The 144,179-nt window shown below is 37.6% G+C and overlaps 2 long non-coding RNA genes across 2 annotated transcripts; one reads left to right on the top strand and one right to left on the bottom strand.

Moving 5' to 3' along the window:
* Positions 1-28,927: 28,927 nt before the first annotated feature.
* LOC145814442 (uncharacterized) lies at positions 28,928-107,906 on the bottom strand. Its single transcript, XR_014357795.1, has 3 exons — positions 107,795-107,906; positions 107,313-107,502; positions 28,928-29,106 (listed from the first exon to the last, which is right to left on the bottom strand). It is a non-coding gene; the product is annotated as an uncharacterized LOC145814442 (long non-coding RNA).
* On the top strand, positions 96,891-106,339 carry LOC114316568 (uncharacterized). Its single transcript, XR_014357699.1, has 3 exons — positions 96,891-96,990; positions 102,084-102,254; positions 106,008-106,339. It is a non-coding gene; the product is annotated as an uncharacterized LOC114316568 (long non-coding RNA).
* Positions 107,907-144,179: the final 36,273 nt, after the last annotated feature.

The raw sequence follows: 144,179 nt of genomic DNA, 5'->3' as shown, positions 1-144,179 counted from the left end.
AGAAAAAATTACTTTTCAGAATTAATAAAAACAGAATTAATATTTAATATTAAAAAAATTACTTTTCAGAATTAATATTTAGCACAATTTATTTCAATTAATATTTACTTTTCATAATTAAAAAAATTACTTTTCAGAATTAATATTTATTAAAAATAAAATATTACTAAAAATAATTAAAATGAATAATAATAATAATAATAATAATAATAATAATAATAATAATAATAATAATTGATGGAGAAAATGATACTAATTTTAATATTTAACACAATTTATTTCAATTAATATTTACTTTTCATAATAATAAAGAAAAGAAACACAGAGAAAGAAGAAACGAAAAAAAATTAATAATTTTGATAATGAATATATGAAAGATAATATGTACTGAAATCACAACATTGATATAAATTAGAACATGAATATTAATTTTAATGAATTAATAAATTTAAAAAAAATTAACAAAGAAAGAAGGGAAGAAAAAAAATTAAAAAGAAAAGAAAAGAAGGTGAAAAAGAAAAGAAAAAAAATAAAATGAAAAAGAAAAAGAAAAAAATGTATTATAAATGAAATCACAAATTTTATATCTTATAAGGGCAAAAATGACAATTATACAGAAAAAAGCTATTTTACAACTTATTTACCAAACACTACTCTGCTGCTTAAATCCATAATCCCACAGTTACACCAAATAGGTTATCAGCTTATGTTCACATCTATAAGTTATAATCTTTTAAGTTATAATCTATAATAACTTTCCCACAGCTCTATCAAACGGGGTCTTTATTTAATTTGATACCATATGAGTTTAAGTGAATGCCTTTTGTGATTTATTTTCTTAATTTTCTAATTCATTTTTGGGATGAGAATAGAAAGGTGAGGCGTGAATTTTTTTTTTTTTTTTTTTTTTTTTTTTTTTTTGAGAGATTGGTGGCTGAAGTGTTAGTTGTCGAGCGTGGAAATCTACATTTCTGTTAGTGTGATTTTCTAGTGTTACATTAGAGTATTATATTACGGTGCTACGTTTGGAAAAAGTACATTAAGAGTTTTTGTGTATTACATAGATTAGAGTGTTACGTTTAGAAAAAATAAGAATTGTTTTTTGGAATGTTACGATATTATGTTTGAGAAAAGTATACTAAGGAATTTTCTCGTGTGTTACATTTTGTGTGTTGCATTGATTGAATTGTTATGTTTGGAGAAAAAAAACACTAAGTAGTTTTGTAGTGTGTTACATTGGAGTATTATGTTTGGAAAAAATATACTAAGGAGTTTTTATATATTGCATTAATTGGAGTGTTATGCTTAAGAAAAGTACATTAAGGAGTTTTTTTGGAATGTTATATTATTACATTTTAAAAAAATACACTAAGAAATTTTTTAGTGTGTTACATTAAAATGTTACGTTTTTAGAGTGTTATATTTGAAAAAAATACATTAGAGAATTTTTTTGAAATGTTACGTTCAGTAATCCTAACATTATGAGAATACTCATATTTGTCTCTTAACACATAATATAAGCACATTTATACTTAACTCTTTATATAGGGGTGCAACTCGGGCGGGTTCGGTCGGGTTGGAGGTCTGCCCAAGCCCGACCCGAATTGTATTTGGCACTGCCCAAGCCCGCCCAAGCCCGACCATGAACCCGAACATTGTTGCCCAAGCCCGGCCCAAGCTTTGTATTTTGAACTCGGGTTGCCCGAATTGCCCGAATTGCCCGAGTTCAGAAACCTATAGGTAGATTTAAGGGTAGACATAAAAGATGCTAATCTAATGGTAGAAAACTAACCAAAAAAAAATAAAAAATAAAAATTAAGACTAACTCTTTTACTTAATAGAAGACTAACCAAAAAAAAAAATAAAAATAAAAATTAAGACTAACTCTTTTACTTAATTTATATATATTACATAATTTATTAAATTATATATATATTATATATTATATATTATATAATTTATATAATATATTAAATTGAATTCGGGTTCGGGTTGCTCGGGTTGGCCATTGGTTCTGCCCAAGCCCGGCCCGAATTGCAATTCGGGCATCAAAAATCTGCCCAAGCCCGTCCAGATTACAAGATATAGTTGCTCAAGCCCTAAAAAAACTCGGGCTGGGCTCGGGTTGCTCGGGTTGAGCCCGCCCGAGTTGCACCCCTATCTTTATATAATATATACTAGAATGAGGCTTTTAAATTCATAAAAAATAAAAAATAAAATAAAATAAAAAAAGACCAATCAATTTATAAAATTATTATTTAAAATTTATTAATGCTTCACCATCTTATTTATAACATTTTGTTGAAGTGCTCGTTGGTAGTTAAGTCTACCTCTTTTATTTCCTTAATAATAATAATTGAAAGTTTGAACCATTTGGCATTTTTATGAAGGCATTGATTGACTGTAGAATCTAGTCCACCTCGATTGACCCAAAAGCATTTTTGTGTAGTCATGTTTGTTTGCGTGAATATGAACTTGGAATTGAACTAATAGTTCAATAAAATTATTAATTTAATGTTTAGTTAAACAATTAAAGTATGGACTAATTATTTTAAATTTGACTATTAGTTAAGATAGAATACATAATTCGATGGATTCGTAATCCTAGAACTATTAATCATGAAAATACTAATTCAGTCCGTCCAAACAAACATGGCAGTGAATTACAAGCTCCCGACAACTTTAACGTGTAGCTGTCGTCATTGAAGTTTTGATTAAAAAAGATGGATTGGTGACCTCTCTTGCGTAATTTTCCTAGCTTTTATTTGCTCAAACCTAGCCAATCAATCCTACTTTGCTTCTCTTCAAGTTCAATAAAATAGGATTTGTGCAGGCTTTGTGGATCATTTCAGAATTTATTTTGATTATTCGAATGGTTAATTTTTTAAAGTGTGTTGACTAAAATATATTTATAAAAAATTAAATTGATCAAATATTGATAGACCTTTCATCGCCTTATATTTATATTCAATTTTATATTTCAAATTATAATTATCAAATATTTTTTAGACAAAAATATAATTCGATGAAAGAGTTACTGATTTCTGACCAATTTTATTTTTTTATTGGTATGTTTAACTCTATATCTTTTAAAAAGTGAACGATTCGAATTATCAAAATAAACTCTAAAGCCCGCACAATAGTGTTTGATGTGGAGAGCAGCCATTGCTATATGGTTATGATAATATTATTTATTTTAATGATAAAAAGTATAATTTTTAAGCATCATATTCAAAAATTATTCCCAACCGTCGGATCTAGATAAGTGGAAAAAAATCTCATTAAGGAAAAAATGCAACTTTAATCAGTAATAATAAAATCGGTTAAAAAATGAGATAATTTTATCAAAAAATGAAATGATTTTTGTAATTTTACTAATCATTAAAACTACTTCTACATACTATACAAGATTTGTTATCTATTTTGATACTAACATATGATATTAAATTATTGACCTAAAATCTATACTATATATTAAGCAAAAGAGGGTTTTTAACCCACAAGTCTTGTGGGAGCTCCAATATCTCAATCCTGATTTTTTAATTTTTTGATTTTAAAAAAAAAAACTCAACATTTATTAATTTCTCTCAATCCCCATGCCTTTTGGGAGATTTGGTCAAAACCTCACTTGTGGGTTAAAAATCTTCTTTTCTTAATATATAGTACTAACATATCACCCGTGCTATGCACGGATTGTGTTTACAATTATTTATATATGTGAATTGTGATTTTTAAATTTTTTTTTAAATGTCTTCTTTTTTTTCTTTTTTTATATTATATTAAAGTTTAATATTTTGATAATGATCATATATGTTGGACTTTTCAATGAATTAAATGTTTTTTTTATAATTATATTATATTAAAGTTTAATATTTTGATAATAATCATATGTATTGAACTTTTGAAGAAATTTTTTTCATGTTTGTTCTTAATGCATTAAAGTGTTATTATGATGGATAATAATCATATACGTTGAGACTTTTCAAAGAATTTATATGTGTTGGATTTCAAAGGATTTTTTTATGCTTGTTCTTAATGCATTAAAGTGTTATTATGAGGGTAAGACTTGGGAGTTGGGAGAAGTTAATAAATGCTAAGATTGGGAGATTAGAGCTCCCACAACGCTGGGGGTTAAAAACCCCCTTTTGCTTAATATATAGTATAGATATTTTGATAATAATCATATGTGTTGAACTTTTCAAGGAATTAAATGTTTTTTTTATAATTATATTATATTAAAGTTTAATATTTTGATAATAATCATATGTGTTGAACTTTTGAAGAAATTTTTTTTATGCTTGTTCTTAATGCATTAAAGTGTTATTATGAGAGATAATAATCATGTGTTGAGACTTTTTAAGGAATTTATATGTGTTGGATTTCAAATAATTTTTTTTTATGCTTGTTCTTAATGCATTAAAGTGTTATTATGATGGTAAGATTTGGGAGTTGGGAGAAATTAATAAATGCTAAGATTTTTTTTTTAAATCAAAAAATCAGGAAATTTAGATTGGGAGATTGAAACTCCCACAACGCTTGAGGTTAAAAATCCCCTTTTGCTTAATATATAGTATAGATAGATATGTGAATTGTGATTTTTAAATGTTTTTTTTTTTTTTTTAAAATGTCTTCTTTTTTTCCTTTTTTATATTATATAAAGTTTAATATTTTGATAATAATCATATATGTTAGATTTTTCAAGGAATTAAATGTCTTTTTTTTATAATTATATTATATTAAAGTTTAATATTTTGATAATAATCATATGTGTTGAACTTTTCAATAAATTTTTTTATGCTTGTCCTTAATGCATTAAAGTGTTATTATGAGGGATAATAATCATATGTGTTGAGACTTTTCAAGGAATTTATATGTGTTGGATTTCAAATAATTTTTTATATGCTTGTTCTTAATGCATTAAAGTGTTATTATGAGGGTAAGACTTGAGAGTTGGGAGAAGTTAATAAATGCTAATATTTTTTTTTAAAAATCAAAAAATCAAGAAATTTAGATTGGGAGATTGGAGCTCCCACAACGCTTGGGGTTAAAAACCCCCTTTTACTTAATATATAGTATAGATATAGATAGATAGATAGATAGATAGATAGATAGAAGATAGATAGATATAGATATAGATATAGATATAGATAGATAGATGTATTGAAATTTTTAAGGAATTTTGTTTATGCTGGTCTTTAATGCTTTAAAGCTTAATTATAAGAGAGTTTTGACCAAATCTCCCAAAAGGCATAGGGATTGGAAGAAATTAATAAATGCTGAGTTTTTTTTTTAAAATCAAAAAATTAGAAATTAGGATTGAGATATTGGAGCTCCCACAAGGCTTGTAGGTTAAAAACCCCCTTTTGTCAGCATTTATTAACTTTTTTCAATCCACATGTTTTTCCGTATACTTGCATTTATTGATTTGGTCAAAATCTCTTGACCAGCATTTAAAATCATCTCATACAAATAATTATAGATACAACCTATGTATAGTTACTGCAGTGCCCTTTTCAACTTCTCATGTTAGTGATAAAAATTGTTAAATTATTTTTATAAAAAATCTTTAAAAACATAATTTATATATTAAAAAAAATCTAATACAAATATAAATATCTATAATTATCCCGTGCATAGCACGAGTGATAGGCTAGTTTTAAATTATTGCAAAGAAGGGAATTTTATAATGAGCATAGAAGAGAGCAATAGAGTTTTTAATTGATGAATAGATTATATATATATATCATATATATATTAGGGTTGAGCAATTAAATTGAAAAAATTGAAAACCAATCCGATTGCAACTAAATCGCTCGGTTTGGTCTAATTTTCTCACTGCACGGTTTGATCTTGGTTCTTAAAATAGGCCATCCGTACTTCATGGTTTAGCCTATGATTTTATATAGCCTCCGTTTGGGAAGTGGGTCGGCTTTTTGGTTTTTTGATTTTTTTTTACTATTTTAGCTTGGGGCTAAAAAGCATGGTTTGGAAAGGACTTTTTGACTTTTTTGGCTTTTTGGCTTTTTGGTGAAGTGTCTTCAGTTAAATTACAAAACTGCCCTTCAACTAATTTTTTTTTTTTTTGGCAAATGGTTTGTTCATGTGTTTTTTATTTTAATTTTAATTTTTTTAAAATAATAATAATAATAATAATAATAATAATAATAATAATAATAATAATAATAATAATAATAATAATTTTAATTTTAACATAATAACAATAATAATAATTTTTATTTTTATTTTTATTTTTATTTTATTGTCTTGTGTATTTAAACTTTTTTTATTTTTAATTTTTAATTTTAATTTTAAAATAATAATAATAATTTTTATTTTTATTTTTATTTTATTGTCCTGTGTATTTTAATTTTTTTAAATTTTAATTTTAAAATAATAATAATACTAATAATTTTAATTTTTAGTTTTATTTTATTGTCCTGTGTATTTTAATTTTTTAAAATTTTAATTTTAAAATAATAATAATACTAATAATTTTAATTTTAATTTTTTTAAATCTTAATTTTAATTTTTAATTTTAAAATAATAGTAATACTAATAATTTTAATTTTTAGTTTTATTTTATTGTCCTGTGTATTTTAATTTTTTTTAATTATAATTTTAAATTTTAATAAATATAATAATAATTCAACAAGCCCCCAAACATAATAATTCGACATTTACAGAACTAGGGTTGTGCAAAAAACCTAAATTCCAAAACAAAAAATTGATCTTCAGTTTCAATATTTAAAAATAAAAAAGAAACAAAAAAAAAGGGGGAGGTTTTGGGCGTAATTTGAGCCAAACAACAGTCGGATTCGCAGATGCCAAACAACAGTCGGATTCGCGTTTGGCTTTGGCAAGCTTCGCAAGTCTTCTTCGACGACGCAAGTGGCTACTCCAGTCTCGACGGAACTGCTGCTCGCGGCGGAGATGTCGCCGGAGCTACTCGGAACGTCGTCGCTGCCGAAGATCGACGACACGGTCGAACTCGTCAAAGCCAAATCGGGAACCGAGTCGACTTGGTGAAGGTCCTCGTCTTCCATCTCTCTCCTCTTCCTTCGCTTGTTCTGTGCCCTAGGAAGGTTGTGTGTGTGTGTGATTTACGCGTTGGGCCTCAGATTTAGAGGGAAGACCCAGGGTATTTTGGTAAATTTACCCCAAAAGGGTTTGAACCTAATACGTTGCTTCTGTTTTGTCTTCATTTGGCTAAATTAGCCTTTTTTGTCCGGACGTGGCTAATTTAGCCCCAACTTCCCTTCCCAAATGCCACCATAGTTACAAATCCACTTTGGAACCAAATGGGACAGTTTTGATATATATATATATATATATAATTTATTAATTATCATAAACACTCAAATATCTTATTAGTATCTAATATATATATTTACATAAGTTACATCTCTCTACTTTTGCAAATATGTTATTGTATATTGCTACAACTAATTTTAAACATTCATCTAAACAATTTTTAGATTGTGAATAATATTTTGAGATCATATTGTAAATAATGACAATGTTTCTAAAAATCGTGGTTCCAAACTGAACCGAACCGTATTTTATTGGTTTGGTCTGGATTGGTTCTAAGATTTTTATGATTTGGCTTGGTTTCAAATTTCATAGAACCTTAAGTAATGGTTTACTCTTTGTAATGACCCCGACCTCGGATTAATGCTAATTCATGATTAATTATGCTTAAAAGTAATTTAGGAAGGATTTGGGATTTATTTGCATGTGTATTGCATTATTTATGTGTTTCTATCTGTTTGCCATAAAATGATATGTTCATGTCTTTGACTTTAAACTGCGAATTGAAAGGCTTATCAGTGCCCGATTCCGAAATTGATTAATGGTTTATGTTAGTTAGATTTTATGTGAATTTATGGTAAATTTAGTTGAAGTGTGATTTGGCATGATTAAACTGGATTAAATAAGCTAAATTATCAAAGTTGGACTTATTTACAAGAACGCCACTTAGTGGACTATTCCATAAGCCATTTGTTTGATTTCCTTATGTTAGCTTTAACATATTTCCTCAACCATCTTCCTTGTTATAACCGACTAGAGAGAGAGGGAGAGGTAGGGGGTTGAATTCATCTAGAGTTTTGGCTTGGAACTTAGGAGAATTGAAGAGGCTTTGCATATTTGAGCTCCTAGACTTGGAATTCAAGGTTTAAGGTAGGAGATTTCCCTTTCAATTGTGCATTTAAGTTTAATTCTTGCATGGTTCATGGAAGTTTAGAGTTTGAAGACAAGAATTGGTTGAAAATGTTGAATTGAAGCTTGTATCATGCATGCATGTTCATATCTTAGCATTTTGAAGTGTTTTCATGGAAATTCTTGCATGCAAGACCATATTCTAGTTATAGTCCATGAGTTCATCATCATTTTGAGTTCAATCTTACATTTGATCATGTTTTAGAGCATTCGATTTAAAATGAACACTTGCATGTAAGCTCTTGTTTTGTTCTTGAAGTTTTTCTTGAAATTGTGTTTAATTGAACTACCTTTGGGCTTTGATTTAGCAAATTGATCTTCAAAACATGTCATATTATGAGTTTACAAGAGTTTTCCAGAAAATTAGCCCAAAATGATCAAATTTGATGCATTGTAGTTGAGTTTTGAGCTTGAGGTTCAAATTTGGAAATTCCAGATTTTGGACTCACACTCGAGTGGGAAACTCCACGCTCAAGCGTATAAACTGAGTTCATGCAGTCTGCTCGAGCGGGGCAAGTGGAGCTCGAGCGGGAAATGCGTGTATCCAGTACTTTGCATGTGTTTACAGTCCGCTCGAGCGGGGTAATGCACGCTTGAGCGAGGACTTGTGTCTCACGCTCGAGCGGGTATCGAGCGCCCATCGAGCGTGAATTTCGTGCATCTAGTACTTTTACTGTAGCTTGCAGTCCGCTCAAGCGGAGTAATCCACGCTCGAGCGGATTCCTTTTGTCTGCATGTCCGCTCGAGCGTAGAAGGCCACGCTCGAGTGGGACCCCTGTTTTAGCAAAATTTTGAAAAGTGTTTTATAGTGCATCTTTGTATCCTCATTCCATCCTAGGCATTCCTAGGCCATGTTTAAGACTCTATAGTGAGGGTAAGAGATTAGAAACACACCATGAGCCAATGAAATAAGTTTTGTACAATTGGAACATGTGTTTCAAGTGTGTATCTGTTATGTGTCGTATAGGTCACGTGCCATGTCATGTCTGATCAATCTGCTCTGTCTGTCTGTCTCCAAGCCCACTGTGAGTAATAACTCTGTAAAGTTATGTTTAGCCTAAGTATTTTCTGACTGGTATGGTATAATCTGTTTTCTAAAATGCTATCTTACTAATGATGAATGAATGTCCAATTTTCTGAAAAGTAATTGTGGCACCCTTAGTTCATGTGGCCCTCGCCCGGGGGTAACAATACCGTGGCCAATCTGCATGTGGCCCTCGCCCGGGGGTAACAATACCGCGGCCAATCTGCACGTGGCCCTTGCCTGGGGGTAACAATTCCATGGCTACTTGAGCGCAAGATATGGACCTTTATGGTCGTTGGTACCAACTATATATGTGGGTCTCTGGACCAATCTGATCTGATAGCTAATGGGTGTACCACGTATGATTTTATGCAAAATCTGAATATGAAAATGTTTATGAATTTGTTTCTGTTAAAGTCTGATTATGCTCTGATTTAAATGATGGATTCTAACTTGTGCTGGACATCATTCATATAACCCCTTTACCCTGTTATTATTCACTGGGCTTTCGCTCACAGTTTATATTATGTATGTAGGTGGGTCGGCACGTGACCAGGGCCAGAGTTGACGGCCTCCTGTTTTGTTTTGTCAGCAAACTGTTGCGCCTCCCGAGGAAGTTCCGAACGAAGCCTGATGCCATGGCTGTGTTTTGTTTACATGCTAGTCTTTGTGTATACTCTGTAAAGTCAGATCTTGGGAAGTTCACCTCTGTAAATATTTTGTAAATATTGTGTACCTGGATTGGCATGTTTATATATCTATAAATAAGTTTTAAAATGTTCTGTCCCATGTACGTTATCACAGCTCATTGGACCTTGTCTATTTTGTATTATTGCTTCCGCACCCCCTTATTGTTTGCTAATCTGTTCAGAGGCCTTTGGTAATCCACGGGTTACTGGCCGGTTACGGTGCTAAACCTACAGGGGCGGGTTTGGGTCGTGACACTCTTAGTTTACTCCTAAACCAAACTAATTCGAATTTTGTTCACCTCCAACATATACATATGGGGAAATTTTAAATTAGTGGGACAGTGTAGAAATTATTGCGCTAGAGATGGAATTTTTTGTGGTGCAACTTTGACACACAGTGAGGACTTGCACCATGAACACAGTAAAATTGCAGCACCATGAAAACGTAAATAATCTTTGACTATCTCTGAAATTATTTCCCTATATATTGTTTTGGATATGACTATGAGCATACATTTTCACAAGCTTAAGCTTAAGCATACACACACTCTCTTTCTTTCTCAATCATGTCCGTGAGGAGGCTGTACAATGCTTCTCTTATGGGTGCTCTGGCACTGTTAGTGCACTTATGCGTGGTTGATTTGGCCATTTGTTCCTCAAACTTCACAGACCAATTAGCTCTCCTCAGCTTCAAATCATCCATCAAAAATGATCCCAACAATGTGTTGAGTAATTTGACGAAAGAATCCAATTTTTGTGGCTGGGCGGGGGTCTTATGCAGCCGACGCAGGCAAAGAGTCACAAGGTTGCGCCTTCGCAACATGGGTCTCAAAGGCACCATATCTCCTCATGTTGGTAATCTTTCTTTCCTCCAACTACTCGATCTTGGCAACAATAGCCTCTACGGTCATCTAACAGATGAAATAGGCCATTTGTGTCGCCAAAAAACCCTTCGTTTATTTTTTAATATGTTAGAAGGAAACATCCCATTGGGTTTACACCACTGTCAAAGGCTTGAAATGATATCTCTTGCAAGGAATAAATTTAGTGGTAGAATTCCAAAAGAGTTGAGCACCTTACCCTCTCTAGGTGTCCTTGCTCTCGAACAAAATAAACTTATAGGTACTATTTCACCTCCCTTTGGCAACATTTCAAGTTTAAAAGGGTTTGGGCTAGAAATGAACCGCATTTATGGAAACATTCCAACTGAACTGGCACAACTTCCAAATTTGAAGTTAATTGACCTTCGATTCAATTATCTCACAATTCTAATACCTCCTGCAATTTTTAACATGTCTTTAATGGTTGAAATTGACTTAAATGTGAATGCCTTTTCTAGAAACCTTCCAACAAATAATGCCCTTTTCCTTCCTAATCTTGAATTCCTCATTTTGGATGGCAATCAACAAACTGGAAACATCCCTTCATCACTCTCCAATTCTTCTAAGCTCACTATGCTAATCCTAGCTGCCAACTTGTTTACTGGATCAGTACCAAAACATTTAGGCAATCTAAAACACCTAGAACGTTTGTATTTATTTCAAAATCAACTGACAAAAGAACCAGGAAGTTTTGAACTTAGTTTTCTCACAGATTTGACAAATTGTACTTCCTCGATGGAGTTGCAGATGAGACAAAATAAATTGAGTGGCACCCTATCCAATTCTATTGGAAATCTTTCAAACTCTTTGGAAATACTCTGTATCTAAAAGCCAACTAATTGGTACAATTCCTAAAGAGATTGGTTCTTTGAGGAATTTGAATGCACTTGCATTTGTTGGCAATTATCTTAATGGAAACATCCCCTCAACTCTTGTAGAAATTAAAAGCTTGCAAAGGTTGTATCTTGGTGGTAACAACTTTCATGGATCAATTCCAAATGAGATTTGCCATTTGAGCAACTTAGGGGAACTTTATGCAGAGGAAAATAAGTTATCTGGATTGATCCCAAGTTGCATTGAAAATCTTAGAGGTTAGCAGATGATGAAGCTTTCTCATAATAAATTGACCTTCATACTGTCGAGTTTATGAAACCTTGAAACTTTAAGGGACTTGAATCTTGTATTCAATTCATTAGGTGGAAGCCTAGATCCAAACATAAGACCATCGAAAGTGTTGGAAACTATGGATTTATCTTGGAATCAAATCTCAAGAAGTATTCCGAGAGTTATTGGGTCATTTCAAAGCCTAACTTCTTTAAACCTATCTAGGAATTCATTCTCGAGACCCATTCCTAACACAATGGGCAATTTGATAACATTGGATTTCTTGGATCTTTTACACAACAATCTATCTGGACAGATACCTAAGTCTCTTAAGGCACTTTCACATATCCAATACATGAATTTCTCTTGCAATAAGTTGGCTGGAGAGATTCCAAATGAAGGGTCGTTCATGAACCTCACATCACGGTCTTTCATGAATAATGAAGCACTTTGTGGGAATCCTATTTTGAAAGTGCCACCTTGTGCAAGCAATAGTTCCAAGAAGGCGATGATTAAAATTAATCTTCGATACATTCTTCCTATCGTTGCATTGATGCTAATCTTTTCTATTGGTGTGCATATTGTGAAAAGAAATCAAGGAAACAATGTCCAAAGTCAAAATCTGGTAGATTTATATGCAACAACAGAACACAGAATGATTTCATATCTAGAGCTTCTACAAGCCACAACTGACTTCTGCAAAGCCAACTTGCTTGGAGTAGGAAGCTATGGCTCGATATACAAAAGTGTACTTTTAGATGGGACAATTGTCACTGTTAAGGTTTTAAATTTACAACTTGAAGGATCTTTCAAAAGTTTTGATGTAGAATGTAAAGTGTTACGAACAACTTGACATACAAATCTCGTTGGAGTTATAACGACATGCTCTAATCCTGAGTAAAGAGTGTTGGTTTTGCAATATATGTCTAATGGAAGCCTTGAAATGTGGTTATATTCTCATAACTCCTGCCTTAATCTCCTTCAAAGGATTGGCATCATGATTGATGTAGCATTAGCTCTGGAATATCTCCATTATGGTCAATTAGTGCCTGTGGTTCATTGTGATTTGAAGCCGAGCAATGTCCTTCTAGATAAAGACATGGTTGCACATGTTGCTAATTTCGGCATTACAAAAATTTTAGCTGAAAACAAGACTACAATACAAACCAGGCTTTAGGTACCATTGGCTATATTACTCTAGGTAAATATTTTAATTACCTTTATTTACTTTATATTTCTCATTTGATAGACTTGTTACAAATCAATTTTCTATATATTTATTATTAATTTGTTTGGCATTCATGTCTTGAACATAAATTTTATGTTTTAAGTTCACCAAAGAAATACCGTAGATGGCTTTTGTTAAGTGTCAATATATTGCTTTCATCAAGAACATAATGTCAAGTTGAGATAGGTTCAGGCTTTTCAATGCAACTTTAATGTTGAACCAAATGCCTAATATTGACACTAATTACTAGATTAATTAGATTACTACGTTAAAGGATTATCTAGCCATAAAGAAAAAAAGAAGAAAATACGAGGCAATGAATCATTTTAGAATAAAATACACTAAGTTCCTAAAATTTATGTTCTGTCATGTTATTTTCATCGTCCGAGTTTTACTTTTGTCAATTTTATTCCTAAAATTCTCAATTTGAAACAAATTGGTTTAATTTCAAAGGAATTGTTTAAATCATTAAAATAGTAATAACTACAATTATAATCCACTAAGTGTGTTTCATGTCACTTATTTTCCAAAAGTCTTCAATTTTGTTGCCTTGCCTAAACACTAATTAAGAAGACAAGGCATAGCCTTACAATGCTATTGGATAAATTTGATAAATTTAAACTTTAGAGACTCAAGTAACATGACACATACTATTGGTACCATAGATGAATTTATATTATTATTTTGTTAATGTTTAGACCGTTGGGTAAAATTGGAGGAGTTTGACTCAAATTTAAAAAACTTTATCGACAAAAATTCAAATTTGGCATATTAAAGTGACACAAAATGCATATTTTATGGATCATAGGTGTGTACGTTATCCATCATTTTAACCAATTTTGAAATAAAATATTTTGCCTAATTGAGCTACCTCCTTAAAATGCTATATATCATCAATTTTTTTCAGCGTTTTATATGACCATGATACATGGCAAGATATTAGTTGTTTTCATTAATTTTTTCATAATCATCTTCAAACAAGGAAGTCAATTATAAATATCCATATAGATGGCAATATAAAATGGTAATAAAGATCAATGATATATAACAATTTTTATATTTTATAAAGAGTACGACTCCGAAGGACGAATCTCAACAAATGGTGATATATATAGCTATGGTGTGATGCTTTTGGAAACATTCACAAGAAAGAAACCCACAGATGAAATGTTCTCTACAGAGATCAATTTAAGGCAATGGGTGAGCGCATCACTTCCCAACAAAATTATGGAAATAGTGGATGGTGGTTTATTGAGGATGCAAAATGGCAGTGACATGGTTACCCACAAAGCATTCTTCTTACTATTTTAGAGTTGGGTTTAGAGTGCACCAATGATATACCTGTGGAAAGGAGTGACATTAAAAAGGTTCTTGTCAAGATGAACAAGATCAGAAAGCAACTCCTTCATATCCAAAGTATTTGACATGCTGATGTAGAGTGTTTGGTCGTAGAGTTTTCTAAAACTCATGGACAAACATAGCAAAGGCAAAAGACACTAGTAAACGTGAGTTAGTATGTGCTCGGAATGACGTAAAATTCAGTCGAAACACTAAAAATGATGTCACGATCAATATCCATCTATTTGCCATGGCATACGATGTTTTCAGTCAAATTCTACTATTTAGGCCTCCAATTTTGCAACTTCGTTGTTTTTGAAAATAACTGATTTGTTAATTACTTGGTCTAGACGAATCCGTTTGAGGTTAGGTTTTTTCCAAAATATGTAATTTTTATTCTAGTTTCTAGATTTGAGATTAACTCAAATCTTTCTATTTTTGGTAATTTTCATATTATCTTTGATTTAGGCTTGATTAGTAAGCATTACCTTCCTTAGCCTATCTCCTATTGTCTTGGGGCGTGTTCTCTATAAATAATGGTTGTGAGTCTTAGGGCAAAGCATCTTATTTTGAGAGAAATAATATATGTTCAAGAGAGAGTATCTCTTTTATGAAATTTGTAGTTAATCTTTATAGCGATCTCGGTTTTCCCTCCGTTGGTTATTGTATTCTGGACTCGGTTCCGTAGATGATTGTTGTTGATAAGTTTCAATTCCGTCCTTTAATTCTTTGTATATGAGTTTTAGGATGTGTTCGGCAAGTTTGTAACAAGTTGGTTGGGATTAGAAACAAAGTGTTGCTGCCCAGTTTTTGGTGTCTTCACTCGAGCGAGGCTTTTGTCGCTCGAGCGAGATCTGTGTTTTTGTAATAACCCTCACCACTGTTTACCGATAAACTACTGATTACCGCTAAATTGAGACTGATTGTGATAAGTAATTGAATCAACTGAAATACTGAACAGACTAACTGAAATCTGGAACTGAACTAACTCAGTATATCTGTTTAATCGTATATCTATCTGTTTGTCATTCAATTATCTGTTCGTGTTTTTGTGTTTAAATTTCGAATTGAAGGCCTTATCGGCGGCCGAACCGGAAATTGATTAGTGTTCCATGATCATTAGGATTTATGTGAATTTGTGGCACATTGATTTAAAATATGATTTGGTATGATTAAATTAGATTAAAATAAGCTTAATGTCAAGAGTTGGCATAATTACCATTTTGCCACATGAGTGGCCACTACCTAGACTATATTTGAGCCTCACAACACTTAAACAAAACATTTCATCAGCCTCATTCCTTGCTTTGGTCGACCAAGAGAGAGCGAGGGAAAGAATTGAATCATTCTAGAGTATTGGCTTGAAAGATTTGAAGAGATCATAGGAGATTTGCCTAATTGAACTTCTACACTTGTAATTGAAGCTCTAGGTAAGGAATTCAACCTCTCATTGTCGTGTTAAGTTGATTCTTGCATTGTTCATGTCAAATTGAGGAGCTAAGTCATGTTTTAGTCCTTGCATGTTGGATTGAAGCTGAAAACTTGCATGCATGGTTGTATTGATGAATTTTAAGTTATTTTCATGGCAAATTGTCACATGCATGTTCATAATTAAGCTTAAGTCCATGATTTCATCTTGTTTTTGGAACAATTGGCTCACTAGAGCATCAAATTGAAGCTTTGAATTGATTTAAAACTCATGCATGTTCATTTGAATTGTTGTCATGAAAATTGGTTTGAAATGGAGTTGTTCGAAACACCCTTGGGCTTGGATTTTATAATTGAGCTTTGAAATCATGTTAAATTATGAGTTTTGGAATGTTTTCTGGAAAATTGGCCCAAGGGGATCGAAATTTATGCATTAAAACTTGGTTTTGAGCTTGAAGTTCAAATCTGGAATTTCCAGAATTTGGACTCACGCTCGAGCGGGGTGACTGGTGCTCGAGCGTGGAAATCGTGCTTCCAGCATTTTGTTCTATTTTTAGGTCAGCTCGAGCGGGGTGAATTACGCTCGAGCGGGACCTTGTGCTTTACGCTCGAGCGGCTATCGAGCGCCCAATCGAGCGTGATTTTCACACATCCAGTACTTTTGCCCTGTTTTGCAGAACGCTCAAGCGGGAAAGTCTAAGCTCGAGCGGATACCTTTGTCTGCATTCACGCTCGAGCGGGGAAACCTACGCTCGAACGGGACTTCTGTTTTCTGAAAATTATGAAAATGTTTTCTGAGTGCATCTTTGCATCCTCATCCCATCCTAGGCATTCTTAGGCCTAGTTTAAGACATTTTAATAAGGATATAAATGTAGAACACACCGAGGCAATTAGGGATTAAGTTATTATCTTTTCCAACTGTGTAGCTTAGTGTGTGTTCAATCTGTAAACTGTGTAGGGTGGGCGACTGGGGACGCGCTCTAGCTTTACTGTAGCCCAGAACTCTGTGAGTAACAACTGTGTAAAGATATGTTCAAAATGATTATCTTCTGAACAATTGAACTGTACTGTTTCTGAATTGATTATTGTTAACCGAATGAATGTGTGTCCTATATTCTGAACTGTATTGTGGCATCCTTAGCAACTACTGTTACTGTTACAGAGATCTCTATTGGTTCCCTCGTTGGAACCACTACTGCTTACTGATTGATGGCCATCATTTACTGTTTGGTCTTTTAAGACCTACTGTTTACTGTACTGTTATGCTAATGGATGTACCACATACGACTGAATGACTGATATACTGAATCAATGAACTGTTTTCATTACTGTAAGGACATTCATTCTTAACCCCTTTACGCATTATGTTATTCACTGGGCTTTAGCTCACAGCTTATATATATCTATGTAGGTCTACAAGCACCAGACCGCGGCTAGAAGCATCGGGGTAAACTCCAGTTTTGTCAAGCCAACCTATGTGCCTCACTGCGAGGTTCCGAGCCTGCCAAGCTATGGCTTAGGGTTGTTTTAATCTCCCCCGTCTGTCTCTGTACCTGTTTTGTAATAACTGTATAGACTGATAGCACTGTACTGTACTGTTTAATAGAGGTCCCTGTTCTGATCGACTGTATACGTTGTACGTACTATTTTGTCTGACTGTTTATATATTTGAATGAAAAGTCTTTTTTTGCATACAGACTGTCACAGCTCATTGGACATTGTTTATTTACTGTTTTGGCTTCCGCCAGCCCCTGTACTCTGTTTTACTGTCCTACTGTTAAGCAAGCCTTCGGTAATCTCGGATTACTGGCCGGTTACGGTGCTAAACCCATAGGGACGGGTTTGGGTCGTGACAGAGTGGTATCAGAGCGATACTTAACCACGAGTTATACCGCACACACGTGTCCAAATGAGCTATAGGGTGTCCTAGAAAAGCGATTAGGGCATTGCATGAACATGTTAAAGTGTGTGTGGCTATGACATGACTGATTATATGCTAATGTGTTAATCTGTTTAAACAAATGACTGCCTATGTTGATAACTATTATAACTGCCTATAGTGTAATGGATAACGCAAGAACTGCAAATGAATCTGAATCCTCATCCTCTGAGGTAAGAATGGCGAGACTGGAAAGAATGATGGAACTAATAACTAAAAGACTAGATCAACACCAGAATCAACTGCCCCCACCTCCTTCTCCGGTACAGCCAGAACTGAATGTGAATGTTAATGATGGGGACATAATTGCGCTCACCCAAAAGTTCAGTAAAATGAAACCGTCATCCTTCCAGGGAGGCCTTGAACCGTTAAAAGCTAAAGCATGGGTTCTCGAAACAGAAAAGTTATTTGAAGTGTTTCCGTGCTCTGAAGCATATAAAGTACTGTTAGCTACCTTCACCTTGCAAGAAGAGGCTAGAAGGTGGTGGATGCTTATCCGTAACGACAACACTGTAATGACCTGGGTTCAATTCAAAGGAGCCTTCTTTGAAAAGTATTTCCCTCAGTGTGTCAGGGACAGAAAAGAACTGAATTTGAACAGCTGAGACAAGGGACTATGTCCGCTGCTGAATATGAAACAAAGTTCACCAAGCTTGCTAGATATGCACCGCACATGGTGGACATTGATTATAAGAAGGCTAGAAAGTTTAAAGGCGGCCTTAATGTTGCAATACTAGACAGAATAAATGTTTTGAAGCTACCGAATTATGTAAATGTTCTTGACCGAGCTTTGATGGCTGAATCGAACATCGAGGCACTGAAAACTGAAACACCAACGTCTGAATGGCATGGTAAAAGGCAGGGTTTCAAATCCAAGAAAGGCAAGCATAACCCATCGAACAAGAAACAGAATACGGGGTCAACAACTAGCCCCAGCCAAGGGAGTGGTTTTATACCACCCTGTTCCGAGTGTGGCAAGAAGCACAAAGGGGTTTGCTACAAAATATCTGGAGCCTGTTACAGGTGTGGCAAGGTGGGCCACATGGTTAAAGACTGCCCCTCTGCATCGCAGGCCAATAGTAAAGTTGCACCAAGCGTAGCAGCATCAACTGTTGCACCAAAACCGAACCCCAAAGCTACCGGGAAAGAGCCTATGAGGAAGGGCCGAGTGTTCGCCCTAGTACCGGGAGACGTACAAAATACTGAGACCGTTGTGTCAGGTATCCTCTCTATTTGTACTCAAAATGCATATGTACTGATTGATTCGGGGTCTACACATTCGTATGTATCGCATGCTTTTTCACGAAAACTAAATAGACCATTATAACCCATGAATTATCTGTTAGCTGTATCATCACCCGTTAGGGGATCCATGACTTGTGCATATATGTACCCTGCTTGTGAAATTATTGTTGGAGATGCACATCTGTATATTGATTTACTGCCACTAAACATAGAACATTTTGATGTTATATTGGGGATAAACTGGTTAACGAAATGTCATGCTACCATAGACTGTGTAACGAAACAAGTAGTTTTCCGTCCACCAGGTTTACCTGAATTTGTGTTTAATGGGGTTGGAGTAGTACCTCCTCTATATCTGATTTCCTCCATGAAAGCCTCTAAACTAATTAAGAAATGGTGTAAGGGATATCTGTGTTTTGTATTGGCTGTATATTTTGATGATAAAACTGATGTGAACTGTATTCCTATAGTCAGAAAATTCCAGATGTTTTTCCAGATGGTCTGCCAGGGGATTTGATTGATAGGGAGATTGAGTTCACCGTTGATGTGATTCCGGGTACACAGCCAATATCTAAAGCACCTTACAAAATGGCTCCAACTGAATTGAAAGAATTGAAAGTGCAGCTGCAGGAATTGTTAGACAAAAAGTTCATCAGGCCTAGTACTTCACCGTGGGGTGCACCTGTCTTGTTTGTGAAAAAGAAGGACGGCTCACTGAGACTCTGTATCGATTACCGTGAACTGAACAAGGTAACTGTGAAAAATAAATACCCATTGCCGCGTATTGATGACTTATTTGATCAGTTACAGGGTGCTCAAGTGTTCTCTAAGATCGACCTCAGATCAAGATACCATCAGTTGAAAGTTAAACCAGAAGATATTGACAAAACTGCTTTTCGAACAAGGTACGGACATTATGAATTTTTAGTTATGCCTTTCGGAGTTACTAATGCACCTGCTGCATTTATGGACCTCATGAACAAAATCTTTAAACCATTCCTCGACGACTTTATTGTTGTATTTATTGATGACATACTGATTTACTCCAAAAGTATAGAAGAACATGAACATCATTTAAGACTTGCCCTACAGACCCTAAGAGAACAGAAACTTTATGCTAAATTGTCTAAATGTGAATTTTGGCTTGATCATGTTATGTTTTTGGGGCATGTTGTTAGCAAAAATGGAATTTTCGTTGATCCACAGAAAATTGAAGCTATAGTAAACTGGCCTAGACCAACAAATGTGACAGAAATCCGAAGCTTTTTGGGTTTGGCTGGATATTACAGAAGATTTGTCAAAGATTTCTCCAAAATTGCCTTACCATTGACTCAACTGACACAAAAGGGGATATCATTTGACTGGACTGACCAAAGGAAATCAATATTCCAAGAGTTGAAAACTCGACTTGTAACTGCACCGGTTCTTACCCTATCTTCAGGTACGGATGGTTAAACTGAGTTTAGTGGTGCTTCTTATAAGGGTTTGGGATGTGTTTTAATGCAGAATGGGAGAGTTATTACTTATGCTTCCCGACAACTGAGACCACATGAAAAGAACTACCCGACCCATGATCTGGAACTTGCTGCAGTAGTATTTGCATTGAAAACTTGGCGTCACTACCTATATGGGGCGACATGTGAAGTATATACCGACCACAAGAGTTTGAAATATTTCTTCACACAAAAAGAACTGAACATGAGACAGCGGAGATGGCTAGAATTGATTAAAGACTATGACCTACAGATTTTGTATCATCCGGGGAAAGCCAACACCGTTGCCGATGCATTGAGTCGAAAATCGATTGGAAACTTAGCCTATTTGCTCACCGGGCAGAAAGAATTGCTTTGTGACCTTGAAAATTTTGAAATTGAAATTGTTTTGCGAGAACAAGGTGGAACCTTAGCTGCTATTTCTGCTCAACCAGCACTGATTGAAGAAATTAAAGGGAAACAGCAACAGGATGACTTCTTGAAGAAGTTCATCGAAGAAAGGGAATCTAAACCGAGACCGGGTTTCAAATTTGAAAGTAATGTACTGAAATTTCAAGAAAGATAGTGTGTACCGAATGTTCCTAAACTGAAAAGAAGAGTTCTGCAAGAGGGCCACAATTCAAAATTTTTTATCCATCTGGGGAATACGAAAATGTAGCAAGACCTGAAATTGAATTTCTGGTGGCCGAGAATGAAGAAAGAAATTGCTGATTTTGTATCAAAATGTCTTCATTGCCAGTAAGTCAAAGCCGAACATCAACGACCCTCAGGCTTACTGCAACCCTTACCCATACCGGAGTGGAAATGGGAACATATCACCATGGATTTTATTGTGGGATTGCCTCGCTCCAGTAAAGGTATGGACTCAATTTGGGTTATTGTTGATAGACTGACTAAATCTGCTCACTTCTTACCTGTTAAGATGATTTATAATGCGGACAAATTGGCTATACTCTATATTGATGAAATTGTTAGACTGCACGGAGTGCCTGTGTCCATTGTTTCTGACAGGGATTCGAAGTTTACATCGAGATTTTGGCAAAGCTTACAGACTGCATTGGGTACTGAACTGAGACTGAGTAGTGCCTATCATCCTCAGACAGATGGTCAGTCAGAAAGAACCATCCAGACTCTGGAGGATTTACTGCGAATGTGTGTCCTTGATTTCCAGGGAAATTGGGAAAGTCATCTACCGTTAGCTGAATTTGCCTACAACAACAGCTACTATTCAAGTATTGGCATGGCGCCTTTCGAGGCATTGTATGGTAGAAAATGTAGATCTCCGATTTGCTGGGCAGAAGTTGGAGATGGGCCTTTGCTTGGGCCCGAGATTGTATATGAAACGACTAAGAAAGTGAAACTGATGCAACAGAGACTGAAAACTGCACAGAGCCGACAGAAAAGTTATGAAGATGTCAGAAGACGGGACAGAGAATATGCAGTGGGTGATCACGTTTTTGTTAAAGTGACACCGATAAAAGGCCAAACTCGTTTTGGAGTCAAAGACAAGCTAGCGCCGAGATATGTCGGACCGTATGAGATTATTGAGAAAATCAATCTGGTGGCGTATCAAGTTGCGCTTCCTCTTGAAATGGAGCATATGCATAACGTCTTCCACGTTTCTATGTTGAGGGATTACCTCCGGGATCCTTTTCATGTGATAGAGCCTACTCGTGTAGTGCTGAGTGACGACTACACTTACGAGGAACGGCCCATACAGATTGTGAACAGACGGATCAAGAAATTGAGAAACAAAGAGATCCCGTTAGTAAAAGTCGACTGGCAAAACTATGGTGGCGTGTATGCCACTTGGGAAAGGGAAGATGACATGGCTAAAAAATATCCTGAACTGTTTCCATTGAATCCTGTTTTCTTCCAGAACGAAGGTAACTCGAGTTTAGAGGACTAAACTCTTTATAAGAAGGGGAGACTGTAATAACCCTCACCACTGTTTACCGATAAACTACTGATTACTGCTAAATTAAGACTGATTGTGATAAGTAATTGAATCAACTGAAATACTGAACAGACTAACTGAAATCTGGAACTGAACTGACTAAGTATATCTGTTTAATCGTATATCTATCTGTTTGTCATTCAATTATCTATTCGTGTTTTTGTGTTTAAATTGCGAATTGAAGGCCTTATCGACGGCCGAACCGAAAATTGATTAGTGTTCCATGATCATTAGGATTTATGTGAATTTGTGGCACATTGATTTAAAATATGATTTGGTATGATTAAATTAGATTAAAATAAGCTTAATGTCAAGAGTTGGCGTAATTACCATTTTGCCACATGAGTGGCCCACTACCTAGACTATATTTGAGCCTCACAACACTTAAACAAAACATTTCATTAGCCTTGTTCCTTGCTTTAGTCGACCAAGAGAGAGTGAGGGAGAGAATTGAATCATTCTAGAGTATTGGCTTGAAAGATTTGAAGAGATCATAGGAGATTTGCCTAATTGAACTTCTACACTTGTAATTGAAGCTCTAGGTAAGGAATTCAACCTCTCATTGTTGTGTTAAGTTGATTCTTGCATTGTCAAATTGAGGAGCTAAGTCATGTTTTAGTCCTTGCATGTTGGATTGAAGCTGAAAACTTGCATGCATGGTTGTATTGATGAATTTTAAGTTGTTTTCATGGCAAATTGTCACATGCATGTTCATAATTAAGATTAAGTCCATGATTTCATCTTGTTTTTGGAACAATTGGCTTACTAGAGCATCAAATTGAAGCTTTGAATTGATTTAAAACTCATGCATGTTCATTTGAATTGTTGTCATGAAAATTGGTTTGAAATGGAGTTGCTTGAAACACCCTTGGGCTTGGATTTTATAATTGAGCTTTGGAATCATGTTAAATTATGAGTTTTGGAATGTTTTCTGGAAAATTGGCCCAAGGGGATCGAAATTTATGCATTAAAACTTGGTTTTGAGCTTGAAGTTCAAATCTGGAATTTCCAGAATTTGGACTCACGCTCGAGCGGGGTGACTGGCGCTCGAGCGTGGAAATCGTGCTTCCAGCATTTTGTTCTGTTTTTAGGTCAGCTCGAGCGGGGTGAATTACGCTCGAGCGGGACCTTGTGCTTTACGCTCGAGCGGCTATCGAGCGCCCAAACGAGCGTGATTTTCACACATCCAGTACTTTTGCCCTGTTTTGCAGAACGCTCGAGCGGGAAAGTCTAAGCTCGAGCGGATACCTTTGTCTGCATTCACGCTCGAGCGGGGAAACCTACGCTCGAGCGGGACTTCTGTTTTCTGAAAATTCTGAAAATGTTTTCTGAGTGCATCTTTGCATCCTCATCCCATCCTAGGCATTCTTAGGCCTAGTTTAAGACATTTTAATGAGGATATTGATGTAGAACACACCAAGGCAATTAGGGATTAAGTTATTATCTTTCCCAACTGTGTAACTTAGTGTGTGTTCAGTCTGTAAACTATGTAGGGTTGGCGACTGGGGACGCGCTCTGGCTTTACTGTAGCCCAGAACTCTGTGAGTAACAACTGTGTAAAGATATGTTCAAAATGATTATCTTCTGAACAATTGAACTGTACTGTTTCTGAATTGATTACTGTTAACCGAATGAATGTATGTCCTATATTTTGAACTGTATTGTGGCATCCTTAGCAACTACTGTTACTGACTGTTACTGTTACAGAGATCTCTGTCGGTTCCCTCGTTGGAACCACTACTGTTTACTGATTGATGGCCATCATTTACTGTTCGGTCTTTTAAGACCTACTGTTTATTGTACTGTTATGCTAATGGATGTACCACATATGACTGAATGACTGATATACTGAATCAACGAACTGTTTTCATTACTGTAAGGACATTCATTCTTAACCCCTTTACGTATTATGTTATTCACTGGGCTTTAGCTCACAGCTTATATATATATATATATATATGTAGGTGTACAGGCATCAGACCGCGGCTAGAAGCGTCGGGGTAAACTCCAGTTTTGTCAAGCCAACCTATGTACCTCACTGCGAGGTTCTGAGCCTGCCAAGCTATGGCTTAGGGGTGTTTTAATCTCCCCCGTCTGTCTTTGTACCTGTTTTGTAATAGCTGTATAGACTGATAGCACTATACTGTATTGTTTAATAGGGATTAGGTCCCTGTTCTGATCAACTGTATACGTTGTACTTACTGTTTTCTCTAACTATTTATATATTTGAATGAAAAGTCTTTTTTTGCATACAGACTGTCACAGCTCATTGGACATTGTTTATTTACTGTTTTGGCTTCTGCCAGCCCCTGTATCTGTTTTACTGTCCTACTGTTAAGCAGGCCTTCGGTAATCTCGGATTACTAGCCGGTTACGGTGCTAAACCCATAGGGGCGGGTTTGGGTCGTGACAGTTTTAGTCACTTCGCTCGAGCCAAGGTTCCTTCGCTCGAGCGCACGTCTACGTCTAGTTTGAACCTGAAGGTTGTGTTTCGTGGCTCGAGCGAGCTTTCCTTCGCTCGAGCGAACGAGCTGTATGTTTTGGGTTTCTTCGCTCGAGCGAGCATTCTTGCGTTTGAGCGTGCTTCTGGGTTGCAGACCTGAAGCTTCATGTTGTTAGCTCGAGCGAGGCTTTCTACGCTCGAGTGAGGTTTCTTTGTGTTTGGTCGCTCGAGCGACCACTCCTTCGCTCGAGCGAGGCTTGAATATATCAGTTTGCAGCAGCAGCTTCTTCTTCACTTTTTCACCATCTTCTTTACACAAACCATAGATCCGGCTGCTCTTCTCTCTCTATACACCTTCTTTCTAAGAATACACCTAGTTCTAGTGTGTTTATATCCTAGTTCCTTTGTGAGAAAGGTGGAGCTTGGTGTGGGCTGCGTTTTGATCTGAAAATCATTAGGTTTGGAGCATCTTGAGTTTTCTTCATCTTCTCCTTTGAGTCTCTCCATTTGAGGTAGGGATACCCTACTCCTTCTTATGGGTTTTGACATAAATTTTAGTCATTTTGATTAATTGGTAAATTATGGTAATTTTGGAATAAATGTGGGGTTTGTGTTGAAATTATAAAAATGGGGGATTTTGTGTTTTAAAGCTCCATGTGCATATAAGGCCTTGGGAATGAGGGTTTGTGAGTCGAATTGGTGGAATTTGGTCTTCGGATCAATATTTGAAAAGGGGAAAAAAATGCCCTAGTTACATTGAATAATTAAATTGAATAATTAATTTGAGAAAGGGTGAAATTGAGTTAAAAATCATGAAATTGGGATATTTTGGGAATGAATGGTGTAGTTGTATTAGTTAATCACTCACCTATGAAAATGTTGATATTTTATCTGTTTGATAAATTTATTATCTGTTTAGAGATAACTTCTTTGGGATATCGGTGGAGGATAGTCTTGATTGTTGTAGATACTGTATGTTGATTACGGAAAATTGAAACTAATCATCTGGAATATGCCATTGAATATGATGGTTGGAATAATACATCGAATATGTGTATTGATTGATCATTGTATATGATAAGTGTTTAAATACATTGTATGTGTATATTGTTTGGGAGAAGATAGGGGATGTACTCCATGGTTTGAGAGGAGATAGGGGATGTACTCTCAAACCTGTTTGGGAGGAGATAGGGGATGGACTCTAATGATAAATAAGTTGGCCGGAGTGTCCAGGGTGAAAGTCCCGAAATCCCAGTTGCGTTTGCATAACATAGATAATTGAAGTATTGAAGTGTTTTAATATGAGTTGTAGTCTCATTTAAGTTGTTTGGCTAGATAATGAGCCATGTTTATAATTTTAATTGGATAAGTAAATGAAAGTGAACTGAAGCACGTATGTATTTTCATGAAATTGAGAAGTGTTAACCTTTTATCGAATGCTAATGTTTTAGTTATTGCTCATATTTGGTTTAGTATATTTCTACTGGGCTTTGGCTCACCCTATATGGGACATCATTTTCAGGTTCAGGTGATATGTCACCTCCAAGGACGTAGCTTGGGAGGCTTAGAGACTGAAACATCTTTTGTTCTTTTCTTTTTGGTATTACATGTAAATTCAAGCCAAGGGCTTACTTTGTATAAAGAGTTGGAACTCTTTTTTTGTTATAACCAAGTGTTGACTTGGAAAGTTGTAAGCTCGTAGGGCATTTACTTTTGATGTCAACATGTAATACTTTTGTACTTAATACTTTGATAAATAGAAATATGCTTTATTCTCGTATGTCTATGCATGTCAAGAATGTGGGGTTTATATGTATTATTTTGAGGGCGTTACAATCTTTGTATTTGAGTTTCATCTCATTATTTTACCTGGCATGACATGCATGTGCACATGCACATACACACACAATATTGTATCTGTATGTACATTACCACAAAATTTTGTAACATCAACTACAAAATATCTAACCTTGTCACAAATTGGCGTAACAAAAAATTTTGTAACCAAACCACAAACTTTTACGACATTAACCACAAAATTTTAGACATTTTGTAACACAAATTTGTGGCAAGATTTTTTATAGTTAATGTTACGAAATTTTTTGATAAAATTGTACATTTTTGTGATGATATGCACCCCAACACCATAGGATTTCCCACATCTCTTAAAGGACATGGTTCAATTAATCCTTTGTTTCAGTTGTTCTATCCCTCTTGTACCTAGGTTACCTAGATAGGCCCTTTCAAACATTTATGAAAATATTTCTCCTGTTTGATTCTAGTAGTGTTTTTATTTTTTTTTCTTTTTTATTTTTATTAATTTTTTTTGATGAGATGATTGCTAAAATCAAATATTATTATAGTTTGTAAAAATACTAGTGAATGACCCGTGCTTGAAGGCACACCCACCAAAAAGAACTGATAACACTAATTGCAAAATAATATTCTACAAATATATAAATTAGTAGTAGCATTTGAGCGTATGAAGAAGTCCCCCGAGAGTACTATCCATTACCAATTTTTTGGGTAGAGGTTGATTCTAGAGAATTGTGATCCTCTGTTTTTTAAAGTTATAATGAAAGATTTTCATTGCATTATTCAAGAGTTTATAAAGATTTTTTATAAATTTAAAATATTGATAAATTCTCGTTATTATTTCACATTTCTTAAATAATGTAATGGAAATCCTCCATTATAACAATGTAATGGAGAGGATCTCCGCCCGTTTCGTGATGGAAACTTTCATGTCAAAGTTTTACCATCCTAAACAAAATCTTGTATAAAATACCAAAGAAGTCCACATCAATAATGCTTTTGGGTACCAAAGAAGTCCTCTATAGAATACTTTGAACAATGAAGACAATTTATTTAGAGATGATCATTTACTATATCCCTTAAAAATATATATATATATATATACAGGGCCGGCCCTAAGATTTAGGGGGGCCAAGGCGAACTTCGGAAATGGGACCCTCTCACATTAAAAATATATATATATATATATATATATATTCATAGATAAAACGATAAGTTACAACTTTTTTATTTGTTTGTAACTACAAAAATATTTACTTGCACATATAATCATTAAAATTATAAATAAAAAATTGCTTTCATATATTAAGATAGAAAGCAATCATTATAAATACTTAAAAATAATAATAATCTAGTCTTGTTGCTTTTTTTTTAGCCCCATGTTCAATTGAGTCTATTGTATTTGGGCCTTTTTTTTATATCTAAAACACAAAATTATATTTGGAGGCCCTTATTTTCAGCCCAAATTTGAGGCCCAAGGCGCAAGCCTCTCTTGCCTACCCTCAGGGCCGGCCTAGTATATATATATATATTATTCAAAGGTTGTACTCAAACAACACAAACATAAAACTTAAAATGGACATCAACACAATAGTTTTTCATAATCAATCCAAAATATTTTATAACTTCACATCCAATAAGATTCGATTGAGAGCATTCAAACTATTTAAAGCCAAAACAGGTAAGCTACCAATTTTCTTACATCCCTGGAAGATTACATCCCATAGTAAGTTGCCAAATTTCTTGGTCTTTTGCATTATCCAACATTCAATTGATCAATGCAATTGAACTACTATAATGAAAAAAACATAGAGCAATTTTAGAGCTTAAAAACAATTAAAAAAAAGATACTGTTCTAAAATATAAGCAAAAACAACTAATGTACCTTTACAGTGCAATACAAAGCTAGTTATTGGGTTACTTCTTCTTTGCACCACTTTTGAGAAACAAAAAAAATGCAACAAAAATTAAAAGAAGTAAAATAAATTAGAAAATCCATATATTGATTAAAAAGCAATGTATTTCGATAATCAAGCAAAACAACCAAACAAATGAAATATTTTTAACACATTTATGGCTTAATAATGAATCATCCAAGAATTAGCCAACTCACTACTTAATTTGTAAACCCAACTACTTGCCACCTTTAAGAAAAATTTGTGAACCAAAAGCCAACTACTAAGCACTTCTAAGGTAAAGACAGGGATCATATGAGTAAATTAAGTTTAATAAAACAACCAAAAACTTGGTTAGGGGGACAACCTAAAAACCACCTGCAACACCTACTACTCCCCCTCTTCCCACCTGCGAAAAATCTAATTACTGGTTTATAAACAAATGCAGATATGAAAAGAAAAAAAAAAAAAAAAAAGAACAAAAAATGTGACTACGAAACAACTTATTTTTAAGGGGACAAAGCATGAAGACATCAACATGAGAAAAAGTTTATATGTTCACAAAAATATAAAAAAATAAATAAATAAATCAAATCAGAAAATGCATAACGAAAAACATGAAATACCCTTGTATCAAAATACAAAACTGTAACCAAGTAAGAGTTACATTCACACAATTTCAATAAAGAGACACACACACAAAGCCAGTGACAATATAATAATAAATGTCAAACACAAATTAATCAATTGCTAGTATCCCTGTAAGTTACTAGATTTTCCCCCATTTTTATAGAAGAGAGGAGAGAAAATATTATAATATACCTTTCCTTCACATAGCATTAGGTGTTCATATACAAAGAAAATCAAAAAGAAAACAAAGAAAGAGAGAGATTAACGGTTCTTGCTGTTGGAACAATCTTCTGTGTAAATAAAATAAATTCAAACAATTCAAACAAAATAAAATAAAACTTACAGTATTTATTTTGTAGAATCGAATAAATAATTCAAAGACCAAGTCAAGTGTGAGACACTCTGTCCTTAAAACAGATTCGCCCCGCTACGGTGCTTACAGTTGAGTGGCGTCTATCTCCCAGGATACAATGATCTTAACCAATTTGTAGTAGCACTCCAAAACAAATTGTTCGGCGAACCAAACCTGTGTTCTAACTCTTTGATTATTTAATCTAAAACTAATATATGAAGAATAAATGCACTAGAGCAAAATCTGGACAGCAAAAGCATAAAAGCAGACTGATTTTCGGATTGGAAAAAATGCTGGACAATGCTGGTATATATAGAGCCGAACAGGTACAGAATTTTGAACTGAACAGATGCCTTATTTGAAATGAACAGGTATACTTCAAAATTTAAACAGATTTAACTGTTGGACAGTTAAACCCAGAACTACTGGGTAGTTTTCTGGAAGTTAAAAAATTGAAAAACAGTTTTAATCTGTTGAAGAAATTCGGACAGAAGTTGGACAAAAATTGGAATTCAAATTTGAATTAAATTCCGCAAATTTATTTTTTTTTTTTGAAAAAAATCAAATGAATTTCGTCCAAAAAATTAATACAAGAACCGACCCGACCCACAACCCACACCCGTGCCCGGTTCAGCTCGGCCAGACGGACGGCGGCGGCGGCGCACGCGCGCATGTGTAGTGGTTTGGGCTAAGGTTCACTTTGTCCATAACTCCTCCCTTCTACAAACTTGGGGTGCCCCTTGGGGCCCAACCCAAGTATTGTAGGCTAGAGCTTATAAACTCAACAAAACTCTCTTAAAGTTTCAATGTGGGACAAGCCTCACAAGGAAACCCACATTACAAACTTTAAATGTTCATTCCACGAACCTGAAAATGACGTCATGTTTCCATTCACTCATAAATGGTTTTGACGAACCATCTTCATCGTGTGACTTACCACGCGGCAACGAACACTTCACCTCTTCAGACCTGCCCCAAAAGACGTTCGGGGCCCACTCAATTTTGGGCTCAAAGTCGGCCCAAAATAAGCCTATATAAACCATTTTTCCAACAATCCTCCACATGAATGGAATTTGACGGAGAGAAAATGCAACAACATGATCTAAATACATAGAGTACAGAAATTAGAAATATTCTGCAAAGGATATGTAGCTTTTGGCTTTGAACCTTCCCTTGTGAGACACTATTGGATTCACTAGCTATACAGTGAACATGATGTCTTGAACTGTTCAGCCGTTTATGTAAACCAAGACAATAGAACTCACACAGTATATTCCCAGACACAGTTTAGTTCTCACTATTGTGTTCATTTTGGCCCTGAACAACCCGGTCTTTCATGAGTGCTCTAAAGACTTGTAGCCCTGCACAAATCTCATAGAACTGGCCCAGTTCACACTCACATAGGTGATTCTTATGAAGAGTATCCTTCCATACTCCACTAAGTTTACCTCGATATAAGAATCATTAAAATTTTACTTAACCTAAAACGCTGCAGTCATCACTATTTCATCATAAAACTGGGTAGGAGTTTAACTCCCCAGTGATCCTTCGGAGTCATTCACAACTCGGTTGTCCCTTTGAGCCTAGATCTTGGGATCTCCAGTCAACTAGGTTGGGTTGCCGTTGTGGTAACTCTTATTTAATAGGCTTAAGTCCCATTCCCTTTGATGAATTCTCAACTAACTCTCTTGCTAACCCTTTGGTTAGTGGATCCGTTATGTTGTCTTTAGACTTCACATAATCAATGGAAATAATTCCATTAGAGAGTAGTTGTCTTACGGTATTATGTCGACGACGAATGTGTCTAGGCTTACCATTATACATATGACTCTGTGCTCTACCTATTGCTGATCTATTATCGCAATGTATGCATATAGCAAGCACCGGTTTTGGCCATATTGGAATATCTTCAAGGAAGTGGCGAAGCCATTCTGCCTCTTCCCCAGCTTTGTCTAAAGTTATGAATTCTGATTCCACAGTAGACCTAGCAATACAAGTCTGTTTGGAAGATTTCCAAGATACAGCCGCCCCACCGAGAGTAAAGACATACCCACTGGTGGACTTTGAGTCTCTAGTATCCGATATTCAATTTGCATCACAGTATCCTTCAAGTACTATTGGATATCAAGTATAATTAAGCCCAATGTTACGAGTAAATCAGAGATATCTTAGAATCCATATAATTGATTTCCAGTGTTCTACTCCCGGGTTACTCATATATCTACTTAATTTACTTACTGCATAAGCAATATCTGGGCGAGTGCAGTTCATCAAGTACATTAAACTTCCAATAATTTGGGCATACTCTAATTGAGAAATACTTTCCTGTACATTCTTAGATAGAAACAAATTAACATCTACAAGTGTTCTAGCAAGATGATCATCATCTTTGCTGAATTTGTCAAGTATTTTCTCAATGTAATGAGATTGTGACAAAGCATAACCTTCTGATGTTTTGGTAATTTTCATACCAAGAATTACATCAGCAATGCCCATGTCCTTCATGTCAAAATGTTTATTCAACATTTTCTTGGTAGTTTTAATCATATCATTATTACTGCCTATGATGAACATATTATCTACATAATGACATACAATGACATAACCTTTGTCTGTGTTTTTAATATAAACACATTTGTCACACTCATTAATTTTGAATCCATTTGACATCATTGCCTTGTCAAATTTCTCATGCCATTGCTTTGGCGCTTGTTTTAAACCATATAATAATTTAACCAATTTACACACTTTCTTTTCTTTTCCTGGAACAGAAAAACGTTTTGGTTGTTCCATGTAAATTTCTTCATTTAACTCACCATTTAAGAAAACGGTTTTCACATCCATTTGATGAATTTCTAGATTGTATAAAGATGCAATGGCAATTAGCATTCTAATGGATGTTATTCTAGTAACTGGTGAGTATATGTCAAAGTAATCAAGACCTTCTTTTTGTCTAAAACCTTTGACCACAAGTCTTGCCTTGTATTTGTCTATTGATCCATCCGCTTTCAATTTCCTTTTGAAAATCCACTTGTACCCAAGAGGTTTACAACCTGGTGGCAAATCCACCAATTCCTAAGTGTGATTTTGCAATATGGATTCAACTTCACTATTGATAGCTTCCTTCCATAAAGGAGCTTCAGGACTGGACATAGCCTCTTTAAAAGTTAAAGGCTCATTTTCTAACAAAAACGTTAGAAATCCTAGACCAAAAAATTTTGAGGTTCTAGCACGTTTACTACGCCTAGGCTCCTCTTCCTCATTTTGATCTAACTCTTGTTCTTGATCATATTCTTGATCTTGACTAGTAATAGCATTATGAGATCTTTTATTGTTACTAGTCTCTTGTCCAGTTTTATTTGGAAATACATGTTCAAAGAAAGATGCATTTCGAGATTCAATAATAGTATTTACATGCATTTCGAAATGTTTTGATTTATGAATCAAAAACCGATATGCACTACTATTCTTGGCATAACCAATGAAAATGCAATGAATGGTCTTAGAACCTATCATAGTCTTTTTAGGACTAGGAATAGCCACTTTAGCCAAACACCCCCACACTTTGAAGTATTTGTAGGATGGTACTCTTCCATGCCACAATTTATAAGGTGTATGATTCACTTTCTTTCGGAGTACTTTATTAAGTATATAATTAGCAGAAAGTATTGCTTTCCCCCACAAATTCTGAGGTAATCCAGAACTTATTAACATGGCATTCATCATTTCTTTTAAAGTCCTATTTTTCCTTTCAGCAATTCCATTTTGCTGAGGTGAGTAAGAAGCGGTGGTTTGATGAATTATTCCATGTTCTTTACAAAATTCACCAAAAGGTGATTCATATTCACCACCTCTATCACTTCTAAGTTTCTTGATTTTCTTACCAAGTTGACTTTCAACTTCATTCTTATATTGAACGAAAGTTTCCAAAGCTTCATCCTTGGTTCGAATTAAATAAACATAACTATATCTAGTATAGTCATTTATAAAAGTGATAAAATACTTTTTCTTACCTCTAGTTTGGATTGATTTAAAATGACAAATGTCACTATGAATTAATTCAAGTGGTTCCGTACTTCTTTCAATTGAATGAAAAGGAGTTTTAGATAACTTCGCCTCAACGCAAATTTCACATTTATAATTTGAATCAATGTCAAATTTAGGTAAACATTCCATATTAATTAATCTATGCAAAGATCAATAATTAACATGTCCTAGTCTACCATGCCATAAATTTGAAGACTCAAGCAAGTAAGAAGAAGATGTATTATTATTAATAACTGAGGGTACAACGGTCATTACATTTAACTTGAAAAGGCCATCAGACATGTAACCTTTTCCTACAGACATCCCATTCTTAGTAAGTACAAATTTATCACTCTCAAATACTAGCCTAAACCTATTCTTACTCAACAAAGATCCAGAAACAAGATTCTTGCGAATGTCCGGTACATGCAGCACATTGTTGAGAGTGAGTTCCTTTCCAGATGTCATCTTGAGTACAATCTTTCCTTGTCCTTCAACTTTGGAAGTTGAGGAGTTGCCCATAAAAAGTTGTTCACCATTGTCCACTATAGAATAAGATGTGAACATCTTTTTGTCGGCACAGATATGGCGAGTAGCACCAGTGTCCACCCACCATTCTTTAGGATTTCCGACAAGATTTGCCTCAGAAACAACTACAGAAAGATTGATGTCATCTACACCATTGGAAATCTTGTCCACTTCGGTCATATGGGCTTGAACAGGCTTCTTGCTTGTTCTTCTTTTGCTTTTGCCTTTGCTACGGCAATCTTTCGCCCGATGTCCCCCTTTGTCACAGATGTAACATTTGCCATTAAACTTGTACTTTTTATTTTCCTCCCCTTCAGAGTCTTGTGATGAACTTTCTCCAGAAGACTTTCGTTTCTTAGTTTTTGAAACATGTTCCACCACATTTGCCTTAGACTCCATAGGATGCTTACCAGCCCACTTTTCAGAATTGCGGTTGTCCTCCTCAATCCTCAAACGCACAATTAATTCTTCTATAGAAATTTCTTTGCGCTTGTGTTTGAGGTAGTTCTTGAATTCCTTCCAGCCTTTTGGTAATTTTTCAATTAAGGCTGCAACTTGGAAGGATTCACTGAGAGACATACCTTCTGCATGAATGTCATGCAGAATGAGTTGGAAATCTTGAACTTGGCTGATCACAGATTTTGAATCAACCATTACAAAATCTAGGAATCTGCCAACCACAAATTTCTTTGAGTCGACATCTTTCGTTTTGTATTTTTTCTCTAAAGACTCCCAAAGTTCCTTTGCCGGACGTTGTATAATGTGTTGTCAAGTCCGTTCAAGATGTAGTTCCGACAAAGGAAATCGGCATATTTCCAGGCATCAACCACAGCAACCACTTGCCGGTCAGTTTCATCCTCTTTCAAGATAGGAGCATCTTTACGGAGGAAACGAGCCAGGTTCAGAGTTGTAAGATAGAACAACACTTTATGTTGCCATCTTTTAAAGTCAGTTCTTGAGAACTTCTCTGGCTTCTCTCCATGATTTATTGGTACTGTCACCACATGAGAGGGGGTTGGTGCAATTGCAGCCACCACATTAGTACTTGTTTGGGAATTAGTTTCAGTAGCCATCAATTCTAATTTATAAAACAAAGTTATAATTAGAATTTACACTACACAGAAAATTAAACCAAATTCACAGAATTAAATTCTGTAAAAATAAAAGAAACACGAATGTAACTTTTATTTTTCAATTAATTTAGAAATAAAATAAAATTTTATTCAACCAAATTAATTCGACACAGGAAATTAAATTCTGTAAAACAAAAGAAACAAGAAAATAACTTTTATTTTTCAATTAATTTGGAAATAAAATAAAATTTTATTTAACCAAATTAATTTCACACAGAAAATTAAATTCTGTAAAATAAAACAAATAAGAAAATAACTTTTATTTTTCAATTAATTTAGAAATAAAATAAAATTTTATTTAACCAAATTAATTCTACACAGAAAATTAATTTCTGTAAAATAAAAGAAATAAGAAAATAACTTTTATTTTTCAATTAATTTGGAAATAAAATAAAATTTTATTTAACCAAATTAATTCCAAACAGAAAATTAATTTCTGTAACACTTCAATAATTAAAATACTAAAACAGAATTTTAAGTAATGAAAACTCAGAAAATAATTTCTAAAACCCAAAATTAATTTCTGAAAAAATTCCACAAAAATATATTCTGAATTGTTAATGACACCAGTATCGTACTACTAGTTATCAAAAAAAATAGACAGTATATTACTACTATCTGTCAAATAGCATATAATCACTATTTGTTTTTCCAACCAGAATATTATTTTGTAAATCCACAGAAAATTATTTTATTAAAAGAAGAAAGAGAAAAGGAAACAAACAAAAAATTCTATAAACAGAATAATTCGAATCTGTCTTAAGATTGTTGGAACAATCTTCTGTGTAAATAAAATAAATTCAAACAATTCAAACAAAATAAAATAAAACTTACAGTATTTATTTTGTAAAACCGAATAAATAATTCAAAGACCAAGTCGAGTGTGAGACACTCTGTCCTTAAGACAGATTCACCCCGCTACGGTGCTTACGGTTGAGTGGCGTCTATCTCCTAAGATACAATGATCTTAACCAATTTGTAGTAGCACTCCAAAACAAATTGTTCGGCGAACCAAACCTGTGTTCTAACTCTCTAATTATATAATGTAAAACTAATATATGAAGAATAAATACACTAGAGCAAAATCTGGACAGCAAAAGCATAAAAACAGACTAACTTTCGGATTGGAAAAAATGTTGGACAGTGCTGGTATATATAGAGCCGAACACGTGCAGAATTTTGAACTAAATAGATGCCTTATTTGAAATGAATAGGTATACTTCAAAATTCAAACAGATTTAATCTGTTTGAACAGATTTAACTGTTGGACAGTTAAACCCGGAACTGCTGGGCAGTTTTCTGGAAGTTAAAAAACTGAAAAACAGTTTTAATCTATTGAGGAAATTCGGACAGAAGTTGGACAAAAATTGGAATTCAAATTTGAATTAAATTCCCGCAATAATTTTTTTTTGAAAAAAATCAAATAAATTTCGTCCAAAAAATTCATACAAGAACCAACCTGACCCATACCCGCGCCCGGCCCAGCTCGGCCGGACGGACGGACGGCGGCGGCGCGCGCGCGCGTGTGGTGGTTTGGGCTAAGGTTCACTTTGTCCATAACTCCAGGTGCAAAAATTTGAACTAAACATATGCCTTATTTGAAATGAACAGGTATACATCAAAATTCAAACAGATTTTATCTGTTTGAACAAATTTAACTGTCGGACAGTTAAACCCAGAACTGCTGGGTAGTTTTCTGGAAGTTAAAAAACTGAAAAACAGTTTTAATCTGTTGAGGAAATTCGAACAAAAGTTGGAATTTAAATTTGAATTAAATTCCCACAAATTTTTTTTTTTTAAATTCAAATGAATTTCGTCCAAAAAATTAATACAAGAGTGTGAAAAAAAAAAAAAGGAAAAAGATTGATTGATTGAGGGGGAGCCTCCACCTTTACTCACCAAATACCCCTTGATTCCTAGTGGTTTGACTTTCCTTTGTTGTGCTTAGATTCTCTTGTCGGAGGTCCAATTTTCAGATCACTACTAGGATTGAATCTAGTGTTTGTCGAACTCCAAGAGTCACACACACATTTTTTATCATGGGATCTATGCTTTTCACATAATGCATCACTTTCTTTCATGAGGAATTTTCTACAGACTGTGCACATTGTGTTTACTAGTAATTGTGCTTCTTGGATAGTCTTGTGTGTTTTAAGGTACTAATCTGAAATTCCTTGCTTGCTCCACCATATTTTTTTTTTATTTTTTTATTTTGCACTGTTTTCAGTGTTTGTGGTTAGTTTTAGTAAGGGGGAGTTTGGTTTATCTTGTTTTGGGTTGGTAAGGGAGTTTGGTTTATCCTTGCAAGAGTTTGTTAGCATGAACACACTTTGATATGTTTGGTAAGGGAGATTGGCTTTAATTGTTTTGCAAGTTGCTATGCACTGTTTGCTAATTATTTCCTTCTTGCATGCTCCTGATATTTACATCATCATATCATTGCTTGTGTGGTTTATGATCTTGCTTTTGTTGTTTGAGAGGTGTTTTTCATGAGTCTTAGTTTTCATCTATTCTTGTTTCAAGATAACTGTGTCATATGTCTATTGCTTTTTCATATACTCTTGTGGGACTAATAGTTGTTTTGGAGATTGTGGCACTAATGACTGTTTTGCAGATCATGACCTTGAAAAAGAAGTTTGCTTTTGTTGGCTGTAATGGGTTGGGGTGATTAGGATTTTTATTTGTTAGGTGTGTTTTGTCACGGCATTGCCAAAGGGGGAGATTGTTAAGTTTTATTTCTTGGCAATCCCGTTTGACAAAACTCCATTGAGTTGTAATTTTATTCGCATTTATATTTCAGTGAGGCTATGAGTTGTTAGAGGCGAATCTAACCCGAATCGTGTTTTGTAGAGAAGTTTGTGATGTCAATGTATACAAGTTTGCCACTTCGCTGATTATTACGGGGGTCGAGCTGCCCGGTCAGCTCGCGGCCCGAAGCAAAATGCAAAAATGCATTCAAAGTTGCCTGTCCGATCATGTTATACTTTTCCAATTTTTCCAGTTTTGGCCTTCCCGCTTGAGCGGGGAAACGGGCGCTCGAGCGGGGTTTACAAGCTCACAGTATCTCTGCTATGTCTGAAAAAATACTGGATGGTGTGATTCGACGCTCGAGCGTGGAAACCGACGCTCGAGCGTAGAGCCTGTATGAAATCACAGAATTTGAAGTCTCCGCTCGAGTGGGAAGACCCACGCTCGAGCGGACCGCGCGATCCCAAATTTCCAGATTTGTTAAGAAGTTGGTTTTCTTCGGAAACTAGGATTGCTTTGGTTTTCTATAAATAGTTGGTTTTCTCCCAACACTAAAGGAACTTCTCCAGATCTTCTTCTTGGATCTTAAAGTTTATATCGGGAGATATTTTGCTAGTTTCTTTGATATTTTTATTGAGTATTCAACTCATGGTTTAAAGAGAGTACATCAAAGGTTTGGTTTGTTATACACAAAAGAGAGAGTTGTTATTCGGTGGAGTCTGAAGAATTCGAGCCTGAAGCTTCGGTGGATCCTGGAGTGGCTTTTTGGAAAAACAATTCCGAGGTGAAGATGGGGTTGAAAGAGGCACATAGAGGTTGGTTCAATTAGGCATTGTGGATTCGCTAGGTAATTGAGAGTATACCTGTGTAATTCCTTTAAATCTTCTTAGTGGATTGTTCTTGTGGCTGTTGCCCGTGGTTTTTTTTATCACAATTGGAGGTGTCCAATTGTAGTTTTTCCACGTAAAATCGCTTGTGTCTCTTTGTCTTGATTGTTTGATTGGGATTGTTATATTCTGCTTAAAATTGATACATAATCACAAATCAACATTTAGGAGGTTTCTAGATTTTTCAGTTAAGGATCGAGAGTCCAGACATAGAAAAATATCAAAAAATAAATAAAACAGTTTGTAGTCTCTAAATTTGAGTTTCACCATATAAGAATTAAATACAGGCTACACTCATTTTTTTTTAATAGTTTTCTGTATATAAATTCTTAAATTCTAACTATACTGGTCCATATTCTTCATAACAATTGCATTAAATTCTTTTGAATGTGTGTGTGAGGTATGGAAGCCCTTATCTAAAAAGGTGGTGGGGAGTGCACAAAAATAAAATGCCCTAACATTATATTTTTGTTTTGTTTTGTTTACACACTATAAAAGCATGAACAAAGAATAAGTTTTGATTGGTTTGAAATAAAAGTATTTATAATTTTAAGTGAGAACAATACAATTTGTAATATAAAATTGAGAAAATTACAATATAGTGGGAAGTCAAAAAATTATTTATTAAAATGTTGCATAGAAAAATATAACTCCATGTAATTATAATGATTTTTTGATCTTTTACACTTATCTATAATTTTTTTTTATAATTTATAATTTTAAATTTATCAATTTTTTATTTTTTTTTATAATTTTAAATCAATCAAATCTCGAGTCAAACACTTTTATTAATCAAGCTCGAATTGATGAATGAGTTTGGAATGCAAAGCCAAACGAACTCGAATGGGTTGTAAATTGTAATGCAACAGACTCGTATTGCCAAAGAACAAATTAGTTTATTTAATAAAAAATAAATTACAAGTGTATTTTTAAAAATAAATCATTTTTTTGATAAAAATAATAAATTAAATAGGTTACGATTGTCAAAGCAATCTAATTTTTTGTGTGGATAATATACACAAAGTGCCTAACAAAATGAACAGTTTGAATTATCGAAATGATATCCATGATGAACCTCACTGACCAAAACAACGCTCTCCTAGATTGAAGGGAATCTACCTCCTAAATTTGGAACACTTTTTCACAGTTCATAGCATTTTTAAATCAATAAAATATCAAGTTGAAACGTCACATAGATTTACCTAGAATTATTAAATAATTTTTTATAAATATGGAGAAAATTGTATCAATGGAACGGCACTGAAGAGTCAGGGTAAAAGTTTCGTTTTAAGTAACACAAGCTTGAAATAATAGTTTTCGCATGGATTGATTTTTCAAAAACTACTTTAGATGAGTTATCGTTTATTTTTAGTGATTTTTTTTAATATTTTAATTAATTTGCATGAATTTTTATTTATTTTTAGTGAATTCTTTTCTTACTTCTGGTAAACTGTTTTACTTTTTAAATGTATTAAAAGTAAAAAAAAAATGACCAAAATATGAAGAAAAAAAAATTCAATAAAAACAAATTAAGACTGAAAACTTAAACTAAACAAAGCTATAATTTTCTATCGTGCCATTAACGGCTCCTGTTTACATCGTTAATATTTTATTTTACATAATTTGATCCTATTAAATAAAAATCTACAACTATTAAAAATTCATTGCTTTGAGAAGTTTAAATCATTTTGTTTGGTAATAATTTTTAAAAACAGTTTTTGAATTTTTTTAAGCAAATTCCTTTTACTTTTAAATTCACTTACTCTAAATATAATTTTAAAAAATAATTATGAATTTTTAAAAAAATTCACTAAATACAAATATATATATATATATGGAATACATTTTTATTTTTTCAATTTCTTTTGTGTTGAATTTTAAAAAAAAATTACAGTTGCGGTGTATTTAAAAAATAAAAAAAGCTGAAACTATTTTTTAAAATTTAAAATCATACACACTGAAGGTTGTTTAGTGCAAACAAATTTATTTTTCTTATAAAATTTGAGAAATTTAAATTTGTGAAGTGACTTTATTTATAATTTTTTTTAAGTGGTCACTGGGAGTCAAGTCTATCTGTTTTATATCCCAAATAATTAGACTTCATTTGATAATTAATTATCTTAATAATTTTTAAATTTTTTAGTAAAAAAATTTTAAAAAAAATAGAATGATGTAATAATTTTTAATAACTTTTTAAATTTTTAATTAAAAGAGTCTATTGACAAATAAGGTGTTAGTTGAAAGTTTGAACCCATCTGGCATTTTTATGGGGTCATCAACTATTATGTTCACGTTCCATATTAATGAGTTTTTCGAATTTTAATCGGTCAACGGGTTAGTATGGACCGGGTTTATTTAAAAAAAATTAAAACCATATCTCACCCTTAAGTCCAAATCTTACAAGCCAAAATCAAATTGAATCGGGTTAAACATTTTTTATTAGACTTATATTATTAAGTTATACGCATTTTTATTTTATTTTTTAATAATTCATCTTATCAAATTAATTAATACTATTAAAACAATCAAATTAAAGTATAAATTCACCAAATTAACACACGATGACAATGTTATACGTAAAAAGTTGAGAGTTAGAAAGATATCAACGGTCACTATCAAATTCAATTTTAACAAATTATATTTTGTATATATTTTTTTTTAAATTACAATTTACAAGGATAATATTGTTTGTCAAGTGTTTTTTTTTTATATTTTAAATGGAACAATATTAATTTTAAGGGATTAAAATTAAATTTAACAGTGGAGTATTTTTTTAGATAATATTAAATATTTTTTGGACTGAATAGTTTGAGTCAGGTTAATGAGATGGTCAAGTTAGATTTATCGTTAAGGACTTATTTGAGCCAAATTCATGAGAAGATTCCGGTTTTAAACTTTTATTCAAAATCCTAAATAATTCTCTCTAGGATGGAAGGGAGTCATAAAATGATTTGAATGAATTAAATAATATCGATTTTTTTTTTTTAGCTTCACAGGCCATTTAATGACCCCACAGACTAGCTATGGAGTCAAGTACGCCCCCCCTTGACCCCATTTGGCATTTTTATGAAGTCATTGAAGTGAATTACAAGCCATGGCTCTCCTTCCAAGTTTCTCCCCACTACTTTCTTGTCCTAGCCGTTGTCATTGAAGTTTTGATTGAAAGAAGCATTCTCTCTCTCTCTCTCTCTCTCTCTCTCATGTTAGTGCGGAGGCTGTACAATGCTTCTCTTATGGGAGCTCTGGCACTATTCCACATTCCTTTGGCAATATTTCAAGCTTGGAAGTGTTTGGGCTAGAAGCGAATCACATTTATGGAAACGTTCCAACTGAATTGGCACAACTTCCAAATTTGAAGTTAATTTTCCTTGTATTCAATAATTTCATAGGTCCAATACCTCCTGTAATTTTTAACGAGTCTTCAATGGTTCAAATTCACTTGAGTTTGAATGCCTTTTCTGGAAGCCTTCCAACAAATAATGGCATTTTCCTTTCTAATCTTGAATTCCTCTTTTTGGATGCCAATCAACTAACTGGAAACATCCCTTCATCTCTCTGCAATTCTTCTAAGCTCACTATGCTAATTCTAGCTGCCAACTTGTTTACTGGACCAATACCAAAACATTTAGGCAATCTAAAACACCTACAGCTTTTGCATTTATTTCAAAATCAACTGACAAACGAACCAGGAAGTATTGAACTTGGTTTTCTCATAGATTTGACAAATTGTACTTGGCGGAGTTGTCGGTGAGACAAAATAAATTGAACGGTGCCCTACCCAATTCGATTGGAAATCTTTCAAACTCTTTGCGAAAACTTTCTGTATCTAAAAACCAACTAATTGGTACAATTCCTAAAGAGATTGGTTCTTTGAGGAACTTGACTGTACTTTCATTGGCTGGCAATAATCTGAATGGAAACATCCCCTCAACTCTTGGAAAAATTAAAAGCTTGCAAAGGTTGTATCTCGGCAATAACAACTTTCATGGATCAATTCCAAATGAGATTTGCCTTTTGAGCAACATGGGGGAACTGTATGCAGAGCACAATAAGTTATCAGGGTCGATCCCAAGTTGCATCGAAAATCTTAAGAGGTTTGCAGGTGATGAAGCTTCATCATAATAAATTGACCTTTATACCGCCGTGTTTATGGAACCTTGAAACTTTAAGGCTCTTGAATCTTTCGTTCAATTCATTAGGTGGAAGCCTAGATCCAAACATAAGGCCATCGAGAGTGTTCGAAATCGTGGATTTATCTTGGAATCAAATCTCAGGAAGCATTTCGAGAGTTATTGGGTCATTTCAAAGCCTAACTTCTTTGAATTTGTCTAGGAATTCATTCTCGGGACCCATTCCCAACACAATGGGCAAGTTGACAACATTGGATTTCTTTGATCTTTCACACAACAATCTATCTAGACAAATACCTAAGTCTCTTGAGGCACTTTCACGTATCCAATACATGAATTTCTATTGCAATAAGTTGGCTGGGGAGATTCCAAATGAAGGGCCGTTTTGTTGGAACAATCTTCTGTGTATATAAAAAAATTTGAAAATAAATTCAAACAAAATAAATAAATAACATACCGGATTTATTTATCGAACCGAATTAAAATTAAGACCAAGTCGAGTGTGTGACACTCTGTCCTTAAGACAGATTCGCCCCGCTACGGTGCTTACGGTTGAGTGGCGTCTATCTCCCAAGATACAATGATCTTCACAAATTGTAGTAGCACTCCAAACAATTTGTTCGGCGAACTAGAACCTGTGTTCTATACTCTCTTAGTTATTTTTCCTAAAACTAGAATGAAGGAAAATGCACTAAATAAAAGTTGGACAGCAATATAAAGAACGCAGACTGAATTTCGGGATCAATCAAAATTGGAATGGAGCTGCCTTTATATAGGCTTTGTTGGCACCTATTCAATTTGAATAGAAAAGGTATGAAGAAGGGACATAACCCTTCATTTAAAATAAAGAGACACCATGAAAGGTTTGCACCCTTTCATTCAAATGGAGGTTTGACCCTTCCTTTAAAACAAAAAGACACCATGAAAGGTTACACCCTTTCATTCAAAATGGAGTCTATTTCAATTCACAACTACCTCTTTATAAATTTTCCAACAATCCCCCAGACAGAGAGAAAATGCAACAACATGATGTAATTACAGAGAGTACAGAAATTAGAAATATTCTGCAAATGATAGGTAGTTTTTGGCTTTGAACCTTCCCTTGTGAGACACTATCGGATTTACTAGCTAACCAATGAACATGATGTCTTGAACTGTTCAGCCGTTTGTGTAAACCAAGACAATAGAACTCACACAGATTATCCCCAGACACAGTTTAGTTCTCACTATTGTGTTCATTTTGGCCCTGAACAACCTGGTCTTCATGAGTGCTCTAAAGACTTGTAGCCCTTCACAAATATTATAGAACCGGCCCAGTTCACACTCACATAGGTGATTCTTATGAAAAGTATCCTGTCATACTCCACTAGGTTTACCTAGATATAAGAATCATTAAAATTTTACTTAACCTCAAACGCTGCAGACATCACTTATTTTATCATAGAAATGGGTAGGAGTTGGACTCCACAGTGATCCTTCTGAGTCAATCACAACTCGGTTGTCCCTTTGAACCTAGATCTTGGGATCTCCAGTCAACTAGGTTGGGTTGCCGTTGTGGTAACTCTTATTTAATAGGCTTTAGTCCCATTCCCCTCGATGAATTCTCAACTAACTCTCTTGCTAACCCTTTGGTTAGTGGATCCGCTATGTTGTCTTTAGACTTAACATATTCTATGGAAATAATTCCATTAGAGAGTAGTTGTCGTACGGTGTTATGTCGACAACAAATGTGTCGTGACTTACCGTTATACATATGACTCTGTGCTCTACCAATTGCTGATTGACTATCACAATGTATGCATATAGCAGGCACCGGTTTTGGTCATATTCGAGTATTTTCAAGGAAGTGGCGAAACCATTCTGCCTCTTCCCCTGCTTTGTCTAAAGCTATGAATTCAGATTCCATAGTAGACCTAGCAATACAAGTCTGTTTGGAAGATTTCCAAGATACAGCCGCCCCACCAAGAGTAAAGACATACCCACTGGTGGACTTCGAGTCTCTAGTATCTGATATCCAATTTGTATCACAGTATCCTTCAAGTACTACTGGATATCTAGTATAGTTAAGCCCAATGTTACGAGTAAATCGGAGATATCTTAGAACCCTTATCATTGCTTTCCAGTGTTCTACTCCCGGATTACTCGTATATTTACTTAATTTACTTACTGCATAAGCTATATCTGGGCGGGTGCAGTTCATCAAGTACATTAAGCTTCCAATAATTTGGGCATACTCTAATTGAGAAATACTTTCCTGTACATTTTTAGAAAGATACAAATTAACATCTACAAGTGTTCTAGCAAGATGATCATCATTTTTGCTGAATTTGTCAAGTATTTTCTCAATGTAATGAGATTGTGACAAAGCATATCCTTCTGATGTTTTGGTAATTTTCATACCAAGAATTACATCAGCAATGCCCATGTCTTTCATGTCAAAATGTTTATTCAACATTTTCTTGGTAGTTTTAATCATATCATTATTACTACCTATGATGAGCATATCATCTACATAATGACATACAATGACATAACCTTTGTCTGTGTTTTTAATATAAACACATTTGCCACACTCATTAATTTTAAATCCATTTGACATCATTGCCTTGTCAAATTTCTCATGCCATTGCTTTGGCGCTTGTTTTAAACCATATAATGATTTAACCAATTTACACACTTTCTTTTCTTTCCCTGGAACAGAAAACCCTTCTGGTTGTTTCAATTAAATTTCTTCATTTAACTCACCATTTAAGAAAGCGGTTTTAACATCCATTTGATGAATTTCTAGATTGTATAGAGATGCAATGGCAATTAGCATTCTAATGGATGTGATTCTAGTAACCGGTGAGTATGTGTCAAAGTAATCTAGACCTTCTTTCTATTTAAAACCTTTGACTACAAGTCTTGCCTTGTATTTATCTATTGATCCATCCGCTTTCAATTTTCTTTTGAAAATCCACTTGTACCCAAGAGGTTTACAACCTGGTGGCAAGTCCACTAATTCCCAAGTGTGATTTTGCAAGATGGATTCAACTTCACTGTTGACAGCTTCTTTCCATAAAGGAGCTTCAGGACTGGACATAGCCTCTTTAAAAGTTAAAGGCTCATTTTCTAACAAATATGTTAGAAAATCTGGACCAAAAGATTTTGAGGTTCTAGCACGTTTACTACGCCTAAGTTCCTCTTCCTCATTTTGATCTAACTCTTGTTCTTGATCATGTTCTTGATCCTGACTAGTAATAGCATCAAAAGATCTTTTATGAGTACTAGTCTCTTGTCCAGTCTTCTTTGGAAATACATGTTCAAAGAAAGATGCATTCCGAGATTCAATAATAGTATTTACATGTATTTCGGAATGTTCTGATTTATGAATCAAAAACCAATATGCACTACTATTCTTGGCATAACCAATGAAAATGCAATCAATGGTCTTAGGACCTATCTTAGTCTTTTTAGGATTAGGAATAGCCACTTTAGCCAAACACCCCCATACTTTTAAGTATTTGTAGGATGGTACTCTTCCATGCCACAATTCATAAGGTGTTTGATTTATTTTCTTTCGGGGTACTTTATTTAAAATATAATTAGCAGAAAGTATTGCTTCCCCCCACAAGTTCTGAGGTAATCCAGAACTAATTAACATGGCATTCATCATTTCTTTTAAAGTCCTATTTTTTCTTTCAGCAATTCCATTTTGCTGAGGTGAGTAAGGAGCGGTGGTTTGATGAATTATTCCATGTTCTTTACAAAATTCACCAAAAGGTGATTCATATTCATCACCTCTATCACTTCTAAGTTTCTTGATTTTCTTACCAAGTTGATTTTCAACTTCATTCTTATATTGAATGAAAGTTTCCAAAACTTCATCCTTGGTTCGAATTAAATAGACATAACTATATCTAGTATAGTCATCTATAAAAGTGATAAAATATTTTTTCCCACCTCTAGTTTGAATTGATTTAAAATCACAAATGTCACTATGAATTAATTCAAGTGGTTCTGTACTTCTTTCAATTTAATGAAAAGGAGTTTTAGATAATTTTGCCTCAACGCAAATTTCACATTTATGATTTGAATCAATATTAAATTTAGGTAAACATTCCATATTAATTAATCTACGCAAAGATCCATAATTAACATGTCCTAGTCTACCATGCCATAAATCTGAAGACTGAAGCAAGTAAGAAGACGATGTAGTATTATTAATAACTGAGGGTACAACGGTTATTACATTTAACTTGAAAAGGCCATCAGACATGTAACCTTTTCCTACATACATCCCGTTTTTGGTAAGTACAAACTTGTCACTTTCAAAAACTAGCATAAACCCATTCTTACTCAACAAAGATCCGGAAACAAGATTCTTGCGAATGTCCGGTACATGCAGCACATTGTTAAGAGTGAGTTCTTTTCCAGATGTCATCTTGAGTACAATCTTTCCTTGTCCTTCAACTTTGGAAGTTAAGGAGTTGCCCATAAAGAGTTGTTCACCATTGTCCACTATAGAATAAGATGTGAACATCTTTTTGTTGGCACAAATATGGCGAGTAGCACCAGTGTCCACCCACCATTCTTTAGTATTTCCGACAAGATTTGCCTCGGAAACAACTGCAGAAAGATTGATATCATCTATACCATTGGAAATATTATCCACTTCAGTCATGTGGGCTTGAGCAGGCTTCTTGCTTGTTCTTCTTTTGCTTTTGCCTTTGCAAAAATCAGTTCTTAAGAACTTCTCTGACTGTTTACCATGATTCACTGATATAGTCCCAACATAAGGAGAAGTTGGCGTAACGGCAATTACCATACCAGTACTGGTTTGAACATAAGTTTGACCAGTTTTAGTAGCCATAAATTCTAAATTATAAAATAAAATTATAATTAGAATTTTATACTATACAGAAAATTAAACCATAAACACAGAATTTTAAATTCTGTAAAAAAAAAAGAAACAAGAATTGTATCTTTTATTTCCAATTAATTTGAAAATAAAATAAAATATTTATTTAAACAAATTAAACCAAAACTACAGAAATAAATTCTGTTAAGATAAAAGAAACAAAACAAAATGTTACTTTTATTTTCAATTAATTTGGAAATAAAATAAAATAAAAATTTTATTTAACCAAATTAATTCCACACAGAAACTAATCCAAATTCACAGAATTAAATTCTGTAAAAATAAAAGAAACAAGAATGTAACTTTTATTTTCCAATTAATTTAGAAATAAAATAAAATTTTATTTAACCAAATTAATCACACACAGGAAATTAAATTCTGTAAAATAAAAGAAATAAGAAAATAACTTTTATTTTTCAATTAATTTGGAAATAAAATAAAATTTTATTTAACCAAATTAATTCCACACAGAAAATTAATTTCTGTAACACTTCAATAATTAAGATACTGAAATAGAATTTTAATTAATGAAAACTCAGAAAATAATTTCTAAAACCCAAAATTAATTTCTGAAAAAATTTCACAAAAATATATTCCGAATTGTTAATGACACCAGTATCGTACTACTAGTTGTTGTCAAAGAAAAGAGACAGTATATTACTACTATCTGTCAAATAGCATATAATCACTATTTGTTTTTCCAACCAGAATATTATTTTGTAAATCCACAGAAAATAATTTTCTTCCGAAATTATTTACGAAGAATGAAAAAGGAAAACAAACGAAAAATTCTGTAAACAGAATAATTCGAATATGTCTTAAGATCGTAGAAACAATCTTCTGTGTATATAAAAAACTTGAAAATAAATTCAAACAAAATAAATAAATAACATACCGGATTTATTTATCGAACCGAATTAAAATTAAGACCAAGTCGAGTGTGTGACACTCTGTCCTTAAGACAGATTCGCCCTGCTACGGTGCTTACGGTTGAGTGGCGTCTATCTCCCAGGATACAATGATCTTCACAAATTGTAGTAGCACTCCAAACAATTTGTTTGGCGAACTAGAACCTGTGTTCTATACTCTCTTAGTTATTTTTCCTAAAACTAGAATGAAGGAAAATGCACTAAATAAAAGTTGGACAGCGATATAAAGAACGCAGACTGAATTTCGGGATCAATCAAAATTGGAATGGGGCTGCCTTTATATAGGCTTTGTTGGCACCTATTCAATTTGAATAGAAAAGGTATGAAGAAGGGACATAACCCTTCATTTAAAATAAAGAGACACCATGAAAGGTTTGCACCCTTTCATTCAAATGGAGGTTTGACCATTCTTTTAAAACAAAAAGACACCATGAAAGGTTACACCCTTTCATTCAAAATGGAGTCTATTTCAATTCACAACTAGCTCTTTATAAATTTTCCAACACGTTCATGAACCTCACATCACGGTCTTTCATGGAGAATGAAGCACTTTGTGGGAATCCTATTTTGAAAGTGCCACCTTGTGCAACCAATAGTTCCAAGAAGTCGATGATTAAAATTAATCTTCGATACATTCTTCCTGTCATTGCATTGATGCTAATCTTTTCTATTGGTGTGTATATTGTGAAAAAAAATCATGGGAACAATGTCTACAGTCAAAATCTGATAGATTTATATGCAACCATGGAGCACAGAATGATTTCATATCTAGAGCTTCGACGAGCCACAGATAACTTCTGCGAAGCCAACTTGCTTGGAGTAGGAAGTTGTGACTCGGTATACAAATGTGTACTTTCAGATGGGACAATTGTTGCCATGAAGGTTTTAAATTTGCAACTTGAAGGAGCTTTTAGAAGTTTTGATGTAGAATGTAAAGTGTTGCGAACAACTCGGCATAGAAATCTCGTTGGAGCTATAACGGCATGCTCTTATCCTGAGTTAAGAGCATTGGTTTTGCAATATATGTCTAATGGAAGCCTTGAAATGTGGTTATATTCTCATAACTCCTGCCTTAATCTCCTTCAAAGGATTGGCATCATGATTGATGTAGCATTAGCTCTAGAATATCTCCATTATGGTCAATTAGAGCCTGTGGTTTATTGTGATTTGAAGCCAAGCAATGTCCTTCTAGATGAAGACATGGTTGCACATGTTGCTGACTTCAGCGTTGCAAAAATTTTAGCTGAAAACACGACTGTCATACAAACCAAGACTTTAGGTACCATTGGCTATATTGCTCCAGGTAAATGTTTTAATTACCTTTATTTACTTTATATTTCTCATTTGATAGACTTGTTACAAATCAATTTTCTATGTATTTATTATTAATTTGTTTGGCATCCATGTCTTGAATGTAAATTTTATGTTTTAAGTTCGCCGAAGAAATACTGTAGATGGCTTTTGTTAAGTGTCAATATATTGCTTTCATCAAGAACATAATGTCAAGTTGAGATAGGTTCAAGCTTTTCAATGCAACTTTAATGTTGAACCACATGCCTAATATTGACACTAATTACTAGATTAATTAGATTACTACGGTAAAGGATTATCAAGCCAAAAAGAAAAAAAAAAGAAAAAAAGAAGAAGAAAATACGAGGCAATGAATCATTTTAGAATAAAATACACTAAATTCCTAAAATATATGTTCTGTCATGTTATTTTTGTCGCCCGAATTTTAATTTTGTCAATTTTATTCCTAAAATTTTCAATTTGAAACAAATTGGTTTAGTTTCAAAGGGATTGTTTAAATCATTAAAATAGTAATAACTACAATTATAATCCTCGAAGTATGTTTCATGTCACTTATTTTCCAAAAGTCTTCAATTTTGCTACTTTGGTCACTAAACACTAATTAAGAAGACAAAGCATAGCCTTACAATGCTATTGAATAAATTTGATAAATTTAAAACTTCAGAGACTCAAGTGATATGACACACATACTATTGGTACCATAGATGAATTTATATTATTATTTTGTTAATGTTTAGACCGTTGGGTGAAATTGGAGAAGTTTGTGTGACGACGAAGTCTTTCTTTTCTCCATTTTCCTTTCTTTCTTCTCTTCATCCCTTTTTTATTTTCGTTTGGATTTGAAACGTTCGGAAATTGTTCTCAAAATTTAAGTCCTTGTTCTTGTTTTGCTCGATGATGAATTTCACTTGTTCCGGAGGGCGTGCGGTTGAGTTCGGAGTGCTCGGGGACCGAACTAGAGGATTCTGGGTTGTTGGGCCAGGGCTGCACATGCGGGGCCCAAGGCTGCACGTGTGGGGTGGGGAGCCGCACGTGCGGGGAGTGAGGCCGCACGTGTGGGAGGGTTCCATTTGGGAGAGTTGCATTCTGCTTAAATTGCAGGTGCGGAGTAAGGTGCGTGCGGGAGGGCCACACGTACGGGGTTGGGAGCCGCACGTACCGGAATGAGGCTCCGCACGTACGGGGCACGTGCTGCACGTGCAGGACATCTGGGCATCCGAAACTCTTTTTTTTTTTTTCTTTTTGGTTCGAATGTGCATCTCATTTTTGACATTCCTTTCTCACTCTAGACCCTATTTTTCCTCCTCCTTCTCTCTAGAAAACCTCCTCAAACACCAAAATACTTTGATCCTTGCAAATCTTGAGTCAATGTAGACACCCCATTTTTGACCGTCCTCAAGACTTGGACGTCACCGTTTGAACACACGGTGATCTTCCATGTTTGTGTTCGTTTGGAGTTCCCGGAGGTCTCGGCTCACGTGCCTTGCCTCAGGATCCCCGAACTCGACCGTTTAGTGTCTGGTTTTGCACCAAACACTTGCATCTTGCCTTTGAGAGGCAGAGTGGGGCTTGTAGACCATCCCCACCCATCACCGGCAGTGGCTAGATGCCACCGGCTGGTTTTTGCTGCCACCGGCAATATAGTTTGCCGGCCGGCATTTTTTGTTGCCGGTCAGCACTATTTGTTGCCGACCGGCACTCTTTTTGGCCAAGATGGCATTTTTGGCCGGCCGATTGCTGTTCATCTGCTTTTACAGATATTTTTAGACAGCTGTATTGCTTTTGCTCCCCTCCATACACGTGTATGGAGGGATCTCCCTCTTGCAAAGCTTGTCTTGTAAGCTTTACAAGAGGCATATAGAGAGAAGCTCTCTCTAAGGCAAAAAGGGAGGCTTTTAGACATTTTTGAGGAGAGAAGACAGAGGAGAGCTCTGGTTTTTCTAGGGTTAGGGTTAGATACACTCACCTATCTCTCTTTTCCTCTCATTTTGCACACTAGGTGTTTTGTGTCTCACTATTGCACACAAACACCTAGTGTTTCACCTTCCTCTTGGAGCTGAGGTTCTAAGGGTTTGTTCTTGAGTTTCTTGACTGGTTTGGAGCCAAAGGAGGCCATTGGAGCATCTTTGTTGAAGAAGGCATCAAGGGTGAGATTCTAGTCCCTTTTTTCCCCCATTCTTGCATCAATTTTCTACTAGTCTTAGAGCTGTTTTTGTGATTATTGTATAACATAAAAAAGTTCTGTTTTTAGGCCCTCTTTATTGTTTATTAAGAGTGTTTTGTTGTTTGAGGGTTGTTGACCACCCTTAGGCCTCAAAAGGCCTCATTATAAGCCATTTTGTGTTAGCTCCGGGATTTTGGTGTTGAGGTCTCTTCACCACTGAAATCTTGAGGGATTTCAGTGGTGAAGATGATGCTTTGAAGTCCCAAGAAGGAGAGGGCCACCCCCTCTCCTTGTTGTCCTTGAAAAGGACACATTTTGGCCTCTTAAGGAAGCCTATGCTTGAGTGTGTGTTGGGCATATTTGGTTTGTTTTTCATGCTTATATATCCATGATATAACATGATTTCAAGTTGGTTTTGGAACTCCATGCATGCTTAGCATAGTTGCCATGTAATGCCTTATTCGTGCCTTAACATGTTCTAGGTTGTTAGCCTTTGTTGGAGCATGTTTTAGGCTTGTATTTATGAAGTTTGTGTGCTTATTTTGCCATGTTTTAGCTCTGTCCATAGTTGTTTGGGTTGATCTTTGCATGCATTATATAGCTCCTTTATATTTGGGCTTGTTGGCCTTGAGTATGTGCATGTGTAGCATGCCATCTTTGCATTGTTTTGATGATTTGGGATCATCCCACATGCCATTTCAGTCCCATTTCCATGCTTGTTTGATTGCCTTGCATGTCTCTTTAATGCTTTGAAAGCATGTGTTGCAATGCTCTATGTTTTGGCCATAGTGTATGCTTTTGTATTTGGGCCATTTAGATGCCATCTAAGTAGTCCTTTAGCTTTGTTTTAACATGCTAGACCTCTGATTTTGGCCCCTCTTTTCATGCCATGTTTGGTCATGTTAAGTGTAGTTCATTGCCTCATTAATTTGCTTTGGACACTTAGGCCTTTTTGGTGCATGCTTGGCTTGATTTGTTGCTTGGTTTGGCACCATGTATTAGCATGATTTCAAAGCTTATAATGCATGCTAATTGTTCATGTTTGTCCCTTTCAAGTGTGCTTGAATGTTGCTTGATTTGTGCTTAAGTGTTGGTCCTTATGTGCATTTGTGTGTATGCCATTTAGCCTTCACTCTTTAGCACCCATGGCCACTGTTTTAGGCCTTATTAGAGTTGCCTAATTCATGTTTAAGTCCATCTTTGCCATCCATTTGCATTGCCATATGTATGCTCGCATGATTGCATAAGTGCTTTGCCATGCCATGTTGCATCCTTAGCTTGTATGCTTAGGTTGCATTGCATCTTACATGCATGCCTTGTTCCTTGACTTGATGATAGGAATTGGGCCTTATTTGGTTTGATTTGGTTTGCATGCATTTGAAATCAAAGTTGCATACTTGGTTCTTTGGGCCATCATGCATGGAAATACGTGATTGGTGGTCCGAGAACCGAGGCACATGTCCCTTTGAGTCATCACAATGATAAGAGACATGGTTAGTGCATACATGCCTTGAAATATGCTGCCATGCCTTGTTTTGCCCTCTGTTGCTGTGAGTTGCAGGTTCTGCAGGAATACTCTGCCGACCGGCAGTGTAATGTGCCGACCGGCACCATTTTCTCTGCCGACAGACCCTATTTTGTGCCGATGGCCATACTACACTGCCGGTGGAAGTTTCATTCAGCCGGTGGTACTCCCCTCTGTCCAAGGATGCAGTCCTGAGGCTTTGACAGCCTCCAGAGGAGGAAAGGAAGGAAAACAGAGGTAGCTTGCGCATGGTGGCGCGCTTCCCGAGGCGTTTTCCTGCTTTAATTAATTTATTTAATTTGTTAATTAAATTAGTTAATTTGTAATATTAATTAGCTTGCGTAGTTAATTAATTTGTAATATTTATTCGGTCCCTCCGAGCGAGGGCAAATCTGTAATAAGTGTGCGTGGGTGGTGTATGTCTTCCAACCTCACGTCTTTCTTCCCTTTTACTTATCCGCTTTAATGGTTAGTATTAGGGCACGTTTAATTTAGCATACCTTATGCTGTGCATGTGTGCATCCATGCATTTGTATTGCATGCATTAGGCTCGGTACATCACGCTAACTGCATCAATACTTCAATTCCCAAACTGAATACGTGATAATTGTGCATTTTCACATGACATGTTTAGGATAGCCGAGCCTATTCTAGCAACACTCTGTATGCGATGCATTAGGCACTTAACATGGACTTGGATCATGCATGTTTGCTAACAAGTTCTTTGTTTTGGCACGGAGTACTATGTAAGTATTTCCGCTTTAGCATATCACATGAGTGTGAATGTTACCATGACAGCATGCTTAACATGTGGCTAGATGCTTATGTGTTAAACTGTTTTGAATGCCTGTGGGTGGAGGTTGGATTGTTTGAGTTGGAAAAACTCGTTGAAATCCGTATTTTAGCCTACTTGCGAGTAGCAAATTCCAAAGCATTTTCAAACCGAATGGATATGCAATGTTTATTTCCAAATTAGGCAATCTAGTCTATACTTGTTTGCTGTGCGAATAACATAGTAATTCTAGGCTAATAAATGGGATAAGAACACATAACGGTTTCAAAAACGGATATCACGGTTAGTAGAGGCCGGTCTTCGGACCGGGCGAAAGGGGGTGCTCATAGCTGACCTTCCCCGATCGTACCCAAGCTCCTGAGCTGAGACAACTCCGGTGATGACGGACATGTGGCCTTCGGCACCGAGTCAGGGTTTCCTAAATTTCCCATTTTAAAAATATTTAGGTGGCGACTCTGTATCTGGCAAAGCAGTCCATGTTTGGCACTACTTTTTCAAAAATCTGTTTCTCAAAACGATTTGCCAGATTTGGACTCTTTGGTTCAGATTTAGAACCGCGACAACGAAAATCGAGAGTCTGAACTGTAGCGAGGCCCCCCTCCGCGGGCTTGTTACAGTTTCTGGCGACTCTGCTGGGGAAATTTAGAGAGCTTGACTCGAACTCATGATATCCTGTTTTGATCTCATTTATGTGTTTCTTTGCATTGCATGTGCATTGGTGCGCCTAGGAACACAGTGTTTGCCATCTGCCATTCCTGAACGGTTTGCCGGAGGCTTGTCTTGTCAAGGCATGACCATAAGGCTGACCGGTTATGGGCTCTGACAGTATGGGAACACAAACCTCGGTTTTACCGGGGCACCCTTTTTGACCATTCGACCTAGTGCATATTCGGATCCATAGCGACCATTCCAAACTAAGACAGGTTGCTTACCCGATATTAGGTTGTTTGAGAACCGCTGTGTGCGTAGTGAAACCCTAGCTCCTGACAAAATAGGACAGGGAAACCCTACCCCAACATAGGGGTGTTTTGGCTCTCTCTTACTTGCTATGTGCTTTTAGAGTGCATCTCTACAGGAACGCATATACTAGTTCGCGAGTTTGAGTATCGGGCCCGAGGGCACCAGAATCAGTATTGTTGAGAATCAGTTATCAGGAATCAGTTATCCGCGGGTATCAGATTCAGTATTTTGGGAACAGTGATTTCTGGGAACACTGATCAGCAGTAGGGAACAGTTGTTTGGCTACACCCGTGTTTGATCAGTTTGGGCTGAAATGCTGTCTGTTTTTCTTTCAAGGTTCAGAGAGTTGTAGAGTTGAAACAGAATAGCCAGTGTCCCCCCTTGCTGAAGCAGGATTTATGGCGGCACAAAGTTCAGAAGAAATTGTGGTTATGACGGCTGTATCGGAGCAGGGAACCGCTCCGCAGAATGAGGCCAACATCGGTATGTCACACCCGCCCAGGATGCCCGTTGTGCACCCAGTCTGGGCTCCCCAGTTATACCAGGCTCGTGAGCCCACCACCTTCGAATTGATGGGGATGATAGGCGATCTCCAAAGGTCTGTGGCAGACCTCGCCTATGGAATGTCGGCTTCACCGCCAGCGGCACCGTATGCCGGGAATTTTGTACCACAGGAGCCCCCGCTACTGGGGCGGATTGTGATAGAGCTCAGCCAGCCAGAGGTGGCTTCCGGTTATAGCCACGGCATGCCAGCACCAACCCAGACCCTTGATCAGGCTGAGGCCAGAGAAAAGGATAAGGCAAAGGTAGATGCCGACCCCATTGAGCAACTGCTGTGGGCAGTCGAGGCTCTGAAGGCCAGAGGGATGAACAAGCAACAAACATCTGCAATAGTGACCAAAGCTGTAGATGATGCTTTCCCCGCTCCAACCAAAGGCAGTTCAAGCCAGACAGAAAACCGGGATGGGCCCCGTCATGCCCAGACAATTCCAGTAGTTCCCACCCCTGCACCGGGAAAGGTTCAAAAGGCCAAGGCAGCGCCAGCCGATCCTTTCGCCAGCGCATCTGGCAAGAATCCTCAAACTGCAAAGTACCTGCCCCGAGGGCGCAGGGTTTTTCATGATCTCCACATGCCTTTGTCTAGGGCATTGCTAATATTGGCGAAGAATGGGCATCTTAAGCCTTTGGAGCCCCGGCCACTCCCGAAGAATCTCCCCACCACTCATGATGCTACCTTGTACTGCGCGTACCACCAACAGTCCGGTCACAGCACCGATGGATGTTCCCGCCTTCGTCATGAAGTGCAGGATTTGATTGATAACAAGGTTATCCTACCACCCACCTCGGGCAAGCCCGTCACCACTCAGTTGCTGGATTTCGAGGGCTCAGACACTGCGAGTATGTGAAGTGAACCGCCTGCGGGCAACATTTGGTACATTTTTGGATGAAGCGTCTGGCACGCATTTTTGAGCATCGGTGAAACTGAGTTTTTGTAAATCCTAGCTTGGATGTCGAGTCAGTCTTTTGTTTTGAGTCTGTCTCTTTGTCTTGAGTCAGTCTTTTTTGCTTAAGGGTCTGTCTTGTTGTATCGAGTCAGTCCCCGTTGTATATAATACCTGGTGATTCTGGGGTTGTTGTCCCGAACACCGTTTTGTTTCGTAATTATCTGTTTTTGTTTTGAGTCTGTTTCTGCCGAGGGGCCAGTTGGACCAACAGAGCCGATTGAAACAGCTGTTGCTATCTCAAACTTCATGATTGCTTTCAGCATAAGTGCCGGAGAATTTGAAAGGGCTGACAGTACATCTCGCCTGCTCTCCTGTGTGCCAAACTCATTGTATTAACCTAAGTTTTTCAAAAAAAACAAACTTTTGAACACTGCGGTGATAAAAACAAAGAGGAAGGAATTCCTCGGGTTTTGCAAAATTTTGATCATTTTGAGAGAAAGAGAGGCGTGCTAAGCCTTTTTATGAATAAAGCCATGCTTGTCGGCGTGAGTACTGAGAAGGACCCTGGCTTGATCCAGATTGGTTCCACACTATCTTCGGCGCGAGCGATTCGTCGCTTTCTTAAAAACTTTCAAAAACAAATGTTTTACGCGGCCCTGCGAAGACCTGTGTGGAATCGCTCTTGAGGTCGCGCAGCCTAGGATCGCTCTCAGCCTCAAGATTCAACCTGTTTGTTTTCCGAGTTTGAACCCGTTCAGAATGTTCAGAAAGTTCAACGGACAAACACCATGAAAGGCCTGTGTGGCCAGTTTTGAGGTAGTCTTCGATCAAGAAGCATCAAAGCCGAATCGGAAGGAGTAGATCTCGCCGGAAGAAGCTCGTAGAGTAACCCTGATGGATTCTCCGCAAATCAGTGCAACAGCCGTTCTCCTAGACACAGAGAGGCTTCAATTTCGAAAACCATTTGGCATGGACTTGCTACACTTTTACCCTTTGAGAGGCTCGCTGGGCCGAAAACCCGGAAGGGCGGTCCAGGCAAAAGTTAGAGCAAGAGCAAAATACAAAAAGGAAAGAAGAAAAGAAAGAAAAAAAAAAACAAACAAAAAAAGCAAGAAAAGAAAAGAAAAAGAAATGAAAAAGAAATAGAAAATGAAAAGAAGCTCGCAAGGTCGAAAACCCGCATTGGGCGCCTTGGCAAAAGTGAGAGCCAAACAAAGTGAAGGTTAAAATACCCGAGTGTACCTTAGCCGGAACTACGTGAGGCTTGATTCCCATGTTTGGGATACGTAGGCAACTTCATCATGAAGTCCAGCCCCCAACGCTTTCATAGCGTCTCAGTCCATGCAATGGTTTCAATTTCACCTCAAAGTCTAGTGGCCAACATCCTTCAAGGTGATTGTGTCCATATATGTGTTGTGACCGTCTTCGTCACCTCTGTGTCTGAGAGTTCGACCATTGCCAATGAAGACTGTTTACAGATTGCTGCGGCATCATCCCAAACAAGGGGCAACTTTCCGTTGCCACAAGCCGCAGTGAGCCGCCTTCCAAAGTAGGGGCAACTTTCCGTTGCCTCCCCCCCCCTTCAAACCAGGGGCAATTTTCCATTGCCTCCGATCCGAGGTTGCGCGTCTCAAAGGGTAAGCTCCATGCTTGTCGAGCATCAGCTGTTTGAAAAATAGTTTTTGAAAATTTTTACTGAGGTTGACTATTTTCTCGAAAACTTTTTCATTTTCCAAAACTGGACCATTGTCTTGGACCCAAAAAAGGAAAATTTTCAGTGCTTGCTGCCTGACTTGCATGCTTTTCAAATCAAAAATCGAACAAGTACGTTAATCCGACTCTCATTTTGATCAAAACTGTTTTAGTGAAAAGCAAAAACGAAAAGAATGGTTAAAATGATGAACTAGGGGCACAGTTGAGCCAGGCGTTCTGTCTTTCCCCCGTCATCGACGTACTTGCCAGAAGAGCGCTCTGCCCGCCGAAAGAAATGGCCGTGAGCTAACGGTATCGAGCATGAACCCGCAACTTTCTATTTATCCATCAATCACCCCGGGGATGGATGAAAAATGAGAGATTGAAGAATAGAGAGGTGTAAGTTGAGAGAAAAGCGAGAAAAGGGTTTTAAGAGAAAATCCGAGCTTGAGAGTCGAGTGATGTGAGAATCACAAATCAGAAAGGGTGGGAAACAATACCCAGATTGAACTGGCTCCTCGTGGTCCGAGGTCTCCCATCTTCGTTTACGCGTCTGTGTGTCGTGTCTCTTTCATTTGACGGTCTCGTCTTTTGTTTTGAGTCTCTCCCGAGCGTGTCTCGTTGTGTTTAGGTCGTGTACCTCTTTGTTTGAGTCCTCCCCGCTGTGTTCGGTTGTAGGCTCGACATCCCGGTTTGAAAAACCCTCATTCGATTTCAAAAATCATCTATGCTCAGAATGCTGTGCCATTCTCTACATTTGAACGTGTTTCGACTCCGACCGGTTCCACCTTTGAAGCCCGTCTTGTCAGATTGGGCTGTTTGTTTGAGAATTGCTGTGTGCAGAATGAACCGAATGTTATGGGTTGTATGCAGATTAATCCCCAGTAGAGCAAGGGCTGTGTGTCCGGAATCAGGCAGTGGGTTGCTTGGGAGTATTTTGCTGTTGGCTGTTTAGTTATCTGATTATTACAGTGCAAGTGTTCAATTTTCAGACAACCAATCAATTCCATTTACATTGAGGTGTAACATGATGAGATGCGATGCAATGCATGAGATGTATAAATGTAAACACTTTTTCAGATAAAAAGTCCGTTTCATTTCATTATCTTTTCAAACGTACAAGTTTTGAGGAAAACAAAAATCTGCCTGTGGCAGTACAAGGTAATCTATCTACCAACAAAAGGAAAAGTACAAGAAAGAAAAGATAACAAAAATCTGCATCTATGTCCAGCGACTCCAAGGACTGTCAGTCCGTCCTGGTCCTCTTCCTGGACGAGGGTCCAGGAGCATCATCAGCGTCGTCGTCAGAGCCCGAGCTAGAACCGTCTCCGGTCTCCTCCTCCGATGACCCTGCCTCCGCCTCTGACTCCTCGTCGTCGTCATCATCCGGGACTGGAGCTCGCGAGCTACCCCCAACATGAGTACGCCCTCCCCTGGTACGGGGAAATATCCTGCCCTCCTCGTCTCTCCCCCGAGCAGGGACAGAAGGTCTAGATGGAGCACCTCCTGCCATGGGAATCTGGAAAGGAGGCTGAAAAGTACACGAAAGGGAAATGCATCAGTATACTGTAGACAGTTTATCAGTGCAGAATGCAATGCAGAGTACAGGGTATGAATGCCGTGAGCAGTTTAACAGTGCAGAATGCAGTGTGTGAGTACAATGTATGAATGCCGTGAGCAGTTTATCAGTACAGAGTACAGTGCAGAATGCAGTGTATGCAGTGTGTCAGGTACTGTGAGATCAGTGTATCGGGTGTTGTGTCGTGCATCAGATTATGCAAAGCAGTGTATGAATGGTTTGAGGCCAGTATTAGAAGAACATACCGGTATGCTGTAGACGGCTAGGAGGTCAACTGTCCGCTGGAGCATCCCCATCATCGAGGCATTCATCGCCAATGACTGACGGGTGTACTCAGAAGAAGCCTGCAAAAGTATCAGATGCATCAATATTCTGTGGAATATCAAGTAAACCGAATTGAATAACTGTACAAAATGCAGTAGAACATACCGGCGGTAAGTCGGGGACGTCAACGAACTCGTGCCCAGCCGGTGGAGGGGCGAAGGGGATCTGATAGGTCGATCCACCCTGCCCCTGGAAAGTCAGTACAGCAGGCAGGGCAGGCCAGCCAGCTCCTCGTCCTCCCCGCACTCCGCCCCTACCATGGACCCGGGCCCTCCTCGAAGATCCGGCCCCTGCTCCTGCTCCGGCCCCAGTCGCCGATGCTACAGGCCTGGCCCCCTCTGCTCGACGGCCGCTCAAGGGACGCATCAGGTACGTCCGCACGTACTCCTGATAGTCGCCGGTGCCTCGGAAGCCGGCCTCCTCCCAGCCGATGGAGTAATCATCCAGCTGCTCAGTGGTCAGCCCCTCGGTCTCCCTCATCTCTGCAGGAGGGTGAGCCGGGACTATCTGCTCAGGTAACCCGCGGGTCTGGCGTAGAAAACGCTCCCCCAGGTACCAAGCCCGACAGACCGGGCCCTCTAGCAGAATCCGGAAACGCGAGGTCTCCTCAGCACCAGGGAACCGACCCCGCATCGCCGACGGCAAGGAAGCCCATGGCCGCCATGTGATCTGAAAGTGACAGACAGTTTGTTATCTACTGTTATTGAAATATGCAGTGGGAAAGCGAAGCTAAATGAACTGAAAGTAAAGCATACCTCTGTAGGGGTGATGGTGTCGAAATATCGGCGGAAGAAGCCGAACGTCTCCCGCGGTCGCCGGGTGCATCGCCCGTCGAAGCGACTCGAGAACGGGACAGCCGGAGGAGGCTCCGCAACTGGTACGGGTGCAAGCCTAGGGAAGTAGGCGTAAACCCACAACTGCAAAACAGATGTCAGTAATGACCGTCAGAATGAAGCAGAAATGGCAGAGCCTTGTGTTGTGCAGTGTATTGTGTACAGTGTACAGTGTGAGCAGTGTACAGTCAGTGTAAAGCAGAATGTATGTGTGTGCCGTGTGTACAGTATACAGTAAATGTAAAGCAGACCGCAGTGTGTGCAGTGTACAGAGTACAGAGAATATCGGACAGAAATGAAAAAATGGAGAAGAAATGTACCTCCCAAGCCCGCCAGTAACCTCCAAGCAGCTGGCCGCTGCCACGAGAAGCCGAGCTCATATATCCGTACAGGGTGGCCAGAGCAGCGCCGCCCCAATCGTAGTGCAAGATATCCCGGACGTCCACCAGTGCGCTGAGAAGGCAGAGAGGCACGGTGTTCGCCCGGTCGGCGAAGATAGTAGTCCCGAACAGGAACATGAGGAAGCCGCGAGCATACCTCTCCACGTCCTCCTCGGTCATCTGAGTCTCCTCCCCCAATGCGGGCTGGACCCTGAACTGTGTCTCGAACCAGGAGTATCGGACGAAGCCTGGACGAGCTAGTGGTGGGGCCTCCCCCAGTAGATGGACCTGAGCGGCGGTCCACTCATCCATGTCTGTGTCAAAAGGGATCGGATCCCCCCCGACCCCGATGCCTGTGAGCATCGAGAAGTCATAAGGGGTTATCGTCATGTCCCCTGCAGCAGAAAAGTGGAAAGAATCGGTGGTGTCCCACCACCTCTCCGCCAAAGCGGCAAGAAGAGGTCTGCATGTGGACAACCTAGAAAGCCCTCGGCAAAAGGTGCCGAAGCCCGCCCGATCCATGATGCGCTGGACCGCATCAGGGAGCTCATCGTACCACTCCCGTGCACCAGTATTCCCATACCCGCGAATGGTATGGGAACCCTCCTGCAAACAGAAAATGACAATTGCAAGACAACATTCAAAATGCAGTTTTGAAAGGACAGATATGGCATGTATGCAAGTTTGTCAGATTCAGGCAAATACCGGGTACCGGTGTGCTTACAGTGAAATACGTGTGCTGTGTCAGCGTGTTTGGGTGTTTCAGAGTAGATATAGCATATGTGCAAGTTTGACAGATTCAGACAAATACTGGGTACCAGTGTGTGTGCAGTGAAATACAGTGTGTGCCGTGTGTTTGGGTGATTCAGGGCTAGTGCAGTGTGTGTGCATGTGTCAGTCTCAAGCAGATATCAGTTGTATGTATGTTTACAGTCAACTACGGTTTACGGCATATCAGATTTCAGCAGTTAGAGAATACAACTAACTATGGCAGTTTTGTATCCTACATTGCAGAAAGTAAAGCGGAAGATGAAAAGTTACCTCGGAAGTGCCGAAGGAAAGGTGGGAGGTAGGCTCACGCAGCAGTAGCTCAGGCGCCGCGTATCTCTCAAAGCTCCGGAACTGACGCAGGCCGTCTGGGGGCAGAACGTGGATCGCCGGCTGGTAGGTCGCCGGGTCGAACGGGCGCTCGCTCAGTGGTAGGAGCTCGACCCCGGGATCCATCTCGTGGTCCGGGGGAGTCCCGCCACGTGGAATGTCGTCCGCCATGTAGAGAATGGTGTGAAAATGGCTGGAAAAGGAAAATCGAGCCGGAATACGAAGAGTCAACTAAAAAGTCAACTCCCGAGAAGGTCGGAAATGGCCGGGAGGGTCGGAATGGGAAGAGGCACAGAAATGAAGAGGAAAGTGAGGGGAACAAACCCCGAAAAGGCGAGAACGCCAAACGAGGCACCGAAACGAAAATGTGATCGGCGGAAAACGTCCGAAACGCGAAGAGAAACGTGAATCCGACGACGAAACGAGCGTAGAACGCGAGAAAATGGACGAAAAATGAGAAAGAAAAGCTCTAGAGAGAGAGAGCAAGGGTTTTTCGGCGTGGAGAGAATGAGAAAATAGGGCTTGAAGCCCTATTTTATAACACCCAAGGTGAAAAGACAAAACTGCCCCGCACCAGCAACTGTTTGCCGGTCGGCAATATTTTGTGCCGGCCGGCACTTTTTTGTGCCGATAGAATTGTTTTTGTGCCGATGGCCAGCCGGTGGCCTCCTCTTTCGGCCGGTGGGGTTCCCACAGCCTTGTTTAGGCCATATGAGAAGTTCATGGTCTTCACAGCTTAAGAAAGTGCAAGAAAGTCCATCTCCGACGTTCAACCGGCCTCCGTTTTGACCGCGGGCCGTGTCTCCTGTGCGTGGCACTCGAATTCGTACAAGGTGTATCCTTTTTGTATCCTTTTGAATTCAAAAGTCGCCCCATGTGTGTTGCACAAGTTCATCACACTACTTCGGTGCATTACATCGCGCTGTCATGCGCCACTCATTTGCATTGTTATGCACGTGTTACAAGCGTCGCAACACGCACCCCTTCGCATTGTCGTGCACATTTCTCATGCATCATCATTGCACTTCCATTCCATGCATTGTCATGCATTTCGGAATACGTGCGTTGTTGCGCATTTAAGCCCGTTCACATTCCGTGTGGCGTGCGTGTCACACTGGTCATCGCACTGTTTTGTGCATTTCAAATCGTCGCACTATTTTGTGCATTGCATTCCGTCGCGCTGTTTTGCGCATCTCATTGCATTTTGCATTGTCATGCATGTTAATTACATTACCTGCGTAGACCGCATGTTTGTAATCATCTCTTTGCTTGCGTAGACCGCATACTTGTTAATTCTAATACCTGCGTAGACCGCATGTGTTAATTGCGTAGACCGCATGTTTAATTTCAATACTTGCGTAGACCGCATGTTTTACTTGCGTAGACCGCATGTTTTACTTGCGTAGACCGCATGTTTAAATTTCATTACTTGCGTAGACCGCATGTCTTGATTGCGTAGACCGCATGTTTAATTTCAATACCTGCGTAGACCGCATGTTTTGATTGCGTAGACCGCATGCTTAATTTCATTACTTGCGTAGACCGCATGTCTTGATTGCGTAGACCGCATGTTTTACTTGCGTAGACCGCATGTTTAAATTTCATTACTTGCGTAGACCGCATGTCTTGATTGCGTAGACCGCATGTTTAATTTCAATACCTGCGTAGACCGCATGTTTTGATTGCGTAGACCGCATGCTTAATTTCATTACTTGCGTAGACCGCATGTCTTGATTGCGTAGACCGCATATTTTACTTGCGTAGACCGCATGTTTAAATTTCATTACTTGCGTAGACCGCATGTTTTGATTGCGTAGACCGCATGTTCAATTTCAATACCTGCGTAGACCGCATGTTTTGATTGCGTAGACCGCATGTTTAATTTCATTACCTGCGTAGACCGCATGTTTTGATGGCGTAGACCGCATGTTTAATTCCATTACCTGCGTAGACCGCATGTTTTGATAGCGTAGACCGCATGTTTGATTCCGTTACCTGCGTAGACCGCATGTGTTAATTGCGTAGACCGCTTGTTTGTTTCGTCACCTGCGTAGACCGCTTGTTTGTTTCGTCACCTGCGCAGACCGCATGTTTATGATCAATTCGTTACCAGCGTAGACCGCACGCCCCACTTACATGTTTGTATCTTCACGAGCATTGTTATGCTCCCCACTTGCTTTGCGCTGTCACGCATTTCGAGTACGCCACATTTGCATTGTCATGCATGTTGCTAACCATATTGTACCTGTTAAGTTTGTTTTCTTTGCAGGCACGATATTGTATGTACGGTTCATTTGAAGCTGGTGCAACCAGACGAGCCGCACAGGTATTGTATCTCCCGAGTGAGACGTATTGAGAATTCCATAATTCTCTTACATCCTTTCTGCATTGTAGTGTAGTTTGGTATGCTAGCTTAAACTGTCGCATGTTTGCTTCATTACAGCTTTCTTTGCATGATCATAAGTTATGCTCGGCTTCGTGCATTGTCCTGCATTTTGCCCCTGCCTCCGGGCGCATACCTTATTTGTCTTGTATGTTTGTCTAAGTCTTCGGCCTTGTCAAAAATGGGTCGTCTCTGGGCTTTGACATTCACTCCCGTCATTGTTATGACTTTCGAGTTCTGTCAAAGAGGGGCAACTGTAGACACCCCATTTTTGACCGTCCTCAAGACTTGGACGTCACCGTTTGAACACACGGTGATCTTCCATGTTTGTGTTCGTTTGGAGTTCCCGGAGGTCTCGGCTCACGTGCCTTGCCTCAGGATCCCCGAACTCGACCGTTTAGTGTCTGTTTTTGCACCAAACACTTGCATCTTGCCTTTGAGAGGCAGAGTGGGGCTTGTAGACCATCCCCACCCATCACCGGCAGTGGCTAGATGCCACCGGCTGGTTTTTGCTGCCACCGGCAATATAGTTTGCCGGCCGGCATTTTTTGTTGCCGGTCAGCACTATTTGTTGCCGACCGGCACTCTTTTTGGCCAAGATGGCATTTTTGGCCGGCCGATTGCTGTTCATCTGCTTTTGCAGATATTTTTAGACAGCTGTATTGCTTTTGCTCCCCTCCATACACGTGTATGGAGGGATCTCCCTCTTGCAAAGCTTGTCTTGTAAGCTTTACAAGAGGCATATAGAGAGAAGCTCTCTCTAAGGCAAAAAGGGAGGCTTTTAGACATTTTTGAGGAGAGAAGACAGAGGAGAGCTCTGGTTTTTCTAGGGTTAGGGTTAGATACACTCACCTATCTCTCTTTTCCTCTCATTTTGCACACTAGGTGTTTTGTGTCTCACTATTGCACACAAACACCTAGTGTTTCACCTTCCTCTTGGAGCTGAGGTTCTAAGGGTTTGTTCTTGAGTTTCTTGACTGGTTTGGAGCCAAAGGAGGCCATTGGAGCATCTTTGTTGAAGAAGGCATCAAGGGTGAGATTCTAGTCCCTTTTTTTCCCCATTCTTGCATCAATTTTCTACTAGTCTTAGAGCTGTTTTTGTGATTATTGTATAATATAAAAAAGTTCTGTTTTTAGGCCCTCTTTATTGTTTATTAAGAGTGTTTTGTTGTTTGAGGGTTGTTGACCACCCTTAGGCCTCAAAAGGCCTCATTTTAAGCCATTTTGTGTTAGCTCCGGGATTTTGGTGTTGAGGTCTCTTCACCACTGAAATCTTGAGGGATTTCAGTGGTGAAGATGATGCTTTGAAGTCCCAAGAAGGAGAGGGCCACCCCCTCTCCTTGTTGTCCTTGAAAAGGACACATTTTGGCCTCTTAAGGAAGCCTATGCTTGAGTGTGTGTTGGGCATATTTGGTTTGTTTTTCACGCTTATATATCCATGATATAACATGATTTCAAGTTGGTTTTGGAACTCCATGCATGCTTAGCATAGTTGCCATGTAATGCCTTATTCGTGCCTTAACATGTTCTAGGTTGTTAGCCTTTGTTGGAGCATGTTTTAGGCTTGTATTTATGAAGTTTGTGTGCTTATTTTGCCATGTTTTAGCTCTGTCCATAGTTGTTTGGGTTGATCTTTGCATGCATTATATAGCTCCTTTATATTTGGGCTTGTTGGCCTTGAGTATGTGCATGTGTAGCATGCCATCTTTGCATTGTTTTGATGATTTGGGATCATCCCACATGCCATTTCAGTCCCATTTCCATGCTTGTTTGATTGCCTTGCATGTCTCTTTAATGCTTTGAAAGCATGTGTTGCAATGCTCTATGTTTTGGCCATAGTGTATGCTTTTGTATTTGGGCCATTTAGATGCCATCTAAGTAGTCCTTTAGCTTTGTTTTAACATGCTAGACCTCTGATTTTGGCCCCTCTTTTCATGCCATGTTTGGTCATGTTAAGTGTAGTTCATTGCCTCATTAATTTGCTTTGGACACTTAGGCCTTTTTGGTGCATGCTTGGCTTGATTTGTTGCTTGGTTTGGCACCATGTATTAGCATGATTTCAAAGCTTATAATGCATGCTAATTGTTCATTTTTGTCCCTTTCAAGTGTGCTTGAATGTTGCTTGATTTGTGCTTAAGTGTTGGTCCTTATGTGCATTTGTGTGTATGCCATTTAGCCTTCACTCTTTAGCACCTATGGCCACTGTTTTAGGCCTTATTAGAGTTGCCTAATTCATGTTTAAGTCCATCTTTGCCATCCATTTGCATTGCCATATGTATGCTCGCATGATTGCATAAGTGCTTTGCCATGCCATGTTGCATCCTTAGCTTGTATGCTTAGGTTGCATTGCATCTTACATGCATGCCTTGTTCCTTGACTTGATGATAGGAATTGGGCCTTATTTGGTTTGATTTGGTTTGCATGCATTTGAAATCAAAGTTGCATACTTGGTTCTTTGGGCCATCATGCATGGAAATGCGTGATTGGTGGTCCGAGAACCGAGGCACATGTCCCTTTGAGTCATCACAATGATAAGAGACATGGTTAGTGCATACATGCCTTGAAATATGCTGCCATGCCTTGTTTTGCCCTCTGTTGCTGTGAGTTGCAGGTTCTGTAGGAATACTCTGCCGACCGGCAGTGTAATGTGCCGACCGACACCATTTTCTCTGCCGACAGACCCTATTTTGTGCCGATGGCCATACTACACTGCCGGTGGAAGTTTCATTCAGCCGGTGGTACTCCCCTCTGTCCAAGGATGCAGTCCTGAGGCTTTGACAGCCTCCAGAGGAGGAAAGGAAGGAAAACAGAGGCAGCTTGCGCATGGTGGCGCGCTTCCCGAGGCGTTTTCCTGCTTTAATTAATTTATTTAATTTGTTAATTAAATTAGTTAATTTGTAATATTAATTAGCTTGCGTAGTTAATTAATTTGTAATATTTATTCGGTCCCTCCGAGCGAGGGCAAATCTGTAATAAGTGTGCGTGGGTGGTGTATGTCTTCCAACCTCACGTCTTTCTTCCCTTTTACTTATCCGCTTTAATGGTTAGTATTAGGGCACGTTTAATTTAGCATACCTTATGCTGTGCATGTGTGCATCCATGCATTTGTATTGCATGCATTAGGCTCGGTACATCACGCTAACTGCATCAATACTTCAATTCCCAAACTGAATACGTGATAATTGTGCATTTTCACATGACATGTTTAGGATAGCCGAGCCTATTCTAGCAACACTCTGTATGCGATGCATTAGGCACTTAACATGGACTTGGATCATGCATGTTTGCTAACAAGTTCTTTGTTTTGGCACGGAGTACTATGTAAGTATTTCCGCTTTAGCATATCACATGAGTGTGAATGTTACCATGACAGCATGCTTAACATGTGGCTAGATGCTTATGTGTTAAACTGTTTTGAATGCCTGTGGGTGGAGGTTGGATTGTTTGAGTTGGAAAAACTCGTTGAAATCCGTATTTTAGCCTACTTGCGAGTAGCAAATTCCAAAGCATTTTCAAACCGAACGGATATGCAATGTTTATTTCCAAATTAGGCAATCTAGTCTATACTTGTTTGCTGTGCGCATAACATAGTAATTCTAGGCTAATAAATGGGATAAGAACACATAACGGTTTCAAAAACGGATATCACGGTTAGTAGAGGCCGGTCTTCGGACCGGGCGAAAGGGGGTGCTCATAGCTGACCTTCCCCGATCGTACCCAAGCTCCCGAGCCGAGACAACTCCGGTGATGACGGACATGTGGCCTTCGGCACCGAGTCAGGGTTTCCTAAATTTCCCATTTTAAAAATATTTAGGTGGCGATTCTGTATCTGGCAAAGCAGTCCATGTTTGGCACTACCTTTTCAAAAATCTGTTTCTCAAAACGATTTGCCAGATTTGGACTCTTTGGTTCAGATTTAGAACCGCGACAACGAAAATCGAGAGTCCGAACTGTAGCGAGGCCCCCCTCCGCGGGCTTGTTACAGTCAAGATCATCATTATCTTCCTCTAGTCTTGAAGATCAAACTAGGGCTCCTCTTGATATAGTGAGTGTTGAAGAATCCTCCATTAAAGCTAGGGTTTCTTCTTCTCCATCATCAAGACCTTGAGGTAGCGACATTCTTGAGTTATATATACATGTTTTGCTACATTGTTGATGATTCAAAGGTTTTCTTGAAGTCTTGTATAAATTTTACATTTTGATTCAAAGGTTAGAGAGTTTTAAATGTGGGCTTCCAAAACTCAATCCTTGTTACTACTAGATGGTTATTCATTTATAAAACCTAAGAAATGTGATTTTAGTTGGGTTTTACCAAGGAAATGAGAAGTGTTTTGTCTTGAAGAAAAACACTAAAATTTGGGGATTTTGGAAAGTAAGGAAATACCTATGAAATCCTTTATCGTTTTGTGTCAAGAGAATGGATGAGAGTAAATCTCATAGCATGTTTGATAAAAATGGAAATCTATTTGAACTATGAGACATAAGATGTTATTATAACATATTGTTAATTGCTTGAACATGTGTAGTTGGAAAGTGGTGAACGATTATGTACCATGAAATGTGAAAGTTGTGAAATCTTGGAGATTATGTTGAAAAACATCACATAATGCCTTGAAGAGGCTAACTTGTAGTGATTTGTGCATGGTGAGAGTTTATTGTTACTATAAATTGATGGCACATGGGTATTTTGTGAAATAGCTTTGAAGAGAAGAAATGAGAAACGTAATTAAATGATATTGTTGTAGAAATGTTTGAAATAGAGAAATGTTGTGAAAAATTAAATAATGCATCATATCCTCATTTGATTTATCATCATTAATGCATACCTTGAAATGAATTGGAAAGACGTTTACTTTGAGAACGATTTATGTTGAAATGAGAACTATGGAAAAGTAATATGGGGTAAATATGTGGTAAGTCCAGATAGCGGGTGTAGTTGAACTTGATAAGTTGGCCTGAGTGTCCTTGGTGAAAGACCAGAAAATCGTGTGGATAGGTGTCGAGCCTTCTGGTTAATACCTGTAAAAATGACGATTTGGTAGTACTTGTAGAGTCTACTTGCAACATCAGCCTAGGGATTACTAGTGTCGTATGTACCGTCCCCATTGATTAAAATTAGAAGTTTTGAAATGTGTTGAGATTGCTAGCTTTTATTGAAAATGGAAATCCTTATGAAGAGCATGGAATGAATTTTTTTTCTTTAAGAGAGCATGGCATAGCATGGGCATTGTATATTTTTTTGAGTTTTGGCATAACTGTATATACTTTGTTAGAATTCTCTATTGGGCTTTACGCTCACCCCTATGGAATTTGGTGCAGGTAAAGATGTGGTGATCTCGCCAAACTGAGGGCGTGAATATTTTGTGAAGAGTAAATAGCTCTTTTATTTTTGTTGTAAATTTTGTAAAGCCTAGAACTAAATGTGTGTGGGTCCGCAAAACCATTTTGTGTAACTGGGCTATTGCCTTGGAAGATGTAAGCCCTTAAGGGCATTTTATTGTTTTGAGACTAGGTGTTTCACATGCTACAGATTCATGTGTATTTTGATCATTGAATGTATACCCGCATGTGAAACTTTTGTATAAACTCTCTTTTTAACTATGTAAGGTTGAGAGGTTTATAGTCATGGTTTAGTGAATGTTAATTAATGTGGGTAGGTCATGTTGAATTATTTCGAGGCGTTACAACTTGGTATCAGAGTTACCGAGTTTGAATACTTGGGGCTCGTGGGAAGTGGTTGTTATACCACAATGGGTTCATTTCGCATGATTAGGAAATGTTTAGCTTTTGTGATTTCGTGATAACATGCTTATGTGACTATATAGGTATGGGATTGGACTTTTGGGATGTTTGTGCCTATTAGATTCCTCAAGGTCTTATTAGAAGGGTACTTGATCAATACTCATTCTACTAAGAATTATTGGCTTCTCATGGGACGAATCTCATCACTAAAGGATAATTCGTATGTGTTTACGTGGCTACGTGCTTATGTGGAGTGAATTGAATTGTTTGTGTGATAGAATATATATGATGGTTATAGTTTGACGTGTGAGGCAAGTTGCGAGAACATTTGGAATTATGTGCTAAGTTGTTGATCTTGTTCTTTAATTAGGATGTCAGAAAGGGTTCAAAGTCATGGTGGTAGAGGCGGAAGACGTGGAAGGGGCCGCTAGGGTGTGCATGGAGTACTGGTTCATGAGGTACCGGTGGAAGAAGATGGTTTAGGCCAAGCTAACATGGCCAAACAAGTGGGGGCAAGCGGAGTTACCGGGGGGCCAAGCCGTAATGGGGGCCCTAGCCCAGGAAATGGTGGGGGCATTAAGAAAATCCATGAACATACTTAGGGCAGAAACCCAGGCTAAGGAGAACGCTGCGGAGACAAGGGTGAGCTTCCTCACGAGAGAGTTTTGCGGGCCAAGCCGGATGAATTCCATGGTGGCCCCGAGCCAAACAAAGGGGACGAATGGCTTGAACAGATAGTGAAGACATTCAAGATGCTTCACATAGAAGACAGTGAGCTTAGAGTGACTCTTGCGAGTTACTATCTCAAAGGGGACGCGGGCCAATGGTGGAAGTATGCCAAGGGCCGAATTGAACCAACATGGGAGGCATTTGTAGTGGCCTTCCAAGACAAGTATCTTCCTCCCACAACTAGGAAGAGGTTAAGGCAGGAGTTCGAGGACCTCAAACAGCTTAATATGTTTGTGGCCGAGTTCGAGGCGGTCTTTTCTAGTTTGTCCCGGTTTGCACCGGAGTTGGTAGCGACGGAAGAGTGCCGTTACATTGAGTTTGAGAAGAAGCTTAGAACCAAGATTTTGTTCAAGGTTGCTGGGAATATGATCCAGAATTATGATCGCCTTGTGGAGGCAGCTGCATATGTAGAGATTACTGTGGAGGCCAAGGATGAGAGACTTCGGAATTCGAGGTCTAGGGGCCAAGGGTCACAGGAGGACTTTAGGCCCAACAAGAAGAGCAAAAACACTTTTTCATCCCAGTCCCAGCCGCAATAGTCTAAATCTACTTTCCTCTTGCCTAGTGTGGGCTCGGGAAAGAGTGCACCGAGTGGGTTTTCTTACTTCAAGTGTGGTCAACCGGGTCACAAGGCCTTTGCATGTCTACAAAAGGGAGGAGGACAGCAAATGTTGCCACCACCACCACCTAACCGATCTCAGAGTCAGTCTCAGAGTAGGGGTCAGGGGCCTACTTGCTACCAGTGTGGTCAGTTAGGGCACATAAAGAGAGCTTGCCCATAGTTGGGAGGCACATCTGGCGCATCGGGGTTGAGACAGACTTAGAGCCACCAGTAGGCTCACTTAGCTCAGACTTCATGAGTTTATCAGGGAGCCACGTCGGCTCAGTCTATACAGCCGGCCTATGCTCCAAGGGACGAGCAGGTTGATCAGAGGCCACAGGGGCGCCTGTACGCAGTTACCGCGCCAGAGCAGTTGCCAGGATCCTCGGTAGTGAGAGGTATTTTCATAGTGTGTAATTCTTTGGCTAGTGTGTTGATAGATACGGGTGCGTCTCATTCATTCATATCTGCTGCATTCGCATATGCATTGGGGTTAGAGGTGGCATAGTTAGCATCTCCGCTTAGAGTAGAGTCTCTAGTTGGGGGTACAGTCGACCTAGACCAGGGTTGTCATGGTTGTGAGATATAGGTTGCCGGGCATAGACTCCCGTTTGGTTTTGTGTTGATAGACATGTCAAATTTTGACGTCATCTTAGGCATGGATTGGTTGTCTTCGTATCGGGCAATGATAGATTGTTTTTGTCAGAGGGTCACCGTGTGCACCTCAAGTGGTGATTGTTTTTACTTTCTGGGAGACCGGGTTGATAGGGTCTTGTCACCAGTATTTGATCCTCATAGTAGGAATGAGCTTAGTGGTCTTCTTGCTACTTTTCTGGATAATGAGAGTGGCAAAACTCGAGTTGAATTGCCAAGGGTAGTGTGTGAATACCTGGACGTGTTTCCCGAGGACCTTACTAGTTTGCGACCCCATTGGGAGATTGAGTTCACCATCGACTTTGTTCCTGGAACGGCACCAATTTTTATGGCACTGTATAAATTTGCACCCGCGGAGTTGCATGAGTTGAAGATTCAACTCCAAGAGCTTTTAGACAAGGGCTTCATTCGCCCTAGTACATCACCTTGGGAAGTACTGACTCTCTTTGCAAAGCAGAAGGATGGGTCATTGCGGTTGTGTATCGACTACCGCAAGTTGAATCGGGTTACTGTCAAGAACAAATATCCTTTACCCCGAATAGATGACTTATTTGATCAACTTGGAGGGTCTTGTTGCTTCTCCAAGATAGATTTGAGGTCGGGGTACCATCAGTTAAGAGTCCAGGAGGAGGATATCGAGAAAACGGCCTTTCGTACGTGTTATGGCCACTATGAGTTCCTTGTAATGTCATTTGGGTTGACTAATGCACCGGCTTCTTTCATGGATTTGATGAACTAAATTTTTAGGGAATACTTGGATCATTTCGTGGTTGTTTTTGTAGACGACATCCTAATCTATTTGATTTCTGAGGAAGAACACGAGGCTCACTTGAGAGTAGTACTTGATTTGCTTAGAAGACATCAATTGTATGCTAAATTTGAGAAGTGTGAGTTTTTGCTCACCGAGGTGAAGTTTTTGGGTCATGTAGTATCAAGTGAAGGGGTAACTGTGGATTCTTCGAAGATAGATTTAGTACAAGATTGGGAGCAACCTAAGAATGTTTTTGAGATTCGGAGTTTCTTGGGGTTGGCGGGGTACTATCGGCGTTTTGTGAGGGACTTCTCTAGATTAGTCGCGCCTTTGACTAGGTTGACTAGAAAAGGAGTTAAGTTTGTATGGAGTGAGGCTTGTCAGAAGTCTTTCCAAGAACTCAAAACTAGGTTGACCACGGCACTAGTGATGATTACTCTGGTGAGAGGCTTGGGTTACACCGTTTATTGTGATGCGTCTCGGGATGGGTTTGGTTATGTTTTAATGTAAGGGGGAAAGGTCGTAGCCTATGGTTCACGGCAATTGAAAACCCATCAGAAGAATTACCCTACCCACGATTTAGAGCTAGCCGCAGGAGTGTTTGCCTTGAAAATTTGGAGGCATTACTTGTATGGTGAAAAGTTTGAAGTTTTCTCCGACCATAAGAGCTTGAAGTATTTGTTTTCCCAGAAGGACTTGAACTTACGCCAACAGAGGTGGATGGAATTTTTAGAAGACTATGATTTTGAGTTACACTATCACCCAGGGAAGGCCCATGTAGTGGCCAACGCCTTAAGCCGAAAAACCGTTAGTAGTTTGGCGAGTGTAGCCATTCGGGAGTGGGTTATGTTGGGTGAAGTCGGTGAGTTTGAATTGCATTTGGGTGAGTCCGAAGGGGGTGCAACATTGTTTACTTTGAGTGCTCAACCCATATTGATTAGCAGAGTTGTAGAGGCACAACGAGGGGACCCCAAAGTAGAGTTAATTCGTGATAAAATCTCCAATGGGAAGGAAGAGAAGGGTTTGAACACTCACTCGGATTAGAGTGTACATTACCTAGACCATCTATTTGTGCTTGAACCTTGTAGGGAGGAAGTGCATTGGGAGTTCCATCACTCACGCCTTGCGGTACATCCGGGAGGCACCAAAATGTATCGTGACCTTAGTCGTCAGTTTTGGTGGAGGGGTATGAAGCGGGATGTTGCATCATTTGTGTCCAAGTGCCTTACTTGTTAACAAGTGAAGGTCGAATATCAAAAACCAGTGGGTTTGTTACAACCCTTACCTATAGCCTAGTGGAAGTGGGAACACGTGACCATGGATTTTGTATTGCCATTTGGGTAATTGTTGATAGGCTGACTAAGTCCACACACTTCATTTCAATGCGCACTAGCGACTCAGTTGAGCACTTGGCAGAGTTGTATGTTAGAGAAATAGTTCGACTTCATGGGGTTCTGGTAACCATCGTGTCCGATAGGGATTCTCGTTTTATCGCCCAGTTGTGGTAAAACCTTCAAGAGGCATTGGGAACCAAGTTCACGTTTAGCACCGCTTATCACCCTCAAACCGATGGGCAGTCGGAACGCACCATTCAAATTTTGGAGGATATGCTTAGAGCTTGTTTCCTAGATTTTAAGGGATCCTGGGAGAGGTATTTACCATTGATCGAGTTTGCCTACAACAATAGTTATCAAGGTAGCATCGAGATGGCGCCGTTTGAGGTCTTGTATGGCCGACCTTGTAGGTCACCAGTCTGTTGGACCAAGGTAGGAGATGCACCGTTGTTGGGTCCGGAGATTGTTAGGGAGACAATCGAGAAAGTTGCTCTCATTTGGAAGAGGTTAGCTACGGCCCAAAGCCGACAGAAAAGTTATGCCGATAAGTGAAGATGACCCTTATCTTTCGAAGTGAGTGATCATGTGTTCCTTAAGATCTCACCTAGGTGGGGTTTAATGAGGTTTGGCAAGAGTGGGAAGTTGTCTCCGAGGTTCATTGGGCCTTTCGAGATATTAGAGAGAATCGGGGAAGTGGCATACCGGTTGGCTTTATCGCCACAACTTTTGGGAGTTCACAATGTATTTCATGTGTCAATGCTTAGGAAGTACGAACCCGACCCTTCTCATGTATTAGATTGGGTTGATTTGGAGGTAGATGAGAATGCCTCCTATGAAGAGCGACCGGTTCAAATCCTAGATACTCGGGAGCAAGTGTTATGGGGAAAGACCATACCGTTAGTGAAGGTGTTGTGGAGATACCATGGGATTGAGGAGGCCACTTGGCAACGGGAAGCGGAGGTACGCTTCAGGTATCCGGATTTGTTTAAGCATGCCTAATTGTTTTGCTTTAATTGTAATGTTCCCTAGTGTTGAAAGGAAAAGTGTTAAATTGTGGACCACATGTTGTTGTATGTATTGTTGATTTGAGCATGAGAATGTGAAGGAATGGTATTTTGCTAAAAATGTTTTAGTTCATAGGTCTAAATGAAGCTATTGTGGTTTTGATGAAATAATGATGATGAGGATGATGAATGTTGGTTGAACATAAATGTTGTAACTTGAGAATGCTGTTAAAATGATCATAGTTGCTTGAACACTTTTGTTTGGTGAGTGTAGACACCCCATTTTTGACCGACCTTAAGACTCAGACATCACCGATTGAGCGCTCGGTGACGTTGCATATCGTGCTCGTTCAGAAGTCTCAGAGTCGCGGCCGTAAGCCCTGCCTCCGGATTTCCGAACCCTCTTCTGTGCCTTGTCTCGGTTTGCGAACCAGACTCGGTTTTCTCTGTTTCTTTCCCCGAGGGGAGGGAGAGGTCCCGTAGACCATCTCTCAGTGGCCGTGGGCTACATTTTGTGGCCGCAGGCCATTTTGCCCATTTCGGAGTCCGGTTTCCGGTTTTCGGGATCGTTGGCCGTGTGCCTCGGTTTGGGACCGCCTAACCATCTCCGTTTGTTCTGATTTTTGGCATACTTCCTATTTTCTCCCTTTTGAGGGACACTGGGGTCTGAGAAACCCACTTCGTGGTCGAATGCCACTTTCGGTGCTTAACAGCCCATTTTCGGGACCTCGAACTGCGCGTTTTGGCCCCCGAACATTCGTTTTGCAACGGTTTTCGTTCATTTTTGGCAGGTACCTCTGTTTTATCACCGGGGAGGTCATTGAAGGGTGGGAGGCTAGTAATTGTTGCAGCAACCAGTTATACATCCTCCGACGCCCGCCGGCGCCCGTTTTTCACACTTCCGGGCTAATGTTGAACACCTTGGGGCCACTTTCTTGAACTTTGAACCACATATTTGTGATGTACACATTTGGGAGGATCCTAAAAGTTGGTGGCCGGCCAGTAATTCCACCTGACCCTTTTGAACCCCTCCTTCCGGGCTAATGTTGAACACCTTGGGGCCACTTTCTTGAACTTTGAACCACATATTTGTGATGTACACACTTGGGAGGATCCTAAAAGTTGGTGGCCGGCCAGTAATTCCACCTGACCCTTTTGAACCCCTCCTTCCGGGCTAATGTTGAACACCTTGGGGCCACTTTCTTGAACTTTGAACCACATATTTGTGATGTACACACATGGGAGGACACCATCATGTGGTGGCCGGCCACTAAATCCGCTTGGCCCTTTTGACCCCTAGCCGGCCGGCTACGGGGTGTGGCCGGCCGGCCACCTGCAACCAAAATAACTGGCCGGCCGAGATCCTCACACTGTTCACTTTACAGCTGTATAGCTTTATCCCCCTGAAAATATCAATATCCGGGGGATATTTTGTGGGGGAAAGTTGGCCTCCTTTTCCCCCACCTTTACACCCCCGTTTTGGTCCTTATAACCAGCAGCCAACATCACATTTTGGGGTTGGAAAAAATTGTCTTCAAGCCTCAATACACATATCTCCCTCCATCTTCCTCATTTTCTTAAAAATCCTTAAGTCCTACACCTTGTTTTCTTCATCACCATCAAGCTCTACCACCACCACTCCATTTCAGCAGCAAGGGGAAGAATTCCAGCAGCTTAGAGTCATCAAAATTGGTCCAAGAAGCAACAAAAGACTTGTCTCCAAGGGTGAGTTGCCATTTCCCCTTTTATTGAGCTTTTCTTTGCAACATTTCTTAGCCATCTATGCTTTTTGCTTTGAGCTCCGGCCATAACTGAAAGTGGCCTTCTTTTGAGCTCATTTTCATGTCTCATTAAGGGCTCAACCCTGTTTGAGCCCTCCATCTTGCACTCGCTTCATTATCCCTCTAAAATGTCATTTTCTTGCATGATATTTTTAGCTTGTGTGTGATTTGTTTTGGAGCATGTTGTAAACTGATAATAGGCTTATTTTGAGCCCCTCTTCAACATTGAAGAAGGGCTCAACACTGTTTGGGACCTCCATGTTATACTGGCCTTTATACTCCTTTTTTGGTCCCATTTTTGCATGCTTGGGCAGCCTATTGTGCTTTTGTTTTTGGCCATTTTACAGTTCTGAAAATAGTCTTATTTTGGTCCATTCTTCATGTTTCATTTAGGGCCTTTCATGGTTTGGGACCTCCATATGCCACTTCATGTTATATCTCTCTTTTGGTCCCCATTCTTGCATGTTTTGTTAGCCTATCATGCTTTTGTTTTTGGCCATTTACAGTTCTGAAAATAGTCTTATTTTGGCTCACTCTTCATGTTTTATTAAGGGTCTTTGGTCGTTTGTGGAATATTTTGTATACTTTGTGTTATAGCCACTTTTGAGCCTCATTTTGCATTGCATTTCTAGCATGTTTGTATACTGTTTTGGCCATTTTACAGTTCTGAAAATAGTCATATTTTTTGTCCCTATTCAATGTTGTAGAAGGGAATTTTTCATTTTGGGCTTTGCATATACCACTTGCCTCTTTGGCCACCTTTTGGCCCTTTTTCTTGCATGAGAGTGCAGCCATACCTGTGTTTGTTTTTGGGGTTTTTACAGTTCTGAAAAACATCATATTTTGGGTCCCTATTCAACTTTGTTGAAGGGCCCTAACCTGTTTGAGGACATCAGCTATGAGTTGCTTCTTAATCCCATGTTTAGGGCCATTTCTTGCATGCTAGTTTTGCCCTATCTTGGTTTGCTGTTTGGCCATGTTTTGTACTGGTAAAATGCTAATTTTGGGGCTTCCTTGCTTCTGTCTTTACATTCCATGTCCATATTATGCATGTTTGGTATAGCTATAGGCCATTTCGGGTGCCAAAATAAGTGTTTCGGGACTATTCCGCGCATCGGGTGTGTTTTCGCCTCATTTCGGGGCTGTTTTCCCCCATGTTCCATTGCTGAAAATCCATTAGCATGCTTGTATGCCATTTCCATGCCATTGCATTGCGTATGCCATAGCCTCGGTTTGCGTGCCAGTGTGCACGCATTTCGAGGCACTTCATTTTCATTCACCGGCATCCTATGTGAGTGTGGCTGAGGCTCTCTCATGTTAGTATAAGTCCATGTTGCATTTTCCATGTCATTTTAGCCATAGTGCATTGCGTATGCCATTGCCTCGGTTTGCGTGCCAGTGTGCACGCATTTCGAGACACTTTATTTTCATCTACCGGCTTCTTATGTGAGTGTGGCTGAGGCTCTCTCATGTTAGTATAAGTCCATGTTGCATTCTATATGCCATTTTTGCATTTGCATTGCGTATGCCATTGCCTCGGTTTGCGTGCCGTGTGCACGCATTTCGAGGCACTTCATTTTCATCCATCGACCTCTTATGTGAGTGTGGCTGAGGCTCTCTCATGTTAGTGTAAGCCCATATCATATTTCCATGTCATTTACATTGCGTCTGTCATTTTCTCGGTTTGCGTGCCCGTGTGCACGCATTTCGAGGCATCTCATTTTTACAGCATAGTGCATACTAGGTTGTATTTTACCTTGCGTCTGTCATTTTCTCGATTTGCGTGCTCGTGTGCACGTATTTCGTGGCATCTCTTTTTTACAGCATAGTGCATACTAGGTTGTATCTTAGATCGCATTCTGTCATTTTCTCGGTTTGCGTGCCCGTGTGCACGCATTTCGAGGCATCTCATTTTTACAGCATAGTGCATACTAGGTTGTATCTTAGATCGCATTCTGTCATTTTCTCGGTTTGCGTACCCGTGTGCACGCATTTTGAGGCATCTCATTTTTACAGCATAGTGCATACTAGGTTGTATCTTAGATCGCATTCTGTCATTTTCTCAGTTTGCGTGCCCGTGTGCACGCATTTCGAGGCATGTCATTCCATAGCATTGTGTATGTTAGGATTGTATCTTAGTTGCATTTCATGCATGTCATGCATATTGCATCGTGTTCGGAATAGGAGTTAGCCCGGGCACGGGAAACGAGGTGCATTTCGTACTCCGAGTGACGGAATGTGTCTCAATTCCCCAGTCACCGACACTCCGGATCATCCATGATGGAGTTAGGTCTTGTTGTGTTTTCATGTGCATTCATTCTATATTGAGTTGTGCAATTCGACTCCTCGGCCATCATGCCTCGGTATGCGTGATTGGTGGCACGAGGATCGAGGCATGCATATATTTGTGAAAATACATTGCTATGCCCTTTTCCTGCTCTCTGTTGCAGCAAAATGAAGAATCAACAACTTTTCGGGACTTGGCGCGCTTTCCAAGAATAACTGCTAAACAGAGGCTAATTGGGGCATCCCGGTGGATTTCCGCGCAAGACAACCCGGACATGCATCATCCATCAGAAGCAAGGCAGTCCCTGGCTTGCATGCCAGTTTTATTTATTTTCTTAGTTAATTTGTTAATTAATTAGGAATTTGTACATTATTTGGACTGTAATATTCGGACTGTAATATTCTTTTATTTGGGACTGTATATTTATTCGGACCCTCTGCGCGAGGGCATAACTGTAATAAGTGTGCGTGTGTGTGTTGTATGTCTTCCAACCCCACGTCTTTCTCCCTTTTATTTATCCGCTTATGATGGTTAGATTAGGGCATATTTCAATTAGCATACAGTATGACAGCATGTTTGCATCATTCATCTGTATTGCATGCACCGGGCTCGGCGCACCATACTAACTGCATTGTATTTTTCAATTCTAAATTGAATACGTGTTAGCTGTAGCATTCCATATGCCATGTTTAGAATAGCCGAGCCTACTATAGTTGCATTTTGCATATGTTGCATTAGGCATTTCTGTATAATTAGGATCATGCATGATTTCTAATGAGTTCCTATTTTGGCTTGGAGTACTCGGTAAGTTTTATGCTTTAGCATCCTTGCATGCGTGTGAGTGAATGCCATGAATAGCATGCTTACTATGAGGCAATATGCTTATGTGATATAACTGCCTGAATGCCTGTGGGTGAAGGTTGGGTTGTTTGGATTGGGACAATTCATCAAATATTTGTTTTAAGCCCACTAGGTAGTGGCAAAACCATCTTTTCTAAGCCCACCTGAGGGTGGCAAAATCTGCATTTTAAGCCTACTTGCGAGTAGCAAACCACCTTTCAAAAACAAACATGAAATGTTTTGCTCTAATTCAGGCGACCCAGTCTATACTTGTATGCTGTGCGCATCACATAGTAACCTAGGCTAAATAACCGAAATAAGAACACACAATGTTTTCAAAAATAGATATTATGGTTAGTAGAGGCCGATCTTTGATCGGGCGAGCGGGGGTGCTCACGAAGTGACCTTCCCCAATCGTACCCAAGTTCCCGAGCCGAGGCAACTTTGGTGATGACGGACACGTGGCCTTTTTGGCACCGAGTCAGGGTTTCCTAAATTTCCCAAAATAAAATATTTAGGTGGCGACCCAGTCTATACTTGTATGCTGTGCGCATCACATAGTAACCTAGGCTAAATAACCGGAATAAGAACACACAATGTTTTCAAAAATAGATATTATGGTTAGTAGAGGCCGATCTTTGATCGGGCGAGCGGGGGTGCTCACGAAGTGACCTTCCCCAATCGTACCCAAGTTCTCGAGCCGAGGCAACTTTGGTGATGACGGACACGTGGCCTTTTTGGCACCGAGTCAGGGTTTCCTAAATTTCCCAAAATAAAATATTTAGGTGGCGACTCTGTATCTGGCAAAGCAGTCCATGTTTGGCACTTCTTTCAAAAAATCTGTTTTCTCAAAACGATTTGCCGGATTTGGACTCTTTGGTTCAGATTTAGGACCGTGACTGCAAGTCGAGTCCGAGCTGTAGCGAGGCCCCCCGCGGGCTTGTTACAGTGAGTTTATTCAAATTTCGGGGATGAAATTTCCGATGGTGGGGAGGTTATGACGACTGAGTCTTTCTTTTCTCCCATTTCCTTTCTTTCTTCTCTTCATCCCTCTTTTATTTTCGTTTGCACTTGAAACGTTCGGAAATTGTTCTCAAAATTTAAGTCCTTGTTCTTGTTTTGCTCGGTGATGAATTTCATTTGTTCCGGAGGGTGTACGGTTGAGTCCGGAGTGCTCGGGGACCGAACTAGAGAATTCTGGGTTGCTGGGCCAGAGCCGCACGTGTAGGGCCCAAGGCCGCACGTGTGGGGTGGGGAGCCCCACGTGCAGGGAGTGAGGCCGCACGTGCGGGAGGGTTCCATTTGGGAGAGTTGCATTCTGCTTAAATTGCAGGCGCGGAGTAAGGTGCATACAAGAGGGCTGCACATGCGGGGTTGGGAGCCGCACGTGCGGGAATGAGGCTCCACACGTGCAGGATGTCTGGGCATCCGAAACTCTGTTTTTTTTTTTTCCATTTTGGTCTGAATGTGTATCTCATTTTTGACATTCCTCTCTCATTCTAAACCCTATTTTTCCTCCTCATTCTCTCTAGAAAACCTCCTCAAACACCAAAATACTTTGATCCTTACAAATCTTGAGTCAAGATCATCATCATCTTCCTCTAGTCTTGAAGATCAAACTAGGGCTCCTCTTGGTATAGTGAGTGTTGAAGAATCCTCCATTAAAGCTAGGGTTTCTTCTTCTCCATCATCAAGACCTTGAGGTAGGGATATTCTTGAGTTATATGTACATGTTTTGCTACATTGTTGATAATTCAAAGGTTTTCTTGAAGTCTTGTATAAATTTTACATTTTGATTCAAAGGTTAGAGAGTTTTAAATGTGGGCTTCCAAAACGCAATCCTTGTTACTACTAGATGGTTATTCATTTATAAAACCTAAGAAATGTGATTTTAGTTGGGTTATACCAAGGAAATGATAAGTGTTTTGTCTTGAAGAAAAACCCTAAAATTTGGGGATTTTGGAAAATAAGGAAATACCTATGAAATCCTTTATCATTTTGTGTCAAGAGAATGGATGAGAGTAAATCTCATAGCATGTTTGATAAAAATGGAAATCTATTTGAAGTATGAGACATAGGATGTTATTGTGACATATTGTTAAATGCTTGAACATGTGTAGTTGGAAAGTGGTGAACGATTATGTACCATGAAATGTGAAAGTTGTGAAATCTTGGAGATTATGTTGAAAAACATCAAATAATGCCTTGAAGAGGCTAACTTGCAGTGATTTGTGCATGGTGACAGTTTATTGTTACTATAAATTGATGGCACATGGGTATTTTGTGAAATAGCTTTAAAGAGAAGAAATGAGAAATGTAATTAATTGATATTGTTGTAGAGATGTTTGAAATAGAGAAATGTTGTGAAAAATTAAATAATGCATCATATCCTCATTTGATTTATCATCATTAATGCATACCTTGAAATGAATTGGAAAGACGTTTACTTTGAGAAAGATTTATGTTGAAATAAGAACTACGGAAAAGTGGTATGGGGTAAATACGTGGTAACTCCGGATAGGGGGTGTAGTTGAGTTTGATAATTTGGCTGAGTGTCCTTGGTGAAAGACTAGAAAACCGCGCAGATAGGTGTCGAGCCTTCCGGTTAATACCGGTAAAAATGACAATTTGGTAGTACTTGTAGAGTCTACTTGCAGACACCAACCTAGGGATTACTAGTGTCGTATTTACCGCCCCCATTGATTAAAATTGGAAGTTTTGAAATGTGTTGAGATTGCTAGCTTTTATTGAAAATGGAAATCCTTATGAAGAGCATGAAATGATTTTTTTTCTTTAAGAATGCATGGCATAGCATAGAGTTTTTCTAGAACTCATAGACAAACATATCAAAGGCAAAAGGCACTAATAGATGTGAGTTAGTACGTGCTCGGCATGACATAGAATTCGGTCGAAACACTGAAAATGATGTCACAATCAATATCCATCTATTTGCCATGGCATAGATAGATTTCGGTCAAATTCTAATATTTAGGTCTCCAATTTCGTTGTTTTTGAAAATAACTGATTCGTTAATTACTTGGTGTAAACGAATCCGTTTGATGTTAGGTTTTTCCCAAAATATGCAATTTTTATTCTAGTTTCTAGATTTGAGATTTACTCAAATCTTTCTATTTTTGGTAATTTTCATATTATCTTTGATTTAGGCTTGATCGGTTGTGAGAACCCGAATATAAAAATCAAGTAAATAATTAAATAATAATAATATTACAAATCTCAAATATTTTATTATGAATCTTCAAGTGCAAACTAAATATTATTGGAGGATTTTTTTATTCATTTTAAACCTAAAATAAATTTATGGTGAAAGTCATTGATTTAGAAGCAAGATTTATTATAAAAAAAAAAATGGAGATGAGGGTGTGACTTGAACTCTAAACCACAAAATTAATAAGTTAGACTCTTACCATTTGAATTGCATGTAACTTATATATGTATTTTGTATATTTATCTATCTATTTGACCTATGTGTGCCCACCACTAGTATAAAATAAAATAAACACAAACCCTAACTCTTGTTATAATTATTTTCCACAACACTAGCAGCCCTAGCAGCCGTTGGTTTATGAAGGAAAGAGAGGGGTTTTTCAATCATCAAGATTATCGTTGTAGCCAAGAAGGAGAGCTTTGGGTGTGTTGTGCTGTGTGGCCTCCTAGGTTTTCTTCTCTTCTTTCTTTGTTCTTTATCCTAATAATATTGTTATTTAATTCATTGATGGAGAGATTGTAGGTGTATGTATTTTGTGTATATATATATATACTGTTAAGAAATCTAAGGAGTTAAATTCATGTATAAAGAATGAGTGTAATTCTTAGTTAAAAATTCTGCACAGAATCGCGAACTTTAAAAATCAAGAAACCATATCAAACGGATGAATTTTAATCTGAACTTTTTACAGTAGATCATTTACATATTGAATTGCATATCTGAATTTTTTCATAATTTTTGGGAGTCGAAATCCATATAAATTGAGGTATTCAAATCTGTCCAGGAAACCAGTCCGAAACAGTAAATTCGGGTTTGTTGTTCTCTTTGGGTATAAATCCAAAAATTATCAAATTAGTGTCATTAGAACCGGTTACGAGTCTAGTTTCATACGTTTTTGGCCTTGCATTGATTGCTCGTGTATATTAAGAGAACCGTCAATTTCTTTAAAGTGCTGCAGAAAACAACCTGTTTGGATATAATAAATTGTAGATAATTATTTTGATAAGCAAATCAAGTGAAACCAATTGGGTTTGAAACTTAGGATATATTAGTTGATATCTGGAGGTTTTTAGAATTTTTCGAATAGCGTGGAGTGGGTTTTGTAATTTTCAAAGTTAGCGAATAGATTGGGAAAACTTGTTTAAAACACTGTTTTATCTTAAAGTTATTTTTAGTTAAGTTTCGATTGGGACCTATGTCTTGGGTGATTTTAGACCTTGAAGAACATAAACTTAGGTAATATTTAAGAGTAACGGTGAGTTGGGTTGAGCCGTGTTAGTGCGCTTTAGTTTGGGGTTACTTAATTCGTATTCTTTAGTATTTTTAAATTAGTAGTGACGTGTAGTTTTCATATTGGTTCAGGGCACTAGTTGGACTTTCATACTCTATTCGAGGATTATATTATTTCGTTTCCAGGTGAGTAGTTTCATGCTACATATTTTTATAAATGTTCCCCATACCCTGAACTGTTGGAAAATTAAATTGTTGTTTCATGATTATACTGTTTTGATAAATTATTATATTATCAATTGAATCAAATTATTTCTGAAACATGTGTGAACTTGGCATACTGTAAACTATTTGTTTTGGTCTCATGTTTATAATGATGAACTACCATGTTTTGCGAAACTGATGTGTATTGATTATTGGGACCATGTGTGTGTTTAGTCCAGGGAAATTATTCCACTGTGTGTGGTGACTCTGGCCACTAGGGAACAGATCCGGGTTGGGCCGTGATGACTCTAGTGCTCAACGATTATAAGGAACAGACCTTTAAAAACAACTAGGTGACCTTCAATCGGATCGTCTTTGAGAAAAGGCCCAGGTGCCACCCTGAGGATGACTCTTAGTTCGGTATTGGATCCAACGGGGCTTATAGCCTGAGAAATGTGTGGCAGATTATTTGTTTTTATTGGTACCCAGAAAAGTATTGGTGTTCATGTTATAATCTGTTTTAAGTGAAAAATGTCGCTTATCATGTTCTTGCGAGACATGAGTATTTTAAGTGTTGAACTGTGGAACCTTCTTTTTGAAACAGATTGTATTTACCAAACTGTATGCCAATCTAGTTTCTGTGATATATATCTTATTTTGGAATTGAATCCTGTTTTCAAAACTGTATTTACTATCCATGTTGCTACTCACTGAGCTATCAGCTGACTTAGTTGTTTACCATTTCCAGGTGTTAGATGGACTTAGAGTGGACTCATGGCGTAGCGGGGACTCAATTGCATGGACCTCTAGGGCATTTATTTAATTTTCTTTTAGGTTGCTTTGTCGAGTTTTGTGCATACTTTGTGATTGGGTTTTATTTAGAATTATTTTATTTTGTGGGTTGTTTATATCCCATAAGTTTGGATGGCTTTTGATTACGGTTGATTTTGCCGTTTATAATTGTGACATGTCTGGATTGAGTTTTGGTTATTTATTATTGGACTATTGTTCAGTTGTTCAATGTGATTGGATTCGTGTTTAGGCTTACGTGTGCCTTGGGCTAAGTCCCTGTGGGCCACGGCCGGTCATGCCCGTATTTGAGGTGTGACATCGGTGAGTATTACCTTAGCTTATCCCCTATTGTATTGGGGCTTGTTCCCTATAAATAATGGTGGTTAGGGCAGAGCATCTTATTTTGAGAGAAATAATATATGTTCAAGAGAGAGCATCTCCTTTATGAAAGTTGAGTTAATCTTTGTATTTGAGTTACATCTCATTATTCTACCTTGCATCACATACACATACACTTGCAATATTATATGTTTATGTATTCTACTACAAAATTTCGTAACATCAACTGCAAAATATATAATCTTGCCATAAATGGGCATAACAAAAAATTTCGTAACCAAACCACAAATTTTTGCTACATCAACCACAAAATTTTGGACATTTTATAACATAAATTTATGGTGAAATTACACATTTTATAGTTAATTTTACAAAATTTTTTGATAAAATTTCACATTTTTGTGTTGGGGGTGCATACCATAGGATATACCATATCTCTTAAAGGACATGGTACAATTAATTCTTTGTTTTAGCTGTTCTATCCCTCTTGTACCTAGTTAGGCCCTTTCGCACATTTTTGAAAATATTTCTCCTGTTGATTCTAGTGTTTTTTTTTTTTTTAATGAGGTGATTGCTAAATTTAAAATATTGATAAATTCTCATAATTATTTCACAATTCTTAGATGATATAATAGATATCTTCTATTATAAAAATGAAATGGTGAAGATCTCCGTCCGATTCGTGACGGGACCTTTCACATCAAAGTTTTACCATTCTAAGCAAAATCTTGTACAAAATATCAAAGTCCACTTCAATAATGCTTTTGGGTAGCAAAGAAGAAGTCAATAGAGTACTTTGAACAATGAAGACAATTTGTTTAGATATGATCATTTACTGTACCCCTTAAAAAAATATTATTCAAAGGTTGTGCTCAAATAACAAAAACATAAAACTTAAAATGGACACCAACACAACATTTTTTCATAATCAATCCAAAATATTTTATAACTTCACATCTAATAAGATTCAATTGAGAGCATTCAAACTATTTAGAGCAAAAAAAGGTAAGCAACCAATTTTCTTACATCCCTGGAAGATTACATCCGATAGTAAGCTACCAAATTTCTTGGTCTTTTGCAACACCCAACATCCAATTGATCAATGCAATTGAACTAATATAATAAAAAAAAACATATATCGAGCAATTTGGAGCTTAAAAACAGTTAAAAAGAGGTTCTATATAAGCAAAAACATCTAACGTACCTTTACAGTGCAATACAAAGCTAGATATTGGGCTACTTCTTCTCTCCACCACTTTTGAGAATGAAAAAAATGCAAGAAAAATTAAAATAAGTAAAATAAATTTGAAAATCTATATATTGATTAAAAAGCAATGTATTTCGATAATCAAGCAAAACGACCAAACAAATGAAATATTTTTAACAAATTTATGGCTCAATAATGAATCAGGCAAGAATCAGCCAATTCACAACTTGATTTGTAAACCCAACTAATTGCCACCTTTAAGAAAAATTTGTGAACCAAAACCCAACTAATAAGCACTTCTAAGGTAAAGATAGGGGATCACATGAGTAAATTAAGATTAATAAAACAACCAAAAACTTGGTTAAGGGGACAACCTAAAAACCACCTGTAACACCTACTACTCCCCTGCTTCCCACCTGCGAAAAACCTGATTACTGGCTTATAAACACATGCAGCTATGAAGAAAAAAAAAAAAAACCAAAAAATGTGACTAAGAAACAAGTATTTTTTTAAGGGGACAAAGCGTGAAGACATCAACATGAGAAAAAGTATATGTTTGCAAAAAAAAAAATTAACATCAGAAAAAGTATTGTGGGTTCTAAGTGGTTGTTTGGTTTAAAATCCTAATCTAACCCAGTGAGCCTCCGTTTGGTTTTTGAGAAAACAAAAGATTTTTTTTTTTGAAGAGCAATCAACAAGGTATGCCACCCTCTGATTATTCTGAAACCCTAAACCCTCTTCTAAAGCTCTCTTATTCCCCATTGTTTACTCTCTTTGGATATTTCTGACATAATCCCTCTTCTAAAACTATACACTTTGATTTTTACCCTATTTGCTGTCTCTAGTGTTCTATCTGAATTTCTATTTCCGCGTCTCTTGGCTCACACTGACTCGAAATTTCTACGGAAGCAAGCCTTGGTAAGGATTTTGTTCTATTTTGTTATTTATATACCTCGGTTGACATTCTTAATGAAATAATCCATTTTTACATTAATTAATATAGTATTTTGTAACCAAATTGTTGCTTCCATGACTTGTTCTTGAGTTGTTGCAAAATATTTTATAAGAAATTTTGACATTAAAATTATAGGGCTAATTATGTTATTTGAATTTTGATTGCATTTAAGATGTTTGTAAAAATGCTTAGTTCATTAGCAATTTAAACAAATGTATTTTGGAACTATATTTTCATTGCATTTAGATGTTGAAAACTTGCGATTGACTTTTCCAATTTATATGTAGTGATATTTACATGAAGCAACTATAACTTGTGGTGGGACCTCCCAATTTGTAAGTTGGGGCAAATAGTTACTCCAAGTGATTTTGGTAATGTTTAGTACTTCTTATTCTAGTTGAATTAAATAGCCATCTCAAGTAAATCATTTGTTTGATTGGTTTTTAAATATATATATATAAGCGAAATTAGTTCATATACAATAAAAATACTTCCAAAATGCTAATCAAATAGTGCTTGAATTTCACTTGTATCGTTGTTGAAGCATGAGTAGTTGACAAGATAACGGGGAAGAGACTCCAACCAACAAAAAAAGTGAAAAGCCAAAAAGAATTGAATTATATGATTTTAATTTTAGCTAAAAGCAATTGACATGAAGCTTACGTTTAATAAAATGAATTTCCTCTGTTATACGGTTTTAATTTTAATTTTCAATCCACATGAAGCTTATGTTTAATAAAATGAATTTGCTTCGCATACTTTTTTCAAAGTGTATTGATGCTAAGATAATCCATGAATTACTGTCTTCCCTCTAAGCGTGGAGGCTTTCCTAGCAACCATGAAAGATTAGTGTGAAACTTTAGGATTGAAGTAGTGGAAAGTGTGAGAAAGGGAAAATTTTGAATTTTTTTTCCCTTTCTTTATTTAGCATGATAAATGATAATGTTGGAAAATGTAAGATTGTTAAATTTAGTATACAACCCATAGCAACATGGTAAGTTGCTTTTCAATTTCTTGCAAAATATACATAAATGTTTCTTGCAAAAAATAAAGAATTTTTTTTTTTCACTATTTTGTCACTTTTGATTTTCGGGTCCTGTTACCATGTGCACCTTATATCTTAACCATTGAATCTTCACAAACTAATCTAAGCCATTGAATAATTTAATGGAAAAAACTCGAAACCTTCTCAACCAGTTGTTGTCCTAATAGAAAAGCTCCTCTCTCTCTCTCTGTTTGCCTTTCGCTCTCCTGCTTTCTCCCCTCTAAGAAAACCCTAATGTTTTTCACCTAGTGCAACTCCGACAATTCTCTCCCTTCTACGACACTACTCAAAGACCTTCCCGCAAAGTCGAAACTCTTCCATCTCCATTTTCTGCAACTTAATCTAGTATATATGTTGGTCCATTTTGTGAGGCTTATACCAATTCTGTGTTAGTATAAAAAAGCAGTTGAAGTCTGTGCATCTTCTTATGTTGTTTTGCTGATATTCTCTCTCTCTGTCTCTCTCTCTCTCTCTCTCTCTCTCTCTCTCTCTCTCTCTTTCTCTTATTGTGTTGTGGTTCATTTTGTGAACTCTTCTTTGCTTGTTGATTTTTTACTTCTTTTAAGTTCATTGTTTGTGGGGTGAAACCCATATGACCTATTTATTATAACTTTTACTAACCCTTCATTTTTTTCTATTTGGAAAACTCTATTCACTTTGATTTTTATCCAAGTTTGTCTCTCATGCTTCATATTATTTTAGAATTTTGAACATTGGACTAGTGAAACTACAACTTAAGGGTTTTTTTTCCCCAAACTTGGTAATGATTTTAAACTACTTTTCTCTCTAGTGTTTAAGATGTTTGAATTTGATTGGATTTAAGCTATTCCAAACCGTTCTAAACGATTTTTTGATCGTAGTTAAGATAATCTGAAGAAAGAGAGACTATTCGAAACTATTCCAAATTGGATTTTAGATTTTTTTCAAATTGTTCTTTAAATTTTGATTGCATTTTAGATGTTTGTAAAAATTCATTACTTTTTTTGGGGGGGGGGGGGTTTAACAAAAATAAACATAAGTGAAGAGCATTTGGAGAGGAATTTGAATGTGCTGCCTTTTTTACTTACAAGAAAGAAGATAAGTAAATCTTTTTGGTAAATTAGTATTAAGCGTGAGACCTTTCAAATTATTTTGGGTACCAAAAATGTTTAAAATCTATCTCACTAAAATATATAAAATATATCTTGGGTATCCGATGATCAAATATATCTTACTGAAATTTTTGAATTTTAGCTCATTCAAAACCTAGCACATTGGTTGGGGAGAGCATTGTGCTTCACATTAAGAATAAACCCAACAACATGCTTGAGCAATCATATCATTCAGAATAAATTTTATGTATGAATTTTATATTTACATAGCATCACTCGTTTTATTTACCAACAATGCCCTTTTGAAAACCTTATCAACGAAAACAGCTCCGCAATTCATAGTGTTGATAGTATTTTGTTCATTTCTTGGTCTAAAACCAAAAATGACCCAAAAATACAAAGATAGTTGGGTTCATATAATATGGTCATTCCCTAACAAAAAATCTTCTTTCTATTCTAGGAATTGGAAGAGGTTATGGTCTATTTTTTTAGTCCTAGTTAAAACTTAAACATATTTTTCAAAACATGGGGAATTTAATATAATTGCGGATCCAGTGGCAATGATTGTGGAATATATATTTAAAAAATAATAAATTATTTGTTTATATTCAACCTATAGAAAATTTGTAGCTCAAAGAAATCTTGGATTGGATTTATATGCAGTTTTACAATATATGATGAAAGTAAATGTATTACTTCAAGAGATAAATGATTATATTTGTGTGTTTGTGTAGATGGTTTGTTAATGTGAAAGGATATGTGCAAAATGACATTTGTTGTACATGTATTATACCCTTTCTCCCCATAATCTTAAATTTCCTTAAGCATTGTGTTATTTTCTAACTCATTTTCATGTTTTGTTTTCTTTTGTCGCAGGTCCTCAATATCACCATCTTTAAATAGAAGTAAAGGTATACCTCCCTTCCTCCCTCCTAGCAGTAGCATCAACGATTGTGCTAATTTATGTGCGTTCCTTTGCTTTCTAATTGATAGCAAGGCACTGGCAGGTGTGCCACTTTATTTCTTTGCTTTTTTTTAAATTTATAGTAGGGCACTGGCGGGTGTGCCAATTTATTTATTTGCTTTCTTTTAATTGGTAGCAGGGTACTGTCGGGTGTGTCAATTTATTTGTTTGCTAGTATTTGCTCTCTTTTAATTGAAAGCAGGGCACTGGCAGGTGTGCCACTTTATTTCTTTGCTTGTGTTTGTTGTATTTTGGAACCATATATTTGCTTTAATCTTTTTGAACAACAAGAAGTATATAAACCAAAGCTTAATTTTTCTTTTTCTATTTTTTTTCCTTCTAATTTTTTATCAACAATTAGATAGCTACATTTTTTTTTCTTCTATTGAGAAGATAGTGAACTTTAATGCACACATGCATGCACACACAAAAATGGACAAAAATTGAAGCCATGAGGATATGAACTAAGGTAAAGAAGAAAAATAAAATTGAATACAGTTGAAGAAGTAATGTTGACTTTAATCATAGATTTGTGTCGGATGTAGTCCCCCAACTACCCCTCTCAAAAGAAAAAAAAAAAAAAAACAAATCAGCACTTGTCTTTGGTAATAGGGAACTTGTCATGGAGTCAGAAAAGATGTAACTATTCTTTGAAGATAGGGTGCGAAATTTCCTAAGTTAAGTACTCATACTAATATTGACAAGAAATATGTCACTATTCTAGTTCATTTGTATTAATTTATTAAAATGTAGAAAGTTCAAGAGAAAAACAAAATCTCACAAATTTTACAATTTCAAAATATAGATATTTGGAATTTTACCTTTAAGTTCCTACGAAGTATTAATCTGACAAAGTTTAGAAATTGGGTTGGCTGTAGATGATTGGATCTTTCCATTTGACATTGTGCGCGCAAAAGTATTTTGGTCGCAAAAAAATCACATTTGCCTACTAAGAAAAAATTGGTAGGCAAAAGTTCATACTTTCACCGACTAAAGTAATTTGGTTGCTGAAAAGTAATTTTTCGCGACTAATTTAAAATATTGGTCGCCAAAAATTTAGGCAGGAAAGTGAAAAACTGGGAGGGAGATTAAAATCTTTTAGCGACTATTACAATTTAGTCGCACATTTCAAAACGACGTCGTTTTGTTTGTTAAATGTAGAGAGTCCAAATAGCCGACCAACACTGTTTGTAGGGGAAAACAAATCAAACCCCTATAATATTTCACAAAAACGCGCCTAATCGATCCCACCCTCTCAGTCGCGTCACTCATCTCGCCTCTTCAGCATCAACGCTGCCGTCCGCCGTCCTCGCCTCTCCACCGTCAGCGTCACCGTCCGTCTTCGCCTCGCCACCGTTATGTAGGTATATTTTTTCAAGCTTCTGTCTATCTCTCTCTGTCCCACTTTTTCTCTTTGATTTCCCTTCTCTTTCTCATACTCTTCTTGTTCTGAAGAGAGCATTTCAGTGGAAGAAGGAACTCTGTAACTCCGTACAGCTCATTGGCATCGTCGTTACACCTGTCCAAATCAAGCCCCTCAGCTCCAACAAGGTCATCGCTTCGTCTCGCCTAGCCGTCAAGAAATCCTCTATCGACACTGCCTGGTAAACATTTCTTCATTTTTTTGTTGAAACCCACCCATTTATAAAATCAATCAGTGCATGTAGGGTTTTTAGATTGTTTTGTTAGTCTTGTCTTGTTGATACCAAAATGGCATCATTGATGATTAGTGGGAATTTTGGCCCCAATTCCTGGGTTTGGGAATTTTGTTGCTAGTGTCTGATTAGTGATTATTTTGGCCCCAATTCCTAGGTTTGGGAATTTTGTTGCTAGTGTGCCTCATGTTTTTGAGCCTAAAAACAAATTGAGGTATAAATCCTCTCTTCCTCTCTTACTCATTCTTTGTCTGTCTCTCCCTCTCCCTCTCAATGTTTGTGTTCATGTTATGTTTTTTTTTTCGTTCTCGTTGTTTTGCCTAAGGTAAGAAAGCCGACTCAGATTTGTAATGTTCCTTTGTTTTTGGGATGATGAAAATGCATTAAAACTTATTATTATCATCTAAGTTTTCTTGAATTATGTAGATGTATTTATAATTTGTTCGTTTACTTAATTAAATATAAGAGCCATCTTCTGGAATAGAAAAATAATGTTAATGGTGAATCTGATATGTTATTTGCATTTTTTAAAAAAAAATTTGTGGGTACGTAAATCTTTGATAGATTATTGTGTTTGGAGGCATCCCTGGTAAGAAATTTAAATCCACTTTCTCTTCTCCCTTAATTTCCCATCCTTCCCTTCAATTTTCTTAGTTCACTGCTCTGTAGTTTGTAACACAAACCAGGATTAGCGTTTTTTATTTTTATTTTTATACTTGGAATGCAATTTGATTAGTTCTTGTTTTTTCTTGTTTAGATTTCTTTTGATGGTGAAATTGTAAAGCTAGAACTTTTCTTGAAATGATTTACTCTGTTTCATTAGGGTGGTTGTTTTATCTATATACCTAGAAACCGAACTTTGAGAAATTTAGATGTTGTAATTGAAATGTCGTCGGAAGGGGCGAATTTAGGTGGTGATGGAGCAAAATACTTGTTTGCCATGGAGTCCCATAATAATGTCAATACCTCTTTCTATCTCTAGGTTTCACTATCTTCAAGGCAAACCTCAGGTTCTTCCTTGTCCCTAAAGTTTGAGAGGGAATGATAAGATATATGAGTCATGTGTAGCTACAGCTGATCAGCTAAAGTCTTCTATCTCCTATGTGATTTTGATTTTCATTCAATTTGTTCATTTCCAAGTTCTTTTTCTTTAATTTAATTTATGTGTAATTTATGCACACCACCTGTTTGCTAATATGCCTTTGAAAATAGAAAGTACAAAATCTGTTAGTGTCTCAACCATGAATAAAAAGGCATTCTAACTACCAACCACCAACATTAAGCTATAAAATTTGGAATAGAAATTTATATTCTTGGTCTAGTAACAAATAATGAACCTTACCAAGCTTAAACAAAAGAAATCGAAGGCTGCTTTCAGAAGGTGTATACTTAAGAAATCTAAGGTATGAAAATGTATACTTAATTGAGTGTAGTTGAAGTGAGTTCTGTATATGCAAACAAATTGTATCTTAGTCAATATATAGTGGGCATTTTTTTTCTTTACAGCTTATTCATTTAAGGTAGGTACTGAATTTTCCTTGGCTACATTTGCAGAACCGTTATACATGTTGACAAATCACTCGAATAATATTTGCTTTTCTAATGAGTTTATTGTTTGAATATAGTTTCAGAAGCTAGGTATTGAATTTTACTTGGCTGCATTTGGTTTCCTAGGTACTCAATTAGATATTTGTTCATGTAGAATATATTTTGCACTATATGAAACAGAAAGGGAGAGAATACTCTTTATACTTACCCATGCAGTGAAAATTTGTCCGTTGGTCTGCCTTGATCTGGGTTTTGCAGGTCTGAGCTTGAAACCAACTATACATGGATCGCAATTGCAAAGGTAAGCTTCGTTAGCATTTCTGCTTTAAAGCAATTCATGTATAATGTTTATATTTGTTTTCTTCCCTCTTTATACTTACCCTGATGGGTGTGTTCATGTTCCTAGCACTGTGAGAATCAAAATCATTAAGATGTATAAATTCTTGGTTTGCGTGGTTTCACATATGGTTTGTAGCTGCAATTTACACATTGTCAATTGGTCCATGAGGATGTATAATGCTATATCAGAACTTAGACAAGACAAAAGCATTCTATACATGTTTGGAATGTGGGAAAAAATATTTATTGATACCCACTCGTTAGATTGTTTCTTGAACGGGCTGTAGTCCATTGTTGCCTTGACTAGAACTTACTGCACATGAAAGCATACCTAATGGCCACATTGCCCTCAATGTCATCCAACGTCGCCATGCAAAAGTTTCTACTGGGGACACAATATCCATGAGCAGGTGATCATAAATTAGTAAGGAATTGTTGATTGCTATTGCTGTGTTTTTACCAAATTTTTAATGCTTTGTGGTGATAATATTTCTAGATTTGTTCCACCTGAAGACTTCAACCTAGCATTGCTTACTCTTGAATTGGAGTTTATAAAGAAAGGGGCTAAAGATGAGCAGGTATGAGCATTTTTCCATTTTACATTTTTGGAAAATACAGTATCAATTGCAGCCTGATATGATGGGTTCGCACCAACTAGAATTTTATGTTGTTTTGATAGTTGAAAGCATTTTGCCTCAATTGGTTGCTTTATTTATGCTTAGGGATGAACGGCTGCCCTGTGTCATGACTTTTGTGCTATTGCTCCAGGGAAGTTACTGAATATGTTCGTTTGGCAGGTTGATGCTGTTCTTTTGTCTCAGCAGATTCAGAAGAGTTTTATCAACCAGGTAATAGCTAGTAGTGGTTTTCCTTACTTAATTTCCCCTGTATATTTATAGGCACTATTAGAGCAACTCCAAGGGAAGAGGCATATTAATCCTGTTAGCTATTTTAGCTAATATTACCCTAAATTCTCACTCCAATCGGCTGGCTAAACGGCTTCCTATTTTCCCTCATCCCTTTCCCGTTGGCTTCAATTGGAGAGTGATTGAAGGCTCTCCAAACTCGTCTCTCCTGCGAAAGTATTCTGCTCCTTCTTCAAACACGTCTTTCCCGTGAAATCGATCTACTCCTTCAACGCGAAATCAATCTACTCCTTCAGCGCGAAATCGACCTTCCCCTTCAACGTTGTCTGCAACTCCCTCTATCTGACCTCTTCCTCAAGGTATGGATCCTTTTGTCTCTCTCTCTTCCCCTTCTATGCAATTGATAAACCTTCTCTCTCCGAGAAAAGCAATTTGCAACCCTAGAGGCATCCAATCTGATTTAAAATTCCATATTTAATCTCATATTTATGTCGTATGGAGTATAGACAACTTGAATGCAATGCACATCTTCCTGTATATAATGTAAAACATCAAAGTCCAGACCAAAATTATGCATTCGAATTTAAAATTGTGTCAATATACTGTTTACACCTGTCTGATAGACCAACTTATCAAAGGCATCTGATTTAATGAAGGTAAAAAAACTCCTCACAATGGGGATTGAATGCCTTTCCTTGAATATAGATGATGTTTAGTTTATGAATTTTAGTTTATCAATTTTACTTTCAATGATCAGCAATCAGGACATAGGGATAAAATTAGTTTATGAATCAGGACCTGCAAATGATTGGTTGGTTTGGACCTTTGGAAAGTCTTGATGAAAGAAGATATCTTTACAACTATTGATTTGAAAGCAAAATGGAATGCTCTCAACAAATACAAATTGATTGATTGATTGATTAATTGATATAAGAAAGGAAGGAGGGGAGGGGAGGGAGAGTGAGTGAGAAAACAAAAACAGTTATTATTGTTGTAAGGGAAGGGTGTTTGGTGATAAACAAACATGGAAAGGTATGAGATTCTGAGAGACATAGGATCAGGTAACTTTCTTCACACAGGGCACCCTGTCAAGACCACCACACAACCATATTCATTAGTTTATTTAAAGAAGGGAGAAACTACTGACAGTAAGACTCGATCCGAGTATCACACTCGATAAGACATCACAAACTCATTGGTCTTTATTCGATAGTCAAATTAACTAGCACAGATTAAGAAAATTGCTTTGACTAATTTTTTAGTTAATTTGTTTGACTTTTAGGAATGTTGAGGGTATATGTACATAATACTACTTGCATAAAAATAAATATAACAAGTTCTACATGACACGAGAGACATAGAGAGTGGTGTTGGGTCCACACCCTTATCTGTGTTCAGTGCAACTAGCAAAGTTGTGAGGGTAATTAGAGAGCAACCCTTACCTTTGAAAAGAGATTGGAACAATTCCAGCTCTGTATTGAGCAATTTGCAAGAAAGCAGGCTCTGCTAGATCAAAGTGTTGGAGGGAAGGGTTGCACCACCCACTATTGTCATTAGATTGAGAAGGGTTAGGTGGATAGAAGTTTGTAGCAGTCACAGTGATGGTCCCAGGGAGGCACAATTGTGGGTCACTGTTGCATTTGATCTGATAGCATGCCCCACAGCTCAAGCCATTATTGAACAGAGCAGTGCTTAGTGCTGCGGTGTTAGTGCCATAACCTTGGCTATACAAATTGCCATACCCACATGCACCTCATGCCACACCAAATCAAGTATTACAATCCCAAAACATTAAATTTATCAAATTTTACTTGAAAAATCTCATTCTTTTAACAATCAAGTTTATAAAACTCAAACAGAAGTCACTTTAGTAGACTAAAACTCAAGATAAGTAAGATGTGAAGTTATGGGTCAAAGCAATGCAATTTTGTTCTGCAAAATCAGTAATTCTAAAATCACATATTTTTTTATTTACAGATAAGTGCTCAAAATAGCAACACTGCATTTTCATCTTAAATGGGGCCACTAAAAAGAGTAGTGTCGTCAATACGAACTTATGGTGGGGTTAGATGTTAGGATACAGTCACTATTGAACTTAGATAAAGACCCGCAGAGCTAAAATTCACTGAAATTTCATGGCAAATGAACATGTTGGTTAGGTAGGTTGCTCTCTCGTATGAGAGAGAGATAGAGAGAGTGTGTAATTGTACAGCGCAATGAGTTAGGAAAATGATTTTCTGCGAGGAATATTGATTTGGCTGTGATATTGCCTTGAAAATTAGACTCCAGCAATAATTGCAGGGAAACAATATGGACAATGCTTCACTCTCCCTCCCTCTATATCTACACAATAGGTTTCTCTCTATGATATAAAAATTTCTTAGTAGCTGATATGAACTAAGAAATATCATTGCCTCTTCCATATCATTGTCTCTTCCATATCATTTGTAGGTGGTAAATTTCTTAGTTCCTTTCTTTTTTTCTTTGGTATTTTTTGTCTCGTCCATCTCAGTAGTTTTGAAAATTTTGTTTCAAGGCTTCATCTTCTTCTAGAAAGAAAACCAAGCAATCAGCTAAAAAAGGCTCTTTTGATTCATGTTCCTTTCGCTCTAAAGACCATCAAAATCTGTGTAATGCACAGTTCACTGATTGCAGTGTTACTAGAACGAAATGTTGAACCCAACACATTTGATGAGCTTTCTATTAGGAATTGGTTTGACTGTTTGGGTGGTAATGCTGTGTTGAATTTTGATGACATAGTGAATAGGTCTTGGGTTCGAGAATTTTATTGCAACATTCATCCTCTAATTCATCATCTTTTTGGATGTATGTGAGGGGTAAAAGTTTTGAGTTTAATGCGGATATTGTTGCTAATATTCTTGGTCGCGAACGGCCTCTTGTGTGTGACTATCCCCAAGATAAGTGTTATGCTTCTATCCCAATTGATTTCAATCTCATTGCCTATACCCTATTAGGTGCTCCTTATAATTGGATTCCCAGTGTTTCACTTTCTCACCGTTCTCTCATTTCACCTTATAGGATCTTGAATCTCATTGTCTCACACAATGTCACTCTTACACTGCATTTTTCTGATGTGTCATATGATCCAGGGTACTACCTCTATGCCATTAGCCAAAACTTGTCAATAGATTTTTCTGATACACCTTATATATAGTCAAACATTAAAATGCACTAACAATTACATTTGTGGATCATTTTTATTTTGCTTTCTATAAAAAGCAAAGGGACATTTTTTTTTTGTTGCCATTCATACAAATTATTAATAAGAATTGAATATGAGACCTCACATCACAAAGTATGCTATATAACCACTAGAAAACATTACTTTAGAAAGTGTTGTTGGGTCCGCAATGAAGTTCAAGTTTTCATTGCTATTTGGTGGTTGATAAATAGGAAGCTGTAGAGTGTGTATTAGCATCAGGTTGCTGAGGTTTATAAGGAGGTCTGGGTCTTAGTCTTTCCTCAGATTGGTGGTTCTTTGTTTCCCTATCTATCTGTGCTGATTCTGATAATTCTGTGCTAACTCTGCTTCTGAGGTTGGGATCTATTAGTCTGCTAAGCTCTGCTACTGTGACAAGGTTGGCCTTAGTCTCAAGTTGGATTCATGTGTGGCTGGAGTTATGATATTAACCACTGATTTTGCACAGCATACATAAGACTAGGTCTAGTTTTGCTTTACAAATGGTGGTTGAGCTAGTGTGTAGCCGTCTGCTGTGATGATCTCTAGTGTAGTGTCGTTTGCTGGGACGGTCTCTGGCTACTGGTCTAGGGAGTTTGCTGCTGTCTGCTGTGATGGTCTCTACTATGGAGCTTGCTACTGTCTGCTGGTCTGTCCTAGTTGAATGTCTGTGTTGGTCTGCTGATTTGTGCTTTTTTTTTTTTTTTTTTGCTTTTGGATCTTGTTTCCTAGATATATAGGATTTCAAATAGTAGCAGTAATTGTGCATGAGTTTCACCTACTTCCAATGAAATGGAAAAATGAGTAACATTAAAAAGAAGGTATGTTGATAAACATGTCTGTTTTGACATTCACAAGAACTAGAATTGGAAATGTAGTTAAATGTAGAGAGACAGACATAAACGTCCAAACACATGCAAGCACAGCTGTATGAATGACATGATGCAATCGAAGAAAATCTCCCTCTAGCAGTGTTACATGAGCGTGCACCCGAACTTTATGAATTCATTCAAAATCATCATTACATCAGAGATAGACAAACTCATTCTCAACTCCAAGCAGACCTAGTTGAGCATTTGTGACATCTACATGGAGATTTTTAACAACTTGAATTAGAAATAGTTTATTTATTTTGAAGTTTATTCCTAACTTTGCTAGTTATGATTTTTTTTTTATTTTTTATTTTATTCATTGACCTTTGTAAGGTTTTGATTAGTTATTTTGTGTTCTTTCAGTTCTTAATTTAATTTGATAAATTACAATTATTGAAGAACTTCCTTTGCATTGTTATTTTAAAAAAAAATTATTTATTGTTTTCTTTTATTCTTCCCCTCCCCTCCCCTTCAATATGGTTTCACAAAATTCATATGTTGGTATATATTCACGTACTATAAATTTTATAAAAAAAAATTAAATATTACTTAACATTATTTTTTATAATATTTTTAAAACTAATATTAAAAAATATTATCTTTAAAAATATTATCGCAAATGTCACAATAGCAATCATATTAGCGTTCGGTGCGTATGTGGCATTTTATGAAAAAGATAGTAATATATATGGCATTTTTTGTTTTGAAAATTGGTTTAATTAGTTTGAATGACGAGTTAAAATAAAGAGTATGATTGGAACATACAATAGCTAAACTAATTAGGTAAAATAAAGAGTGTCCCTTTTTTGTACTTTAGCTAGTGAAAAATAAAGAGTGTAGTTGGAGTTGCTCTTACTGGTTAGGGTCGCTTACTCTAAAGGTAATTCTACCAATTGCTTTTCATGTTTTTCTAAATGTAGATATCCTTTCTGCTGTGGCAGAGGATCAGCAAAATTATTTTTCATTGCTTTCATGGCAACTTATACACAAACATGACACTACATATATGTTTCTCACATGTTGTGCTTCATTCCTGGCTAGTGGGAATATGATATGGTCTAATCCATGGCTTGCAAGTGATTTATAATGCAAATGCTTGCTCTTTCAGAATGTGTATTGTGAAAACTAAATGGAATATCATGTCGAGTCTTTCTAAGAAGCTAATAAGAATAATGTTTGAACAAAAATGCTTGGGCCCTGTGGCCAGTTTATCTGTGTAGGCACTTAGGTGTTGGAACTTGAAGTCAAAGTGATTTGGCAGAATCTGTCCATTTATATGAAGTTGACTATTGTGATGGATTAATAAGCAGTATTTAGTCTTTTTGTTGGTAGACTGATTTATATTTTTCTGGAATTGACTTTGAGGCCTCATGACATGCAGGTTATGACGACGGGACAAAGGGTAACATTTGAGTATCATGGCAATGGTTATATTTTCACCGTTAATCAAGCTGCTATAGAGGGGCAAGAAAAGTCAAAAGGTATTGAAAGAGGGATGCTTTTAACTGAGACATATATTGTCTTCAAAGCGCCAAATTCCAGTGGAATAAAGGTAATATTCATCGTCCTTGCTGTATGATTTCTTGACTTCACATTTATTAGTTGAGTTAAAGTTTTCAAATGATAGCTTGCTTTAATATGAATCAGGGGTTTGCTGAAATGTGTATGCTTGTGTGCCTCTCCTTTCTGTTTTAATTTATATGATCATATTGTCCACAATGATTGCTTTAAATTCACTTAGATGGGTGTGATGTATTGGTTCATTATATTCAACTGAAATAGAATGTCACCATTGGAGTGGTATAGCAAAAAAATGGCTTATTTTATTATTTATTTATTTTTGCACTATAGCAAGCCAAAAAATGATTTTTGCCTTACGCCATTGGAGATGCTCTAATGGAGAAGTGATAAATTTCAGATGCCATGGATGCTCTGCTTTTCTAATGACTGATTTGGGAATTGGGGACCATCTTCTAGTTTGTATTCTTTTTGCTCTAGATAAGTACACTAAAGTTTGATCAATTTAATAGTTTGTCATGACTCAAGCTGGTTCTCATTAAGATACTCAACATAATATTGACTTGACCTAAAACCTTGTTTTCTATATCCTTGTCGATAACAGTTCTTATGGAGCTTAACTTTACAGAAACCATATTTATGCAATTTTATGGAGGTTGTTGACTAAAAATGGCATGAACAACACACAACTTTGCTGTTGTCACGCCCCACTTTTTTATTACTCGAAGTATTACCAAATTCATTAACTTAATTCCATTTCAAAGATAACATGCGGAAATAAACTCATAAATTCAACTCGTAGAAGTGAATGACAACACTCTCATTCGTATGCAATGTAAATACAACATGAGTATAATAAATAAATTGCCCATGGGCTTACATCATTAATGAATCAAGAAGAAGGGTGCAACCCTTTTTCATACATGGCATTTCGCCAACATAAAAGAGGCCCCGTGGCCAACAATTAAAAGATCCAAATCTTGTAGCACATCTTGCTCAACACCTGAAAAAGATTCAACAACGTGGGATGAACATATAGTCCAGTAGGGATCTCAACATGGCCCTCAACAATAACAACTTACAGATAGCTATGTTCATGAATGCTCAATCTCATACTAGGATAGTAATGTGACAGTTTGTACAAAATATACATAAGTATGAACTTTTCTCAAAAACAACCATTTTAATCAATGCCATAGACGATTCAATTTTCTTTTCTTTTCATTAACGCCCGTTCCCAATCTTTCATAACATTAACAATTCCTTAGGAAATAAATTCACTAAGCCCACTACCCTCTTCCATTTTCCAAACATACACAGGTGTGCCTTTTCAAAACATATGTTTCTTTAAAATATCCGTTCTCCTTCACACTTTCCAAAAGACAAAATGACATTTTTGGCTTCTTCCCGATACAATCAAATCTATACATGCACAGTTATAAAAAGGGAGAGAACAACTCACCAACATGCATAAGATAAACCAATGAGGCAACTCGGCCCTCCCAAAACTGTAACCGACACCATCCATGATATTCCCAGACACACTGAAACACCAACAACAAAACTTTGCTCTACTAGCTATGTGCGTAGTAAGCCAAAGATACACCTCTCACAACAACATGCCAGTTTACCAGGCGCTAGCTGGAAGGGTATGGTGCCTTAGATTCTCAGCACAGTCAGTTCTCCAGGCGCTAGCTGGAAGGTCACGGTACCTCTGATTTTCAACGCAAGGTATAACACCACCAACCAAAATACAACAGGGCATAGCTAATATGTATAACACATATACATAAGCCATCAAGATACAAGCAATGTGTTAAAGTATATGAACACATAACTACCTCCTCCCGAGCAAGTATACATATATAATGTATCTTAACACTTCATCATATACGATGTTTAGTCAACAATGGTATAATGCATACACGACAATTCAACACAACCGTGTCATCATCCACCGATGACCAAGGACAAAACCTCTAGATGCAACTATTTAGTACATCTATTAAAGACTCAATTGCTATGAGACCATAAACCCACCAACAACACCAACACGGTAGTTAAAGATACAACCCCCGCGTGTGTGTATTTAACACTCAAGAAACAACAATCCAATTTTCATACTCATATCAAAGATACTTTTCTCATTTCACAAACAAATTCCATTTCCTTTTGTTTTCACAAAACCAACTCCATCCCTTTTGTTTCCACAAAACCAATTCCATTCCTTTTTGTTTTACAAAACCAATTCCGTTGATAATAAAGCCACAACACACATTAGTTCACTACATTCATTTCAAGCCATTCCAAGGCCAAAGTTAATCCCTTAGGCATTAACACCTTCACCCAACTCACATTAACAATAGAGACTTACAACATAGGTTAACTACCCTTCATTTTAATTTACCAAATCAAAGTATAACTTAGGGCTTTTTCTTCTTTCAACTATAACATGCTAATTTACACATCAATTAGCCCAAAATAACCATCAATGATAAAATAACCATTTTCAAACAACCAACCCTAGGTTTATTCTCATGATTTCAAACAAATCCAACATGGATATGATTTTCATGCAATACAAAACTACCACATGTCTATCTATAGACGAAGTATTGAAAAAGAACAAGGAAATCCCTACCTCAAATGTAGAACCCAAAGAGGAAGAAGAGCAAAACTCGGAAGTGCTCCAAATCCCAAATTTCTTGGATCAAAACGAAGCCCTCGACGATCAACACCCTTTTTACAAAGGCCCAAGGTGGGGAAAACACTCCTACTAGATCAAACCCTAGAGAGAAGTTAGGTTTTAGAGTGAGGAGCTCTCAAAAATCGATTTTGGGGAAAGTAAGAGAGAGAAAAGAAAAGTGAAAAGTGATTCAAAAAGTGATTTCACGGACTGATATAAAACAGGCCCGCTCGAGCGTACAACACCCCGCTCGAGCGTCAAACACAGGTTCACGCTCGAGCGTCCAAAGATCCGCTCGAGCTCTGGATGCACCCTCCCAGAATTTTCTGCAGACGACCAAAATGCTGAGAGAAGGGAATTCACGCTCGAGCGTCCAAACTGCCGCTCGAGCGGAGAGGCAACAACAAATGCCTGCTCGAGCGTCAAAGCGCTGCTCGAGCAGATAGGCCAAAACCTGGGCAAAATTCTAAGTTTTAAAATACAACCAACTTGCCCAACACAACCCAAAACTCAACACGAAGAGTAAGGGATAGAAATGAGAGTAAGACAACAACACATCTGCGGAACTGAGTCCGGATTATAGTTAAACAACAACAGGGAAAACCGGGATCGCTATAGCTGTGACCTAAGTTGACTTTTGCACAAATGCATTTGTTTAGGCTGTCAATTTTGTGTATTTTCTGTTTTAGGAAAGTTTTCAGTTATCAATTACAAATTTCCTGATTTATCTGCTACTGTTTGTTATGGTAAGTTTTTACTCCTTTCTGGTTTCTAAATTTGAGCTGAACTCAAATTTGTTATCTTTGGCAATTGCATATTTTTCTTTATTAATTTCATGTTTTACAAGGAATTAAATTGGATTACATAACTTCCTAGTGGTGCAAGTCATCTTGTACAGTAGATAGACATGTCATGCTACACCTTCTTCGTGCTTTTAGCAGATTGCCTTCCCTATGAAAGCAAAAACTACAATGTTGGATTGGATTTACAATTTGATAAAGAAAGTCATTTAATTTGCTAATGTGACCTTTGCTTTTCATGGACATTTTTCATTATTTGTCCAATTTTACCTGACATTATTTCTTTTTTTCTTTGGTACAGATGGATGAACTCGTGCACAAAGCTAAATTGTACAGGACAAATTGGCACTTTTTTCATTTTTGGAAGGATTATATATTTTTGTATAGATGTATATGGAAAATATTAGGGTAGACTAGTAGTTATATTTTTGGATACACTAGTAGTTATATTTTTGGATGGGTGTGTATAGAAAATATTTGGGAGACTACTAGTTATATTTTTGGGTTGATGTACATGGATAAAAATTTAAAATATAATAACAAGTACTTGTTATGTTTTAAATTTTTATGGTAGATGAAATATGTAGTTTGGAATTATTTGTGGATGAAAACTTATAATAGTTGCTGACTTTAATTAAATAGGTTCAGAAATGGTTGGTATATGTATTTTGTTGAATGTTCATGATTTAATTTATTTGGTGGTTTGAATGATTTTTGCAAATTACAGATTATATTGAATAAATTGGATGGATTATTATAAATTACAGGTTTATTTTGTTGGATGTTGGCGACCATAATTTGGTTTTGTTTTTCTAGTTTTGGCGACCAATTGATCAGTCGGAAAAAATAAGTTACACTTTTGCCGACTAAATAAAGTAGTCGGTGTATCACCAAGCACATTTGGCGACTAAATAATTAGTCGTTAAAATTATTAATTTGGGCAACCAAAGGATTTGGTCGCGAATAAGTCTATTGCCGACTAAAGTTTTAGTTGCACAAAACATGTTTGGTTACGGAATGTGACAATTGGCGACCAAATAATTTGGTCGCGAAATGTGACAATTGGCGACCAAAATCATTGGTCGCAGAATGTGATAATTGGCGACCAAAATCTTTGGCCGTGGAATGTCACAATTGGCGACCAAAATTTTTTGGTTGTGGAATGTCACAATTAGCGACCAAACTTTTTGGTTGTTGAATGTGATAATTGGCGACCAAACTTTTTGGTCGCGAGATGTGTCAATTGGTGACTAAGATATTTGGTCGGCAAAATATCACTTTTCGCGACCAAAGTGTTTTAGCGACAAAATGAATTAGTCGCAGTAATTAAATATTTAGCGACAAAAAATTTAGTCTGCAAATCCAACTTTTGCCGACCGACCAAAATTTTGGTCGCGAAGTACTTTTGCCGACCCTCAATTGGCGACCAAAGTAGCGACCAAAAAAATTGATCGCGGATAACTTTTGCCGACCAAAAATGAGCTTTTAGCGACCAATTTTTTGGTCGGCAAAAGTGTTAATTCTTGTAGTGTGTGCAACCCGTGAAAGGTTGCACATCATATGCAAAATAAAAGAGCAATACATATTCAATTTGTCGGGCACTCACCATAAGCGGGAGGATTTGCAATAATTGCCTGAGCTCTAAAAGGCTCACCCGTATCTACATCTAGTTCAGTGCATGCCGGTAAAAGAGATTCGATAATGGCCTTTAGTTGCTTTCTCTGTATAGATATTTCTCCTGGTGCAGATGGAATTAAACCTTTGTTCCTGGCCATATGTATAATTGCAGGGGAGAACTAGAAAAGGAAAAAATAAAATAATTAAAAAAGCACAACTTAGTACGTCCAAAATAAAGATCTTGGGATTGCACATGCTATCAGAATTTTAACAGCAGTTATGAAACTGTCAACAATATGATAACTACATGACAGGACAAACAAACAAAAAAGAAATAATAATTGATCCAAGCAAAACAAAAGGAGAGGCTTAGAAAGTGATTTCTCAGAAAACTAACACATGAAGAAATCAATTCTGTTTTTAAATAGAGATAGGGGGAAAAAAAAAAGTATCAAGTCAAGGACATATTACATCCTGCCAAAACCCGAGGATCACCGCCGAAAGGGTAGAAGTCTATACCAGCTGACTTTACAAAAGTAGAGAAGTTAACATCAGTTGCCAACCTAACATGATGACCAAACTCGCGCAGATAAACGTAGAATCAGTTTAACAACAAAATAACAGCACTAATGATAAAAATAAATAAATAAATAAAATAAGAACAACAACAACTATAACTACTAATAATGATCTGTTCTTCCCCAGGAAGCAGAGGGTAGATGGCATTAACATGAAGTACCTGATATTACTCAGTGAACTGTAAAATAAGCCATTTTATTAAATATACTATGAAGAATTAAGTCAAGACACATATTACAATTCAATTTTCTACAGTGCTTAGATTCAGCAAAAATTAAATGCAGAAAATGTTAATTCAAAAACAGCAGCTGGACAACTAAACTTTTACATGCACTCATGCACAATGAATCAAAACGTGAAAACTAAAAATATTCAAAATGCACAACAACAATCGTCACATCAGCTCCAAAAGCCATCCCAGTTTGTTCCAATCTATTTGATTGTTACAAGAAAGAAGAAATAATGGTTATAGCTTTGAAAATTGCAAATGAAATTTGTAGTCATTGTGCATACCTCTTTTCAGCATATAGAAACATTTCTTTGGCATATGCAATTAGACAGGACGCCAGTAAAACATACGAAAATAATGCTTAAATAAATCAATTCTATTTATTGACCATCAAATCCAAACAACGAATTACAACAAACAAACCACATCAATTCACAAAACAATAACAAATAAACTGTGTTGAGAACATACACCCTAAAATGTGATCTTTGCCGTTTGGTAACACTTACGTTTTCAATTTTCTGCTTATATTTACAAAAATTTTAAAAACTCAAATAAAAATTTGTTTGGTAAAATTTTTGATTTATAAATCAGTGGTCTCAGTTTATAAATTTGGCCAAAAATGTAAACTCAAAAAAGGTATTTTCGTTTTGAGTTTTGAGTTTTTTTTTTTTTTTACCACCCAACACTAGCCACCACCCGCCACCATTTTCTACCACCGTCTTCCGCCACCACCACCCACCCCTCACCACCACCTGCCACCACCACTCACCACCCACCTGCCACCACCACCCACCTGCCACCCACCAGCCGCCACCCACCTGCCACCCACTCGCCACCACTCACTTGTCATCCACCCGCTACCACCCATCACCGGCCACTACCATCCACCACCCGCCACCTACTTGCCACCACCAGTCACCAGCCACCTGCCACCACCCGTCACCACCAGCCACCTGCCACCCACCTACCCACCCACCCACCCACCCACCACCACCACCCACTCGCTACCACCCGCCACCATCACCCACCCACCCACCACCTGCCACCCACCACCCGCCACCACCACCCACTCGCTACTACCCACCACCCACCAACGTCACCCACCCACCCACCCACCATCACCACCCGCTACCTACCCGCCACCACCCGCCATCCGCCACCCACCACCCACCTGCCACCACTACCCACCACCTGCCACCACTACCACCACCCACTCGCTACCACCCGCCACCGTCACCCACCCACCTACCATCACCACCCACCACCTACCCACCACCACTACCCATCCCCCGCCATCCGCCACCCACCTGCCACCACCACCCGCCACCACCACCACCACCTACTCGCTACCCCCCGCCACCGTCACCCACCACCACCACCCGCCACCACCACCCACCCGCCATCCACCTGCCACCACCACCCACCGCCCGCCGCCACCACCACTACCACCACCACCACCCACTCGCTACCATCCACCACCCGCCACCGTCACCCACTCGGCCACCACCACCACCACTACCCACCACCACCCATTACCCACCACCCACCGTCACCACTTTCCACCACCGTCTTCTGCCACTACTTGCCAACACTTGCCATTTCTTACTCTTTTTTATATTTTTAAACATTTTGCCAATTACCAAACGCGTTTGTAGTTTATGTTTTTCTAAAAATATACAAAAACCAGTTTATAAAATTTTTGTAAATATAAACTGAAAACGTAAACGTTACCAAACAGACAACATTTTTCTGCCCTTGGATTACAAACAATTGATCAGGATCATTGAATTGTTTAATGGTAGAAAATGGGAAACTTGAGCAACCGGTTAACTCTCTCTCTTCCTATTTTCCTCTCACTCCCCCACAACGATTATACTTCTCTTTCTCTCTTTTTTGTCTCTCGCTCCTTCTCTTCCTCTGCTGCTCTCACCATCTCTGTGTAACCCTTAATTTCTAGCAATAACTAGTAGCCTCTGTTGGCTTCCATCATTGATCTGAAGGGGGTTCTCTCAATCCAGATAAATATCAGGTATATACGGACCCATCTCTCTCTCTCTCTCTCTCTCTCTCTCTCTCTCTCTCTCTCTCTTTTTATTGCCCTCTTCACTTCAATGATTTCCCTCTAACAAAGCCTCATCCTAACTCCAACCCCTCTACCACTTCCAAAACTCAAAATCCCTCCATTTGCAACAATAACTCCTCTCTCTCTCTCTCTCTCTCTCTCTCTCTCTCTCTCTCTCTCTCTCAAATCGATTTTTGAGAAGATCTAAAAATCTCTCTCTTAATCGATTTTTGGCATGCACTGACTTTCTCTTTTTTTCATGATCGATCAATTTCTCCATCTCTTTCACACTTCTAAAACCAATTCTATTTTTGCTCCTTGTAGTCATAGTTTCATTTTCCAAGTTAATTGTAGACTATGTGGTGTGCTTTAATAATTCAAAACACACACATGCACACTTGCATTGCACAGTTGGTTTGCTAACCCAACTCTATTTGTACAAGCACAAAGGGAAAAAAGGGGGAATTGATATTGATGAACACAAGAAGAAAAAGGAAAAAAATGACGAAATGAATGAAGAAAAATAAATGTGGGAAGGGGGTGCATAATTGTTTGTGTTTGGAAGGATATTGTCAATTCTTCCTTAGTGGGTTTAATTGCCTATATTCTTTTCTTTTTGGTGATAATGGGTTTAATGTATTTTTTGAAAAATATATGATTTTAATGTTTATAGATTTTGCATGTTATGGTGATTCGGTTAGAATTTAGTTCAGTTCATGACCATTATTGAATTTAACACATGGAATGTGTGGAAAGTGAATGATATATTCTATGTGTAGAAAAAGTGAGATTATTGTGCTGTTCAACATTACTTGAATTGAGATTTGTTAATCCGTTGCGGTGTATCTTAATTCCACGGTCTACCAATTTATTGTCATTGTTGAATTAGTATGCTTTTGGCTTCTATAATTTTTGGATTTCGACTAGATTTTTCTATATTGTTCATTTTGAATAAAGAACTTGGAAATATTATCAAATATCAAGGGCTCTTGCTAGGGTTTTGATCCTCACTAAAGTAATTGTTATTGTGGATTGTAACTCTTAGTTGATTCATTACTTGAAAAGTGCTAGAGGGAAATTTTGAACCCTTTGTTGTGTATGTTTTGTTTGTCGTCTATAGGCTTAGTTTGTTTCTTTTGAGGGAATAGTTTGTTTTTTGTTTATGTTTATCTCCCTACAAAAGATGTGTATTGAACTTCATTGTATATCTTTCTTTTGAGCATTGATAGAGACCCCCTCCAATCACCACCCCCACCACCCCCACACACACGTGGCGGGTGGTGATTGGAGGAGAAGGAAAAGAAAAAAAATAGAAAAGAAAAACTGGCCAATGGGAGGGAAAGGGGGTGAGAGGAAAAGGGGGTCTCAAACATTTTTGTTCTTTTTTGGTTATAATATGACTTACTTATCCAAAAAAAAAAAAAAAAAACTCTTAGTTAATTGGACATGCTAAAGAATTAAATTGACAATTTCTCTTGTAGTGTGGCAAGTATAACTATCATTGTGGATTGTAACTCTTAGTTGATTGGATATGCTGAAGAATTAAACTAACAATTTCTATTGCAATGTGGCATATATATATGAGTTTAATATAGGGGATTCAAGTCTTGATGAGCCAAGTTTCTATATGCAACTTTGTTGATTCTCATAATTATGCATAATTTTTTGTAAATAACTTGTTTTTTATATGCAGTCTACCCATGGTGGTTAGTTAATAGCTCATTCTTGAATAGAAAATTGATTTACCAAACAAGTCTAGAAAATGAAATAAATATATCATTAACTCAATAAAAATGCAATTATCTCCAGGAACAAAATGTTTGTTATGCTTAATAGCTTTAGTTTGATCTACATTTGTATGAATTCTGTCCTTTACTCAAGTAGTTTTTTTCTTCAGCGAAAGACATGAAGTTTCTTGTCACGGATGTTACAAAAATGCAATTTGTTGATTCTCATGGAACCTTGCATAATTTTTTGCAAATAACTTCTTTTTTCTTTTATCTGTCATTCGTATTACTTTTTAATTATCCTTCATTTTGATGAGTTTGATCCAATATATATATATATTTTTTGAAGGCTAGAAATAGTTGGAATGGGTTGTTGACCTCCTAGATGGAACCTGTTCTCTCTCGCATGTTATACTCACTTTCTCCAAGTTTCTTGAGAAGGCATATATTAATTTGTACGTGATAGATATTACTAGGTGTGCATTTAAGCAACATATAATTGATTAATTGCTAAAGCCTTTTGTTAGTCTATGTATAACTTAAATGTGGTTTACAAAAAAAAAAAAAAAAAAAATCTATGTTGTGACGCCCCGAAATAAATAGCAATAAACCATCCACAATGTTAAATAAATGACAATGCATTTTAGAAATATACTCTTCCATTCATATGATTTCATTTGTACAAAGGATGACACATGCAACTATACATTCATAAGCTCTAACCCTGAATCTATAGCATGTACAATAAGTAAGAGATATGAATCGAAGTTAAACAGACAATTAAATGCCCTAAAGGCTATAACTTTTCAAGACGGTACTTGGTTACAACAAAAGTGACTTCAAACTCAATACAGTTAAAGCCCTAGGCTAACAAAGTAATTACAACAACAAGCAAAAATGAAGTGCTTGCTCCAAGTCCTCCCAAGCTATTGTCTTGGCGAAGATATATCATCAACAGCTAAAAATGTTTTTTCACATAGGGTGAGCCAAAACCCAATAAAGATACTTTATCACCGTGTATGAATCTTAACAAAGATATAAGGTGAATGCGTATGCAATGCTCGTATCAAAACATCTTGTATCTCTTTGCAAAACCATGCAATGCCAAGTTTATATCACAATTCATGAAATCATTTCATTTACAACAAAAAACAGGACAGTGAGTACAAACTTTGGGAATTTCTAGGTACGTGTCTGCAAGTAGGCTATACAAGCACTACTAATTGTTATTTTTACCGGTATTAACCGGAAAGCTCGATACCTAGCTGTGTGGGTTTCTGGACTTTCACCAAGGACGCACAGGCCAGCATAATGCCACAACCACACCCCCTACCCAGATTCACCAAGGTATTCACCCATTTTTCTCAAACAATAAACATTTTCAATGTATAAAATATGCAACAATGCTTAATGCATATGGATGAGAAATTAGTTTCAATTCTCCTAATTCTTATGCAATTTCTACAACAATCATAACTATCCTCCACCGATAGTCCAAAACAGATATCTTTAAATAGATAAATAATTTCCAACAAAGATATACATTCCAAATTTTCGAGATGGAAGTGATAATACATATCTAACTCCACCATCTTCATCAACATCATTCCAATTTCATCAAAGCACACCATTTCCATTTCCTCTTTACAAAATCAAATATCCAAGATTTTAGGGTAAAATCCTCTTGTCTTTAAAAATCAATTCCAAGGATAAAAATCCATCATTTCATCACAGCTCAACCACATTTACAATCTCACAATTATTTTCAAGAATCCATTTGAAAACCCCTCTTTTGATTTTTAAACCAAAACCCAATCACAATGTTATTTTAGAAAAACAAATAGCTAAGTTAAAAATCATACTAAAGTGTGGAGAAGTCCCTACCTCAAGCTAAAAGACAAGGGAAAGAGTGAATAACCTTCAATGGAGCCGAAGATCAACTTTGTTCTGACCAAAAGAAAGCTCTCAGTGTGCTTTATCTTTTTATCAAAGGGACTAGGATGTAGAGATCAATGGATCAAGGTGTATTTGAAGGTTGAAGATGATTTTTAGAGAGATAAAGTAGACCTTGGTTTTTTGGAATGTTTAGAGAGAGAAAGAGATGAAAAAATGACTTTTACGAACTGATATACACGCAAACTGCTTGAAGACCAAAACACCGCTCGAGCGACCAAATACAGTAAGTGAGACTACTCGAGCGAACAAAGTGATTGCTCGAGCGCACAATGATATACTCCCAGAAGTTTTGCAGAGAAAGGACAACCTCTCGAGCGCAAGAAAGACCGCTCGAGCCAACACCACTTGAGTGAAGAATGCTACCTTCACAGTAGTTTTGCAGACCTACAAACATACTAAGAGTTCTCAAAGACTACTCGAGCGACCAAAGGACAGCTCGAGCGAACATGTCAAAAATTTGGGGCAATGACTCATTTGAAAAACGGACTCCTAACTTGTTCCAAATGCAACAATGACACTTCAATAACCAAACTCAATCAAGAATAGAATGAATAAGAGTATGAACAACCATATAAAGGAAAGAAACCCAGATCCAAACATCAAACAGGTCGGGTCTAAACCAGAATCGCTATATATGCCAATAACTTTTTGGTCTTAAGGTCAATAGATCACTTCTTATTGGCTTTGGTTGGTGAGAGTATGCTTAAGTTAAACTTCCAATCCAAACATCCCATGGTCCTACTCATTAGTAAAGAAATAGAAAAAATTATGGGTTTGGTTGTGTAACTCTCTATACTAGTACCAAATATCCACCATGTCCAGCCATTATAGACCAAAAAAACCTCTAAATTATTGTGTAAATGTGTGTCGCACTTTTGAATTTATGACCATAGTGAAATTACCTCCGCAGGAAAAAAAAAAAAAAAAAAAAAAAACAACAACAACAACAACAATACTTACAAATATAAAACAAGGCCTAATATATATATATTATCAGACTATCTCTAATGTTCAATTGTCAAAACACATACTAAACTAATATTTGGTATGCTACAATACTTAAAATGTCAAAATTTGACAACCCTGTTCCAATAAAAGAAGTGTAATTTCATTTTTATTTTTTATTTCACAAAAGTTACTACAAATAGCTTATATGGGCTTCCATCAAGAGAGATAAAGAGAAACCCTTGTCAAAATTTGTTAATTTGCTAAACCTTTATAGTCATATTTGGCACAAGGGATAGCAATATCAAAATTTAGCAAACAACTACATTGAAACTCTATTTTTTGTGTACTATAGGCATTAAAGACACTCTAAGAACTTTTGTTTATTTATTTTTCTTGTCATGCTTCTTGTCAGAGTATGGTTCAGAGGGAAGAGTCTCTACCAAAGGTGATATATACAACTATGGAATAATGTTACTAGAAACATTCACAAGGAAGAAACCAACAGATGAGATGTTCACTGAAGCACTGACTTTGAAGCAATGGGTGAATGATTCACTTCCAGACTGAGTAATGGAAATTGTGGATGGTGGTTTGTTGAGAACAAAAGATGGTAGGGATGTGATTGCCTATAAAGATTCTCTTTTGGCCATTATGGAAATAGGTGTAGGGTTGTGCAAAATTGCTTGAATGCAGGACATACATTAAGGATGTGGTGTTCAAGCTTAACAAGATCAAGTTGCAACTTCTTTGAAGTGGATCTACTTGATATGTGATGTAGAGTGTATGGTCATAGAGTTCTTGAAACACATGAACAAATAAAGCAAAGGCAAAAGGCATTAATAAACACAAGATGGCATGTGTTCGGAATGATATGACATTTGGTCAGGACATAGAAAATGATGTGACAACTAATACCCATTGCTTTGACATGGCCAATGATGGATTTCGGGCAAATTCTAATGTTTATGCTTTAATTTCGCAATTTTACTATTTTTGAAATAATCGATTTGCCTAGAACTCAGTATAGACAAATCCAATTGGCTCTAGGTTTTCTCAAGAATATGTATGTTTTTATTATAGTTTTCAGATTTGAGCTTAACTCATTTTTTTTCCTATTTGGTAATTTTTGTAATTCTTTTGACTTAGGTTTGACTAGCAAGTATGGTCTTTTCCTGTTTATTTCCTAAGTTTAACTCAGACTTCATTCTATTATAAATAATGGCTGCAAGCCTTAGGAAAAATCAATTTATTTTGGAGATTAATATTATTACAATAGAAAATATCTCTTTTTATCAAATTCATAATTGTTCTTTGTGTTCAATTGTTCAATCCATTACCTTCATTGCATCAATATGTGTATGCTCAAGCTGTCGTGCGTGGCGACTCCGCAAATAATTGTGTTTAGTTTGGGCATGAGATTTTTTCTCAGATTTGTTTTAAGACAATTACAATTGTTGATTACACTTTCATATTTTAACATTCTCAATAACTTCGAATATTTTAAGATAGGGAAAATATTTTGTTTCCCTACTTAGTAAACTTATTTGTGAATTTTTGAACGAAATAATTTATGGCATTAGAAGGGCTCAAATCTTATTTGTATTTCATTTAGTTGTTTTTTTTTTTTTTTTTTTTTGAGAACATTTTATTTCATTTAGTTATTTGCACTTCTTGTAGCCTAGTTAGGAGGAGCAGGGGTTGTTTTTGCTCCCCTCACTGAATGCGCTCCACTTCATACCTAACTTAATAATTCAAACAATTTATTTTATAAGATTTTGTTAATAATAATAATAATGTAAAAAATTAGAATGGTCAAACATTAGAAGCCACATAATCGAATCAAATTTGTCGCATGATTGGTAGCCATGTGATTGGATTAGATTTGTCTTGAAAAATACCATCTACAAAAGTTATGATGATGAGACATTAATAGCCACATGATCGGATTTGATTTGTCCTGAAAAATATAGAAACAATTGTGATAATTGAAAATAAATAATCCCTATTTTCAAAAACAAAATGATTTGCTCATGTAGCTACTAATATTCAATAAAGTTAATGTTTTGAGAAAATTAGAAAAAAATCTTAAGGTTTAACAATTGTAACAAAATAAACTCTAAGTTTTTAATTTTGTCAATTTAAATCCTCCTCTTTTGATGTATTTTTAATTTAAACTACATGCCTATTTTTATTAAGTAAAATCGGTGTAAAGAATGATATTTTAGATATTTTATGTATACCTACATTGTCTTTAATACCTAAAAAAATTATAGTTTTTTCGTTGGTTTGACGTAACAAATATAAGCGAATGGTTTAGAATGAAAATAAATCAAAAGAGTAGAGTGTAAATTAACAAAATTAAAAGTTCAGAGTTTATTTTGTTGCAAAAGTCAAATACATTTTTTTAATTTTTTTATATAAATAATTTTCTTAATAAATTTTATAAAATGAACAATTAAAATTATTAAAATAATTTCGAGTTAAAACGCAATGAGTGATAGTTCAACTAGATAACATAATTATTGAATAGTATTTTGTTTTCAGCAATACTAGGTATCATGAAAAGTCTTTCGTAAAAATGATCATGAAAGATTTGTGACCTTTGGATTACACTTAGAATAAAGTACTACACACTAATCAAGGTAATCTAAAGGTCACAAATATTTCATGATTATTTTCATGAAAAAATTTTCATGATTCCTAACATTTCTCTTTTGTTTTAGTTTTCTATCCTTATTGTGCCTAGGTGTGCCACTTCAGCAATCTCAAGGTGTGGAGGTGTCAGTACTTAAGCCTAGCAATGAATTGGGTTAGTATTAAAATGCTTAAATTAAGCACTTAAAGCCTTGTTTCTGTAGAGGCCTGTACAGCTCATACATAATCTTCTTTTTGATCATATGTAGTATTATGAAATAAACAAAAGATTCCTTTAAATGGATTTCTTTGCTGTTTGGTTGACTAATTTAAGCACACAATCAAAATCACAAGCATAAAAATAAATCAAGCAGACACAAAAAGACTCAATGCCTTTTAATACGAAAAAACCAGTTGTGAAAACTCATGGGACTAAAACCTAGCCAATCAATATACGACAAAGAACAAAATACAATTTACAACACAAGACCAAAGCCAAACTAAATTCAAAATGTCGAACTTGCGAACTTTAAAAGCGTGTTCCTTGTACCAATTGAATCTTTAGCTTCAATGAAATGAGTATTGAATTCACTATACCTTTGGAATAATCCTCCACAATCTTTGTTTTCAATGAATGATTGAGTATTGAATTCACGATACCTTTGGAATCCATCAAGAACTAAACATGATCCACTACGCCACCCTTTGTATCCATCAAGGCAATCACTTATGTTAGACCAATCAATAATGTAGAGTAGCTTAGAGATTGAATAATGTTCACCAAAGGCTTTAGTTATAATTGTACCCACCCATATTCAAAGTTTTATCCCAAATCTCAAGCGAGGACATGCGATTCCTCATTATCAAAAAAGGCCCCTTTTTGTCTACATATAAGGTCATCTTTGTATGTTAAACCGACTTAAAACTCAAAATAAATAAATAAATAAATAAACGATTTGAATTACTGAGGTTGACCCAAAAATGGGCTTACTAAGTCCAAATATTTTTTCAAGTTGAGACGGTTAACTTGAAAAAATCTAAACCCTAAACGAATTGTATAACATTAATTGTGTAATTTTATGGGGCACTTTAATGTGCATTACACTTAAATTTTTTTAACCAATTGGAGAACGAATTCCTACATTAGAACAAATTATTATATAAAACAAAACATTGTTAGGTGTTTGATGTTATTGTTGGGACCACATTTAAACCATCTAGTGCGAGGGCGACAGGTGCAAGCAAAGAGTATTCAGATATTGAAGAATCCCACCTTCGAAGGTGTTCACGTGAGCTGCGAATGGAAATCTTCAACTGGTAAATATGATAAGCAGCATGTGAGAGGCACGTGAAGGAGGAATTAATAAAGAGCAGCTACTAGTAGTTACACATGCACAAAGAGAGGATTATGGCCCTAAGAAGTAGCAAGAAGGAATGAGATCATAGTGAAAGATAGCAGCTTAACTACTTCAAAGGCACTAAGAGAAGGCTATAAAGCAAAAACTGAAAAGGTCCCCGACCAAATCCAAACTCTACGTCTTTGTCAATTTCATTTATCTTTAAATTTTTGCACTTTACTTTTGTACACTGCACTTACATTTTGTAGGAGTAGATTAGCTTTGTAATTCTAGAACCAAGTCGGCTTAAAAGCTTCGACGTTGGCCTTACTAAAGTTAATATTTTGTAATTGTTTATTCAGTTAATTAATTGCCATTTCTGCCCAGTCTACCCCTCCCATTCTGTTACAAATATGAGTTAATGTTTTGATTCATTTTTTCAACACAACACAGTAAAATTCTCTTCATTGAGGCTAAGAAAACCTTAACACAATCGCTTGATAAAAATTGACATTTATTATGTGTAAGGACTTTTCAAATCCTTACTGGCACGCTTGAATTACATTTCTAACCTTCAAAGTGTCAAACATAGCCAACGCATATCTTTTGGCATGCCTAATAGGACCAATTTTGTGTTAAAAATATGGTTCGAACACGGTGCCAAGGTGAAGAATATCTAGATGACGAAGATGTTGAAATATAAGAAGAGGGTTTTTTGCTTCGAACAAAAACCATAACTAACCTTCCTTCTATTTCTGGCTTACCTTTAGATGGTCATCAACATATGGAAAAGATCTTCACCTAAGGATGGATATGCGTACTCAACATATTGGCCATTCGCAAGGCCAAACTTATGAACATGCACTGTAACGCCCCAAAATAATAACAACAGCCCCACATCATAATATTCCATTTATACTCTTTGGTCATACAAATGACATATGCGTGTATACATTCATAAATCCTAGATCCTGAATCTATAGCATATGACATGTGTACATAAATTGAAATGAAAGAAGAATCAAGTAATTTTATGTCCTAGTGGTTGCATCTTTCCAAGTCAATGCTTGGGTACAACAAAATGAGTTCAACTAAATACAGTTAAAGCCTAAGGCTTGTACAAATATAATTACATCAAAAGAAAAGAAAAAAACAAAATAAGCTCTTGGTTCCAAGTCCTCCCAAGCTATGCCCTTGGTGGAGGCATATCATCATCACCTAAAATTTGTTTTCCACATAGGGTAAGCTAAAGCCCATTAGAGATACTTTAACACAATGTATAAATCTTAACGAAGTCATAAGGTGAATGCATATGCACGCCATTTGTCAAACATTTTACATTTCCATCCTAAACAATGCAATAATAGGATCATATATCAATTCATGAAAAAATATCCTTTTATATCAAAAAACAAGACAGTGGATACAAAACACTGGGAATCTCTAAGTATGTATATGTCGGTAGGCTATACAAGTACTACCAAAGCCATTTTACCAGTACTAACCGGAAGGATCAACATCTAACCGCGCGGGTTTCTAGACTTTCACCAATGACACACAGACCAACACAATAATCACAACCACACCCCTTAACCAGATTCACCAATGTATTCACTAATTTTCTCAAAACAATACATTTTCAATGCTTAAGTATGAAATAATGCTTAATGCAAGATATATGAGTAATTAGTTTCAATTCACCTAATTTTCATGCAATTTCTACAACAATCAAAGCTATCATCCACCGATAGCCCAAGACAGATATTTATATCCAATAGATAATTTTCAACAAAAGATATAATTTCATCATTTTCAAAATGGAAGCGATATTACATATCTAACTCCACCCTCATCATCAATAGATACATTTATTTCATCATTTCGAAACCCAACATCTTTTCCTTTTTCTTCCATAAACCAAATATCAATGATTTTTGAACAAAACCTCATTTATTTTAAAAATCACATTTAAGTAAAGAAATTTCAACATTTCAACATATCTCAACCATAAACACAACCCCACAACCTTTCTCAAGCTCCAATTTGAAAACCTCTCTTTTACATTTCAAAATCAAACCCTAAGTTTAACCCAAAATCTCCAAATCACTAAATCCTTTCAATGAGCAAATAACTAGGCTGAAAATCATACCAAAGGTTGAAGAAATCTCTACCTTAAGAGTAGAAGAGGAATAAAGCAAGGGTTAAAGTTTGGTGGAGCTGAAAATGATATCCTCTTCGATTAAAACAAAGCTTCCAATGAGCACTACTTTTTTCTCCAAGAAACTAGGGAGGAGAAATCAATGGATTGGGAGTATTGGGGTTTTAAGGCAAGAACTACACAGAGAGAGAATGTGAAGAAATTAGGGTTTGGAATGTTTTAGAGAGAGAGAGAGAGGAAGCGAAAAAGTGGCAAAATTTTCCTGTTCCTGATCTGATATGTGCACAGACTACTCGAGCGACCAAACTACTGCTCGAGCGTCAAACACAATAAGTGACACTGCTCGAGTGACTAAGAACACTGTTCGAGCGCACCATGACCCTTTTCCAGAAGTTTTGCAAGCTATAGAAGATTGCTCGAGTGCTAGAAATACCGCTCGAGTGAATGACACCTTACTCCCAAAAGTTTTGCAGATTTGCAAAAATACTAGGAGATCTCAAATATCGCTTGAGAGACCGAAACACCACTCGAGTGAACAAATAGAAAATTAGACAACAACTCTTTTGAAAAACGACAACGACACTTTTGAAAAACGAACTGCTAACCTATTTCAAACACAACAATGACTACCAAACAACCAAACTCAGCTAACAATAAGAGTAAGAGGTTATAAATAATAGTTAAAGATATGAAATTCTGGATCTAAGAACATGAAAAGGTCCGAGTCTAAATCGGAACCATTATATGCACCCTCTCAAGGCCAAACACTTGGTTAGGGTAGTTGGAGCAGGAGTGAATCACTAATATTCACTCCTAGTATGTCAAATGAATAATGGAGTGGAATGATGACCATAATGAGTAAAATAATGACCACAAATCTAAAAAATTGGTTTGATTCATTTAGTGATTCACTTGTTCAAAGAATTGATAATAGGTTAGAAAATATAAGTCAAAGTATAGGTCTTATTTTAAGTAATAGGAGCCATGTTCAAATGTCAACCCAGCCTAGGGCAGTTCCTAGTAGTAGCCATAATAGTGGTGAAAATAGAACAAGAAACGCGCAATCATTCTACGAACCAGTTAGACCTTTACCTTCAATTGGTCTAGGGCCGTACCGAAGAGTGTTTAGTTCTTAAGAAACACATGTTGTGTACGTAGAGTCTCAACTGTTACCTTCGAATACATCTGGTAATACTACACATGGTTAGGCTCAAACACAGAGTACTACACAAATGATGTCAAATCCAGTCTTCATATTACACTTAGGGGGTTGGCGAAACCTTTCAGGCCACCACTTGTTCCACTTAGGGAAGAAGACATCATAGGATATGAGCAGACACCAAATCCTACAATATATCATTTGGACCGAATGACTGCACCCTTTATGCAAGCCATACCAAATGTGCAGCCTCAAGCCCTTAGACAACAAATCCATCAAGGATATGTGCTACATCAAGCCTAACAAGGTATCCCTAATGTTATTTCTAGGGACCAATTACTCAACATGGTGCGAGAACTGTGTGGTCTTATGGCTCGGGAGGTGTAAACACCAGTTTATAGAAAGCCATACCCTAATTGGGTAGATAGGGTACTTGAGTTTCCTAGAGGATATAAGGTCCCAAATTTTACCTTGTTTAAGGGGGATGGAAACCAATCAACTATAAAACATATTGCTAGGTTCACAGGGCAATGTAAGGAATACACGAATCAATACTATATGAAGCTTCGATTGTTCCTTAGTTCATTTAATGGCCCAACATTTGCTTGGTATATCAGTCAATTACCTGGTACGGTTCAAACTTGGCCATAAATAGAGGAAATATCTCATGCGCAATTCTTCCTAACTGAGCCAAAGGTCATAATGGCTGACTTAGCAAGGTTAAGCCAAAGGCTAGAAGAAAAGGTTGCTCAATTTATAGCCAGATTTAAGAGGGCCAAAAGTAAGTGTAAAGTGGTCCTCCCAGAGCTTGAATTTATCAGATTGGCTCAAAATGGTTTAGAATTTAGGTTTCGAAAGAAGTTTGACGTAATGGATTTTAGAGACTTAGTCGATTTGACTTATAAAGTGTCTAGGTATGAATCATTGTTAGAAAAATAACAAAATAGAAACAATTCCTCATATAGGACCTAATATAGGGACCCGAACATGGAAATAGATGATGTTGAAATTGTAGGCAAAGAATCATACGTATGTGATGCCTTAGTTAAAAAAGAAACTACAATAGATCATCAGTTTAAAAATAAATAAATAAATAAATCAAATAAAGGAATTTCATAGAAAATACTCTTTTGATATTTCTAAAGCTGATGAAATATTTGATTATTTGTTAGCTGCACAGTTTCTAAAGCTCCCTAAAGAAGTGGTTATGCTAACTTCGAATGAGTTAAATGGTAAAATATACTGTAAATGACATAATACTTGGTCTCATTCTATAAAAAATTGTATTAATGTTCGAGATAGAATTTAGGAGCAGATCAAGAATGGTAGGCTTCAGTTCTCAGCTAAGACTGAGAAGACAATAGGAATTGACAAAGATCATTTTCTAGAGGTAAATGAGGTGGAAGCTAATGTTGGAGTTCTAGACTCAATTATTCAGGCTTTGAAAAGAGGCTTGAATCTCAGAGAATTGGACGTTTTAGACATCTAGATAAATGAAATGAGGCAAGAACTTGCTTCGAAAGAAAGGAAGTCATCTTAGAAGACTGAATAAGTTGGCTCTTTCCATGGCCAAACATAATCTGATCACTCAGTGAATGCATGTACTTTGGAGACTCTGGTTGTCCATGGGGTTTGCCCCAGGTGCAAGGAAGGTTACAAATGGGTTAAAGAAATACCTGAACAGGTCATTCCCAAAGACAACACTCCAAACTTTATATGTAGGAGGCCTAGAAGTAGACTGCACCAAACTTATACCCCATATAAACTAGTGGCTCCTTCTCAAAGGACAACTTGGGGTATAGAAAGGAGAGGGAGGGGGTGAGAGGATCATTTAGAAGTAGAACCAATGGGGATTTGAGAATGGACTCCATTTACCAATCCTATAGGGAGAGAAGACTTGAGAGAGAAGTCCAGAAGTTAGACCTTTGAAGAGGGGAGGATAGGAAAGAAAACGTCCTCTCACGTCAAGAATAGGAGAAATACGAAGAACTCCGACTATTTCAAATGAACAATTTAAAGACCTATTGATTCTTACAACTAATCGCAGAGTTAATCATTCGGACCTTTCAATTCATAGATGTAGATCTGGGACCTATGAGTGGGGATATTCCAAAAACGGACACCTTACACAAGCAAAAGACAGGTGTATTTCTAGGTACCAGGAGTCATTGATTGGTTTATTTTATAGATCAGGTCCAAGGTAAGTCAGACTAAACCTCAACAGGATCAGAAGCTGAAGATGGTTAAGTCACCTACTATAGCTCCTAACCAATGCTTGATGTTATAGGATCCAAAAAGTAGATAGCCAAATCTGGTGCCCATTCTCTCTAGATCACAAAGGAGAAAGATTTAAAGAAAATTCACCATGTACCAGAAGGAACTCCAAGACTTTATCAAAATAATCCCAAGAGAAGGGAAATGTAAAGAAAAAGGGGTTGAGAAAGAGCATGTGAGATACAATCGTGCTCAAGAAAAGAGAAAACAATTGGTTCGAATTCATGTTGAATTAATAGTTGAAGCAAATGCCGGTCTAGTAGGCCTATCCAAGGCTTTGATGGAAAGTGAATTTGAGTTTGAAGATTTAAAAAGCCAGCCATCTGGCTTAAAGGAAATGGAAGATGGTTTGTTCAAAGCTATGATGACTGAACAAACTAAGCCAGTAGATCTGAAATTGACTATGCCCATAGAAATAAAGGGAGGCTAGAAATTTGAAAGTAGTTTAGAGCCTTTGAAGGGGTCAAAGGCACAAAACAAGCTAGTCCAAATTCAATTTGACTCATTACCTACTATTAACATAAATATGGTGTATGTTTTGCCTCGCAAGTTTAAAGCAGATCCTAAGCAAAGAAAAAGCTCATCCATTAAGGAATGGGTTGAATCAGATGAGGAGGCTTCTGTCCTAGAGACTGAGATGGTGGAGAAAATAGACTCTAATGAAATAGTGGAGCTGGAGGTTCAAGAGGTTATGCCTTGCTATCCTTTTAAATACCCAACTCTAAGCATGACTGAGCACATCAAGCCCTTTTACATCAAGGCCCATTTTGATAGAGTATCAATGAGTAAGGTGTTGGTGGACAATGGGACAGCAGTCAACTTGTTGCCCAAGGCCTCTTTGAAGAAGTTGGGTTTGAGAAACCCAAAACTCATTCCAATTAGCACCTCCATAGCAGGGTTCACGGGAGACAAACAAATGGCCCAATGGATCCTACCTGCCAACTTCAATGTGGGGTCGAGAAGCTGTGTAGTGGCTTTCTTTGGGGTGGATAACAATGCCAAGTATAATGCCCTACTAGGAAGAGACTGGATACATACTAACAAGTGTGTGCCATCATCATTACACCAGAAGATCATCATGGCCCTCAGATATAGAGAAATAAGGAAGATACAAGTAGACCCTCAATCATTCACAGCTCATGCAGATTTCACAGAGGCAAATCTATGTGAATAATAAGTAATACCTCTGAGTGTGCTAAAGACTCAGGGTGAGGATGTAAAACATGGTACAGATAAGGAAGTGGCTTATCTAAAATAGAGGATCCAAGATGGTTTGGATAAGCTAGCATGCAATGGAGATAAGTCAAATGATAGGCTCTGAATTAGAAACAATGCGACAAGCCTTATTATTGGCTTTGAATAACTTATTGGCTTTAGATATTGAAGCTAGAATTCAGGAAGATGAAATTTTCTGGGCAAACTTTGCCTATAAAGATAAGAAAGGGAAACAACAAAAAGTTGAATCACCTAAAGAACTAAAAGAGTCTAAAGTCCTAGAAAGCTTAGCAACTAAGGCTCAAGACCCTTTGGAAGAAGTGAATTTAAGAGGAATAGAAGCTTCGAATCTAACCTTCATTAGTGCTTGGATGGATCCAATTTCTAAAGCCAGATTGTTGGCTTTATTAAAAGAATATAAAGACTAATTTGCTTGGGATTAAAATGAGCTACCTGGATTGGATAGGCAGCTAGTGGAACATAGGCTCCCCATTAAGCCTAATTACAAACCACATAAGCAAAAACCTTGAAGGATGAGTCCAGAGGTAACTCTCAAAATCAAAGAAAAAATTTCCAGATTATTAAAAGTTGGGTTCATTAGAACGGCCAGATATGTTGAATAACTTTCCAATGTGGTACCAGTTGTTATAAAAAATGAAAAAATGAGAGTCTATATTGACGTTCGAAATCTAAATTTGGTAACTTCCAAGGATAAATATCCAATGCCAATAGTGGATCTACTTGTGGATAGATCAGCAGGACATGCCATTTTGTCTATGATGGATGGGCATTCTGGGTATAATCAGATATGCATAACTAAGGAAGATGTTCACAAGACAACTTTTAGGTGCCCAGGTAATTTCGGAACCTTTAAATGTGTAAAAATGCCTTTTGGGTTGAATAATGCTAGGGCAACCTATTAAAGAGCCATGACTACCATTTTTCATGATCTAGTTGGGGGACTTCTAGAGTGTTATATTGATGACATTACAGTCAAGTCTCAGTCCTTCGAAGATCATTTGGCTCATTTGGAAGCTTCATTAAAAAAGATGAGGCACTATTAGCTTAAGTTCAACCCTCTGAAATGTGCTTTTCATGTGCTTCGTAGTAATTTTCTGGGATATATGGTCGACAGAAGAGGAGTCCCAAATCAACAGAAACAAAGCCAAAGCCATCATTGAAGCTAAGTCACCCATTAGTAAGAAAGAATTGTAAAAATTTCTCAGGCAAGTTAATTTTCTTAGAAGATTTATTGCTAACATTGCTGGTAAAACTAAAGTATTTTCTTCTTTGTTGAAGCTTAAAGGCAATGAGGAGTTTAGACCGGAAGCAAAATATTAGGTAGCATTCGAAACCATCAAAAGCTATTTGGCTAAGCCCCCTATGTTGATGCCTCCAAGAGAAGACAAACCCTTGAAGTTGTGCATAGTAGTAAAATAAGGCAATGAGCAAACAATTTATTACCTTAATAAAATTTTAAATTCTTATGAATGTAAACACTCAATTATTGAGAAACTATGTTTAACATTATATTTTGCTGCAATCAAATTAAGATCAAACGAAGGAGTAGTCCTCACTTTCTAAAGATACATCCTTTTTAGTTTATTGCTCTTGGCTCTCCTAGTACTCTTGAAATAGGCATTTAAAACCCCAGCCTCAAGTGAAGGTACTTCTTCCACATTTGGAAGGGGTTCAGTAGTTTATGCTTGAGGCTGAGTGAGCACTTGGGGTTGTTGATAGACATAAAAGAGGACAGATTCTGAAAGTTCATAAATCATTGGGGTAGATATAGATAGGGTAGAGAGAGGACCTGAAGATTGGGTTTCAGGGGATAAGGTGCCAATCCTCCTCGTACTCCAAATCCCAATAGGGATGTGATCTGCCCCATTCTCTTCTTCTTCTATTTCTGGTTGTGAAGTGGGAGCTGGGAGTGTCAAAAGAGGTTCATGGTGGCCAGCCTCTTTGTCAGCAGATGAAGTTGCTCTTTTCCTTTTTTGACTTCTTTTGGCCACAAGTTTGACTAGAGTTTGTTGCCTATTGGTTGAAGACTTTGGCGCTAGTTCAAGGAACAGAGACAATTGGTAAATACTTATAGCTTACTCATAAGTAGTTAAGTACAAGCACTTGTATATAGATACATAAATAAAGTCTAAGGTACTTCAAATGATGATTACCTGGTTTGCAGGAAGTCCTGGTAGCTCTCCTAGTGGAAGTGACGACTACTGGCGATGCAAGAGCAGTTTATCCTGAAGTTGGCAATGCGATTAGAGGAATAACAGAAGCTGTAGCTCCAACCTGAGGAGCATCCTCAACAGGACCCAGGTTCATGATCATCAAGCCCAAGGGTATGGTAAACTTGGCCTATGTGTTAGACTTCCACCAGTGTAAAAAACCAAAGTAAGCTATTAGGCTGAAGTTGAAAAGAGTGAAGATGAATTTCTCTAGACTCTCTTTTAGAAGCTTGGTTGATTCCCCAATTCTAAATTAAGAAGGCTTCGAATCTCTAGTATATAGTTTGGGGTTAGTTGATGAACAGAAGAGAATAAGGATAAGCTGAACTAATCCAAATTGTCTGGCAAATTGAGTTGAGGCAATATGGCTCAGCTATGCAGTTGTAGGCTTTGGGGTTCAAGTTCCCAACAAACAGTTCTCTTGTGGTAAGGATGGACACCCAACAAGCCTTGTAGACATCATTAGTGCATTCTTTATCTGCCAACAGATTGCGAAGCCAATAAGGACCCCTGATAGGGTTGAAAGGAAGAAAGAATTCTGGTTTTGAATCTAAGGGAAGGTTAAAGAAATAACGGAAGATATACTTAAAGGTTGAAATTTTAAGGTTTACTCTGGAATAGAGCTCACTATAAGTGTGAGGTCCACATTTTCATGATAAGAAAGAAAAGAGAATAAAAAATATGAGAAGTATGCAAAAAACTATAATTAGAGGATCTAAAGTAGACCACCAAGTTCAGGATCTAGATGACTCTCACAGAAAGAAGAACATGCCCTATAAAGATAGCCTAGGAGAAAAGGAGCAAAGGAAACAAGCTCACCCAAGGCAAGAGCTTAGTCCAGAGGAATAAATTCATTGATGAGCTTTTGAGAAGCTGTAGACATAAAAAATTTAGATAGCTAATATAGAATGAAATCAAAAAGTTCTTGGTCCAAAACAAGACCAGTTTGCTTATTACTACTACTAAGAAAAGTGGAATAAGAGGGATTGTGCGATGGGAATTTGAGCTTAGATATGGCCTTCTTGGTATAAGTGGGGCCAAAAGTTTCCCTAGCAGGATATAAGCCAAATAAATGGCACATGTCAAGAATAGTGGGGGCCATCATACCGTTTCTAAAATGAAGAAATTGAAAGAAAGGTTCCAGTAGCATAAAACAGTAGGGATCAGATACGAATCCTGGAGAATGGAATACCTAAAGAGTCGAAGGAAGTCCAGACTTACAGCTCTCGTTTAGGTCTCTTTGCGAGCCTCTATGACTCGATCTTATCAAGTTGTCCAATCATTTTTAACAACAGGTCACATTCAAAAGGGTTTGACCCTTGTCCAAGAGCTCTAGGAAAGATGATGATGGTAAGCATAGTATGATCTTCGAAGCGAGGGTAGAGATTTGACATTGCCGCTGGTGAAGCCTCTCTAAAAGTTGGGCCTAAGCCAAAGTCTCCATTGTTTCCTTGAGGGATGAAAATGTGAGTATCTATAGAGCTGTCAGGCAAATTCGCCTAAAAGGTTAAGTCAAAAACCATATTTTGCAGTAAGAGAGGAAGAGAGAGAGAGAGAGCAGAAGTATTTTCCTAAAGAGAACAATATCAATGACCTTAGAACTAGATGCCATTGGAAGCAAAAAATTAGGGTTTGCAAAAAGGAATGAATAATGGAAAGTTGAGGTCTAAGAGTCGAAGGGTAAGAGTGTTGTTTGGACAAACAAACGTCTACTTATATGCTTCTCTTGCTCTAATGGGTCGGGTCAACCCAAGTTAGTCCTATGGTAAAACACTATAGATCTTGAAAAATAGCTAAGTGTTCGAAAGGAGTCCTTTCACATATTGATATCTTAAGGATACCAAGAAGTAAAAATAAATTTATTTAATTCTCAAGTTTATCAGAATTGTGGAAGTGTCTTGAAAAGCTGTAGTTTGCTTCGAGTTTGCTTTGACTTTTTGGTTAAAAAGATGATTGATGTGTGTGAGGTATACTCGAAGCATTAATTGGTGAGGAGATAGCCAAAAGTCAAGAAGAAAAATTATAAGAATAAATGAGTATGTATCTGAATGCAGGTTGATTTTACCTTTGCATCATAGTTTGGTATCAATGAATGCGAGACACAAGTAATAAATTATAATCTCCATTTTATTTAATTATCAAAGATTACTTGGGAATTAGCTCAATCTCACGAAAATAACGAAAGGAAAAGGTTACAAGGTCATAGAATTTGACCCAAAAGCAATCTATGAGATCCATTTCTTTATCTAATCTGTTTGCAGCTTCATCTTTCTTAAATTGGCAATGTTGAAAGATCGAAAATTCATAACCAATTCACGAGCTTTATTCTCAAATGTAGCGTGTTCATTCTCCTTGAATTCTAAGTATTCCTGAAGAGATTCATCATTAACAAAGTCTGGAGGGGATTGTTGTGCGAATTCAGCAAAGTTGTGCAGAGTTTTTCGAGCCTCGCTCTTTACAGAAATAAAGGTATTGTGAGGCTTTGCCAATGCTCGACCTCAGCCTTGGCAATCAAATGCCAATTTGAGAGCAGAGGTAAGAAGTGCAAAAACACTTCAACTTCAGGTATGACTGAAGAATGCAACGTCGTACTCTTCGTTAGGATATCACAAGCCCAAATAAAATAATTGTGAGGGTTTTTTTCACAAAGAATTTCAAAGGGGAGTTGGCTAAAAGCAACCAAAAGGATTTTTCCCTTGAAAATTTTATAGCTAAAAGTTAAGTAAGGGGGAGTGTACTCGGGTACCGCATAAGTATCAACAGTCCTTAGAAGCTCTAGGGACCATTATGGATGGTAAGGCAAAGGGGTTGAAGGCGGTTCTGCTTGAAAGGTTGTAGCCAAATGCCATTGAGGATGGGCCAAAGTTGGCTTTGTAGCCAAATGCCAATAGAACAAAAAAGGGGTCTTCTAACCTACTATTTTCAGAGCAGGGTTTGTGTAGATATGCGCACAGGGGGCGACTTGGTGGTTAAGGCCGAGCTCATGTTTGAGGGAGAGATGTCCATGCAGCCCAGCCAGCAATTGTTATAGGATGGGAAGAATAAGGGACTTCCTAATAAGAAGCTACGGGTTCTGGATTCGAAGTATTGTGACGAATTTCAAGAGCATGGTGTGCATTAGCTATGGAATCCTCTAAAGTGGGGACAATAAGAGAAGCATCAGTTAGGCTAACAGCTTTGAGATAGAGGTTTAGATCCATGAAAGAAGGATATTTGAATCCAATGGTAGCATGGTATAGACACCCCATTTTTGACTGCTCTTAAGACTTGGGCGCTTTATTCCAAACACCTGATGATGAAAGTCATACTGTGCAATCTTTTGAATTCTCAGCGAAGAAATTTGGATTCAAGCACTAATCCTCAAACCTTATACCCCATTTTGGCCAAACTATTTTAGACCTTAAAACCCTCTTTTCAAAATATTTTTCCAAATGCTTCTATGATGTCTCGAGGCTCGCATTTCATTTCAAATATTGCACTTTTCGGTAAACCAAGTAAGGACAAAGTGGAAATAATGGAAGGGAGGTGAACTCTTTGAAAAATCTTTAAAACCTCTTATTTATTGGTTTGGAGGTGAAGAAAATAGGTGGAAAGGGAAGAAAACTAGTTGCGGAAGAAGTTGAGCATGAAATCATTGAGAAAGAACTGAGTAGCCTTCACTAAATCAGGCCTATCTCTTTATACACTTAGACTTTAGTTGTGAGGCCACCACCACTGGAAAGTGGACTTTTCGGGCTTCAATTTAGACTCAAGAATCACCTAAAACCGAGTCTGGATAAGGCAGAAATGCCCATTTGAATTTGGGCCTAAATGCATATTTTTTAGACCTGGCCGGGTCCATTTAGAACCGGCCGTGCTTCATTGAGGCCCAGCTGGGTCTTAATGAAAATTTCTCCTGAGTGGTTTTTTTAGACTTTGCCTTGTATTTTTAGGCCCGATCGTGCATTATTGAGGCCCGGTCGGGTCTCAGTGGCGAAAAACAAACAGCTAGCAGGAATTTGACAGGTGACTTTGTTTGAAGATATTTTGGACCAAATTGGCTCAAACTCTATAAATACAGCCCTTTCCTTCAGAATTCAAGGTTAGAAAATTTTCCAAAAGTCTTTGAGAGCTAAAACCATCTTCCTTACTCCTTTGATCTTCAAACCTTCTTTAGCTATACATGCACAATATATACACCATTAGAGCTTGTTCTTCAAGCTTTTTGCTAGAGTTTCAAACCATATTTCATAAACTTGAGGGTGTTTGGAATCAAGTTTGATCAACAACCAAAGCTTACTCTCTTCAAGAGGTATAAGCTTGTCATTTTTGTTTTGCTTTCATTTCAACCTGTCTCTATCTATTTCTTGTGTTCTTGTGTTGTTTTAGGCCCATTTTAAGTGTTGAAACATGGGTTTGAATAAGCTTCCAAAGGTAGAGAGGGTTAACACCCTTTTTTGCACTTACTCCATAGCTTATCCCCTTTGTTTTATCACTATTTTTCTTAGCTTACAAACTGATTTTTAGAGGTTTAAAGGGCTGAAAAACATGGTTTAAAAGTCTAAAAAGTGGAGGGGGTAGCCACCCTTCCTTAGGCTTGCTTACTAGCTTTGTTCTCTTTAATCTTTGCTTACTTTTTCTAGCTTTTCAAACTATTTTTTTAGCTTGTTTTTGGGGCTGTCTTGTCACTATTTTTTTTGGTTTTAGGGGTTGTTTGACTCGTTTAATTACTTTATGCTTTGAATATCATGCTTGTAGTGCAAGCTTGCTTGTCTAGCTTGTCCTCTCCCATTTGTGTTCACTTTCTTCCCCTTTTTGACGTAGTTTTGTCACTGTTTTTTGTATATTAGGGGCTGTTTTAGGGCTGTCCTAATTTATTTAATTACTTCAAGCTTTGATTAGTTCATTTGTTGTATCATAAGTCCTTGTACATAGCTTGTTGCATGTTGTTCTAGCTTTTCTTCAACTCATTTCCATGTTTAAGGACCTCATTTTAATAATCAACTTGCCATTTATCTCTTTCATTTGAGAGTTGTTTCAATCGGTTGACGGTTATTCAAAACATGAACTAGCGATTTACGCTTAATGGCTTAATCTCTACGGAGGTTCATTGCCAATGATGTAGTCTCTTTTTCATGTTGAGAATTACTTCCTGTTTGACGATTCTCTTCTTTTAGAGGACCAAATCATCACTTCGAACAAATGGACTAAAGAATGGAAATGACTAAAACAATTGGTTTAAAAGCAACCGACACACATAAAGAAAATGTGTCATCTTGCTTAGGCTTGGGCGGACGTTATGCCAAGTTTATCGAGTCAAGAGTGATCATGCACTAATTCATGGCGTTTTGATGATTCTTGAAGCGTCTCTACCTCCCTCTTTGAGTTCACTCTATGACAAGAGGGAGGAGTGGTCATATTTATTACATTCATTGATTTTTGTCCAAAATTGTATCAGAAATCATCAAGTAATCAATTTGCTCATTGATGGCTTTGGAAGCAATTCCAACATTCTCTCAAGGCTTTTCCATGATAAAGAATGAAGGAAGGGACAAACAGAGCTTGAACAACTCTGTCTGCACTGTTTTCACTTCAGAACACAAAAATAGAGTTTTGCACAAAATTGAAGCACGACCAGCCTTCTCTAGGCCCGGGCGGGCTTCATTGAGGCCGGGCCGACCCTCAATGTATGGTCAGTAGTGTATTTTTGCAGAAAATGGAGGGCAGTGGCTAAAGGTGAAACAAAGCAAGCTTGGGGCAGATAGAGCTATTCTTGAACATTGTGCATGTGCATGCATGCAATTCTTGTGCATCCTCGTTTACATTATGATCATTGTAATTAATTAATTTAGTATTGTTTGTTGTAATTAGTCTTGTTAATTATATTGTCCTTTGGTAGTCGTTGTACTTAATTAGTTTAAATAGTGAGTTTATTTATCTTGGCTATCCTTGTTGTAATAGCACAATTAGCTAGTTAATTAACCTCGCTTATTTATTCATTCAGTTTTGTAATAATTAGTTAAATTCAGACTTTTGGACTTTGATTCGCACCTTCTTGCGCGAGGGCAATGTTGTAATAATGTATATGTCTTCCAACCCCACGTCTTTCTCCCTTTTACTTACTTGCTTATGATGGTTAGTTTAGAAACATCACTTTTTTTAGCATACTCCATGTTTCACATCCATTTGTCTTGCATGCATCCAAGGTTCGGCTCACTATACTAACCCGATATCAAATGTTCAAAATCCATTGCTTGACTACATGCTTTATCGCATGTTTTGAATGAAATCATATGCCATGCCCATGGCTGAGCCTATAAAATACATAATGCATGCGTTGCATTAGTCATATTGCATTAATTAGGAACATGCATATTTTTCTAATCACTTTGCTTTGTTTTGGCTCAAAGTACTAGGTAAGCTATTTTGAGCTTTAGCATATTGCATGAATGTTTGCGTTACCATGTCAAAACATACTCCCATGAGGCTATTTGCTTAAATGATATAATTGTTTGAATGCCTGTGGATGAAGGCTAGTTGCTTGAACTGGGATGGTTTGATCAAATGTCCATTTTATGCCACTTCTTCAAGTGGCAAATTCATAAAACAATTTCGAAACAAAACATGAGATCAAGTGTTCCAATTCTTGCAAATTAGTCTATACCTTGTGTGCGCATCACATAGTAAGTTAGTCTAATAAATCGGAACAAGAGCATATAATGTAAATGAAAAACACATCATGATTAGTAAAGGTCAATCTTTGATCGGGTGAGTGAGGTGCTGAATTCATGACCTCCCCTCCCTCCCCCCCGGTACTTAAGTTCCTGAGTCAAGACACTTTGGTGATGACGGACTAATGGCCTTTGGCATGAGTCTCGGGTTTCCTAAATTTCCCAAAAATATTTAGGTGGCGACTTTAAAATCTGGCAAAGCAGTCCATCTTTGGCATTTTTATTCAAAACATCGAAAATTTTCCAAAAAGAGTTGTCGGAATTGGACTCTTTATTTCCCAAAAATATTTAGGTGGCGACTCTAAAATTTGGCAAAGCAATCCATCTTTGGCATTTTTATTCAAAACATCGATTTTTCAAAATGAATTGTCGGATTTGGACTCTTTTTGTGTTTTCTCTATTTCACATTGCACTTGTGAAATTAGATTCAGAACCACAAGTAGAGTCCGAACAGTAGGTCTTCTCGTCTTCCGAAAGGAGCGTGAAAAAGTCGAGCTATAGTTTCTGGCAACTCTGCTGAGGAATTAGAGAACTTGACTTGAAATTCATGATATGAAATTTTATTTACAGTTATATGTTCTTTGCATTGCATTTGCATTAGTACGCTTAAGTCATTGTGTTTTCCATCTGTTATTCCTAGACGGTTTGCCGGAGGGTTGCCCAAAAGCTTGCCAGAAGGCTGACAGATCATGGGCTCTACCATGTTGGAAACACAACCCTTGGATCTGGATTACCGCTATACTGCTTGATCCTCCTTTCACTTCTCGGTGTTAGGTGTGAGAGGTATATTAGGTAATCTTGCTGAGGTAACCCTTTTGACCAATCGTCCTAACTGCATATAGTCAGCCTTATTGACTTTTCAAACATAGGACAGGATGCCCTCCAATTTACTAGGCTATTGTGATACCGTTTGTTTGAATAGTAAAAGCCATAGATCACTCCAAAGCTAGGACATGGAAACTCTAACCTCTCATAGGGGTGTTTTAAATACTTTTGTGCAAAATGTGAACTCTTTGGAAATGTATGATGCAATCCTCGGAGAGTCTTAATATTGAGGCGATTCTTTTCAAACTTGAGGGTTATATCAGAATCAGAATTTGGGACAAAATCCAAGGGTTTGTGTTTGATATGGGTGAATTGTCAACAAAACCAAAGCCATGCCAAAAATTGTATCTTGCTTTGTTTTGACCAGCATACCTATTATCCCGATCTGATGGGGCATTTGTTTTTATTGCTAGATTTGTCTGAGCCAAAGAAGGAGCAGTACCCAACTCAGCAAAGGCCAAGCCCAATCCGACCTGGAAAGCCTTAACCCATCATAGTTCATCCAATCCCAAAAAAAAAAAAAAAAAAAAAAACCCTACTCAGTAAAGGTCCAATCCATCTGATCCCCAAAGGCCAACTTAGAAAAGATCCAACCAATGCTAAAAGACCAATTCTAAAAGGCCCAATCCAGTCAAACCTATCAAGACTAATCCAGTTTAGATACATCAAGTATAACCGGGTCGAAATCCTTGTTAGTCAGCTCTCAGATTATAACCATCCATTTCCCTGATTGCCAACTCAACAGACCCATGATGGCTTAGAGTCCAGAAGAAGTTGTGGCCATGATAACGACCCTAAACTAGGGAACTGTCATGTAGGATGAGACCAATGTTGAAATACAACGCCCATCTGGGGCATCTACCACACATCCAGTCCCAGGCCCCCAATCGAACTTTGGCCCACCTCCGTCAACTGAAGATTTGCAAGGTCCGAATCCTCAAGAAGGGTTGACTCAAGCTCGAGTTTTTCGACCCCTAGTGCAGCCTAATGAAGGGCTTTATCCCCTTGATATTAATGATCTCGACCCAACCTTGTTAAAAATTGCCAACCTTGAGAAGCAATTCAAAAAGGCACAAGGACTTAACTTCATTCCTAACATTGAGGATGGGTACACTAAGGCTGCCGTAAGACTCCCAGACAGATTCAAAATGCCACACATTGACCGTTTCAACGGGTCTGGAGATCCTATGGTACATATCCAACTTTTCTTGGATGTCCTAAAACCTAAGTCTGACTAAGCCTCAGAAACTCTCTCTATATAGAAAAACCCTGTCGGGTACAGCAGTCATTTGGTGCACCAAGTTGGAGGATAAAGTGAAGCAGAACTGGGAAGATTTGGCTGAGGCATTTGTCAATCAGTATTCTTATAATACTGTAGACGCGCTCGCGTGGGGCCCTCGCCACAGTTCGGACTCGATTTGTGTCGCGGTTCTTAATCTTGAACCAAAGAGTCCAAATCTGGCAAATCATTTTGAGAAACAGATTTTTGAAAAAGTAGTGCCAAACATGGACTGCTTTGCCAGATACAGAGTCGCCACCTAAATATTTTAAAATGGGCGCATTTAGGAAACCCTGACTCGGTGCCGAAGGCCACATGTCCGTCATCACCGGAGTTGTCTCGGCTCGGGAGCTTGGGTACGATCGGGGAAGGTCAGCTATGAGCACCCCCTTTCGCCCGGTCCGAAGACCGGCCTCTACTAACCATGGTATCCGATTTTGAAAACGTTTATGTGTTCTTATTCCATTTATTAGCCTAGAATTACTATATTATGCGCGCAGCAAACAAGTATAGACTAGATTGCCTAATTTGGAAAGAAACATTGCATATCCGTTTGTTTTGAAAATGCTTTGAAATTTGCTACTCGCAAGTAGGCTAAAACACGGATTTCAATGAGTTTTTCCAACTCAAACAATCCAATCTTCACCCACAGGCATTCAAACAGTTTAACACATAAGCATTTAGCCGCATGGCAAGCATACTGTCATGTTAACATTCACACACATGCGAGATGCTAAAGCATAAATACTTACATCGTACTCCGTGCCAAAACAGTAAACTAGTTAGCAAACATGCGTGTCCTAGTTCATGTTAAAAATGGCTAATGCATCACATGCAAAAATGCAATCTAGGCAGGCTCGGCTAACCCTAAACATGGCATGTGAAATGCGGTCAACTACCACATATTCAATTTGTGAATTAAAGTACAAATGCAGTTAGCGTGATGTACCGAGCCTAATGCATGCAATACAAATGCATGGATGCACACATGCATAGCATAAGGTATGCTAAATTAAACATGCCCTAATCTACCATCATAAGCAGGTAAATAAAAGGGAAGAAAGACGTGAGGTTGGAAGACATACACACACTCACACACACTTATTACAGATTTGCCCTCACTCGGAGGATCAAAATAAATATTACAGTCCCAAATAATAAACAAATAAAATTATTACAAAATTTCTAATTAATTAAAAGAAAGGATGCAAAAGAAAGAAGAGGGTGGCCACAGCCTCTGCCTCGGGGTGTGCAGATGATGCATGCTCGGAACTTGACTCGCCCGGAAAACCCGCACCATACCCCTGCCACCTCTGTTTGCACTGCCTTGTCTCTCTGAAAATTGCCAAAATCCAGGGGCAGGTTCCTTACACTCTGCAGAGCACCACCGGCCAAACAGAATTCCCACCGGCACTCTACAATTTCCACCGGCTGTTCTTGGGCTCATCGGCACTTCAATGGTTGCCGGTCGGCACTGAATTCTGCCGGTCGGCAGAAACTTCCTGCAGAAGACAGTTTGACAGCAAACAGAGAACAGACAGTGCATGGCATGGGGTTTTCAGGCATATGTAAGCATGGTCATATTTCCTATCATACTTTGAACTCAAGGAAACATGTCCCTCGATCCCCGAACCATCAATGGTGCATGGTGGCTCAAAGAATCAAATTTGCCATTTGATATAAAGATGCATGCAACAAACAAAATGAAGACCAAGGCATTATCATTTTGAAGTCAAAGGCCCCGGTGACCGAGGATTAAGGCACATTACATCACTTGAAGTATGAATGTCCCTTGACCCTCATATTTGGCTTGACACCCCAGGCCAAATGGTGCAATGCATGTTATGCTCACAAGGCTCAAAATGCGACACGATGCTAATTATGCAAGACATGCCAAATGTCATGCAACAAATATGACAAGTATGTAATGCTAGAATGTAAGATGCAAGTGTGATACAAAACATGGACCAATTTGACAATGGGATTAATATACTACAAAGCTTAATGGAGCAACCATACAATGAACATGAAGCAAGCATGCAATGGGACCTTGAAGTGATGAAGGTGCAGGCCTTGATTCACCTCAAAACAGCACCAAAAGTGCTCAAAATGATGGACAAATTCTCATGTCAACATGCAAGCCAATAGACCCAAAGCTAAGGCACCAAAAGGGCCACTTCATTTCCAAAAACAAGACCAAATCATGGCATGGTTTAGACAAGTAAAAACAGAGTTTTTACATGCAAAATGGGACTCCAAAACCTCCTAGTATGGCAGCTAAAAAGGACTCCAAAGGAGTGTATGCACCAAGGCTCAAATGTAGGCATAAAAGGGCACACCCTCAAGACACAAAAGAGATCATAAATGCAAGCATGCAAACATGATTTAGGGACTGAAATAGCATGGCAAACAACTTCAACTCATTAAAGTGGACCAACTAAGGCATGCTTGTGACTCATATACTTGAGGGCTCACAAGCCAAAATGCATAGCAACCATATCAAACATGTCAAACATGACCAAATGGATAACCAACAGACTTTAAGCATGGAAAAATAGTGCTAACATCTTCATGGAACTAAGCCAACACATGAAAAAATCATGGTCTAAACACAAGGGACATTTCTAGGCCAAATGGAGCAATACAAAGCAAGTGCTACAAGCATACAAGGAGGCACAAATCCGGCCAAAAACAGAGATCCCACATGACCTAAAAACACCCAAAAAGTTCTGAAATGAAGCAAAAAGCAAACAAGCATGCATGCCACCCTTTTGGGCCACAACTCAAGGAAACAAAACAATAAAGGGAGAGGGGTGTCCCTCCCCTATGCAAGACTTCAAACCGACATTTTCAACACTAAAAATACACTGATTTTCAGTGGTGAAGAGATCAAAATACAAAGATGACCAAAGCTTAACCAAAGAGGTAACAAAAGTGGCCAAACAAAGCCTAATAGAGTGAGTTTGCACTCAAAACACCAAACAACCTTAATGAAAGTTCTAAAGCATGAAAATATAAGCCTTTTTCATGTTATATACAAAAGCTAAATCAAAAAGCAAAATAGGTAAAAGATGATTGCAAGTTTGGGGAATATAAGGCAAGATGCTCACCCTTGAAGAACCTTTGAAGAACAAATGGTCTAGCCCTCTTCTTTTGATCAAAATCAGTCCAAAAACTCAAGAAACAACCCCCCAAGTCCCTCAATCTCGGAGCAAGGTGTAATAGTGTGTGTAATGGTGCAAAAGTAAGGTAAAAACACACTTTTGAGCTAAGAAACACACACAAAGGAGGAGAGAGAGGGAGATATAGAGATAATATGTATCTATATCTCTAAGCTCTGGTTTTTGGTTCCAACTTTCTAACCTAAATCAAAGAGGAAAGCCTTCCTCTTATAAGACTCCCTCTTGCAAAGCTTATACAACAAGCTTGCTTAGAGGGAGATCCCTCCATACACGTGTATGGAGGGAGGCAGAGTTGGTGCCAGCTATCACAGCTGGCACAAAATATCTCCATAAAGTGGATGAACAGTGGTCGGCAGCCCAAAAAAGTTGTTTCGACAAAAAAAGGTGCCGACCGGCAAAAAACTATGCCGACCGGCAATAAAATGTGCCGACCGGCAACAAATGGTGCCGATGGAAGCAAAAGACCAGCCGGTGGCCTCTAGCCACTGCCGGTGGTGTGTGGGGATGCCTCACAAGGCACTCCCTGCCCTTCCAAGGCAAAACACAAGTGTTTGGTGTAAAACCAGACATTAAACAGTCAAGTTCGGAGATCCTGAGGCAAGGCGCGCGAGCCGAGACCTCCGGGAACTCCAATCGAACACAAACATGGATAATCACCGAGTGTTCAAACGGTGACGTCCAAGTCTTGAGGACGGTCAAAAATGGGGTGTCTACAGTTGCCCCTCTTTGACTGAACTCGAAAGTCATAACAATGACGGGAGTGAATGTCAAAGCCCAGAGACGACCCATTTTTGACAAGGCCGAAGACTTAGACAAACATGCAAGACAATCAAGATATGCGCCTGAAGACAGGGGCAAAATGCAAGACAATGCACAGAGCCGAACATAACTTATGATCATGCAAAGAAAGCTGTAATGAAGCAAACATGCGACAGTTTTAAGCTAGCATACACCAAACTACACTACAATGCAGAAATGATGTAAGAGAATTATGCAATTGTCAATACGTCTCACTCGGGAGATACAATACCTGTGCGGCTCGTCTGGTTGCACCAGCCTCAAATGAACCGTACATACAATATCGTGCCTGAAAAGAAAACTAACTTAACAGGTGCAATATCATTAGCAACATGCATAGTAGTATACTCGAAATGCGTGACAGCGCAAAGCAAGTGGGGAGCATAACAATGCTGTGAAAATACAAACATGTAAGTGGAGCATGCGGTCTACGCCGGTAACGAAATTGATCATAAGCATGCGGTCTACACAGGTAATGAAATCAACAAATTATGCGGTCTACGCAAGCAATACATGCGGTCTACGTAAGTAATGAAATTAAAATAATCATGCGGTCTACGCAATCAAACATGCGGTCTACGCTGGTAATGAAGTTAATCAATATGCGGTCTACGCAATCAAAACATGCGGTCTACGCAGGTAATGAAATTAATAAATATGCGGTCTACGCAATCAAAACATGCGGTCTACGCGGGTAATGAAATTAATAAACATGCGGTCTACGCAATCAAAACATGCGGTCTACGCAGGTAATGAAATTAAGAAACATGCGGTCTACGCAATCAAAACATGCGGTCTACGCAGGTAATGAAATTAATAAAGATGCGGTCTACGCAATCAAAACATGCGGTCTACGCAGGTAATGGAAATAATAAACATGCGGTCTACGCAATCAAAACATGCGGTCTACGCAGGTAATGGAAATAATAAACATGCGGTCTACGCAAGCAATACATGCGGTCTACGCAGGTAATGGAAATAATAAACATGCGGTCTACGCAATCAAAACATGCGGTCTACGCAGGTAATGAAATTAATAAAGATGCGGTCTACGCAATCAAAACATGCGGTCTACGCAGGTAATGAAATTAAGAAATATGCGGTCTACGCAATCAAAACATGCGGTCTACGCAGGTAATGAAATTAATAAAGATGCGGTCTATGCAATCAAAACATGCGGTCTACGCAGGTAATGGAAATAATAAACATGCGGTCTACGCAATCAAAACATGCGGTCTACGCAGATAATGAAATTAATAAAGATGCGGTCTACGCAGGTAATGGAAATAATAAACATGCGGTCTACGCAATCAAAACATGCGGTCTACGCAGGTAATGGAAATAATAAACATGCGGTCTACGCAAGCAATACATGCGGTCTACGCAGGTAATGGAAATAATAAACATGCGGTCTACGCAATCAAAACATGCGGTCTACGCAGGTAATGAAATTAATAAAGATGCGGTCTACGCAATCAAAACATGCGGTCTACGCAGGTAATGAAATTAAGAAATATGCGGTCTACGCAATCAAAACATGCGGTCTACGCGATCAAAACATGCGGTCTACGCAGGTAATGAAATTAATAAAGATGCGGTCTATGCAATCAAAACATGCGGTCTACGCAGGTAATGAAATTAAGAAATATGCGGTCTACGCAATCAAAACATGCGGTCTACGCGATCAAAACATGCGGTCTACGCAGGTAATGAAATTAATAAAGATGCGGTCTACGCAATCAAAACATGCGGTCTACGCAGGTAATGGAAATAATAAACATGCGGTCTACGCAATCAAAACATACGGTCTACGCAAGTAATGAAATTAATAAAGATGAGGTCTACGCAATCAAAACATGCGGTCTACGCAAGTAAAGAATGAATATGCGGTCTACGCAAGTAATAGAAATGATTACAAACATGCGGTCTACGCAAGTAATGTAATTAACATGCGGTCTACGCAGGTAATGTAATTAACATGCGGTCTACGCAAGTAAAGAAATGATTACAAACATGCGATCTACGCAGGTAATGTAATTAACATGCGGTCTACGCAAGTAAAGAAATGATTACAAACATGCGGTCTACGCAGGTAATGTAATTAACATGCGGTCTACGCAAGTAAAGAATGAACATGCGGTCTACGCTGGTAAAGAATGAACATGCGGTCTACGCAGGTAAAGAATGAACATGCGGTCTACGCAGGTAATGTAATTAGGTGCGCAAAACTGCGCAACGGAATGCAATGCACAAAACAGCGTGATGGTTTGAAATGCACAAAACAGTGCGACGATTTGAAATGCACAAAACAGTGCGACGATTTGAAATGCATAAAACAGTGCGACGATTTGAAATGCACAAAACAGTGCGCCGATTTGAAATGCACAAAACAGTGCGATTGATTTGAAATGCACAAAACAGTGCGACGATTTGAAATGCACAAAACAGTGCGAAAGTTTGAAACGCACAAAACAGTGCGAAGGTTTGAAATGCACAAAACAGTGCGAAGGTTTGAAATGCACAAAACAGTGCGACGATTTGAAATGCACAAAACAGTGCGAAGGTTTGAAATGCACAAAACAGTGCGACGATTTGAAATGCACAAAACAATGCAATTGATATGCGATACACATGGGGCAACTTTTGGACCTTGTAAAAGTCAAAAGGATACGAAAAGGATACACCTTGCATGAATTAGAGTGCCACGCACAGCAGACACGACCCGAGGTCAAAACGGAGGCCGGTTGAGCATCGGAAATGCACTTTCTTGCACCTTCTTGAGCTATGAAGACCAAAAACTCCTCATATGGCCTAAACAAGGCTGTGGGAACATCACCGGCCGGGAGGGGAGGTCACCGGCTGTCCACCGGCTACAAAACAAGTCCATCGGCACAAAAAAGTGCCGGCCGGCACAAAACATTGTCGACCGGCAAACAGTTGCTGAATCGGGACAGTTTCGACTTTTCACCCTGGGCATTATAAAATAGGGTTTCAAACCCTATTTCCTCACTTCCCCACCGCCGAAAACTCTTGCCCTCTCTCTCTAGAGCGTTTTTGTCTCCCCGTTTCTCCGTTTCTTTGCGTTCTACGCCCATTTCGTCGTCGGATTCGCGATTTTCTTCGCGTTTCGGACATTTTCAACCGATCACATTTTTGTTTCGGTGCCTCGTTTGGCGTTCCCGCCTTTTCAGGGTTTGTTCCCCTTGCTTTCCTCCTCATTTTCGTGCCTTTTCACATTCCGGCCTTTCCGACCATTTCTGACCCTCTCGGGAGTTGACTTTTCGGTTGACTCTTCGCATTCCGGCCCGGTTTTCCTTCCTCCGGCCATTTTCTCCCTCCGGCCATTTTCTCATCGCTCTTGATATGGCGGACGACATTCCACGTGGCAGGACTCCCCCGGACCACGAGATGGATGCAGATTTTTGTCATCTTTTCTTCTTTGTACTTTTCCTCTTGTTGGTAGTTAGATTACCTTGTACTGCCGCGGGCAGATTTTGTTTTCAAAACTTGTACATTTGAAAAGATAATGAAATGAACAAATTTTTGCTTA

The sequence above is a fragment of the Camellia sinensis genome, unplaced genomic scaffold, assembly GCF_055761805.1.
Source record: "Camellia sinensis isolate YWXY unplaced genomic scaffold, ASM5576180v1 Unanchor10, whole genome shotgun sequence".
NCBI classification, from domain to species: Eukaryota; Viridiplantae; Streptophyta; class Magnoliopsida; order Ericales; family Theaceae; genus Camellia; species Camellia sinensis.
This window is presented reverse-complemented; position numbering and strand designations above follow the sequence as displayed.